Raw genomic sequence first — 121,896 nt, 5'->3', positions numbered from 1 at the left:
TTTTCTCGAGTTGTTTGAATTTGTGGGTATAAGTTTGGTACGACCATGAAGTAACCATTCATTGAATAAAGCTCTGGCATCTCGTGACTAACACCATCGGCATTGAGTAGGCAATCAGCGAGTCTGCCTCTTTACTGTTGCAGGGCTAGGATCCGTCTTAAGAGTTCACGCAACAGGATGCTGAATGGACAGGACGTGTACTACGTAATATACGTTCGCGGTCTCAGGAGTGAATGCGCACTGCGATCAGAGTAATTTGTCTGCTATCATTGGACTGGCATGGCAAAAATAATCTGACAAATGTGTCAAAAGCTTGGTCAACAACTGCGAGGTTCAACTTCAACGGGGAGGTAAAGAATACGACTGATGTAGGAAGTATAATTTGTGAATTATAGTAAAAAACGTTATTACGTTTGCGGATTCCCAACGAACTCGCGATATAAACAAATTTTGTGAAGAACTGAGTTCACTCAAGATTCATTTCGATCAAACAAACAAAAATACAACAAGATTAATACAACAAGACAAAATACAACAAGAAACTAAGCACAAATATCCAAGATGGCACATATAGAAAATCACAACCCGACGATGACGAATAAAACAAACAGCAATAATCGTATATATAACAAAATTTATTGAATGCATTACGCACAATATTACAAATTACGACACGCACAGAGTTGAGGACGAATATAATTCTTCAATCTAACAAACTGAATTGTACAGGATAATAAGTTCGTGTGTTGAATGTGAAACGTAATTCTAAACTTCACCCTTATACGAATACAAACTGAAAATTAATACGGCACTAATTATCCTATGACACAACTCACATAACTAGAAGTAAGTGACTTGCGACAGATTTTCACCAAAATTTGTCATCGTGTGAAGTAGTTTAGGTAAGTGATGTTTAGCATCACTAGCTTATGATTATGTTAAGTTTCAAACGTCGCGAGCAAGGTAAAAGGTTTCTATTGTCACATTTTTTGACTCGGGAATCATTTATCCTTCACAGAGTATAGGAGGTCTCAGATACTAACGATTTCAGCGTTTAGTAGGCCGTAGGCCTGTCGCTGATTCTTAACATCGCAGAACCTTCACAGCACTTTGCGGTCTCGAACTGCTACAATTCTGCAACAACGCGCTGCTACAATTCTGCTGTGCTTAACCGCCCGGCCTCCTCGCCGATTCTGACCAGAAACTGGCGCACAGAGCTGGGATCGAACCCGCGCCTCTCTGCTCCAGTCCTAGTACTCTGAACTGTAACCACTGGGCCACCCTGTCACCCTGCCCATGGCAAGCATTTCTATCTGATGAATGTCAAAAAATTAAAAAGAAAAAACGCAAGCACGCGAACGAGAGATCGCGTACATGGGACGTCGGGCGCCCGATGGACAAGGGAAATGCGAGGTATGCTGGCTAAATAACTGAGACCCGCAGTCAGAGACAGCTGAGGGGTCCAGAGACCCGCAGTCAGAGACAGATGACGGGTCCAGAGACTCGCAGTCAGAGACAGCTGAAGGGTTCAGAGACCCCAGAATGCTCTGTGGGAAGGCGCTCAGGAAGAATGCACCAGGAACACACTTCCCATGGAGCTTCAGAGTAACTGTACACGTCAGAAGGTTCAGCGGTCGCATAACAATGACATCAGTCATAAAAACCTCAGCTAAGACAAAAAAAAAAAAAATTGTTTCCATAAAACTCGCACCTAAATCAAAGATGCTTTGATGAAATTAAGAAAATCAAAAGTGAACTACTTTTGAGTATCCCGACAGACATGGCTCATTCATATCACAGACGCCACACTCCGAAAACAATTGTGGTCGTTATAACAATAAATCACGTTCGGACTTAAGCAGGATGAAAATCCAGTCATCATGCTAAAATACCCTAAAACATACGAAACACATCCAAATTTATATAACATTTCAATCGGTGCGCACAAGGATTGCAATAGTCTTGCAGGATTTGCAATAATAAGGTAATATTTGTAACGTAGTCCTTCAATAAATTCCTGTACATAGATAATTCGCAACAGGGAGCACACATGGTCACGCAACGCAAGGCATAACATCAGCACAAAACGCAGGCTGTTCTGCAGAAATAATGTACATTCATGGCCAGCCTGGGGGAGACATATTGTAGATATGCCACATTCTACACCAACGTTAATATTTGGCAGCCAATGCGACAATGGCCACCATGGCTTGTTCACATGAACTCCATCCAAAGATGGCAACCAAGCACAAATCCGAATATAATACAAATAAATCAGGTGAAAATCACATAATTATCTTATTATATTATAGTTATAAAAATCACATTCACTCTTAGCAGTTCAGTAATAATTACAGAATTCAGTCTCTGTCGTATTCAATTTTCATTTTACTTTTCCAAAAGTAAAACACTGGCAGCATATCACATTCAGTAAGGCATCCCCATTTTTTGGTTCCATTGCGGTTATTTGATCTAATCATAATCCCTATAATGGAAGTAATGCACATAAATAATACTCTGAAAATTTTTATATCCCTATTCAATATGGCGAATTTACATAGCAAAAGCGACGTTAAATAAGTTATTAATTTTTTTGTGAATCTTCAGTTCACCAATAAATGAGCAATTTTCTTACAAATAGATAACATTCGCCGCAACCTGAAACGAGAATACAATTGAAATCAATTCATAGAAGATACATAGCGAGCTCCAGAAAGAAATATCACAAGTGAAACCACAAAATACTTGAGATAGAAAATAGTAATAAATATTTCTTCAGAAACTATTCTATGCTCTCAAAAATGTCGTGAAATTTTGTGCTCAAATCTAATCGATATATTTCATTGTTATGTAACAAGGAAATCAGCCCCTAGCACCATCAAGAGCTAACAATTTATTTGTTCGATTCAATTTGAAAAATGTTTAATGCAACCCATACTTGTCATAAAGGTCAAGGTTTTGCAGGAGCTTCATGATTACCTACAGCAAAACAGAAAAATCACAACATAGATTGTTATAAATAAATTAAATATACTACCTATATTACTTAAAGATGACTGCATAAAAATTATGTCTGATATTAAAGAGAACAGACGTCAAATAACGTATTACATGTAAACGACTCAAGGTACCGTAGTAAAATTACTAAATGTAAAGTGGAAGAAAATAAAAACAAATTAGGAAATGCTGTAAATTCAACAGAAAACATTCGAAATTTTCGAATTAAAATTATCAACAAATGTAGCAAGAAATTATCACCAAGTCTGAAATAAAATATAATTCATAAATTAAAATCAAATAAACTGTAGATTCTAGAAGTCTGAGGCACGACGCGATGTCGAGGATGCTTCAGTATGAAGCAGAGAACATCGCTTGCACTTTCATGCATTGATCAGGCTTTACAGCAAACACGCCTCCCTCATACTCAGTGATGACGCCGCCTTTAATTTTCACACTCCTCGGAAGAACTTCCCGGATCTCGCTCTCCAGACGCAGCAGCTGCAGCAAATCGAAGCCCGTAACGACGGCCGCGACGTTGGGTGCTACCGCCAGCGTGAGGTGTGCTCTTCGGCCTTCCCCAGTCTCGTCTACAAATGGAATATCATGAATTTTTCCTTTCATAAATTGAAGTCATATTTTTATTCGGCTGTATGAATGCTGCTGGCCGTATTTTTGAGAGGAATTGTATTTATTTCAAACATTTAAATTATTTACCATTACGCAAATAATTTTTCCACTCAATAAATTTTCAGCAAAATACAGATTAAAGACCGATAATAGGAAATTTTCCAGTATAGTTAATACTAAACAATATTTAGAACAGCTTGGGGCGCATGGCTTTTTTCACTCGAATATTTTTCACATTTGGCTAAATGATGATACTAAAAGTGAAGGCATGATTATGCAATAACTGAAAATTAAGATATTGTTTGTTGATGATAGGAACCACAAACCTTGAGCAGGTTGAGGCACTTGGTCACAGCTGATATCGACGAGCGTTTTCAGGCTGCCTTCATCGTCACAAAGTCGGGGTTTGCTGCTCGCTCGTTGCAGTATCCTGGCCATAACCTCCGTCTCTGTTATGCCTGCTATGTCATTTGGGGGAGACGTTCCTTCACTGAGCGATTCAACTCCAGCAAGCGGTGAACGGTCTTTTGCAGTCGCTGTTTTATCATTCGCTACTGGTGATGATTCATTTACAGCCATTGTTGTGTTACTAAAAGCAGACAATTCAGCTATAGCAGAATTTGATGATAAATTTCCCGCTCGTGACGACTTGATAGAAACACCGGAGTATTTATCCTTTTTCGGCAATGATAAATCACCCGCTGTACTTGGTGATAAATTTCCAGTAAATGATCCTTGAGATAAATCACCTGCGGCAGACCCTAATTCACTTCCACTAAGCAACAATTCACGGCCATTGGGCAACAAGACGCGCTGGTCGGGCTGAGCGGCGCGGTAGAGGCTGGCGAGAGCGTCTGGCATGTCGAGACCGTCGTCCTGTTGCCCCCACAGCGGCAGCAACGGCGGCTGCAGCAACACGCGCGCCCCTAGCGTGCGCGGTGTGATCACAAACCCCGTCACCTGGAACCGTAAAATGTTTCGCTTCAATATACAAAGTTAATAAAGTTAATTTTTGATACACCACGGTCAACTATGTATGATTTTCTAGCGGCAATTACTTTAGAATACGAGACAAGTAATAAAGTTACATGAAGAGACTCACAATTAAGGAATAAACGCGTCCGATATTCTTTTTTACTGCAGGCCTCTTGAGATATTCCTGCGCCCCAGGAGCCTTGCCCTTGCCCATAAACATGGCTGTGCAGTGCAGGCTTTGGAAGGCTCCATCACGGCCAGTGAAGCGGTAGTACTCGTGCGCTTCAGCCTCGCTAACTGTAAAATATTACTTCCATTTATACTGAGGTGTTTAAAAAAATATTTCTGTGACTCAAGTTTATCCAAAAGCTTGGGATGCTAAAAATAACATGAACTTATCACACGTGTATCATTTACAGAACTTCAAAGAGTTTGAAACACGATCATGTACATAAGTTACAGATGGTCAAGTTCCAGAGAAGAAAAAAAGCTAAACCGGCATAGCAAGTGGAACGAGCTTGTAGTCTTCAGGAGACAACCAACCTTTGACAAAGTTGGGAACCGTTAGAGTACAGCATCGTACCAGGCTCTCTCTGAATGGCGACACATTGAGTAGCTCCTTCAGGTAGTCAAATACCTGGTTCACCAGTATACACGAGTCATGAGGGTTCAGGAACCAACCAAAGAAGATTGGTTCATTTGCTTGATATTGAGCCAGCTGGAAGAACAAGACACATACAAATACTCAAGATGGTGAAAATAGGGGACAATTAAGGAACAAGGAACAATTTACAGCCATGCACCTTCAACGGAAAAACTTGTATTTGTCATGTGAAAAATTTATACCTACTGCAGAGCACAGTGAGCATGAATTAAAAAATTAAAAATACCTAAAGCTAATAAGAAATCATTACTCCTGTATGAATAGAAATTATCAACCATCATTGAAAAGTTATTCATTTTACAATGTAACGATGAAATATGAATACTCAAATAATTTTGATAGGCACAACAAGGAATATTTTTTGGCCCCATACCTAATAATAGGGATGAAATAAGACAGGCTGGGTGCTATTTATTATTATATATGACTAGGCTTTTCTTAGGCTTAAAATAGCATTGAACAGTGATGCAATTTTGCTAACTTAAAATCATAAGTTGCAACATTGAGAAAAATACATACAAGCTATCAACAAATCGCACCCTGTTAGCAATGCTAGAAGCCTCATTGCCATGAATGTTCTTCTGGGCTAAGATTTCAGGATCCTGGGCCCATGGAGTCTGTGGCTCCATGATGATCACTGTGTAGCAGTAATCTTTGGCCAGATTTGTGTACTTCTTGTACTCCCATAATTTGATGTTGGTGTTGTTGATGATGACCAGAGGCCTGTGAACAACTGACATCTCGTGCTTAGCAGTCTCATAGCAGAAGTTGTGGGCTTCCTTCAGAAGAGTTGGGTCAAATGCATAGCTATAAAAAGGGAGAAAAAATTATTAATGACAAAGATGCTTGTCCATACCCCAAATCTTGATTAAAAAAAGTATACATTGTACATTCATTCAAGAACAGTTGTATTACCACCCAGAACTTGCTTAATGAGTTTTTCTTGTCTCAAAATGGATGACCCAATAAAAATAATGAGGCTGCCACTCCTCACTTTCAATTGCCTCAAAACCAGCCAGATTTGATACCCCACTTGCTCAGCCAAGGCCGCAAGGCGCAGCTCTTATCAGGCCACTGTAGCTCTCAAACTAGCATAGCCATGAGAAGGTGACAGCCCATTTATGCCTTTGTTCTCCCTTCATAAGTTCATTAGCCCATTTGGCATTTCTCTTTCTTTTAGGCCTTACTATACTCCAGTGGTCCAGCCTCCACAAAATGAGCCAGCTGAGGCTCTGAGCCTGCTGAGGCTGCATGAGGCATAGCTCTTTCTATGCAGCAGAATTCTCAGCACCAAAAACCACATTTGCCTATAAGGATAAAGATTAAAGAATATGAAATGTTGTGGACATGAAAACTCACCTTCCATCAGGTTGGTTGAAGAAAAAATCAGCTGAGCATTCAATAGCATAATCTCCATAGATCTCAAGAAGTTTCGAAGCCAGTGTAGATTTGCCAGATCCTGATAAGCCCCGCATAATAACAGCAATCTGTGAAATAAAAATTTTAGCAGAATATTTATCTATATTTTTACAATTGGAAAAGGGTGGAAATACCAACAAACAGAAACAGTTGTGTATTACATCATTACATGATATCAAAGATATATTCAAAGCAATAAATTTAAGTTAACAAATTACCTTTGATTTAAGCACATAATCTATGGTGTTTTGATCCTTGATTATAGGGAAATCTTGGAAATCCTCAGTCTTGATTTTCTTTACAGACACAGTTTGGTCAGGAAACTTCTCAATTTTCTTTGGACATGAAGATTCTAAATTATCAATAAGGTGATCTTTAGGAACAACTTCAATATCAACAAGAGTTGCTTCATTGCAGGCCAGGTGATTTGAATAAATATGATCTTCATGTGCAATAGCAGAACTGTTTGCAACTCCTCCTACAGCTCGGTTGCGTTCATCTGGATCATCTTGCTCTTCAACTAAGATAACCCTTTGATCTACATAACATTTGTTAGCATCTTCTGTAGAAACGTCCAATGAAGCAACTTGAGAAGATTCACTCTCTTCAGATAATTTCCTCTTCCTGCCCAGTTTTGGACAATGGTCACGCAAACAACTGAATACCTGTCCCATTTTTACGGAAAGCAATTGGATTAACACAAAATTGCACTGTAGTTTTTTCAATCAAGCGGGAAGCGGTCTCGAACCAGTTCGTGATCCAGGTGAAGATAACAGCTTTATAAGTACGAGGCTACCACGAGGCCGGCAGCCATATTAGACTTGTGTCATCCTGTTGTTACTTATCTGGACACAAACGTTCTTGGTAAGGCCCAAATTCTTAGTAAACAAACGCATGTTTTCGCATTATATCTATAGATGCATCTTAGTTTATGTAATCTGTTAGGATTAAAACTTCATTAGTTCAAACATACCCGTTCAAGGTCCCTCTAACGACCGAATTTATTAGTGGATCTAAATTAGATGACTAGAATATCATGACGAGTAAATTATTCCGATTAGATGATAATTAGGCATTAAATTTCATTATTTGATCTTTTAAATCATAAAAACTGCATACTTTGAAAAATTCATTATTTGTGTCGAAATTGTTTTGAATTGTGACAACCAGGTGGCTAATTATTTTAGCTCCAAACATGCAAGTTCATACAATATGTTCTGACCTTAATTGGCAGTGAGATATTCGCCTTCAATCGTGAGGGCTATTGCGCCACTGTTTGCAAACTTTTTCGCATAAATATAGTGTTCAACTGTTCATGATCATGAATTTACAAAATTAATCAACTTTGTTATTTGTGTCCTACCGTAGTAATATGCATGTAGTATTGCTATTGAAACATCAGCTTGAAATTGGCAATTATCTTCTCTTCAAAATTCAGATGAGGAGTCCGTCAAATTGATGGTTTAATTTCTAGGTAGCTAGTTACCTAAACTATCCAGTATCCACCACAAATCCACGATGGGAAATCGCATTTTATTTTTTGAAATTTTTGTATTATTGGGCGTTAAATTGAGTTCCTGCTCAGGTAAGTTATGATTTTTAGAAAATTAGTTCTAAATGAGTAAAATGACTATAATTTAATAAACGAAGTAGGTACGCTTGGGTCCTCACTGACCAGAGTCCACAGTCAACTCACATCTAAGATCTAACTTTGATGTGAGTGGAGTCAGTGGACAGTGGACTCAGATGGGAGAATGAGGCAGAAATCAGGCAGCTGAAAACACCTTGGTAAAGCTGAAGAAATTATATAATTGAATAATTTCTTTTATTTCAATTTCAAAAAACTAATTAGGTATACTATACTTTTGGTCATTTCACTCATTTGGTCTAGGTATTCCTTGGAAGCAGTTCTTCAAATGTATAAAATGTAGGATGTAGGTATGAATAAATGTAGTATGTAGGTAGCTACTTCAAAAGTTGGGTTATTTTTCAGCAGAAACCAATGACCATGAATAAAAATTTCTACAAAAAAATCCCAAGTATGATGTAGAAGTTAGATTAGGCTATACCATCAAAAGCATATAACTTATAAGTTGCCACTTGGCAGCTACCTACTAGGCTACTAGGCTACTGCATGATTGCATCTGCACTCAACTTAGCCTACCACTTGTGGTTAAAGAATTGTATGGTCCAGTATGGATATTATCAGTATATACCTATACACATTTTTTCGGCGAAATAATAACTTCTCAGATATTATTAATAAATAATAATTAATATATATGCATAATACATGTATTTATAGGGTAAACGCGGTATATTCCGACACTTTAAGGACGCATCGAGAAATGAAAAACTATAAAAAAAAACTGTATGCGTTACGTAAGTTCTGTTGCCTTCACATGACTCTCAAAACACTTCACTACGCGTCAGCAACGATGAAACGTCACAAAATGTTGCCATATTTATTAAAAAGCCTTTAGAATGGAAACCTACCAAATCCCTATATTCCGTCATTTTGTGTGGCAACATCCGACACGTGGTGAGTAATATTGCGTCAGCGCTTCAAATTTAACTGATTCGTATTGCCGACATCCACGTGTTCGAATTCCGTTTGCTGTGTGAGCTGTATTGGGATACAACACGGCTTTGAATTAGAACAAATTCCGTTTGCTGTGTGAGCTGTATTGGGATACAACACGGCTTTGAATTAGAACACTAACGAATATTGAACACTACTTAATTACGTTTTAATTAACAGATATTAGGCTTTTAATTAAGCAAATTTCAATTTTTGTACAAAGCTTTGAACGATCTGTGTGTGTCCAATTCAAGTTGTGTCGGAATTAGTTTTCATGTGTCGAAATCCAACATCTCAACTTAATCATCTATTAATTTATTTACGACTTGAAATCAGCGAATACAAGTATACTTAAAGGATTCCTAATATATTCACAGACGTATTTAAAAGTCTCAAACCATAATATTCTTCCTATAAAAACAGTTATTCACTATTTGGTAGAGCCATGTCAACTGTCAAATTTGACACATTTTTCGATGATCTCACCACGTGGCATGCATTGTCTCTCTTTGGATCTCAATATTTTCCCGCTAGATGGCCAAGACCTAGTGTTTTTGCAGTATTTCGACACGCAAATGTATGACGTCACCATTTCAACCATCAATGAACGCATGGAACTAAAACAAAGCTTAATATAAAGGAAAAGCTGGAGAGGTGACGGAATTACCTACGATGTCGGAATATACCGCGTTTACCCTACATGACAATACAACTACAACACACTAATGTATGATATTCAATTGGGCAGAAACAACATTGGCTGGGATGGAATGTTCTTCATCATCACACTGCTCTGGAAATGGAACTTCTAAACCATACCTGCAGTGTATTAATGGCTATTGCCTCTGCAACCCTAAGATGGCACACTCTGTGTATGAGTACTTGGATCTACACACACAATCTAAAGTATCATGTCAAGGTTGGTTATGGCTGTTTAATGGATTTCCAATTTGCTGCACTGATATGTAATTTTTTAGGTTACTTACTGCCATAGTGGTTAACCAGTGATTTTTTAGAATCAGTTCATTTTTAATTTTCTCATCTACCTACTCAAGATTTAAACCAATATCTTAAGTATGATGATGCTGGTATCCATGATACTTTACTGGTCTACTCATAGGATTTGAAATTGAACTTGAAGGAGAGTCTAAAAAACTCTCTGCTTAGCCACTATGCTTACTACTGTTTATTACTACATTCAACATCAATGTGTACTTGAAATCAATCTGTTGCTTTTCCCTGTCAACGTCTTACTATTTGGTTTCTTATGTATTCATTTAACATGAATAAATGAAAGCCATTAGAAATACATAACCAATAAAAAAGTTCTAATTTGCATAATTTTTGTCAATCAACTTAGTTTGTAAGAATATCTGGTTAACTGCCAATCATTTATTATATATCATTTTATACATGCATATTTAACAAAAACTCCCATACATTTCACAGATAAATCCTTGAGCCGCATCTGTATTGGCATCTATCATGCAGATGACAGCTGTGCATGTTCTCCTGGCAAAGTTGCTTTTAGAGTTGCTGGCCATGTTGGCCACTGTGTCTCAGGTGAACGGCTACACTAGGCTGTTTTCTTATTTTTTTAAGCCACTAGCTTCTTATTTTTTTAAGTCACTTGCTTAATCTACTACCAGTCTATTGTTCTCTGCTGGAAAAATTGAATTATAGAAGAAAATGTAAATGGATGCAAGTGAATGAGAATTAGTTATTAATTGTTGCCAATTTGACCAGAACTGATTTTAATGTGCTTGTCCATAACTACACTTTTTTCAGAAGACAACTCGACTAGCAGTGGTTTTGGTCAATACTGTTCAGCAGTAATGACTGCGTGTGATGCAAGTCAAGGCCTGATGTGTCGCAATAGCAAGTGCTTCTGCCCCCGCGACTCTCATTACTTCAATATTACTCAGCAAAAATGTATCAGGAAGCTCACTTATTCTCTCACATATGGCCAGCCCTGTGCTGAAGACAGTAATGGGTGTGAAGACAGATTCACCTGTCTTAATGGGTGAGAATAGGTTTGTTGCTCTTTGAATTGGGCAAGTTATTGCTTTAGCTTTTCTTAAGTACCGTAAAATGGGGTAACTTTGACCACTTTTTTTTCAAAACGATGCCATTTTTTTACTAGATAATCGCCCCCCATTTGCAAACTATGACACTTTCCTAAAATTTGTATTTTGCATATGTAACTAGAAGAGTTCTACTACAATGCATCAAAACCTGGAGTTATTTTACCAAAAAATAAAAAAATTGGAGGGGGTACTCCGACAGGCTTTAAATAATAGCTCTTTTTCGTGGGTCACATTAATAATTTTTTAACCTATTAGATATGCAAACTTTTAATATCTTTCTATTGTGTTACGTAGCCTCAGTATTAGGCCTTTGATGGCCATTGACAACATTTTTTTATGTCAAATCGTTTTTGAGTTTTGGGGTTTTTTGTTAAAACAACGAAAAGTGGTCAAAGTTACCCTGCCGGTCAAAGTAACCCCATTTTACGGTATTTTAATGCAAACATTGTCATTCTGATTCTCGAATTCAAATATTGTCATTCTAGTTCCTCGTCACTGTCAATAAAAAAATTGCTTTAAGTAATCGTTTCTAGATCAGGATCTAGTGTTATTGTCTCTACTGATTTTAATTAGTATAACAATCGTCAAATACTATTTTGGTTTATAAATGACTATATTTTCATTAAAAAAATGTCCACATTTAAGGAAGTCATTTCCCGAATAAATAGGATTGGTATTCTAAGTGACTATATTTTCATTAAAAAAATGTCCAAATTTAAGGAAGTCATTTCCCGAATAAATAGGATTGGTATACTAAGTAAATTTTGGTTGAAAATACAGTTACACCCTCGATATGCATGTACCTGTATGAAAGTACTAATTAGAATGGTTGCTTTATAAGGATATGCCAGTGCCGAGAGTCATGCTCTACGTACCTGGGGACGGAAGGTGATCAGAACAAAGGCTGGCGGCTGCTGGTGTTCAAAATTGCACCTGCACTGTGCGTGCTACTGGTGGTTGTCATCATTGCGTGCGCAATATTTCGTCTTTCACACAGGTTAGAATTCATCAGCATTCTCTTACATTGATGCTTGTACTGGGCCTGTAGATGTGTACCTTGATCCCTAAGCTTTTACACAGTTCAATATATTTTTTGCAGTATTTTCATTCATGAAATTTGTTATTCCATGTTCTCATTTATTAGGTTTTATGCACTTCACTGTCCTTATGATTAATTTATGGCCAATCTAAAGTTAACTAGAACTAATCTAAACTAAACTAATCAATTTCTGTCTATGCTATCGTTATTCTTCTAAATAAAAACTATCAGAAAGGATCAAAGTAACCGAGTTGATACCAATATTATCTACATAAACTACTTCCAAGTGTTGTATATGTCTATTCTTTAGCCTTAGTCAGACTGCATAATCTTATGTCAAAATCGTATGAAGGGTCGTGTTTTTAGTGCTTATGCAGAGCAGCAAGAGTCGAATGGGTTGATTTTTATCTATGTACGTACTTTGAATTGCATTTTTAGCTATAGGTACTGTTTGACTTATAAATTTAAAATTTTTGACTTCTGAATAGTTTGATAGTAACATGTCAAACATTTGTGATGGGAGTGTTGAGGATATTAAACATCTAGGTATATGGAATTGAAGCTCTGCTTTTGTTCTTGTTTATTCATTACTTAGGGACAAGTACTCAATTATATACATGTATTGACGCTAAATTGAAGCATAACTTACAGTTGTCACAAGCGGATTAGAGAACCAACTGGCGACGGCACCTCCGTCCCCCTCCACAGACCCAGTGACCTCAACATGACTCGCTCTCCGTATGGCAGCCCTCTGAACAGCACTGCTCAAACTTGTGAGTTGAACTGCACTGCTCAAACCTGTGAGTTGAACAGCACTGCTCAAACCTGTGAGTTGAACAGCTCTGCTCTAACCTGTGAGTTGAACAGCACTGCTCTAACCTGTGAGTTGAACAGCACTGCTCTAACCTGTGAGTTGAACAGCACTGCTCTAACCTGTTAGTTGCCATGTAGTCGTGTGCTGGGTAGTAGGTACCTAGTTTTTATCTATGGTTTCAATGATTGTATCATGCAAAGCTTATTACTAGTATATAATAAGTGAACAGCTGTAATCATTGAGTTAGTATTGCACGGTAGAGACTAGCGAAAATAAAGATTAATAGTACCTCAATAATAGTTTTTTCAATACTCGTGACTAATAATTGATACAAAAGTAGCTGTCTCTCCTGAAAGTTTGCTGATAATTATTCTTGTAAGATTTTATTATATTATTGAGCGAATTAGTTGAAGTATTAGTACAAAATTTGTGCATAATTGTTTTGTGTGGAGAGGACTGTCAGATAATCGATAGTAGTTTAACCTTCATGCTTTAAAATTGTCATGCATGATAACATAGATCAGAAGTATATCATGTAAGGCTGAGGATAAAAATGTAGCAAGCTGATAGTTAGTTACATGAATCGGCAAAGATTCTTTTCTTATCCAAGAATATAACTTCTTAACTAATATTACGTAACTATTAGGTACAATTGTACCGGGTCAGCTGGTAACTATTATCTATCCCACCTGCTTGTTAACATTGTAAAATTATGCAATGAAATTAACTGGCTATAGATTTATAATAATTTTATCATGCATCAAAACATATCAAAATTGTATTGAAAACATAGTTGTGTTTATCAATTAATGAGATGAATTTTTCAGATATGAGCGACAGCTTCCTGGCGCCATCAGCTCCTGAGTTTGAAATCCCGGATGACGGTTAGTGGCCTCTATGAGCATCAAACTTAAATGTTATCAATGATATTCTGATCTATTGAGTTACATAGGTTGTTGTTGTGGTTCCCCAGTCTCATTTTTACAAGAGACCCCCCTCGCGCAAGTACGACACCACCGACAGGGGGTCGCTCCAGAGCTGTAGGGTCGAGGTTATGTGGTGGTGTTGTCTGAGGTCCTGCCAGAGCGGACATTCCAGAAGAATGTGAGTGATTGTGTGGGGAGCTCTCTGGCAGGATGGGCAGGTGTCTGTGTCTGCTTGGCCTATTCTGTTTGCGTGTGTTTGTAGTGAGGGGTGGTGGCCGCAGCGCAGACTGGCTAGGTGTACTCTCTCCAGTCTAGAGAGCTGTGTTTCTGTGCTGCTCATGTCAGGTGGTGAGTGTCCAAGGACTTTGTTGTTGCCGGCCAGCTCCAGCGTTCTAAGTGTCATAATTGTGTGTAAGTGTTTTGTCCAAGGACTTTGTTGTTGCCGGCCAGCTCCAGCGTTCTAAGTGTCATAATTGCGTGTGTTTTTTTTTTGTGCTGGTGTTGCATTGGGGTGGGGGTACTGTATCTATTATGTTGGTGTAGTATCTGTGTGTGGTTTGCACTATTTGTCTGTGTGTAGGTGGGCGGTCGCGTAGGTAGTGGCATGGGTGTTCTTTGTTGTTTATGGCTGCGGCTATGAATTGCGTTCCTCTCATGTCGAGGTGTGCTTTTATGGGAAGTATTTTTGTTTCTGCATAAAGGTGTTCGATGGGGGTGCTTTGTGTGCACCCTGTGACTATCCTGAGTGCTTTGTTTTGTAGTGTTTGGAGTTTCTGTATGTTTGTGTTGGATAGTGCGGGCGCCCAGGCGGGGCTGGCATAAGCCAGCACTGTTCTGATGAGCTGTTTGTATGTTGGTGCTAGTGTTTCTTTGTTTTTGCCGAATTTAGTACCTCCTAGGGCCCGAAGTGAGTTGAGTCTGATGTTTGCGTTGTTCACTATGTTGTTGTGAGGGCCGAATGTCATGGAGGTGTTGTAAGTGACCCCTAATATTTTTGTTTCGTGTGTGTGCGGGATGGCGGTGTTGTTTAATGTGATGTTTGGTCTGTATTGGTGCTCCTTTGTTTGGCTGGTCATTAATGTATTTGTGGATTTACTAGGAGCCACCTTGAGTCTGTTCAGTGTAAGCCATTGTGATATATTGGTGAGTGAGTGTTGAGATATGTTTGCGCTTGTTGAGTGCATATGTCTGCGGATGGGTGAGTGGATGTTGTTGTGACGTCGTCTGCGTAGGAGGCAATGTGGATGTTTGGAGGTGGTTCGGGTATGTCGTGCATGTATAGATTAAAGAGTGAGGGTGATAGGACGGAGCCCTGTGGGACTCCGTTGGGTATGAGTGATGTGTGTGATGTCTTGCCTGAGTAGTGTAGGTATGCTTGTCTGCCTGATAACTAGTCTGCCGATAATCCGAGTTACTTAGGTAGCTTCTGAGGAAGCACGGCGATCTAGTTGGAAATATAACCTAATAGGTACAGAAGCGCGTTGGAACTGACGAAGAATAAAATAATCATACGCTGTATATAATTAACATTAGGTGCGAGCATTTCTTGTCTTTGACATTTTCATAACTTGACTTCATTACTTCAAGTATCACCTCACTTTTAACTTTAATATTATCCCTAGCATTATTACTTCAATTTCCCTTCTGTCATGGCTTGCTGAATGTGCAGAATTGTTTATCCTCGTAGCAATCAATCGCTGAAATAATTATTTACAGTTAAAGGCCTTTCAGGCTGCGTTTGATCATAAGTTCTAATTCATGAGTTTTATTTTTAACGTTTGTCGCGGATTAAATTGGCATTTTTTATTCCTGAGTTCGCAACTTACAGGTATATTAGAAGTCGTTAACATTCATAATTAATGCCACTCACCTATGTCAATAATAGATGTAAACTTGGCCTAAAGTATAAATTAGGTAGGTATCAGGATAGAAATTCAAAATCAAGCTTATAAGAGACTGTGTTCATTTCATGTAGTACGGTAAGTGACTGAATGCGCTGTTCCAGTCGTAACTTTAGGAGCAACGTTTGTAGAAGTAACCTTCTCTCATTAAATTGTTCATATCATGACTGAATATTATCATACTAGATTTTAATTGTAGAAAATATTGGTGCTTGACAGTCCAATGTTCTGTTCAAACATGGGCCATCATGTAAATATTCTTGATGTATTATTGAATAATAAATTATTCCAAAAATTGTGTATTGGGCGTCGTAAGCAAAGAAACATCTGAGCATGTATCGACGATATACGGTATTCCATGTCGGGATCACACCTGAATCTTAAATTTTATTTTGAATGCTCGAATAATGAGAGTTTTTGGTTACATTCATTTTGTTATGTTTCTTTAGTACGTACATTTATATTATTTTTGTGTAGGAGATAAAGAAATTCAGCTTTCACTCTATCTTCGTAAAATAAGGCTAATTAAAAAGTGAAGTTGGATTTCAATAGGTCTTGTTTTTATTGAAACCACTCAAGTGTGAAAATTAGCTACAATATTCGAAATAACGGGAAACATTATGCCTGGCATCTCAGAAAATTGGCTGTATGCAGTGTAAACAACGACATTAAGATGTTGTGTGCCATCAACTTGTGCACCTGTGTTCTGAACATAGTGCAAAGTGTCCTGAACATTGTGCACCAGTGTGCTGAACATTGTGCACCAGTGTCCTGAACATTGTGCACCAGTGTGCTGAACATTGTGCACCAGTGTGCTGAACACTGTGCACCAGTGTCCTGAACATTGTGCACTTGTAGTGTTCTGAACATTGTGCACCAGTGTGCTGAACACTGTGCACCAGTGTGCTGAACATTGTGCACTTGTAGTGTTCTGAACATTGTGCACCAGTGTGCTGAACATTGTGCACCAGTGTTCTGGACATTGTGCACAAGTAGTGTTGTGAACATTGTGCACCGGTGTTCTGAATTGATTGTCTGTGGAATTGGTGAATTGTTCTGAATCGATTGGTGCTCTGAATTGATTGTGTTTTAATGTGTGCAGCTCCTCCGCCTTACGAAGAAGCCATCAAGGACTCGGCAGTGCGGTGATGAGGCTCTACCTGTCATGGTGGTGGTGGTGGTGTCACTCTTGTTAGTGATTTTGGCCACTTTTTGTATATGCTTCAAAATTTACAATAGGGAATTTTCACTAGGTGGCACTAAATGCGCGTTCTTTGATTTAGTTTAGCTTTGGATTATGATACGAGGTTCTTGCTCACGCTTGCTAGCCTTATTTTTATTGTATTTTGTACGTCATTTAGAGGTATGTACCTGTTGAGGAAGGCCATTGTTCTCGTGTTCTCGCTTTATAACGTCTTTCTTCCACTCAGTATTGTTGTGATAAGATTCACTCGAGTTCAGGGATTTCTTAAATTTTTATTTAAAAATGTGTTGGCTAGCGGTCACTTTGAATTTTTTCACAAGCATATTTTTTTGGTTTCAAAGCCAAGTATGAAAATACATAACATTCATAATTGGAAGTTATACAAATGTGTTCGCTTTAATTCATTGTACATCATTATTTTCATTAGTGCTAATGTGCTTTATTTTTCTATTATCTATTTAAAACTTTTATCTACTCAGTTCAAACATAAATTCTCTCTACAATTTATGTTAACCATCTAGTATAACCTTTCATTACATCATGGACGTACGTTGTGGAGTTTAAAGTTGTTTCTATGATTGGTATTTATCTGTTAGTTCTAAGGCGCTAGCTGGTAAAGAGTAGGCATTCTATTGCGTCGGTAGACACTCAACTTCACTTCGAGCTTCCCTCAAGTTTCTGTGCCTCCCAAATAGTCATGATCTGCATTTATAATTTTAAATTTTTTACATGACTGTGATGACAAATAACTCCGTTAGCGTTATTGCTTTTCCTTCTCTTGAGTTTACAAGATGGCGAGTAACTCACCCATTTATTTCTGTGATCTACAGCATCGTCTGAATAAGTTTATTTACAATAATATATTACGGTCCCCTAATGTAAGTAACAATTTCATTCTTTTCTTCTAACTCTGCCACGAATTCCCGACCTTTCCTCATCTTCAATTGTCAAACTTCCTAATTTCTGGAAATATCAACATTTTCTTGACATTCCCGCGATGGTAGAAATCACTGCCATTCACCAATAATTTCATGGTAATGATTGATTTGCCCTTTGAAGATGTCGAACTTGTTTTTCTTTCTTCTTCTTTTTATTTGAGTTTTCCTAAATATGCCTGAGATACATTATTTACGCTGTCTATATTATTATTACTATCATTCCTTAGGATCGAAACAATGTAATCATGACTATAACTTTCATGATTATAGAATCGTAGATATATTAGCGCATCAAGACAAATATTTTAGATACCTTTTCGGCTGTTAGAGGACTTCTGACGTGGGTCTATGTTGTCAGAAGTCCTCTCGTCGTGTGTCTGTCTGACTGCGGGTCTCAGTTGTGTAGTTAAGTTATTATGTAGGTAGGATTCCTTGCAGTAAGTTATTATGTAGGTAGGATTCCTTACATTTCCCTTCTCTGTCTCTCTCGTGCGGGCGGCCGACGTCCCGTCAAACGTCAAAGCGACGTCTTGTTAGAGGGTCTTAGTTTCTGTTGCTTTTCACCTGTCCCTCCTTGTCACTTCGTCTCTGTGAGATGCTAACGCTGCTTCTTTCGAGCCAGCTTCTGCGGGCTGGACATCTGACACCTTCGGCCCCTTGGGTTGATGAATAATAGAGACCTTCCACCTCGCTGGCGATGTTATCTTGTGACCTCCGGTGCGAAATAGCTTGATAGCTGAAGCGCGGTCAAACCATTCTACTGCTACTAATTTTCGGCTGTTATCTGTATATTTTTGATGTTTTTTATGTGAAAAATTGAAATTTGACGCCATCTTGAGTTATAAATTTGGTGTCTACGATTGTCATTCTTTTTCTGCTTTAATTCTGCTTTAAATACCAATACGTTGCAACGCACAGTACAGAGCTTTAGCAATAATTTAGCCGCCTTCTTGTGTTCCCAATGATTTGTATGTTGTGTCCAAGATGATCAGGCACAGTCTCAGATCAAGTTTGAGGTACAGTCTCAGATCAAGTTTGAAGTAGGTCGCAATTCCAGCAATAAATATACGGAAAAGTTTACTTCTACGCCATGTGTGAGAAATGTTCACCTGTGTTGTGATAATCACTCCTAAATGCTAGCATTTCTTTGTAATTCTCGATTTCTGACTCAAATCATGTGTAAGCTGACGATATTAGTGCAGGTGTACGAGAACAATTAATTTTTAAACGTTTTATTTAGAAATGATACAAACGCTGAGCTGCATGTCACAAAGCCGTTTCTGTATATTAAATTATACCTCCATTAATTAGGCCATGGCTAATCTTGATAACCGCGTGATACCGGCTTGCTTTCTGATGTTCAACGTTAGTTATTTTTATGATTGCCTTCAGGCAATGAACCTTAGACAATACGAGAGGCATTACTGGTTAGAGAATTATTTTAGTGTACGTGTTTCAAGCTTTTAATGCCAAAACACTTAGTATCAATAGCTAAGCTAAGTCAAAACACTTAGTATCAATAAATTACGACGTTATTGCTTCTTCAGTAGGAAATGCTGGCAAAAACACTACACTCCACAGCCGCGCAAACAACAGGCATGTTTAGTCTCTTATTGAGCAGTGCTTTCCATGTATTTTATAGTGAACGGGCAAGATCATTTTGCTCGTATTGTTGCTGTGCATGACGCGCTGTCGGAAATGCTTCATTGTTAAATGGTTGAATAATGAACTTGATCAGAACTAATCCATGTACATTTGTTGTTTTATCAAGAAATGTTCTATGTTCGTTGCAAGCGCCGTAATGCATGCAAGCATTTACTGCGAGCCTGGGCCTATACTTTCAAAAAAAGTTAAGAGATCGTAAGTTCATCAGCCAATCATTGACGGCCTTTCAAGCAAAATCCACCAATCATAGACAAGAAAATATTGCGTAAGTACTGACGTTCACATAGCGAGTTTTGAAAGTATGGCACCAGCTGATGTTTATTTACAACCTTCTCTTCTCATCGATACAAATATGCTGAATATTTATGAATTAAGACTCGCAAAAAAATGTAAATGCTCAACAGGTTCGCGATTTTTGCGCGTTATTCGTCGTTATTATTTGTAGCCTGTATAATACGCATTCTATTACTTATCTGCATTATAAGTTAAAAGACAGCATTTAAGTAACAAAAATAAGGAAGAGAGGAAATATTTGTCACGCTGTTAAGTATGCGCTTCCTATTCAATATGGTACACGTGTGTTCCCTATAATTTGAATTAGTTTGAATGCTTGGCTGTGCTCTAATGTACAGCCAAGAATATCCAGGTTGCTACGTATAAGCTACATGAATATAATGGCACATGAATTTCTTGTACCAAGCCTCTGAAAAGTCTTTCCTTGAACTCTGCTTTAGCTTAAGTGCAGTTTATACGCCGTTTTATTTTATGTAAATAATTTCTGGCCTTGGTTGCCACTCATATTTTTTACCTTTCATAAGATGCAATTTTTTTTAGTATTGTGTGTATTGATGTTGCATAGGAAAGTGATGGCATTCTCTAGAATTATGCTCGGCATTCTTTATAATTTCGAAGTCATAGCGCGTATCTTAGCTCGTGAGACACACTAAGAAAAATAAATTTGACGGTCTAAATGTTGATGCACTTTTCGCCCTTGTGTGGTTCATCCTTACCCAATTTCGTTTGGAAAAATCGTGTCACTGTTTCGTGTAGATATTGTGTCAATATTTGGACAATTTGACCCATTAATCTTTCTGAGAGTTGCGCCGCGTTAGGAGCACTGTTCCTGAGCGCCCTTCACAGAGCTCGCGGTGTTGGGGGTGAAGGGGGAGAAGCAACGAAAAGGGGGCAATCATTCTATAACCTTCCTGAATATTTAGTAAATTAAGACGGTTTAAGAAAACGCTTGTCTTTCCATTGCTTTACTCTAGGCTGAATTTTTTAATTTTTTAGTTTAATTATAAAGGTAGGATGAGTTGTACGTCTCTTTCATGTCTCTCCCGTACGGCTGGCCACAGGATGAGCGTCTTAATGTTGCTCTCCACTCGTCTTCTCGGTAGTCATGTTTACGTGACACCAATATTGCTGTTTTTATCGCTTGCTTCGTTAAGCTGGTCATTTGTTCCCTTGTGCCTGATGAATATATTAATGCGATTTATTTGGTATGCACCACATCTTCTACCTTGTTTGTGATGGTTACTTCTTCATATTTGGTGCCAGGTGGCCGCATGAATAATATTTTGTGTTCTCAATTAATATATGTACTTTTAATTTATATCTTGTTCCAAAGAGCTACTACTCCTGATGTAATCAAAATAACATAACTATCTAATGGGTATTGCGGCTTTGTGTCGTCATAAGTTCTCAATTTCATATCGCCGCGGATTATTAAAAAAAGGCATGCAATACATTCTTTTGTCAACAAATATAAGACTTACTTCGCTACTTATTGTTTTCTCGCTATTTCTTATTTACTGATGTTATTTCTCGTCTTCCCTTGCACGCCAACTGACGTCAAAGCGCAATGGCTAGGCTGAGATTCCCCTACTGTACGTAACTCTCCTATGGTTTGCCTAGGAAAATAAATGCTTTAACTCTCATGCAAAGTGACGTTAGGGAAATTTAGTTGAATGAATCATTTTTAAGTTAACTCAAAAGTGGCGTTTCATCATTTAGGATGTGAAATTATTTTGCGATTGTCATCTCTCATTAAGTAATTGGGGCTCCCGTCGTGCTGTGGACCAGGGCCTATACTTTCAAAAAAAGTTAAGAGATCGTAAGTTCAGTGCAACGTGTACAAGTTTGTATGTGACGTGTACAAATTGGTTAATTTGATCTTGGCATTCATTGGTATAAAGCTTAAGTCTTCTTTTGTATTTATGGTACAGAATTTTGGATTTTGCTGTGAGTCATCGATGAATATCTTGACGAATGCAGGCATTCGGTTGCAAAATGTTATATTGTTTCGGTGCAAATTTATCATCGCTTTGTACAACTGGTAATGAGCTCGTCGTAAATTAGGCAGCCTGTTCATGCGCTACTATTGTTTCAATAAATAAAATAGCTTAAACAAAGGTAACTTCATGTATGTAACAAGGGTCTAATACAGTAGAAGTCATCCTGTGTATCAAGTATACTACACAAACTAAACTTTGTGAGAAAAATGATGGAAATCATCCTTTCTCCCGAATGCAACCTAAATCATCCGAGTAACCTAATACCACCCAAATCTGCATGGTAATCAATTACCTAAGAAATCATCATTGTAAACTGATCATTGTAAACTGATGCACATCTTCTGCAAACAGAAATAAAAAATATCATTGTGGCGTAAATACGCCGAAAATCTCTTTGTGCGCAGAACAACACAGAAATATCAATGAAACGCAACACAAATTTCATGTGGTCCGAATACAACATACATATTTGTTTGTACCGCATTAATAATATTATTGTTGTTAATATTGTTATTTATTATTCTTTCGCCCAACGTAGAGTAAATTGAGTAGCATATCATAATTTATGGTATCACACTTGCCCATACGCTCCCTCTGACTTATTATTATTAGTATTATAATTAAACTTGTTGATGTTCTGCCAAATTCCTACATCTTAATCTCTTATACTCAGTCATGATATTTTAAAAGTTAATGATTTTTTCCCGTGAGTTTAATTAATAATCATTTTAATGTTGCACTCTATCTTTGTAGCTGTAATTCTTTACTGAATCATGATATTTTAGATGTTAATGAATGTTTTTACCCGTGCATTCAATTCACGTTCATTCATGCGACCTGATGGTCTGCTCAGTTGTTCTTTATGTAGAAAATTGCTCTCCTCTGTGTCGTTCATAGTAAATAAATATGAATATATGCGTATTTTTGTGTTTTCACCAAAAATTCTGAAATTTAACTTGGAAAAATTTTCGATTCCTGCTCGAGTTAAATTTCATTAAAGAGGAACAATAGAATTTCTGTTCGCGTTCAACGCGAGATTTAAGTAAAACAGCTTTAGTTTCGAGCCCTTGTTACACGGTATTTGCGTGTAACACTGACATTATTAATCGCGTTCAATGCGATCAAAATGAATATATAAGTTTCTTAACAGTGTTCAATGTAACTGAAGGCTAACAATTTATGAAAAAACAAAACAGTATATGCTTGCGTTTGAAGCGGAGCTGGGTTAAATTCCTGCGTTCCATTTAAATAACTGTACTCAATGGAAATTGTGTTCGCTTTAAATCAGATTTAACTGTAAGAATTTAATTTGGTTCTGCCGTTAATGTAATCAAACGAAAACAAATTCAATCAAACTGGGGTTAATGAGGCTGAAGAAAAATGATGTACATGGCGCGTAGTTAAAACGGCTATTATCACGTCATAAGTTTCATGCACGATTTATACTGATTGAATTATGCAGTCTTGTATCATTCGTGAACGTGCATACATGGAGGAAAGACATGCTAGCAACGCGTGTGTGCTGTGTAGGTGCGTGACTGTGAGTGTGTGGGCTTCTGTGTGATTTTACTCAAGTTTGCTCGATCGTTTACCGGTTTTTGTGTGCTGGTGGGTAAACGAAAGATCCTTAAAATGAAGTCACATATATGAACATTTAATTCGTAATGTGTTTTTTTCATGTGTACGTATATTTTATTTGTGTGTGTGCGCGCATTAATGTTTGTTGCGGTACGTGTATCGTCATGTACGTGCATGTGTGCGCATGTAAGTGCGTTCGTGTGTACGTGCGGGGTTCTGGAGAACAGCGCTGTAGCCGCCCTAGTCCAGGACCGCGTTCAAGTGAGCAGATTTAGGCGCAGGAACTCGAGTAATTTGGACGTGTGCTTGAATAAAAGTTCACATCTTATACGGAGAAAAATCAGTAACCTGATAAATAACATAAATTAAGGGGTGAAATGCGATGAAAAACTTATTACTAAAGTCATGTGGTTGAAGAGTGTGAAATACGGAAAGGAAATGTGGCATCAGCTTCTCGCGCAGATGTGGGGCTCTGCGCTAATCTGTAATTATCTCACAGACTTCATTTCTCTCAGCAGTGGTCAAATATCTTCAAAATTTTTCGTTAGGTGAGATCCCAAATCAACACAGTCTTAGCTTACAATCGCTTACGCGGTAAAAAAAACATCTGCGAAAGGAAATTTGGCCTGAAGAGATTTTGAGTGGTTTAGAATATTTCTGGAATGCGAGCGTCAGGTTGCGACATTTTGCTCCTCTTTTGTTCCTGAAAAGTTTGACACAACTCCGCTGCTGGGCATGAATACTGCACTCAGGTGCCCATACGTTGCTCGTGAGTTCATCATGGCTTGTATGTGAGCTGTCCTTAGCACCGTGATCAGTAGGGGCTCTTGGCAACTGACAGATAAGAAGAAGCAGAGGCATTGACAAGAATGATCTCTGCAAAAAGTGTGACATTCAAGACCAGAGGCAGGGCACTCACAAATAACACCAACATCGTTAGCACCGAGTGAATTGTGAACTCAAATTTAAAAGTAAGACTTGCATGATTAAGTTGAAAGTAAGATATAATGATTAGAGGTAGGATTCTCTATGTTGCAATTATTTTGGGGAATAACACTTGATTTAATTTCGGTTTATGTTTCTATGGCTTATAGCATAAATTGATACGTATTCTTTAGAGCTCCTTCGCGTGACATCATGAATTATTATTTAATTAGGCCACACTTTAACATATCTGACGCTATCACAATTGTCTCTACTTTTAATTCTAGAACTAAAAATATTTTTTGAGCAGGTTCAGGGCACTTTTTAGGTGCATGTCAGACGACCGCAGGAGCCTACAGATCAGCAAAAGCAAGATGGCGACGGTGGTAAGCTGTGCATGAGTGTTGTGCTCATGAAGTGAAACAGTTGAGTGTGTTACAAGTGAATATCAATTGTAAAATATAGAACATGTTGTGGCTAAAGTGCTCCATCAAGGACACAGAAGATGACTTCAAAGGATAAAGTTTCGGTAAGTTCATTCAAGGCTTGTGACTGAGAAAATAGCAATCGCTGTGATGAGAGGCCGGGTCTTGCTCTGGCATCTCGCATTCCTCAAGGAGCCTGCCCGCTTCCTTAAAATTATCCCATCGTAATGAAACTTTGCCGCTTACTTCAAGATGTTTTAACCGTACCACAATTGTATTTATAGTTTACACCATTGTTACTTTACTTATGAGAGCTGTTTGCTGTGTGGGATTGGCCTACGGTACGTCTCTTCTAAAGTTCAACTCGTCACTTATCTTTAAATCTTTCGTTTATACCGACAAATCAAAATGCTATTAAGATCCAAATTTCTCACAGCGATTGTTATTTATATAACTGATATAAACTGAACTAATATAAATTACCTGAACAGCATTCAATATGATTGAAATCATTACTCGATATATATCGCTACTTTTACTCATTAAACTTTAATGTTGGCTTAACTTATTATTTGGCTGGGTAGAAATTACATTGTATCCAGCAGAAGATTTATCCAGCTTCTAAGCCCAAAGGTACAGCAATTAGTGTTATACAATCCTTATGCTTTGTTCAGTGTTCATAAATTGTATATTGAAGCGCTATTTAGAGGACAATTTTCTTATAATATTATTGACTGAATTAACTGGAAAATAAGTTTGAAAACTAGCAAAGAAATTCTGGAAAAGGAGCTTTGCCAATGTGCACTTATATTTTTCGGTATATGTACAGTCCACGAAAGGCTTTTACATCTTTGCATTGAAAGTGTTATCAATTTGTGGTTTCGCTCCATTAAGTATGTTGCGAATCTAAAATTGGATATATGGCATCCCAATACTTATGAGTATAAAGAATGTGTTTTCTAAATTATACCCAATACTATAATTATAGTATTTTTACCCAATTCGTGTACAGTGACTCTTTTGAAAATGTGTTCATATTAATCGAATCTTCAGAAGTCGCATCATGCATGCTTCAAACAGAATGCATATTTTTTGCGTAAACAAGCAACGTCCACATTCATTGTACAGATCCAATAAAAAATTCTGTTTTATTGTAACTTTTTCGCTCATGTAACTCGCGTGTCATTTTTGAAACGCGATGAAAGATTTCGGGTAGTTACGTGCTATCGTCTTGCCTTCACCGTACATTTATTAACCTTAATAATGAATGAACTTATGAACTCTTATTAATCGTAATTATGAATGATCTCTTGAACTCTTATTAATCATAATTATGAATAAGCTCTTGGACTCTTATAAATCGCAATCATCATCGTTCTAATTCGCCTAAGTAACGTGGCGAAAAATCAATCGATTTTTCAGTGTAATCTGGTCACATTCCCCGTTAGTGCATTTTGACCACATTCCGCGTTAGTGCTCACTGATCACATACCGCGTTAGTGTACTCTGATCACATTTAGTTGGCGGTCTGCGTTGGTTAAAAAAAAATATAACTCAGTACTCACTGCAGTGAGTGACAGAGAGCGCATTTTCTCATCGACGAAAACTTGAGGTCACGGACAGACGGACGGACAGACAGACGGACAGACATGGCGAGCACAATAGAGCATTTTTTCCTAAATGAGAAAATACGCTAATAAGTTAAATCCGAAACTTGTACTCTCTCGAGCGCGATTATTGAATAATTATTTCTGAAGAGTGAATATTTTTCATTAATAACTAATCGTTGATATAAGCACTTACTATCTATTTGTGATGTGCAATATCTAATAAGTCTCGCCTTCAGCCAAGTTAGCCGTAAAGGATAACTAGTCACTGCGCGTTGAGATCGCCGTGTAGATGCGCTCACAATGCATCAGTGGGCTACTGGGCTACTAACCACAAACAAATGATTGATGTGCAATTTAAATTAGAAGTAAATCAGTTCATTATATTTGAAACTCGCAAAATGTTTGTGCACATTTCGAATGAATAATCAAATAGATCGATGTCTGCTTCCGAGAATTGTGTTTGTCTTATTTCCGTATGAAATTTCGAATTTTCATTCTGTTCTCTCGTTATTCGTGGGCGTAAGATCTTTCAACTGACTCAAACTAACTGTCTAATTAAATCAAAACTAACTGCTGTAAAATTGTTGATTAAGTACATACGAAAAATTTATTAAGTTACGCGAATTATTTCGTTACTCTTACTTGAATTGATTCTATTCAATTTTTCTTTATTTCAGCGATTTGTCTGATTTTTATCAACAGCCGTATCACAATTTGAAACTTTGGCTAAGTGCAACTGTTTTAATATTAATTAACACTACCAGCGATTTATATTTGAATTTTTCTGAACAAAATTTTTCGTTTGCCTTGTTAACGGAAGTATCCCGCTTCATTTTATTTTAGTTTAGGACGCCAAAAGTTTATTCTAAATAGCATTAGAACGTCAGGCAGTTAGCAATTGCAGTGAGAGGGCAGAGGGCAGAGGCTGCTTATAGCTGCGACTCAGGCTGGAAGTAGAGTCACCTGTTCGCAGTCAGTGTCAAATTGAGCGTGGGTGGGGCAGGTCGTGCCCGCAGCTCGTGCCAATGCTGAACTGAGTTGTGGTGTCAACATTCCGCGCTATACAAGATCACTCTAGGCCGTTTCAATAAAATGATGGTGTGCTGTGCTCAACAGCTCATTGGTATGCTGGTCTACCGGTATCTTTTGTGTAAGACAGGCCATGGTGGTCAAAAGAAACTTGAGGTGGTCTGGAACTATGGCGTTGACAAGGCGAAGTCGCGCCTGATTGTATGACATTCCTGGGGCTAGCTTTTGTCACCAACCAAGATGGACGGCGACAGTCCCGTCCTCTGGGCTCACCTTATAACCAATTGCACGCGTGCTTTAGCGCCTCTGCTGCATTCTCGAACTCGTGCATTTGTCCGGTATTCTTGCTGTTTATCCCGCAATTATTTTTTGCCGAGGCTGGGATCGTAACAATTGAAAACGAATTTAAACGAAACGTAACAATTGGCAACAAATTGATCTCGTGTTTTTTTCCTACCGTGCATCTTAGTCTATTGACCGGAACGATTTCGTTACCGCAGAAATTTTAATGCGTATGCGACGATGGTAAGTGCAACTCTGCAAATGATTCGAATCAGGCCTCAGCATTTGCTCCTCATTAATAGGCCATTGATATAAAACTCACATCGTCTTCCTCCCGGTGTTGCATCTCTTAAGTTCTTGGTCGTCCTGGGTAACACATCTCAGGTATTGCATTACTCAGGCTTGCAATACCTGATCAAGGGACAGAATGAACTGCAGGCCCGCTCAACGGCCTTCCCTACGTTTCTCAACAGCTTTCTTTACAACATCTCCTATAGCCTCTTCTATAGCCTCTTCTTGCATTGAATACTTAAATTTCCTCGCTCTTGTTTGTATTGCTGTCTTACCTGTAAATCCAATATCGTGGATCTCATTGGCGGACGACCATGCCAGAGGCATGGTGTCATAGGACTCGAGAGGTTTAGGACTCGGCTTGAGTCCTCTAATGAGCAAATTATCTCTTGATGTTGTTTCAGCAGAGAAATCAAATTAACAATTTTTGAAGATTATATTACAGCAAAGCTGGGAAATTCAGTAAAATATATCCACTGTATATATTGTGTGCTTCTTGTTTATTTGCGTGTTCGTTTCGATTAAACTTTAAAATAATACATTTTTTTACAGTCTAAAAGCTAATGCTCTCTGACAGACATGAACCACTATAATATATTGTTTCATCAAGAAGCGGGATCCCAGCACACAATAATAATTATTGTGAATTCAGGAGGGGTAATATATGAACAAGTGCCCATGTCATATTGGAACTAAAAATCGCATACTATATTTCTTTTTATAATTAACTGATATTCTAGAAATGATTGAATTACTAGGCTGGATTAATTTTAAATATATGAACCATCAATCCTAAAATTCCACCTTGGCATACATGACTCGGCCTAAGTGATAACAATGAGTCTTTTTCATTAAGTGTAATTATTAAAACTGACCAGTGTCTGTGAAAATGACAGTGTACACATCAAACCAATGTTCCAGTGTACTAAAGTTCATATTTATCATATTTAACCTTCTATCGCCGTATGTCACTCTCTCGGAACATAACTTTCAACCTAGATTATACGTGAACTATTTAGTGTAGCAACCTGAGGACGTTTGTACGCAACAGAGAACATTTTAAAGTTGTACGTGGCGGCAACCATCAGTGCAAGTCATTTTGCGCTCACTAACGTATCCTTTTTGAGAAGTAAGCTTGTGACAATATTACTCCGGTTACTGATGTCAGGCGGTAGAGGGTTAAATCGATTAGTACCCGTGGTAATTTACAACGATTTATGCCTAGTTGAATCTGGAAGTCAGACTTGCGATTTTAGGAGACTAGACGCATTAGCCTCGATGTTAATGTTTATAAAATTATTTCTTTAGAAGCTCAACTGATCTTGTCTTTCAGTGAACAATAAAATGGTCGACTGCAAATGGTCTGACCTTAATATCAGTTAAAATAATGTTTTTTCAACTGTTTAACAGTTTTCTTCACCTGCGCATGCAACAGTTTTATCTTTAACAAGTTCAATTGCAAGACATCACTAGACAGAAACGAGTCGGTGAGTTCTGTCGATATTTTGATAGCCTCAGATAACCTACCGATATTGCTGAGCACGAATCAGTGAGGTGGCAGATTAGGGGCGTGGTATCGGCGGCCATGCCCTGCCTTCTGCATGGAGCTCGCTAGCGCTGCTCTTATAGTTTATTGGGCCTAATTTGATCTAATTGTTACTCCGCTAACTGACGTCTTCAATCGATTACATTTAACCTAATTGTTGCCCATAGCATCATTGATAGTTTTGCTTTCTCTCTCTATTCTTGGGTGCTCGTATAAGCTGTCCAGGCTGAGAGATTTATATTTATTGCTCTTTTGCCCGAGTTTCTTATTGGTCACTAACTTGACGCGTTCTTTTTTCTCTTGTAATGTAGTTTCCCAACAAACCTTCCCGACACAGCGACTGAGAGTGTGACGATTTCTAGAGAAATATTCAATGTATTTACGGCGTTTTAATGCGTTCAGTTATGAAGGAATCTCGCCCAGAAGATCGGCGGATGTGAGCTCCTCGTACAAATGAGGCTGCCATCGTCCATGAATTACGACCTCGTCCGAATTCCTGCGAATCAAGATCCCAGACCGTAACGTCGTAACTTAAGTTCACGTTTGATAATTCACATAAGAACAGTTTCGGTAGCTCGCTGCATGGACATCATATAGCTGAATACGGTTGAGTTGTGAGAGAAAGGTGGTCGTAAAATACTACCATTTCCGAGCGATGCAAGTAGGGCAGTCCTATAGCTGTAGTACGATGTTTCCAACGTTGTTCGGATTGAAAAAAATGTTATGACTATTTTCAAGAGATTAATTTGGCAAGGCAACGTATTTGTCAGTTAGCAACGTATTTGACGTTTACAAAGTTTTAGTGCCAACAGTCGTACAGACGCTACTTCTTTTGGACAAGAATGGTAAAATTATATTTTAACACAAACGCCTTTATGACGGGCTTATATCTGCGTTAAGTTGTCATCTTGGATAAACCTCCTTGTTAAATTGTGAACAATCTTTACCCTCTTACTCGTTGACACGAATCCATTTTCAATTAAGCGGTTCAGTTTGCCTTGAATCCTTATCAGAATTGTTGAGCAGTTACGTGGTTATTGTCATGCACTAAAAGATGCATGAAAATACGCCATCAGCTGTTTTTGTTCAGTGTTTTAGAAGTATTTCGCCCAAAATACCTTTATACTCCCTAACCAGTATTGTAAGGGACCTCGCGTTTTCGATGAATTTGTTGACTTTTCAGAGCACTTAAACGTACGTACAATGCTTAAACGTTTTTAGATGTTTTATCAACGGAAATCAGTCATATACGTACTTCCCTCACCTAGCATTATTCGATAAAAACTTTAGACATGAAGTCCTTCACATTAATCCTATTTACGTGTTCGAAAAGTCGCATTTTAGTTATCGTCTGAGGCGAACTTGGCCATAAATTCTGTCCCAAATTCGACTTACAACGGTTAACGCTTGGAGTTCTGAAGTTTGCAGAGATGATTTATATGGAAAATGATCAATCTACTAATTAATCAGTTGGCTGATAAATATATAAACTTTAGTCGAATTAACTTGATTGTCAACCTTTAGTTTTGTCAATAAATTAGCTATACCTCATTGCAACTCATCTTTATTGTCATGTAGAACTTACTTCGTTGTAGGCCTGGAGCCGCGTAGCAGGCATCCGCTCTCTCAAGATGGCCGACTACGAGGATACGACCGGCAATAAATTGCACTCGTAATAAAATCATTAGAGCAAAAATGTGCAATTACGAAGCGAACGTCTCGGAGCGAGCTTCTCCCAGTCTGTTGCAAATTTTACTAGGGCATCTTTGTGGCCAAGCGGAATCTAACATGAGCAAAAACGTCGCACTGCTTGGGCGTTTGTGATGCGCATGCTTTCTTCTTGATGCAGAAAAGATATTTTATTCCACTTCACGGCGTGGATTTCGTTCCAGACTTGAAGCGTTGAAAGCGAGAAAATAAAGGTTGGGCGATAAATTTTTCTTCCGTAATTTGCTGGAATAGCCACATTATGTTCTAAAAAATATTCTCATTATTCTCAGTTGCTTATTCCTCAAAGGCTTTTTTTTCTCATTGTAAATTCTGTGGATTGTATTTTTCAGCCATTCAAAACTCACCACAAACATAGATGTGATTCGGTACGTGCCGAATATTTTTTTTCCGTGCTAAATTCAATGGCAATGTTTTTTGTTTCCTACTTTTCATAGGAACCGTCATGATGAGAATTATTTTAGCATCGATATGTCTTCTGCTCTGACTCTTCATTGAAAATTGCCCGGTATGAAGGTTCAAGTATATGGGAGTGCGGACCCCTTGTTCTCGGGTCGCAGCTTCGCAGATCTAAGCGCTGATGAGAGCACCGCGCGCGAAATGGCAGAGTTGAATTTCGTGCCATTGATTCGTGCGCAGCAACAGGAGCAAAAGGCGCGGTTCTCCGTCAGATACAATCAATAGAAGAAATCTTTATCTTGAGACACTGTTATGTGGGTACTGAGTTTTATGAGACTTGTTAGAAAGCTGTGCGCTGCTCAATCAGGCCTTGAAGAGAGGCGAGCTGCAGGGCGCACGACACACGTATAACCAATAGCCTAGTCCTCAATGGGTCTCGAATATATAGTTAGTTGCCCACCGTGCCGGTGGCCGTTATAAAAGATGCCATGCACCGTAAAAACTTTCATACGAAGCCCACCATCTCCAGACGCCACGCTGTTCCATAGCATTCTTGCTGCCTTCGCTTCTTACTCTCGGAGTCTAATTTCATTGAGAGTACCTTCCATTGAAGCTAGTCGTGTGTCTTATTATTCAATAAAAAACGTAGAATTTGATTTAAATAATTTCAATTGTTGGTAGCAATAACATGTCTCTAAAATTTTATTAATTCATACTCATGTAATTTTTCAACCGAATACAAATCCCAGTTTTCAGTAAAATAAAAGCTCCCAGTTATTTTTATGACGAACATATTTCGCACAGGCTAAAAAGTTTTAGAAAGTGATGCTTGATCGATGAGTTTGTGAGGCTGAACTCTGAGCCCCGCGTTACGGAAGAGCAGTCGTCGGGGCAGGGGCTGGTGGATAGTCAACCATTCATGCGTGCACGGGGCAGTCGTGATGGCCAGACTGAGCCATTCTCAACAGTAATTGGTCTTGCTCTCTTATGCCGTAATTTCAATCCAGTTACGCATTATTACGTCACTAGGCTACCGCGGCAGTTAGCAGACAGCCTTATTACGACATTGTAATTGACGACGTCGTGAATGCTTTAGGCCCCTTTCACACAGGGCAGTAAATACTGCCAGCGTCCGACAGTATTTACTGCCGAACCTTAGCGGACATACGAAATGTGCACTGCTGTTCACACACGACTGCTTTTACTGCGGCGTAGAATTTGACGCCTGACGCCAGCGTCTGTCCTGCTAAAACTGCGGCAGTAGATTTGCCGCGCAGTTTAGCTTGCAATGGTTTTCAATGTAATCTTTCACACTGGGCGGTTTTTGACGCCAGATCCCAGCAGACAGTGGGGCCGTATTTTAGGTGCATAATAAACTGCACTGCTAGACTGATAGATTATAGACTGATATTGTAACATAAATATCGGTACATAAATATTGTTACATAAACATAAAGATATACATTGTTAAATATATATTTCCTTAAAGTGATAGAGGTATATTTTATAAAAGATATATTTTCCATAAAATATATAGGTATTTCCATAGAGATGTATTTACATCATTTACACATTTATATATTTTCATAAAGAAATATTGTTACATAAACATAGAGATGGACTGATGGTGCATAAAGCACTGCAAGACTGATAGATCCCAGCAGTAAAAAGCGCCTCGTGTGAAAGATTGCGCTGTAAATACTGCCGCGGCATTTTTGACGCGGCAGTATCTCCTGCCCTGTGTGAAAGGGGCTTTAGTTAAGGGCACACGGTGCTTTTGAGGAACTCGTTAAGTGCTGCTTCTAGTGCATTTGAATGCCTTTCTTTTGATGCGAAACAAAAGTTATTTAGTTATTTGTTGGATGCCTAAAGTACGAGTTGGGATAATTTAATTGCAGGAAGATTTATAACGGATTAACTTGTGAACGGGATAATTAACATGCATGAATTCCATCACAATGCAAACATGGTGGCTCACACAGGTCTAGATAATTTATATTGACTTAAGCTCACAAACTGACACCCATTTATATCCTCCTTATCTATTTTGACGCTTATCCATTCTTTGATTTGTCAATAAGAACTTAAAATAAAAGAAAACATAAAATAAGTTCACCGTATCTTCTCCGACAAAGACAAAATCATTGACTTATTTACTTTGCGTTTTCTTTTCATTTTATTTTTTTGGAGAACTAGCGATTTAAACAGAATAATTGAATAAATATTTATTTGTCAGATGTTAGGCCATTGATAGTCGCGTCAAGATATTCTGCCAAGAGTGGCAGGTCCCAAATTAATTATGAATAGCCAACAGAACATTGAATGATAATTTGGAAGAAGGACAGAATCACTATTCGTTAACTAATGACTTGATTCTCTAGGCATTGATAAAAGCAGTCAATCGTAAAAATTCTTCACTTTTTCGTTGAAGAAATTTCCATTTAGATTGCGTCTCCGGTTTTCGTGCGTTCTCTCTGAATACACCATAGCATACGTATATACCCTGCCGTCATGCTTGTGTCCCACCTCCTTTGGTATCTGTCCAACATTGCTATCACATCTCGTGACGCTCGCTCGTCTGGATCATCGATTGCTCAAATTTCTCAGATGAGCATGAAATAAAAATACTATAAAAAACTAATAAGATGAAATCATTGAGTGTCTCAAGTTAAGGAAGTGAACCTTTTAGGATAGTGTAGAATGTGATCGCAATCCAGAAAAGTCTTAACTACACGTCCTTTAATAAAGTAGCAGCTTTTACACTCCCCCACCCCAAAAAAATTATTTCGTTAAGCTAAAAGGGAATATCATGTTTTTTTACAACACTTCTCTTTAACTTCACTTCTTGTTTGTTTGTTTGTTTGTTTGTTTGTTTGTTTGTCTGTCTGTCTGTCTGTCTGTCTGCTACAAATCTTGTAATCGAAATTTAACACACTTCTACTTATCCTATCGATCTGAAATTTTGCACACTTGTGTAAAGTTGGAGACAATGCATGAATCAAATGTCAAAATAAATGATTTTGAAAATAATTTTTTTTTTCAATATTAAAAAAATTGAAAAAATAATTTTGTCAGCTACAAATCTTATAACTGATATTTGACACACTTTTCTCTGTCTAATTGATCTGAAATTTTGCACACTTGTGCGAAGTCGGAAGCAATGCATGAATCAATTAATAGAATAAATAATTTTGAAACAAATTTATATATTAAAAAAATTATATATTAAAAAGTTGAAAAAGTAATTTTTTTAATATTCGAAAATTAAATGAGAAATTCATTGTACATCTGTAAGATTGGAGACACTGGATTCTTTGGAAGTGTTGTCTTTAAAAAGTAATTTTTAAACGTATATTATTTGTGCTTTAGTCATTGAGATTTTTTCTAATAATGTAGTTCCGTACACGATGAAGAAAAAATTTCTTATCGTGTCATTACTTAAGACACTAAATGACGCACAAGCCCCAATTCAATTAGATTTCTGTAACGTGTAGCTATAGGTGAGGCAAAAATGCGCGTAGTACGGACACCCATTGGAAATTTCGATGTTCTGCAAGAGAACCATTAACATTTTTCAACTTGGTGACCCCAAATCACCCACGAGATGGTCTCAGCGTCAAGGGAGCTAAAATATTCCAATTTGTGGGCCATTGAAAGTCGCCTGCCTATTGTTAGAAATTTTTAGAAGCGAAGACGATGTACTCCGTAAGGCAGACATTACTGTCATGTCGATATAAAGTGTAGGTCGATAATGCTAACTGTACTAGAAATTCTCGGACAGTATAAGGTTCAGTTATAAAAAAAAAACAGATTCCCTAACTTCTTCATTTCTTATCATTTATAAATGTACGTATTTTACATTTACTTTTTCACATTCATGCATTCTTTTGCAGCGAGTAATCATCATGGAGTCGAGGCTTTTGGATAAATTTTCTCCTTTATTTTCGTTGTACTCTGCACAAATCAAACACTGGCATGATAATTCTGAATTTACGCGGTAACGTGTTAATATGACGCGATTCTTGATTTGCCAACGACTAACTAGTTGTCTAATTTACCTATCCTAGTTTTTATCCGTGATTTTTGTGGAGTCATTCCCACATGAGTCGTAAGTTTCTAAGATTCAAATTCACGTTGCGACTGTTGGCTTACATCTTTCAAATAAATATCCAGGTAGTGATACACTTACTACAAATTCTGCAGCGCTCGAGGAGCGGTGCTTCTTTTGCACCCTTAAAGATTGACGTCCAGAGTCGTCTGGTATTCGCATTGTATATTTAAGGGCTCCGCTAAGCGCAACGGCGATATGTTAATTAAACCTAATGAAAACCTCCCTCGGTCATCGCAGTAAGCCATTACTGCGGGATAAAATAACGAAGACAGGCGTGCATAACCTTAATGAGCAGTGATTTGTGGTGGTGATGATGGTTAAATAGTTTCTCTTGACTGGGCATCGTGTTATCGAGAACAGTTGTGTTAGTATATACCCGGGCAACTGGCAAAAAATTATAGCAGAGATGAAATGTGGAGATTGTGTTGCTGTCTTGCAGCTTGCCCACTTCGGTTCATGATAAACCCGGAACTTTTATTCTATTGTTAAAAGCATGGATGGAAACGGGCACTCCTACAATATCCCAATTCGTTTAATGAAAATTATTATTAACAAAGAATAGACAAAGGTATTGATAACCGCGATAAATTCAACGATTTGCCATCTCACTTCAACAGAATTCGAAAAATAATAGAACGATGAAGGTCTGAGTTTTAAAATAAATTACATGTGCGAAACGTACATTATACCGTGCGTGAATTCTGGTGTATACTCACAGCCTGGGCGCGCTTTGTCGGAAATTCTATAGTTTTCAGACTTGAGACTTTGCAAAACTAAAAAAATATCTTGTTTGTAATTATTTTTTTTTAAATTGATCTTCTTTCAGCAAAATTATGTACATGGAGGCAAGAAGATAGTACGTTTTCGGTCAAAAATTTTCAAATTAAAATTTTCGATTGATCCCTGCTATAAGATTGAGTGAAAAGGATAATTTATACATCCTTATTTAATTGGAAGATGAAGGTTATGCTAAAGTAGTTTTCATGCTCATACTGTCATGGAAAGACTGGAAATGCGTAAAAAGAAACTTCTGAGTGGCAGCGGCAAGAGCCTACAGAAGGTAAGAAAATTTCAACAGATTGATTAAGTTGAAGCCATGGTGCCTTCTCCGCTGAAGACATAGTCAGATTTTATTGGTGACGTTAGAAATTCTTAAATTTAAACACCATTTCTGTTAATTAATTTCCAGAGAGGAGTTTCACAAATTCAATTCACGTCATTTTAATGCTGTGTTCATGTAGTGCCACAACATTCATCAGTCATTCATTACGTCGCGATTTTTTCTAATCAAACTGTTTGCGTCTGTGAGCATTCTAACTCGAATATAAATTTCATTTGGTACTTATTAACGATTGATTAATTTTCGTTGCAGCTTGACTTGGATGGCAGTGAGACAGAACGCAATGTTGGTGCAAGCGGTGGTAACGGCGCGAGTGGTAGCGGATTAGTGCAGGGTGGTGGTGGTCAACTCGGCAACAACTTCATCAGCAACTCCGGTAATTGCAATAACAACAACAACAATGCCTCCTCGAGCGCCACTAGCAGTGGCGCTTGCTCCTCGAGTAACGCAGCCGGCAACTCCGGGGGGAACTGCAATAAAAATGTTAGTGGGGTCGCGGCGAGCTCCAAGGCCCTGTTCTTAGAGAAGGTACACGAGAGCACCGCGGCGTGCCAGGCTGGAGACTTCGACACCGCCGTGGCACTCTATACAGAGGCCATCGCACTGGACCCTCAGAACCACATTCTTTACAGCAACAGATCTGCAGCGCATATCAAACTCCAGCAGTTCCAGAAGGCTCTTCAAGACGCCACTAAAGCCAGGGATCTCAACCCAAAGTGGCCCAAGGTGAGTCCCTGAATGTTTTTAACACGTTAAATTTGATGCTAAAATATTATGTTTGTCGTTTACTTCTAAATATTTTTATTCTTGTGAGTTTGGCCGATACGTAGAGCCGATTTCTTGTCTGTAACTTAGCTTGAAAAGCCGTCGTTGATTGGGTAACGGAGGCATTTTTTTTAAAACCCCAGGCAAATTTGTAAGTCTTTTTCTTCTGTTTTCATCTAAGTATTTTACCGACTTGAATTAGTGATTTTGACATGTCAATAGAATTTAAACAGTCCAAAACCTGACTTCAAAATGTATTCATTTGGCATCAGATGGAATACAAAGGTTTGTTGCTAAGGCTTGAAATTGCGCGTTGCATGGGAATGATTTATTTTCGTCTATTATCTGTCATAAATTATTTTCTGATGAAAATCGATAGTCGTTGAATGCCTGTTGAAATTATATTTCAAATGGGAATAAAAATAAACAAATTGTTAATTTACAAAACGTGATGAACGATTGAACCAACGGTTTGATTTCTATGTCTAATCTTCCTCGACTTAACTTTGATGGCTTAGTTTTTTAATCGAGTTTTGAAAGCGTATCGTGCTTAGCAGACAAAATGGCGTATTTCGGACGAAAAAAGGTTCAGGTCGAGGGAAAACATATAAAGAAAAAAGGAAATGAGGATCTGATTGATTCCGAATCTCGAAACAGAATTGATTACGAACTGATTTTCGGCTCACGAAAAGGGATTTCATTCATTATTACGCGCCAGACTTGATTTATTGCAGACGTTATTAGGTGTTAGATCTCTTTGCCAACGAAATATTTCAAAACAAATACCGAAAAGCCATTTTAATTGTGAATTTTTATACTTAACTTAATTATTAATTGTCATGAATATCGAATATTTTACAGCTGTTCAGATAATAAGCTTTCATATGCAATGAATAAACTGAAAATCAAGTTTTGCTCCTTTTCATGGAAGAATTTGAAAGTTCTGGTATCTGGGAATTCTAAAATTTCTAAAGTTTAAAATTAAACGAATTAATTCACGAACGTATGGTTGATAAAATTGCAACTAAGACGCAGTACCAATAACTTGAGGGCAAACTTTTCCCTTTTCTGTTATGGCCAACATTTCTCGTTTGATGAGATAATTTTCGAGGGAGTTTTGACACAGTAAAAGCCTGCAGACGGGAGAGGCGCGATAAGCCCAGACATATCATGTGCTCCTAGTGGAAACTGTCAAGTTTATCAAGGCAGTTAATGCGAGTCTCTATCAAGAGCTCCAAGTACCAAAGTGAAGCAAACTGGCGCCCAAACCTGCTGTTGTGCGATGATCAACGCTTTGATAGTGCAGAGAAACCGAGCCTGACGCTGATTTGTGGTTCTGCTGCACACACTGTCGCGCCGCTCACATGCTAGTGCTGGTGCCGCGGCCATCATGATTATCATGGCGTGATAATAAAGATGTTGATGCTCTGATGTCTGAACTAATACTTTGATGTTGGAGATCATGCAAAGATTATGATTATGAAGCTCTGATGCTGCATTGCATTATAAGACTGATGTTGAAAGAGATGATATATCTGATGCTGCAGATGACGATGCGAATGTCCTGGTTAACCGATGGAGATGTTTTGATACTAATGTAATGTTTGGGATTCTGTTTTGTGCTTTGATAACAATTGTGTGGGAACGATGAGGCGTACCTAGAGTTGCAGCATAATTTATTTCTTTACTGCTCCTGTTGAGGCTTATAGTGCTGCATGCGTGTGCTGTTATTCCCTGCATTTGCTGTTGTTTCTGCCACAGCCCCAGGGCTGCACGCTGCCCCGTCAGGGTGTGGCGCTTGTGTCTCTCGGGTCTCACAAATTTCACTCCTGATTTTCACGCTAGAAAACCTGTCCTCCCGTTAGCCACTGTCATGAAAGCATAGTTACACCCCGCTGGTGCTTCTTATTCTTTTCAAACGCTCTTTTTCCTTGCTTTTTCGATGATATCAAGATGGCTGCGATCCCGTACCAAAATTATTAATAAACCGTCTGCTACTACCTGGGCAATCTCCATTGAATCAGTATTTACTATAAAACTCTTGTTTCTGAGTGACACTTTATTTATGAACATGTCTTCATTAGGCCAGTAAATAAATCGAGCTTGGCAAGTTTGTCAGATGTTCAAGAATTATTGGTCCTTCTTTCCTGTTTGTTGTCTATCATCAACTTTAAGACCTTGAAAGCGATTTTTTGTCCTGATGTGTTAGGCATGTTACCAAAGCAAATAAATGAGTGTTGTTTTCAAGCAACGATGAGTTACAACCATTGTTCAGGGCTAAGAAGTAGAATCTCACCGCAATGAAGCGAGTCGACCAAAGATTAATGCACTAAGACACTTCTGAACACTGCCTATCAGCCGTACAAGGTATCTATCCTGGCTACGGCCATCCATGAGTCTGTAATTGTTCAGCTGTGAAGACCGATACCTTTTGCCACATGGCCTGCCCCTACACCGAGCCTATAATGCCTCCCCAAGATATACCTGAGATAGAAAGCGACGCAGGCTTCAGTAAATTATCGACTTCCGTAAACGAATGAGGAGAAGCCATAGCTTGCCTCACTCGAGTACAGCGTTGCTGACGTCGTGAAGCTTCGCTTTCGGGATAATGTTTGCCTCATAAGATTTCGTTATTTAAACTTCCTTATTTGCTGTACAATACTATATCCATTGTATTAAAAATATATTACTTGATTTTTGCTGTGAAAATATTATTTCAGAAATATTTTTCATTTAAGTTTCTTTGGAAATATTTTTGCGGGGCATTACTTATTTTTATTCATGGTGAGATACAATTTGAAGTAATTCCGTTCAACAGTTTGATAAGATAATTTCGTCTGTGCGAGGCATATAAACTTGGCAAGTCACCAGGCTTATTTCCGAGTTCGATTTTGTTAGAGTAGAATTGTAAGATTCACTTTTAACGATACGCGATAGAAATACACGTGGTACGCAAACACATTCAATGAATGAAATATTTCAGTTGATTGTTTTTTAGTTCACAAAAATGTTACCGCATTGAAAGGTTTTTCAGTGTTCACGGTTGACACAGTAAAACTCGTACTTATATCAAACCCGAAGTCCACTTCATAAATCGTGTCGCTTATTTACACTGTCACATAACATGCATGACGCATCTATATTATAGCATTTGCATTGATTGAATGTTATTTTTCCTTTCATCGATATAATATATAATAATTTAAGAGTTATCCTGCGAATTATTAGTGGTGGTTCGTAGATGTGATTGGATGCGAGATCGACGCGGCAGTTGTCCTGCGTCCAATGATTGAGTTCATCGCGTCATCCAAAGCCTGCATGGAACAGGCCAGGTTTCCTGGGTCTGCAGTGGGTGATTAGAAAGCTCTTCATCCTATCAGGAAATTGCTTGGATCATCTCAGAATGAGCTTGCAAGCGCTCGAAAAAGATTACACAGAAGCAAAATATATCGTCCGTACCTACGAGCAGGGTGAAATCTTAAAGATGTGATGATTTTATACCGCAAATGAAAAAAAATTGCTTGTACTTTATTTATAATTGCTTCGAAATATTTTGTTAATTATTATTTCCTACTTCGGCGTGGCTTCTCTTTGTAGAGTTCTTCAATTTTCTCCTCGCACTGTGAATATTATATATTTGTGAATGATTCTATTATTAATATTTCATATTCTATTGATGTCCATGAACGCTAAATTTTTTCTTCAAAACGTGACTTTATCGATGCAAATCATTTGACAATGACTCACACTTGAACAATTTCGTTCTATATATATTCCTTCTAGTTCCACACTGGTTTCTGGATAAATGAATTTATCCTCGCAATACAAGTTTTACTAACTCCGTTAAATTTTTATTTCGTAGCCACGTGACGAGGCTCTCAGATGCATTGGTATGCAGATGCCTTTGTTCGGGACGCTCGCCGACTTTCATTTCTGAAGCGCGTGTTTTCTTCACCTCGTAACAATGCGCGGCCTCAGCGTCTGCACTGCCTCTGCACAGAAATGTATATTCTTTGTTCATGCATAAAATGCATAAGCGAGACTTAGTTCAGCAAGTGTTATGCGAGACTCTATACATTTCCAATTTTCTTCAACGCTTCTTCCAAGTTTTAGTAACATTTCACGGGCCCGGCTGGTGAAATTTATTGTCATTGTTTTTCATATAGTGTGGAAGAATGAATATTTCTCCAGTCTCTAGCTTCGTCGGTCTCAAATGGGTATTTTTCTGGTTATAAAATGAGTTTAGTCCAACCCAAGTAACAGCGTTTTTTTTCTCAAAACATTTTACTAGAAATCGATTATCTAACATTAGATGGAAGAATTAATGCTGTGAAATTCTTGTTTTCTATTTTGCGAATTACCCCTTAGATGCTGAGATGCTTTTCCCTGGTGTAGAACTTTTTTGAATTTCGCTAGAGGTCGCTTTTCGACTCAAAAGATCGCATGGCGAGGCTTGACTAATTAGTTCCGTCGGCTTTTTTGTACTGTAGATATAATAACTTTTAAACTTCACCTTTGACTAAAATTTACAAGTTAAATTCTCACTGAAATTAAATTTAGAATCTAAATAGAATTTAATAGGTAATTATATAGACGTCGAGCAAAGAAGTTATTATTCGCATATTTAATTAATTTTTGCTTATAAAATGTTCAAGCAGGAATGAGCATGACTTCTCAAAACAATTCTTGGATTTCGTGCCGTACGTATAGTGAATTTTTCAATACATCTTCTCTTCGTGGTGCGTTGACATGTGTGAAGATCATCCCGACATAACCAGGCTCTTGTACATTTCATGGGGATGTAGACATTTCTATAAATTTACTCCTTCACGATGATAAAACATTAAAAAAGAAGTTTCAAACACACGAAAAACGTCTAACAAATGAAACGTCAATAAACATTTATTTAAAATAAGAAAGTTAGTTGGTAAAATTTCAAATGCTTTGCAAGATGCTAATAAGTTCTGTTATTAAATTATCGTACTTTTAATAAATACCTACTTTGGAACTAAATGCTAAAGGATTTTTCTGCAGAAGCTTGCATGTAACCTCGAAATTCTTACATTGTTCAGAAATTCTTCACTTTCATTTTCAATTAGATTCATCAAGTATTTCAACTAGAATATTGAATTATCATTGGCTCATAGTAGGAATTTTTGGATGTAAATACATTGGTATAAAAATGACACCGTATAAAAAATGCTTGGTGGTGCCTGTAAACGACAAGCACTATTTAGAAAATATGCTTGACGTATAGTATAACTCGATCATTTTATAGTGTTTCATTGAGTGACGGCATCAGACAAGACTCAGATCAAATTTATCTAATCCCAAGACTCGGTGGACTTTCCATCCTCCTGGAGCGAGTGGACCGAAACTTGAACCTGCGACCATCTCTGTCACTGTAGAGCGCCACCATCTCTGTCACTGTAGAGCGCCACCATCTCTGTCACTGTAGAGCGCCACCATCTCTGTCACTGTAGAGTCGCGACCATCTCTGTCACTGTAGAGCGCCACCATCTCTGTCACTGTAGAGCGCGACCATCTCTGTCACTGTAGAGCGCGACCATCTCTGTCACTGTAGAGCGCGACCATCTCTGTCACTGCAGAGCGCGACCATCTCTGTCACTGTAGAGCGCCACCATCTCTGTCACTGTAGAGCGCGACCCTGTCATTGCCAGCAGCCTTGGGGGCTATGATTCATGATGCTCTCCATCCGTTCGTCGGGAAATTGGTGACAGTTACGAATAGCGCCGTGTGGGTGACTTAGAGCCTACCAAGTCGACGCTGGCCGTAACTTTTCTTGCCAAGTCAGCGGCCAATTAACAAGGAATGTTACCTAAATACTCTCTAATACTTGCACATAGATTCTTCATGATTTCTATAAGAAAAACATTTAATCTTGTTAACCCGAACACTTTGCGACAAATTTCACATTTACTGCACCGGACTAAAGTTATAAACGAGAATCAAAAGGCCCGACTTTGGTTGCAAGAATGTTTTCGGCATGCGAAGAAAATTTCTTGCACGATAAAAACCATGAGTGAAAATGTTTGTGAAATTTTACTTCCACTTCGTCGAGATTTCGCTCTCTTTCAAGTTATGAATACTTTGTGGCCTATATAGACTATATTAATGCACGATTCATTGATTCTATTATTCATCAGTTTTTTGAAGAATGCTAATGAATTGCTGTAAATTGAATTATAAAGGCCGCCAGAGATAGAAAACTACTTGATGTAATTACAATACACTTGCAGTTACACTGCAGTTATACCAAAATTAATAATTTATGCGAATTTGAGTTACAATAGAAGACAAAGGTAAAGTCCAGATATCTCTGATACTACCAAGGTTGCGCCTATCAATTTGCATAGAAGAATTAATAGTAAGCGCATTTAATATGAAGAAGTGCGATAACTGAGAAATGAATGGATGAGCTGGTTGCATGTATCACTAGAGAGGTTGCAGTGTCGTGAGCGTGTTATTGCAATGGTGGCTGTGAGCAGTGGGACCGGCCGTGGCAGTCTCTGTGTCGCAGGGCGTAATGACTGAGCTACGGAGCTACAATGTCATTAGATGTTAAGCCATAGAGAGGCAGCGTATGAGATAGGTTTGGGATCACTGCAATTACGACAATGACTTATTGCCCTCGTAAAGGATAGCACCTCAGTCATTAGCGATATCCCTGCATACCAGAAAAACTTTTGCTACACCTTCAGCTCGATGTGTCGACTTTCGATGATGACAAGATCTCTCTCTCTTCTCTTTATTTCTCTGCTTTCTTCTTTTTCTTTCTGTGCCTGTATCACATCTGACCATCACGCCCTCACATCGTGTAGGAACATGGTGTAGGTATACGTGCTTTACTTGTATTCGATGAAAAATAACTAACATGCGAATGTGTTCTTCTATACATTGTCGTGTGTCGGTTTTTTCTTTCTTTCCTTAGGACAAGGAGATTACGTCGAGTTGAATTGACGAATGTGAGTTTCCCGTTTGAAATGCTCGTTTCGTCCAGATTGGTATTAATGCAGGAACATCAGAACACATAAACAAAGTCCTGCCTGTTCCTCGTATAAATGAAACTTTGTCCGAACTCTCGCTCATTGCTGTTTTGAATGCTCTCACTCGTGCGTGCATCAATTGTTCTCATAAGATATAGTCTTTTTCTATTGCTGTGTGGAAAAGCCAGTTAAAAGTTACTAATTGGTAAGATAATAAACGGCTGATATGAAATACCATTTAAGGATGATGTCTAAATAATCGAGGTAGTTATGACTTGAGAAATATTATTAAGTAAGAGACCACACTTTTTGAACTTTTAGCCGCGTCATTGGCGGCCATCCGTTTTGTGACCACGCATTTCGATTGGTGCGACGGCTATTTATTTTAGAGTAGTCGTAAGCCGGTGCATCGATAGCAGTGCTGGAGGAAGGTTGGCTCTTCGACCTTGGTGGATTCAGCGCTCGATTTGGCTGGTGCGAGTGATGGTGTTGATGCTGCTCTTGGTTGTGGTGCTTGAACTTGTACTGGTGCTGGTGCTCGTGCTACTGCTGCAGGTGTTACAATGCTGGTGCTAGTGCTGCTGCTGATTGTCTTATAATGCTGGATAATATCACTTTTGAAACATTTTCTGCCGGTGTAATAACCCAGTTTTGAATTGGTAGCTTCAACCTGGTAGCGGATCATAATAATCCTGAACATAAATCGCATACGAGGGCTTCATCATATAGTTTTAGTATTGATGGAGATTTTAACGAAAGTATAGGATTTTTGAATTAATTGAATGAAATGAGAATAACTGTTTTCAGAGTACCCTAAACTTTCGTTGTCCATACATGTATTTTTTCACGATTTGAACAGACATATCAGTGTAATTTCGTCCTGCTTCTTTTTTGATACTTGAGGCAAGTAGAGGAAAAATGACGTTGCTTTTTTATTGGTGCTTCCCGTCATGGACATGTGTGCGGTGTAACCGGAATTGACGAATTGCCGTCTTCTCGTAAGTGGTTCTCGATATTTGTAAGTAGGTTGGCAGGGTTGCGTTCGTGATTGGCAAGGAGACAGGGAGAGTGGATGCCAGGCTCGGTTATCCGCGGAAGCCATTCACCTTGCTGGTCTTCGGGCCTCTCGATCGAATTCTTTTTGCAGCTGCAGCTTCGTTCTCGCACGTCGCCTGTGCAGTTCCTTGCTCCAAGGAACGATTACCCTGCGTGCCATTCTTAACAACGAGATTCAGAAGCAAAACACTCGTTGCACAGTAGTATCTCTTACTTTGTAATTGAACAGACTTCGAAAAATAACTCTTTGCTAAGTCTAATTTGCGTATGACTGATTGTGCCAGACCTTAATGGCCTGTCGGGCAATTTGACGTTCGAGATGTAGCATAGAAATTAGTGCCGATCTTAGGAATAGGAATGAACCTACGACAGCCTCCGCTGTGGAGTAGATTCGAGCGAAGCTTTAAGTGGTCCGGTTTTAGTGAGGGTTCAGGCATTTAGAATTCTATGCTCTCATTAAAGATAGTTGTTACAAAAAACTAAGGTGCTTAGGCCGCTGCAGGCTGGGTGCTATCTTATTGCTTTTAGACGCTTCACGCATTGGCTTCAAAGCTTCCCGTTGAAGCACTCATGTCATAAATTTAATCGTTTTACCCAATCGGATGCTTTTAGAGTTATTGCTCTCATTAACCTATCATTACTCCTTCCTTGAAAACCTGAACAATTGCGATGCTGCGGGGCTGATGCAAAGCAGTAGCAATTTTTATCGCAGCAATTGTCGCTGTCGTAAAAATAATTTCTCAGAATTTCCAACGTGAAAGTTCTCCTTTCTCACGATGTCGAGTTAACGCTCAATCGAAAGAGCGATCACCCGTGCAAAACCTTGATTGACTAATGACAATTAAGCAGTTCGCTGTATAACTAATTGTTTTTGTTGTAATTCTTGCAATATAGTTCCCTAGTCAATGTTTATGCATCTGGTGGCTTCAAACTGTGAATGATTCATCGTTTTAACGACAAAATCACCAAAAAATAACTTCAGAATTGGTAATCCATGAACTGTTTTGTCAAGTGGTCATTGTTAAAACAGTTAAACTCATATTTTTACAACGTAACTCTCGTGTGAAAAAAAAAAACAACCTCGGGACTTAATTCTGACCGACTATAGTTGTGAACAAGAAACTCGACATCGATATACAACGAAACGCTCTCGAAACCGTTGATGTGAGCAGTTCCGGTACTCTCGGGAGCTGGATTAAAAAAACTGTCTATTAAGTTAAATCTACCATCAATTGCCCGCAGTTACTTTGGGAAATCTTTCGCGGGCGTTATCACGGACATTGGAATCATATATTATTAGAGCTTTTCAAACATGAGAATTAGTTTAGGAGATATATCTATTCACGATGCCGAAAACTTGTTTACAATCTTTTTTCCAAATGCATGAAATTGAGTAAGGAAATCAGTAATAACTTAACAGGAAACTTTCAAGAAAAACTGACAACAACAAAACTTTTTAGTACGAACCATACTAGATATAGTAGCACACTAGAAGGTCCGTTGTTATCATAAGGGCTTTCCATCTAAACTTCGCAAGCACAAAATCTCTCGGTTTCGAAGATGCTATACGGCGATTCTTCAAGTGAATATTGTTTCCAATTTCGTAAATTATGTCAAATTTTATGAATAAATACAACTGAAAATGATTAAGGAATATTATTGCAATTGAATCGGCTGTACTTCAACTGAACACCAGACGATTTACGTGTAGCGGCATTTCATCCTCTTCACCGTAGCACAGAGCACGTAATACCTGCCGGTCTTCCACTTAGTTTCCAGCTTTCTTAATCTGTATGATTTAGCCAGCGCTTTGGTTTATTGCACGCATGACCTTATTAGTTTTGTATTGTGCCTCGTAGTTCATTTTATGTTTATTTCTTTGAAGTAACGAAACTATAAACACCGATCTTGCCATATTTTGTTAGTTGGCGAATCTTTGTAACTACCATCAATTAAACGTTCTCTCGCTAATTGAATATCGTGAGCTAATTCATTGTCCTCAGGCTGCGAATAAGAATTCGATGGATTTAAAGGAGTTTCGAGATCCAACATTGAACTTACCTTGTCCCATTCTCGAGTATAGAAGGCAGAGGAGATGTTTTCGCACCAAGCAAGCAATGGCTTTTCAGGGACTGCCCCACCTGAGCAATAAAGCGCAGCCGCAGGAGGATGCCTTCAATTCAATTAATGATATTAAGTGATGATGTGTGGACCCAGTTTAGCACATTATAAAGTTGTAGGCGCGCAGCAGGCGTCAGATGACAATGGCGATAGCGCCGCGCCCCAGGCCCTAGCCGGTCCTGCAAGAATGTCACCACAGCATCGGCACGTCCTCTCTTCTTGCGGACCTGTTAACTTCACAGGCCTGAAGCTTCATCACATCACATTCAAACTACAGAATTCGTCTATTTTACGTCTGAGGTGAAACGAAATTGTACTTCAAATGTTTTTCGTGGTTTTCATATGTGAATTATTTTGATTTATGTCGAATGACTTGACGCGTCACACTAATTATGCGCTACGCCTCTTGGATCTCATTCGACTTGCGGCGACATGATTTAAAGGAGCGAGCGATGCTTTATGCGACACGTGCGTTGAGGTCACTTAGGAAAAAAACGAAGAAAAATCTATGCTTTGACTAATTGTATCAGGAAGAATAGTCTGATTTATCCCGCGATGCTTGTGAGTCGCCATCAATGCATTATCTTATCCAAAAGTTAATCGCGATTATTAATCAAACAAAAAGCAATGGATTCTACGGTTAAAGTCTAGAATAATGTGAGTAAACAAGGTTGACAGGCGCAGCCATGTTTTCGGTTGGACGGATGACGCGATGTGGCTGTCGCTGCCGGACAAATTCCCTTGTGCCTTGCCTCGGGCAAACCCAAGGCCGGCCAACCGTCCGTCTCTTGTAGAAAACGATTTTTTGCTCGTCTTTTTAGTACCTCATTTATATGATATAGTTTACGTGGTTAATTTCTTATGCACTTGGTGCCCGCAGCCACGTTCCTGTTCTCAGATTTAATAAATTTTTTTATAAAGATTAATCATACGATAGCAAAAAGCCAAAAACTCATTGATCAATTTGAGCAGTGAAATAAGTATGTCTGAGAATACTGATATATTTGGCAGGAGTATTTTGCACATTTTGTCATTGTAAAAATTTTTTACGGAGCATACTTCTCACGTGCACATAAGATTTAGAACTTTTAGGTAAGACCAGAGTCAAGGAGCTCAGGTAAAACTCTGTCTCCAACCAAACTCGCCCTAGATTGTTCAGCAATTTGGTACGTTATTATTTACGTTCGTTATGATTATTTTATTATTTGTTTACCACGATTATGTTCCTTGATTGTTTATAATTTCGACTACCCTCAACGCAGTTCAAATTTTTCATTCTTTGTTTTCAGAAACAATTACCATCATCTACGAGTTTTCATTCCTTACAATCCCCCGAACAAAGAGCCACATTCTTTATTTTACTGTTGTTACGAAAACACCGATATGGGATAGTTTGATTCCGACCGCTTAATCGTCCCATGCTTAGAACTTCTACCAGTAACTTGGCGTGGTCACTGACCATGAAATAGTTCAGAAATTATGCCTCTTCTATCTTATGACCACTTAGAGCTACGCCACATTATCAAGAATTCACAAAACATTTCCCTTTAGATTTTTTTTATGGAAGGTCAACGAAACTTGTTGGTCATAAAAGAGTGCATTTAGTACAACATAGAAAACGGGAACAAACTGCTCCGAGGAAGGTCATCGGAATAACAGAATCACAATAAAAACGTCTAAAAAAATCTGCAGCCGTCAAAATTTTATGGTTGTGGTGATTGCACTCATTACCACAGCGTCGTCTGTAACCCAACGGGCATGCCCTTCGTTGCAGACTAGTGCAGGGCGACTATAGTCTGCATCGTCACACTAGTGCAGAGCTTCGTCTCTAGTGTGCATCGTCACACTAGTGCAGAGCGAATATAGTCTGCATCGTCACACAAGTGCAGAGCGTCGTCAGTGACTCTATTCTACATCTTAAGACTAGTGCAGAGCTTCGTCAGCGACTCTATTCTTNACTCATATATTTTCAGTGTATAATAACGAATTAATTAGGATAGTTGAACCAAATTTCAAAAATTGAGTAAGTCTTCAATGAATAACATTTAAAAAAGACAGTAAATAACATTTTTCAAGATTATTCATCGTTGGTAATTCTAGTGAACATTTAACTTTTGTAGACATCAGTTCAACTTTGGCAACGAGCTTAACTTTGGTAATCTGTTTTTGATGCAGGTCTGTTTAACTTTGGCCATCTGTCTAACTTTGCTGATCTGTTTTTGAAGGCTTCTGTTTAACTGGTTAATCTGTTTAATTAGTTAATCTGTTTTAACTGGTTAAACTGTTAAACTGGTTAATATGTTTAACTGGTTAATCTGTTTAACTGGTTAAACTGTTAAACTGGTTAATATGTTTAACTGGTTAATCTATTCAACTTGTTATTCTGTTTAACTGGTTAATCTGTTTAACTGGTTAATCTGTTTAACTGGTTAATCTGTTTTAACTGGTTAATCTGTTTAACTGGTTAATCTGTTTAACTGGTTAATCTGTTCAACTGGTTAATCTGTTTAACATGTTAATCTGTTTAACTTGTTAATCTGTTGAACTGGTTAATCTCTTTAACTGGTTAATTTCTTTAACTGGATTATCTCTTTAACTGGATTATCTGTTTAACTGGATTATCTGTTTTTTAGGACTTGTGTTTAACTTTAACAATCGGTGTAACTTGAGTGATCAGCTATTGTGTATTTCTGGTAATGTAACAATAAGCCCGTGCATCCCCTGCTGCCGATGCCATCCTAACGAAGCTATAGCAAGTGGACGGCGATTCGATGGCCCAGCGAGCGACAATTATTCGTGGCGTGGCCGGCATGGGTGGGCTGATAGGACAGACGTTACTTCAATTACTGATCGGCGACGTTGTTCAATTACTGAACGCAATTAAGTTAATTATTTGAGTGCCGGTCGCGGCTTCGTGATCCACGCTGTAATTTCTTTTGCTTGACATTGACCATGCGCTTTCTCGTCTTAATTTAGTGAGTAATTATTCAACTGGACGACATAGACGCAATGTATTGCACGCGGTTGACGGCGCTAGACCAACTGATCTGGAATGACAAACAAAAAATGGGTTCTTTTGAGAAATTTCCTGCAGTTTTTGAGGATTTCCTTTTGATGAAATTTCCCTTGCGTCGTGTTGTCGCCTGGGTTGCGCGGTACAGCCACCAGGATTGCGTGGTACAGCCACCAGGGTTGTGTGGTACAGCCACCAGGGTTGTATGGTACAGCCACCAGGGTTGAGTGGTACAGCCACCAGGGTTGTATGGTACAGCCACCAGGGTTGCATGGTACAGCCACCAGGGTTGTATGGTACAGCCACCAGGGTTGCGTGGTACAGCCACCAGGGTTGCGTGGTACAGCCACCAGGGTTGCGTGCTACAGCCACCAGGGTTGCGTGGTACAGCCACCAGGGTTGGCACAGCCACCAGGGTTGCATGGTACAGCCACCAGGGTCGGTACAGCCACCAGGGTTGGTACAGTCACCAGGGTTGTGTGGTACAGCCACCAGGGTTGGTACAGCCACCAGGGTTGCGTGGTACAGCCACCAGGGTTGGTACAGCCACCAAGGTTGGTACAGCCACCAGGGTTGGTACAGCCACCAGGGTTGGTACAGCCACCAAGGTTGCAGAGGCATGCCAGGAATGCGTCAGGTTTACTGGTCGCTGCGAGGCCTCAGGGAGCGACGGTAGCGGCGCCGCGGCTTCTGTGCGCCGCGTCTCGTCAGCCACGCGTGCCGCGGTCAGCGCTTCGCCTTCATCTTCATACTTTGCATGCTCACACTGTAACTCTTGGTCTTCATTTCTATTTTTCATTTACCGTACTAACAATTTAACACGTCAATTTATTATGTATACTATATTTTAATTATATGTTTCTTTTATATATTACGTTACCGAAATATATACCGTACTTACAATTAACGCGTTCATTTTATTCCTATCTAATCGTCAGGGGACGAACTATCGAATGTCGCTAAAGTACACATTGCTGCCGAAGTACGCGTAGCGGTATATTTCTCGTCTTTGATTAGTGGGTTCAGGTGATGGGCTGCATGTGGAGTTACGAATTAGTATAGTAACTATTTTCGATTGTTGTACCCTTGATATCTTGAGTTATCGTAGGTCAAACTGACGTGAGTGACATGAATATGCGGTAATTTATCGAACGAAAATGCGTGATGTAAGGCTAATTATTCAATAAGTGAACTGCTGAGATTTTGAGTTATCGTAGGATCGCGTTATGGCAGTATCGCGTTAATGTAGGATCGCTGCATTGCAGTAGTATTACGTTATCACAGTATCGCGTTATCGCAGTATCGCGTCATGGTTTATAACACAGAAGTTCTCCCCGTTTTCGTTAGTTTGAGAGAGCGACGGCAGCGCTAATTGTGGACGCTGCCAAGCGCTCCTCGAAGCTATTAACCTGAACACATTTTTTTAGGCTGGCTTGAAAAAGCCGAGTAACTCAGCGACGCAAAGGCGAAGGTGCGGCTCTTTCGGTAGCAAACCTTACACCCCTCACACCGCGTCATGTCCCCTCATATTACCGCCCCTCATATTACCGTCCCTCATATTACCGTCCCTCATATTACCGTCCCTCATATTACCGTCCCTCATATCACCGTCCCTCATATTACCGTCCCTCATATTACCGTCCCTCATATTACCCTCCCTCATATTAACGTCACGTCTGAACGAGACGTGCTCTCCCACTTTAAACATTTATTGTCTCTATTTTGTACAATCAACAAGTTGATTTTTATTTTTAATCATATTTTCCGTTTAAATTGTATGTAACGCAAGGTATTATATTTATAGTTTAAATTGTATATGAGCGCCGCATTTTCAGTAAAAGGAACCATGAAAGTACAAGTGTTTGTCAAATAACAGGGTCTTCAGATACATTATATCCTCACTAAATCTACGCTAAAATTTAAAGAACTACTGAATGCAATCACTTCTTATTTTATGAGAGGTTTTAATTTACTTGCGTTGTATGTAGTGCAGATTTGTGAGCGCATTTGTGTTTGTCTGACACTTCGGTAAATGCGGCCTTTCTTCCTATTTACCGCGTATAAATGAGGGTCTTTAAATTTTTCAGCTGGGGCTATTGCTGTACCTTTTTATTTAAAAGCGCTCACATAAATCACGCATGAAAAGTCATTTTGTAAATGTGTAACTTCCTGATATAATTTGTATGAAAAATTTTCTCTTTCGTCCTATACCTAGATATTATTCAGAGAGGGATAGTGCGGGACAAATAAATACGTACAAAATTGAATAGAAACATACGCTAACTTGTGAATAGTTTATACGTTACACGCGTCGCTGATTGGCCTGTAATTTATTTTTTATATAATTTACGCCTATGACTGCATCGTCATAGCCTCTTATATAAATTCTATCTAATTTTATATCTAAACGTCTAAATCATAGACTATGATCTAAATGTCTTTTAGCTAAAGAAAGCCCAACAATTTATTATCGTACGTATATGTGGGCTTAGTACTGGAATGAAATCACACGTGTTCAAGTCGACTCGCGCTGTCACTCTCTGCCGTACAATGACGTCGACAAAATTTTTGTCACTCTCATCTATGAAATTTGGTCAAGCGGGAGCAGTTGGTTAGACTGGTAGCTTTTTAAAACTTCATCTATCAAATTACCGAGGAAAAATATAATCTGGTGAAAAATTTCGCTAACGCTAACTAGTTTCAAGAATTCTAACGTTTCAATGAGAACCTTGCGTCTAGGTTTGTCCGTAGGTTAGGTTTGTCACTTCAAATGTTGTATTAGTAACCAAATATCATTCATCTTGGCGATGTTGATATCCCAGAATTTACACCACGTGTATTCTGGCGGTGAAAACCCACTGAATCAGAATTGAGAACGAATATCGCGTGTTGAATTATTGATCTTGTTATTTTCTTGTAATGTCTACTTTGGGGAGCCTGGTAGTTTTAAATGCTTACTTCATATGTACTGCAGTCAATCGAATTACTTATTAATCGTATTAGCAATGCAGAGAAAACAATTTTTATACGATAATAATTGTTCTCTCCTCCATCCTGACGTCGACTTGAGACTGCCCAAGATGGTATCTTCACTTTCGGAAACTAGATAAAGTAGCAAGAACGAACGTGATCCTCCTGTGACGCAGTGTTCAATTTAATTTCTGATTTGATAAATCATCTTTATATTTCACGGTGATATATTAGCGCGTCATCCTATTTCTTAGCCCTGTTCCTCTTCATTCTTCGTTAACGTTTCTGCCGCGCTTCATCTCCTGGTATCTCCGCTTCTCTTCTGTTGCCGCGCTTCATCTCCTGGTATCTTCTCCTCTTCTGTTGCCGCGCTTCATCTCCTGGTATCTTCACTTCTCTTCTGTTGCCGCGCTTCATCTCCTGGTATCTTCACTTCTCTTCTGTTTGTGTTGAGTAAATTTGAGCATCCGGCCGCGGCTCCTCCTTCACGCTGTCACGGCCGCTAATGGCGCCCTCGAGCCATTCTTTTGATTCATTTTTTATGCCAGCACATTTCTTTGCGGGCCTCAACCACTGAACCAGGCTACTTTCCTCTTCTTGGAAATGTTCAGTGTCATGTTTCCAGTTTGCGGTCTGAGGACTGATTAGTATAATTTAAATAATGAAATGAATTGACATTATTACGTATACTGCCAATGTTTGGTTATGGAAATTTTTTCTGTAAAAAATATACACATTTTGACAGTTATTTTGCTGCAAGTGACTTTAGTAGGTAATAAGTATAGATATAATTTAATCTTATCAAAACCCCAAATCGAAAAAAGCGTATGATGGAATGGCAGAGACATGATGGAATCGGCGCGTCGGTGCTTGGAGCTTAAATATATATTTATGTTTATATATTGAATATTTTAACAATATTAATAGGCAATAAAAATAACGATTTTACCTACACTTGGTCTAATTTTTTCTGAGTTTCTAATTGATTGCACTTTAATGACATCCTCCTAGTCGGACCTAGTGCCATGAATGTTTAGTGAAACCTAATGGTGTATGTCCTTAGAGTTTATGGAGAACTTCCATTCTCGTGTTTAAGATATAGTATGTGGCTGGATTGAGCTGTATTATGGCATATGTCTGTTCTGTTGAGTCAAATTATAAGCCTCAAGTAAGGAAAAAATTAATGCAAGATACTGTGTACGTTTTTAATTTCTCCTTCCTTAAATTGATGGATTCTGAGTAAAGTGAACATTATACAAGAATGTACTAGACTCTTAAGTGCTTCGGACCAGTTTTCCTAAAATGAATTGGAACAAAGAGATGCGATGAAAAATTCTGAAAACAATTTTATAACGTAAATTTCTGTGACCTCCATTATATGTGGTCTTTAAAACTGGTGCCGGCCAGTTGCGGTCGCCACTCAGAAGCTTTGTACGTGAGACTATTACGTCTCGTCTATAACACGACGCGTCTCATGTCGGGCAAAAAATTACGAAACGCAGATGTCAATAACTTAGCCCAATAAATAAACACGAGTAAGCAAAAATACCTGAATTGTGGGCTTTTATTACACTGTAACCTTAGGTTATGAGGGTAGTTGGGATATGCACTGTACAGAAATGTAATTAGAAGCGTTAATTCAAACGTCACGGAAGAATTGCACCGAAATTTGAATCTCTTGTGATATAATCTCGCTGTGGCATTGCAACACCGCTGTGAAAAAATGTAGATCTATTCTGAAGCACATTCAGAGCTATTGCGAAGTACTAATTATGAAGCTCAGAGCTATTATTCGAAGTGCTGAACCAGCATCGTAAAATCTCTGCACAATATCAGAGCACAGAAATTGTGCAGCACAATCAGTGTGCTATGTGCAGAGGTTGCTGCATGCAAATCATTGAAAGGAATATGTGTGTATAAGTGTTGACAAGCTGTGTGGCAGTGTTGACAAGCTGTGTGGCAGTGTTGGCAAGCTGTGTGGCAGTGTTGACAAGCTGTGTGGCAGTGTTGACAAGCTGTGTGGCAGTGTTGACAAGCTGTGTGGCAGTGTTGACAAGCTGTGTTTCAATGCAGAGGTGCTGTTTGCCAGTGTAGAGCGGCTGTGCGTCGCTCAAGCGCTAAATTCATGAAAGTGTATATGTGCCGGCAGAGTGTAACATCAGCCGTGTTTTTTTTTTTTCACACAAACGCTGCTATTCGTTGCAGAGAAGCTGTGTGGCAAATCCACTCAAAGTGTGATAGTGCATAGCCAGTTAGGTAGTTGTACGGCACTTATTTTGTGACAGTTCATTGCCAAGAGTGCGGCGGTACAGAGCTTAGTAGCAGTGCACAGCCATCAGAATGGCAGTGCAGATGAGTGTACAGTGTACAGGGCCAGCAGTTTGCAGTGTGCAGTCGGTCGAGTCAGACGTGGCCTCTCGCGCGCCGCAGCCGAGCAAGTGTGCGCCCACAAACTGTTCGCGAGGACGCAATTTCCTCCCTTTTCCTGCACACATAATTATGGTTCTAATGTTTATTCTTGGGTTATTTAGGCGTTGCTAAATGAAGGTACCTTCCGGCATGAAATTCCCTTAATATTGCGACTCGTATGCATCGTATACCGCTGCAACTCTACGATACTCGCGGTATTGAATAGAAGACAAGTGTGTCTGGACTGTCAAAAATGGATACGAGCTCGTAACTTCGTCTACCAATCACTAATAGCTTTTCAACCTAAACTCACGAATCGTATACTAGAAATTGCCCTCTACATATATTTAGGCGAGTTTTGATTTTACGGCCCCTAGACCAATTAACCTGAGCTGTGACCACGCGCAGACAGAACACAGCTCCGTAATTTCGTTCACCAAGCGTACATTTTTCATTAGAACGACAATTATAGCGTCTCTGTAATGGGGATCACCCATAACGGCGTATAATTGGCGTGACACGACTTCAACTCTCGGATCTTGCCGGCGCATAAAATATATTATTTTATTATGTTTGTGAGCCAGATTGTGGGCCATTGAGATTAAGGTTGGGTGCTGTATAAAATTTTAAGCATACGGTAACATGACAAGTTCTGATCTAGTGGAGCAGCGCCAGTTTGTCAGCGCCAACTCTATGAACAGCTTTTAATTACCAAATCAGTGGCTGGTGACGAATTTAACACTATCGTTTCTATAACATAATTACTTTTGATATTAATTTATTACGTGTATTAATTTGATATTATTTATCATGTGTTATCACCACACAACGCTTTGCTATAAAGCATATGATAGTCGACCAATGCGTCACTCTAAAGCTTATTTTCTTGTTTTTACCAGTGTTGTGTGATGGGCTATGACGCAAAGAACTGTCAATGGTTTAATCTAATTTAATCGTTTCATTTGTTGGGGTTAATTTCGATCATGTTTACTAAATCTGTTGGAACTGTTAGCAGGTTTACAAATAAGCGTTTATGATGCTGTTCTCCGTATAAAAGATCCTCATAACTATCTATAAAAATTATCTAACATTAATTTTCATATCACCGCCTGCAATTAATGATCCACGCTTCATTGAATTTGTGCCGCAAATTTGAGGGTAACACGAAATCCACTCAATAAATATCATGTAGACTCGTGCAAATATTTGTCTCTCAATTTTGTTCAAATATACTTAACACTTGCATCTATAATAAAAATGCATCTTATGTCTTATGTGTGAAAGAAAGGAGCAACGTTCAAGCATTTGTTCGGTTTCGGCTAGAAATGTGCTGGATATTCTCAACTTAATTTTGCAAGTCTCAATAAAGAACTTTGTTCTGTGTTCAAAAATTTTCACTCGCATTTTTTAATGTCGTTTTTATATTTTGATGCAGCTTAAACGTGTGATTCTGTACGATATAATGTTACTTAAAATTTCATATACTTGTACATATCGCCACCTCTTTCGAGTCTCACCCGTTAGCGCTTGCAATAGCAAGCCGTAAGCTTCGCCTGCCGCAAGTCTTAATTCGAAGAAGTTATTTTCGTTGAAGCTCGAGAATAAAGAAAATTATTCTCTCTTGTCTGGTGCCATATTGAGAATTTGAAGTGAATGGGCTAAGTTTATAAGTAGAATAAACACCCCTTATAATATGGTCTATAGTCATATATTCCTGCGGTCCTATAGCTTCAGTGACTGCAACGCATCGAAGATAGTGATCGTTCTTTCATACTCTCTGCTTGACTTGAGAACTCAACTTCGAATTTTGACAAGTTTTTGTCTAGAAAGCAGCTGCTTTTTTCGTACAGCACTCTAAAGCTTTTGACTAGATTTTACTTGAGTTTACGATGCATTGCACAACTTCTATCCTATCGTTCTATAACGCCTCTAGATGTGTGAGTAGCATTCGTGTTTACACCCGCGCCTCTGAGTGCCATTTTGTTTAGGAATCCTTGAGAGCTTTTGACCATTTAGATTAGGATGTAAGAGAGCGACTGATGCTGGAAATAAGGCGGTTGTATTTTTAGGTGTAGGGCGGGAGAGGCTTGTATCTATGCGCTATCACAAGTATTGCATCCATACATATGCTGACGCATTACCATGCTCTTACTATCCCACTTTAAGGCACTCCTGGATCTTTGTGCTGGTCTTCAAGAGGCTCCATTATGGTGTCCTTTGAAGGACTCTACGTCTTATCTTGTGAATTAGGCGAGCATGGGAACGATATTAGTCGCGATCGCATTCCCCAGCGCTTGCAAATTGACGATTGCGTTAAGCTACTTTTTCGAGATGTCGTCTTGTCCGAAAATGCCATAAATAAGCATCAGACATTTTCTGTATCTGATCATGTGACATTTTATCCTTTAGTAATTACTGAGTAAGAAATCCCTTTATGATTATCGATGCTTACAATTGTTGAAATTGCGATCACCGACATAGCCAGTTGGAGATGTTTGACGACCCTTGGAAGTAAATCGAGCAGCATAAACACCCTGTTTGGTGGTTGCCTTGACATATTCAGTATTGCATTCCTGCTAAAATTGTCCAGTGTTATGCTTAATTATATTACCTTCTAATTCTATTGCTAGCACCATAAGCAATGAATCGTTCTGAACTTTCTACTTGCCGTTGCTTACGTTAAATTCGACGACGGAACTTTTCGGGTCACAGGCAATTTGTGCGATAGTTGTGACAGTCCGCGATGTTTCATCTGATAGTTTTCAAGTGCGCTGAAGCCCCTGACACTCTTGCTTCATTCATTAGATACGCTCTAGAGCACCAAATTTTTTTCTTACCTTGGTCAGCAAAAACCTGCCAAATGCTGTGCTGCCCCAGCAAGTAATGTGATAATTTCTGAGTCGAATGCAATATAGGATGAATTTTTTGAAGCGTTGCTTATATGTCGTGTTGAGTTTTTGGGTGAATGCGTAGTTTACATCTGTGCTTAATATTAATAACTAATTTATCTATAGTGCAATTCATTATATGCATTGTTGTAAATCTTTTTTCAATTATCAATGCGTTCGTCTGAAATAGTAATTTCGCCTCGATTGCGTCAAAAGTTCCCTTATGTTTTTGTATACAGCGATGTTTATGAAATATCCATTGCAACATCAGGCTTTTCGACCGACGCCCAGATGGCTTAAGAGTTTTTTCACGCAGAATCGTTGGGAAATATCTATATATATATATATATATATATATATATATACTGCAGTCCGTCGACCAATCGAGTGAACTCACTCCTTGAAAGTCAACGAATGTGAAATAATCTTGAGCGTAGGTAAAAGGAGAAGGCCCGAGGCGGACGCGTTATCGCGCGACGTTCATTAGGACGGCTGTGTTGTGGTGCTTTACGTCGACGACCGACGTAAGTGCAGTGTCGTGTCGCCTCTCCACCGCTGCCAACACTGTCCTTTATTCAACTCGTCATTTAGCTAATATTATTCAGGACTGAGACTGCCTTGTTCCCACTAGTGGAAGCACTGTGATTTAGCGCGGAATTGCTTGGAAGTAGATTCTGGATCTCGATGGAGTGGTAGATCTCTGTTTGTTTCTAGAAGTAGAGATTCTCATAAACGGAGTATCATCTAAGAAAAGCGAAGTGCGTAACTTTTATGATTAACACTTAACGATCTGATACGTGTGTTTTCAAGTAGGTATATATATTAATGGCATCGTTAAACTTGCATATTTGTTTTAGAATTGAATATGAGAGAGACGATCAGTTTCGACATGTGTACATAAATAAGTCCTAGGAGTCTCTTATTTTACTGAGGCGTTTTTTTTTAGTTTGTCCTCGAGTGTTGGTGGCTAACCTCGTCATTGTCGCTTCTAGGGCATGCCAGGCTCACTTAGCCGCGTATTTAGCTAAAGAGGCGCAGATAAGCCCTTATCTGCTCCCTGAGGGCGCAACTCTGCCACAAACCCACATGGTGTTAGCCGCACAAACACTCGCATCGCTCTCAAAAACTCATGCAAAACACCCCTACTGATGCTCACTGTACAAGTGCCCATCTAACTCATAAAAAGACAGAACTCTTGATGCTCACTGCACAAATACCCATGTAACTCATAAAAAAACAGTACTGTTAATGCTCACAAGTACCCATGTAACTCGTAAAAAAACAGTACTGATGATGCTCACTGCACAAATACCCATGTAACTTATAAAAAAAAACAGTACTGTTGATGCTCACTGCACAAATACCCATGTAACTCAAAAGAGACAGTATTGTTAATGCTCATGCCCCAACTGCTCATGTAACTTATAAAAAACAGAACTGTGGATGCTCACGGCGCGAACACAAGTCGGTCGAAATACCCCATATATACTTATGCTCACGGCACAATTTAAACGCCCAGGAAACTCGCGCAAAACAAGCATCCATCTAAATAACTTGATAATTGTGCTAGTCACGACAGGAATATTTGTTAAGTTCGATTTTACGCGCGGCTGTCTGGATTTATTATCTTGATTCTGTTTCTCATTATTTGCTAATCATCACATTAATTTTTAATGAAAATAGTAGAATTATTCATATTCAATGCCCAAGGATACCTAATAAACTTTAAAAAATATGTATATTCAGACACTTTGCGAAGATAATATTTTTCAAAGTAATTTGGAGGAGGAATTTATATTCAAGTTTAACTACGCTAATGAAGAACGAGTAGTTGCCATCGCTGATGAAGGGTCGTTGCACAGCATGACTTCAGTCTACCACGCTCGTAATTAGGGAACTTAACCTGACTTCTAAATACAGGGTGTAAGGGTAAAACGACTTGAATTGTATGTTGGAAGAAAAAATTTTCTTGAGTTTAGCTTGAAATGTATGCAAACTCGTGAATTGTGCATAGAAACCTCTAGCTTATTTTAATACTGCTTATTTATAAATAATATCATATGACAGAAGAAGCATTTTGCAATAGTTATGTATTTTCGTCGTTTCGTATAATTTTAGAGACATTAATTTTTTTGCGTTGAATATGACCTCATCTCCACGCAGATCTGGCTGAAAAATATTCGTTCAGTTTTCATGAATTTTCTTGTGAGTTCATTTCTTCTCGCAGCCTCGAGAAATCTTTTGAATGAAGGATATCACGTACTTTGTTTAATGTTTGTTCTATTTATAAATTAGGTCAACTTAATTTTATTCATTATATTTAATTATTGCTCCTTGAGTTTGATTATTGAACTTTATTCATGACAATATCTTCTAAAGCTGAATATTGACTGTTTCAAACCAAACTTAAGCTTGCCCTGACGTTGCAATCTTTTTTGCGGGCTAAAGTTTGAGTCGCAGTTCGACAAAACATGTCGACGGTGAAAACAATTTCGAGGAAACTGTCTTCACAGTCCTGCTCGCGTGACAACACTCGCCACTTTTTATACATTTTCGTGGCTTCCAAGAATCCTCCGGAGATTTACGTGACTTGCGCAAAACTTGCGTAAAAATTATAATGATTCAAACGAGGCACTTGACCATGTTGCCCATTTGTTACGACACGGAGCCGCCCGACGAATAGAATTTTGGAAACAGGTATCACGTACTTTTTTCGAAGAATAAAATAATATATCATGTTTCGTAAAATACACACATGGCCAAAAATTCATCGTACCAGCATGAAAATCTTACAATATGGACTTATGCTCGTACAATCTTCTTCGACGCGACGAAGAACGTATAATGAATAATATAATATAATTTCAAAAGACCGTATTTATTGCTATTTATTAGTTTACCGACAAATGCCACAAACTGAAAACAGGGTGATGTGAAACATTTATCTCGTAATTATGTTCTTGTCGCTGTCCGCTTTTCAAATCCGAGCTGAATGCTCAACTCTTTTATCTATTCATCAATAAATTGTCTGTATTCTTCTCGTGTATGCTTCTTTAAACTGCCCATTTTTTGCGTCTTTCGCCTTTCGGTGAACTGCGACTATACTTGAACGTGACCGTCGCCAGCTGATGGACTCTTTAGACCATTCGGTTCCACACGATCGACGGCCCTTAATTTATGGCGTTCCATGAGCTTCCTGTTTGATTAGGCATCGCGTAGGTAATTTTTGTGAGATTTTTAAGTCGATGTATGTGCGTATATAAATAATGAATTCAAGAGATAATTGTTCATGCAATCATAACTGTGTATCATTGAGACGCGATTAGTATTTCTCAAGACATCGCACTGGCCGCGTCATTTAAATTGGTTGTTGGAGCAGCGCCGCCGCGAGACCTGCTTAATAACAAATCTTGCTTCGTGATACTGTGTCCATTTCTCTGGAGCTGGATTTATGTATTACCATCCTTTCATAGTTGCTGTGGCCTTGGCATGATCACAGATAATCGCATTCAACACGTGCCATTAGCAAGATCGAGATTGACGGGTCATTGACTGCTTTTTTAACCTTACGAGCGCATCCATCAGCTTGCCGATGTCGCCTAATGGAAGGTCCATATTCTAGAGCTGCAAAACATCCGCAGAGACAAGATGGCCGTAAAATCTGAGGGATCATCAAAGCCGTACGCAAACCAGTTCCACAATGCCGTCTACCGCAGACATGTCATAATGTGATGACTTCAAGTCTCGCTCTTGCTGCCTGTAAGACTTGTAGTTCAACAGCAAAAATGTTGCATTAATATTTGTGAAGAATGAATTATATGTTTTCACTATTTTTGTCGTGTGGTAAAGAAATAATAATGCTTGCATTTCAACTGAAAGCGAGAAGTGAATCAATTCAAAGATCAAGTAACGAAGAAAAAAAACAAATAGCTTCCTATGAATATGTTAATGTCAATGACGGACTCATCTGGCAGTGCTGTGAGCTGGAACACATGAAGTTCCAGGCGTTGATAAGATCTCTATAATTGTGCTGTCGGGGAGCAAACAAAGTGGTTTTGTGGGGCGAAGAACTGGACACCTGTTGAACGGCGTGTCGTTCTTATCAGCATTGTCACGCAATCTGGGCTCTTATTATTATCATTATTTTGTTGATAGTTTAATAGCTGTCGCTATTAATGATATTCTTTCCGGTCTTATTGGCATTAATGTTCATTTATCCAATTAGTTCGGATTATAAAATGTGAAGTCACTCATATGCTTTTGCTGTTAATTAGTGCGTTTGTTTAATTATTTGTTTCTTATCTCCGTAAATGAAACATCACTTAGCCGACAATCCTAACAATGTCTCGCTCATAAAAAATGTTCTACGCTAACTGAAATAACTCGTCACTAATTCGTGAGGCGTCGACCTCTATTTGTCGCTTGTCATGCTGAAGAATTTATTCGAGAATTTCATGTAATTGAACGCTTCCTGAAATTTTTCGTCTCCGGAATTGCTCGCATTTTCTCAAAGGGTCAAAATAAATGAACATGAATAGCTCTCATGTCTTTTTTCTGTTGATGACATCGTTCTTTCTGTGGTTATCTTCCAGACGCTCATTAAGATAACCTCGAGCTGCTTTGCACTTAGTGAGTGATTCTTCTACCTTTTTTTGCAATTTTTCTCAGCCCCAACACTTTCTGTTACATTAAGTACGATAAATATAATATTTTTGTGTACATTAAGCACGATAAATGTAAAATTCCTGAAGCAACTGAATTTTTACTAGAATAATAACTGGTCAGGTTGAACGAACTATTAAACTAGAAATTAGGAACAAAGTCCAAGATGAGACGTAACTATGGATTGGTGGTAACGTATTCTTTGCTGAAGTTGAGGAAGTTGTTTACTGTTTGCTCTTACGTTGTTATATGACCTGAATTCGTAAATCGTACTGATAGAAATTTAATGATTATTCCAAAGAGGAGTAAGCATCATATCAACCGTGTTGTGCATATTATAGTAAATGTTCAATTAGTTCAGGAGCACCAGATTTTCTTCTGTGTTAGAAATTAGGGACTTGACTAATTTTAGCGAATTCGAAATTTTCATGTTAACGTAACTAACCTTCCGAGCTCATCTTGGATCTCGGGTGCCACCAATATTAATATTATATCATGCCTTTGAATTAACTCAAGCAATATTTTATCTCTACTTAGGCCTTAGCAGAAGTGGAATGTCCGGGACTCGCATTTGTGAATTGGCATGCCGCCTCCCATGTCGCAGGAAAGACTTGTATTGACAGAGACGCATGCCTCATGCGGCGCCTACGCATTGTATGCATATCCATCTTCACCTTCTCAGATAAGAAAGAGATAGTTACTACTTTCTGATGCCATGGTTCCGCATCGACGGGCTTTAAATCTACCACAAAGCCGCTGCTTCGCCGTTCGGCCTTTCCTCAATGAGAAGTTATCAACCAAAATGGTCCCTACGTCGGTCTTGAATAAGATAATTCAGTATTCCTGCGAAATTCTACCACAATATAAGTTAGCAGCATAAATGATCGACAGCACGTCCCTTGTGAAATCGAAAATAAGAACGAAGACATGATTGCTGCTCCGGTGGAGAATGTTGCCCACTCTAAACAGACAATGATCTTTTCAATGGTTGTTATAGACAAGTTTAGTCTGTTGTTAAAAACTATTCGATTGTCGTTTATTAATCCAACAATCCGAGTCTAGTGCAATAATGTCGTGTAATGAACAATAAATTAGTTACATCCCTGAGAACAAAAAGGTAGCCATGACCAAACCTACTTGAGCTGATTTTCTCCTTCAAGTGTATAGGTTTACGGCATGCACACTCTGACGGAAATCATGTACGATTTATTAATGTACAATCAAAGCCTCGTAGATATTAAGTCCACAGTGACCAATCATCTTTGGATTATCAGTGACATCTAAATGTGCCACGTTCGGCAATCTAGGATTATGCCTTCATCCTGGCATTGATCATAGGCGGATTATCGTCGACGAATCCATTTGTGACGGCGGCCGCCTAGGTTTTTGAGCAGAGCAGCTCTACTCTGGACGGGGTGATCGCGTCGCGCACAACAACAGGATTTGTTCAATGGTGGTTATGATATGTCTTCTTCACCAGACTTCTTATGATGGCCTGTCAAGGTCGCAGCGGGTATCCGCTTTAATATTATTTACGCGTCGCGGGAGGATGATCAGCGTCGTGCGAGTTGAAGTTGTTTTCTCAATGCGGTGTAGCGAGTATCTCATAGAAAAACATTTTCAGCTTCACGCCAACATCATTCATTGTTGAGAATTAGGAATGGTCTTTGGTATTGACTGTACAATGTACAAGGTTCTGGTAAGTTCTAGAATACTCTACAGGCAACACCAGATGGGGATGGCGATCCTTCCACTTACTGCAGCGGTATTGTTGGCTATGAAGCAAGAGACGGCTAATTCCAATTCCAAAAAATCGCTGCGAAAATGAATGAATTCATGATTAGGATTTAGAACTTTAGGCGACTAGTTTAAGTACTAATTCATTCATAATTCATACTAATTCATAATTAATTTAAGTACTAATTCATACCTTCTCGTAGCAAGTGTGTAGGGTATAAGTTAGCTAATTATCCAATTCCTGTATTATACTGGTCGTACGGTATTACGTGCTTGTGGTCAGTTTGAAGAATCCGCATAATAGTGAGGTTGAGTGGTGTAATTTTCCAAAAAAGTATCAACCAGAATATTATTTTGTAAGCTAAAATTAGTAACCATGATAACAATTTTCATAATAATGACCTTTTACTGCGCGCTATCGGTATAACTAGTAGAGACGTGTAAACAAAACCAGCACAATTATGTTCATGCTGGTACCTATATGTAAGCATCGAAGTGTACACTATCGTAGCTATAATACGCGTTCTGAGATGCCATTGGTGCGAATGGATAAATAAAGCGCAGCGCCCGGGATCTTCTTGCGGATCCCCCACACGAACCGCATTCATGAAGGGCCCCATAAATTCGGAGAGCGAGGAGGCATCGGGTAACTAATGAAGGCGTCCTGCTGAGCTTATGATAGCTAATCAAATTACAACAATTCCGCTAATTTTCTGTGGTACCAAAACTAACCTTAGATCAGGACGGGATTAACTTTTCGTCGTGTCGATGCTGCTGGAGTTAGAGGATAGCGACCGAGAGGAGGAGAATGTAGTGTTTGTTGCTGGCCCTGTTGAGTGGGGTGACGATGTGTGGATTTTTCGTCCTCGAACAGAAAGGGATGCCTTCCACGTCGATGCTAATTGCTCGGCACCGACTCAAACTATGCCATTAAATGACGTGTAAATTAATCAAATGGTCATTTGTTGTTGCATAAAAGTAACGACTGATGTCAGCGTTAATGGATGCACGCATTCCAAGCGTGACACTCCCAAAATAATTCCCAGTGACGAGCGCCACTAAAAGTTGAGTTTACGACGACTTCGCTTTATAGTCACCGTTAAACTCATGCATGGAAAAATTGCTATTTCGCTCCCTTGCAAATGAGCAATGACGCCGGCGCAATGAAATGTTGATGCGCTGGAACGACGAACATTCATGTCATTGCTACTCTTTGCTCTGCGCTACGTATTTGATCGTTCGATTAATATATGTAAATCTGAGACGAAAACTGCCGCTTCATACATTTAACGGGCTATGGAGGTTTAACTGTCGCTTCATACATTTAACGGGCTATGGAGGTTTAACTGTCGCTTCATACATTTTAATGGGCTATGTAGGTTTGCCCCTATTGATAATTTAGTGAGAACATTTTTTGGTGATTTATTATAATTAAAATTTGTATATTAAGCACTAGCTAGTGCTTAATATAAAAACTCGTAGTTTGAACATCATCTGGATACTAAATACACTCTTACGCTTCAGCTTAACCCACCGCAACTTTATTTTTCACTATTTTATTGTAAATCTGCGCAGCTACGGCGCAGTGCATATCACTTTTCATTCTGTCGTACTATTACGCCATCATTATTATCCCACTCGGGAACGAAAGTGAAATCATTAGAATATTAGCAGCGAAAAGAAATGTATTTCAATATTATTCCTGCTTTGCATTACCGTTTTCCAACATCACCGTGAGAAATGCCTTTAGTCATTGACTTTTTCATATTGACTTTTAGTTTAGTTTTGTGGTGGACTTATTCCATATGTGCAGCAGCTCGCGACCGCCTAGCGAGAGCAGCTGTCGAGAGTCACATCAGACGTCTCTGGTGAGACGTATGATGGCACGTGCCTCTAGACCGTCTCGTAACTAATGTGCATCCAAATATCCATTCGAATACTTTTGCGGCCCCAAAACCTGCGTGTAAGAAACCTGCGTATAAGAGCTGTTAAGGCTTATGCAATTTTCGGTAGGTAAAGTTATTCGTTTAACATCTGCACATACATGAACAAAATATTCACTAGACTCAAATCGTTGAACTCATGAGCGCGTATACGCAGTTATAAGATTGTTTTATTGTAACTTACTATACTATTATTTATAATATTATTTAGAGTTATACAATTTTTTGATGAAATTATTCGTGTTATATGCGATTATAATTCAACAAAGTAGTTACCGGACACACACATCAAGCATAATAATTTATTTGCCTTCTGATCAATTAACATGTTCATGCGTCGGCGTGTGAAGAATTGCAATTGAAATTCGACGAGGGAAGTTGTTACTGAACTTGAAATGGTGCGTATCGAGGGAAAAGTTTTATCTCAAACGATTGAACGAAACAAAAGCGTTAATAAAATCTTACTATGTTATTTATTGTCGACGGTGACTGATGCCTAAACGATTATTTTCTAACTTTTTTCCTACCATGCCTACTACAATGAACGGAAAATAATTCTCATCTATCGTCGTCGCAAGATCTCCAATAGCGCGTTTCTTCGCAATTCCATTTTTCAGCCCCATCTTGCATTTCGTATTCTTTAAGAAATCGTCAAGACGTTGGAGAAACACCTGTTGTCTCCTGACGCCCCAAGACCCATTGTCTTGCTACGTGATCCAAGTCCCAAGCCTCTGCTGGAATTTATGCCTGGACTATTAGTAAGGATTAAATATCGTGGTGTGTTTCCATCACCGAACCCAACACCCTTCCTTCAGAATGTCTCTGCAGATGTTCATTTGGAAACACTGGTCAAATAACTGTGAATGTAGACAGTTTCCGATGAAACCTACGTTGTGATTGGTGAATAATGCATTCTTTTGCGCAGCTTTTATTTAAACTCGATCGAAACTTAATGGCTATATCTTCATTTTACTTTTACTTGCGTCGAACTTTCCGTGTTATTATTATTTTGCTTGTGTGACTGTATGAGAATCTTCAATTGAATACTGCCAACATTTGATTTGAACAGGATCCACCAACAATATATCTGACTGATACAAATTCTGTGAAGGTCTTCGTGTTCAAATTTTTCTTGCCTGGTCTACTCAAATATTTATATGAATTCCCCGATTTCACACGTTCATTATTTGTACTGCTCAGGAATTCCATCGGAAATGTATTCGTTGCAATAGGGCGTATTCTGGGCACGTTTGGACGACCATCGTGTTGATGTAGTTAATAGTCAGACTAGCACCTCACTACAGTAGATCTCAGCGACAGCCACCGCAACTAGATGCTGTGGTGTGGCTCGCTTTTGTCATTCTCATTGTTCTGCAAACGCGCAGACTTTGGATTTCTTATATCAGAACCCCAATCTCTGCGTAGCTGAGGCTTGCCAATAAGATGGCTTGTTTGTAACAAAATACTTGAATCATCACATACAAACTGATAAGTTTCACCTGAAGTTCAGTTACTTGTAAAATTTAACAGGTTCCATGTTTTTTTTTGGAATAAAACGACTCTCTCAATATATTCTGTTCTAAGTTTGAGTATAGTCAAGTTGATAATACAATGACATTCTTCCTGGAATCAATTTAAGAGTATAATGACATACTTCGTGTAGTCAAGTTAAGAGTATAATGGCATACTTCGTGTAGTCAAGTTAAGAGTATAATGGCATACTTCGTGTAGTCAAGTTAACAGTATAATGGCATACTACGTGTAGTCAAGTTAAGAGTATAATGACATACTTCGTGTAGTCAAGTTAAGAGTATAATGACATACTTTACATTAGTATGTTTCGTGGAATGTTTGTGCAAGAACAAGGCAACCGCCGTACGTATATAATGCCTTACGATGTACATTACTCAGTGTCAAGTCACTCCATAGCCGCTGCTCTGTCTTACTCCATTGGTAAAACGTTCAAGTTTCTTGCCTTGATCATTATACGGAAAATTTAGCTTCTCCTCTACATTCATTAGAGAGAGCGCGGGTATCCCATGAAGGCCTGTTATGCCTTTGAATGTTATTTTGTGAGGCTAGATTTTGACATTTTTAAACGGTGGGCTCAGAATTTCCCTGTTCATGTACTTGCTAATTATTATTATCTTGAATTATTATTTTTCTAATTATTATTAGGAAAATGTGGAGTGTGGTCCATATATAATGATTATGCATTCCACATAAAATATCACCATCAATTATATTGAAGTGGGATTTATTATATCGAAACAAGTCACAAGACTCTGTCCTCGATATTCTTTCTGTAACTGGTGAAGTATTATTCCGAATATTTGAATATTATATTTGAATATTTGAATAATTAAGTTTATTAGAATTCTGATCGGATCTTATTTTATTTTATATGCGTGTGAAAATTCATGTGCGGTGGGTACTTTTCAACGCCCCACCGCTGAGCTCGGGGTGTCGACATCAGTTTTGGGGTTATTATGTAGGTAGGATTCCTTACATTAAGTTATTATGTAGGTAGGATTCCTTACATCAAGTTATTATGTAGGTAGGATTCCTTACATTTCCCCTTCTCTTTCTCGTACAGGCGGCCGACGTCCCGTGTAAGCGACCTCTTTTACGAGTGTCTTCGTTTCTGTTGCATTTCACCTGTCCCTCCCTCTCTCACTTCGTCTCTCTGAGATGCTAACGCTGATTCCTTAGAGCCAGCTTCTGCGGGCTGGACAATTGAGACCTTCCGCCCCCTGAGGGTTCATCACCTGAGGGTGATGAACGATTTTTTTTAAGAAACTTTCAATAATTGAGACCTTTCTATCTCATAGTTGGTGATGTTCATCTTGACTTTCAGTGCGAGATGGCTTAATAGCTGCAGCGCTAGTAAACATGTGGCAACTAAACTAACTACTTTTCAATGTTATCAATGCCTTACCATCATCCTTGTACGGTACTAAGATAGTGCGTATAATGTAATACGCAACATGCTACCATCTGTGAACGGTACTAATATAGTTCGTATAACAAGCTCTCTTGCATTTTAATTCTGCCGCCGTATGGAGCTCCCCGTCCGCTGTCCACAGCGTAGACGTTACGAGGAACCGGTTTGATGAACGCAGACACTTCCAGCCAATTAGGAGCGAGTATCATTTCTGTATTCAGTCTTCGTATACTGTATTCTTAGTAAACTTGGTATAATGTAACTTATACAGGTTCTGTTCTGCATCATAGATGTAGAAAGCATTATTAATCAGGTTAAGCTTGCCAGTAAAAATAATTGGCGTAACCATCTCAGTAGAGTATCAGTTGCGTGTAGCAGTCTCATTTGAATCCCGTACGCTGAAAAACTATTGTATGCGTGTAACACTATAAGCAGTAGATGTATAAGCTCTGCAGTAGATGTATAGCTGAGCAGGCCAGATATTTCCCCTGCTATCAAACACCGTAGAATGAAGAGTGCCCAGGTATCGGCCACTAAGTCGCCTCCTGTCGACCGCCTCTATTTTCTCGGTGGCGGCGCCTCGAATCGGGAAGACGCCGCAAAGCTGCTTAGCGCAGACGCGTCGCCTTTTCACTGCTCGCCAGATTTATTTGCTTAGACTTGAATTATTCGATATTTTCCCTCATGGCTGCTCGCGATAAGCTGCTGCGCTAATGCTGGTCATGCTACGATTGCGATGCTCTTCTCGCGAATGTAAATTCCTTTGCTTGTAGGCTACATTGCTCAATACTTAAGCAGGTATTCAGTGAACAGGCAGTGAATGGGAAATGCCAATCTGATCCCTTATTATGCAATAGTATTATCGAGAAAATAATCATGATATGATCAAGAACTTATTTTTTTCGTATATGTATGCACTTACTATACTAGTATAGGATGGCAGAATTTGTTCTTACAAGCATGTTTGATTGAGGACCAGAGAATTAACTTTATTGATATTCGTATTAGTGTTTCTTCAATACTTCGAACAATATTTTTCGTTTGCGTTTGTAAATCGGGAATCAGGTTACTGAAAGACATTTTTAATTTGTTGACAACTTTTCGAATGTATCAACATTCTTTATCAAGTCACTAAACGCATTGAGTTATAAAATTTTGATCGCCTTAGTACAAAATCATTTAAGTACAAAATCATACATACATGTATCGAATATTCATATACACGTGTATACTTTAGCTACGTGGCCTTTTATTTCACTTTTAATTTGTTAAATTAATTGGACTCGTCGGTAAAAATAGGGTAGGTAGTTAATTTCCTGCTAAGAAAGTAAATAATATCGAACACGACTAATATGTTGCCTTGCCGCATTTGCGTTTTCAATTGCCCAAGAAAGTATATAAAAACTTAATTTTTAACCTCCAGTATGCTGGTTGCATTGAATAAAAAATATAACTCAGTACTCACTGCAGGGAGTGACAGAGAGCGCATTTTCTCGTCGACGAAAACGTGAAGTCACGGACGGACAGACGGACAGACAGACGCATGGACGGACGGACATGGCGAGCACAATAGTGCATTTTTTTATAAATGAGAAAATGCGTGAAAAAGCATCTGAAACAAGCATCTGGTGACATCCTAACCTGCTTGAGCTTGATATTCAGCCACCAATCTTATGCTGTGAAACAATTTGGACTGCCACAACGTGCGCGCGAACTCAAATAAATGAACAGGTCATACGGTCTAAATTGTGACACTTTGTCTGCAAATAGCGTAGATACGCTCTTATACTGGATCAAACTGGGTCAGTATAATCTACACAAAAGCAAACAGTTTATTTGTACTAGTCTCACTTATTTGTCTGAGTGTGAGGCAGATGCAAGACTCTCATGCAACGGCCTTTGCTCATCGATCCTGGGCTGGTGACTGCGTTGCCTGAACATCCCTCAGTCGCTGCTGCTGATTTGCATCTCAGTAGATTTATTGGTCTGGGTGGCTAATGTTGGATCTGACCAAGGGTGAGATCAGAGCCTATGTGCAAACACGCTTCTTTGCAACAGCCCCGTGATCGTTCTTAGCATATATACGATAGCTGTCTGTCCGACTCGGTCGCAGTAATGCTGGCAAGTCGATTCCTCTCATAGTTTTCTCACTGCACTTAATTCTTTGCAATTTTACGGACGTTTAAACTCGTTAACATATTTTCAGTTGTAATTTGTTTACAAAAGTTTGTACTGTATTTTAATCTTTTGAATAATTATTTTAAAAGCATTTATAACTATGTAATATATGCAAATTAGGAATCGTTCTTTCGTTGTTATTATACAATTAACTATGCGGGTGAGGATTCTTTAGATTATTTAAGGGTGAATAAGATTATTTAGATTATTTACGCCCGAAAGCCCTTGTGACGTTTCAAGACATCGCTAGGCATGCAGCGTCTGCCAATTGATCTCTGCTAAAACATTTGTTGAGACGCTCTTTGCTTCGGTTAGGTTAGGTCATGGGTGTGGCCTATACACACGCAGTCAGACTCGGACGCTGAGTTTAATTGAATAGCCCACAGATGGAGCACATTTAGAGTGTAGTATCTCTCAGGTGGTGCACTAATGTTTAGTACTCAGATGGTGCACTATAATGTTAAGTACTCAGATGCTGCACTAATGTTTAGTACTCAGATGGTGCACTATAATGTTTAGTACTCAGATGGTGCACTAATGTTTAGTACTCAGATGGTGCACTAATGTTTAGTACTCAGATGGTGCACTATAATGTTTAGTACTCAGATGCTGCACTAATGTTTAGTACTCAGATGGTGCAGTAATGTTTAGTACTCAGATGGTGCAGTAATGTTTAGTACTCAGATGGTGCACTAATGTTCAGTACTCAGATGGTGCACTATAATGTTTAGTACTCAGATGGCATGTCTGGCGCCCGACACTCGACCACTAAATTACGCCGTCTGTAACATCTCTGAGATCCTGCGTGACGTAAACCGCGGAATTTATTGCTGGCATCACTAAGAATTTAGTTTCGATCGGCTTTGCCATTGAAGAAGCGCGCATTATTTATAAAGATTAACTATTCGTTTGGCTTAATCTCTTGAATTGAATCTAATTTGTGCCGATTAAGGCTTTGCTGGACTCTAGGTCCTGAATAAAACATTCATCTGAGGCCCAGATCAAAGTTATGAATGTGATGTTCAGCGGATTTATTCCTGCTCGAGTAAAAATGACGCTTTGTAAGCTGATGTAGGCTTAATTCTTTATGAATGGACCTTTCTTATAATTCTACAATATAATAAAATATTTCTGTCCCATGGACTTTTGGTTTTAACCAGTCCCTGATCTACAATATGTTCCCGTGTTCAAATTCTAGGTAAATTATTATTTTTCGACCTAAAGAATAATCTCTGGATGAAAATTGTGCCTGCATCGTTGTCTAAATATTTATTGTTTCTGTGTGAAACTTGCAAGTCGTTCTAAGTATTTTATCTGTTGGAAGTTTTAATCAGTTTTGCCTTAGGGATCTGCTGTTTATTGCAATAGAGTAAAACTGTTTCACCATCTCCGCCGTTACATATACAGTATGATGTGTCATCGAACAGTGATCGTGTCATACTGGTCCAAAAATTTCAAATCACAGAGTAAACATTTTAAATTGACGGTATTCTGTTGGTTTTTCATCACAGAAGTCACTAATAATTTATATAATCTACCGGTTATTCTGAATGGGATTACGAAACTTTTGTTGGTATCCTATTTCAAGCGGCTCTCCCAGCCACTCCTCGTAACGGTGAACGATAATGTCTTCAGAAGCGACGACCTTCCCGCTATTGGTATGCTGATTTCTTACCCCCAGTGAAGGTACATATAATAGGCAAGCAACGTTCGTTATAAGGCCTTACGATTAGGCTGCAATGTTGTATTGTTAACGCGTAAACTCTTGGAATGTCATTGATAGCTTCATCGTTTGTTGCTGAGCCACGTTTGCTCTAGCAGCAAATGTGGTATCAACTTCTTACCTAACCCAGGCCGACAGAAATCCTCATGAACTTCAATGGAATATTTTCTAATTTTTATTAGTTGGCCGGCGAATAGTTCCCATTCAAAATAATAAATTCACTTTTTTTATTTAGTGAATTTTCCTTTTCAATGGAAATTTTTACTTTTTCTTACCGCATCGGCGAATAATTTCCATTCAAATGAGTAAATTCAGTATTTGTTATTTTTAGTCGGTAAGTTTCATGTTCAATTTATTTTTAACATTAATATTAATCACTAAATTTGGCCGCAAATCTAATCAAGTATAATTCTGTTACCAAATTGTGACTTTATTATGCATTCAATTGCTCCCAAGTTTTTGATTTGCTTGCAAACGCTAGTAGTATTCGTACCTACATTGAATTACATTAAGCTTATTGACGCAGTAAAGCGCTTTGAGTATGAGAAACTTGGTTCGTACGAGTTAACCTCTCAAAGAATTGCAATTAGCCAGTTGCACAAAAAAATATAACATTGATATAATACCTAATATATACGAGTTTAACTTAAGGTCTCTCAATTGAAGGGTTCAGAAACGAGTATCTTGTGACGTCACCTTCTAGAGGAATAAATGTGGGGGCTGCACTGGGAGAATGTATCCAAGATTTCTTTGTTTGATTTAAGATCTCGTGGCTTCAGAGGCTGGCAATCGATGAAGCCTCCTGCGGCGCGTACGTAAGCCTTCTTTGAAGCCCAATGCTACGCGAGTGACCGGTCCACCTTGAGAGCCAATATAGCATTTTAATAACGCGCGCAATTAAGCATCATTGTACGGAGGCTAGCATAAAATCCTGCAACTCTATAGGCGGAAAGTAAGCAAACATCGCGAGGCAACGGTGAATCGTGCATGGCTCAGGTACGCCTTCATACAGTGACCATATATACATAATGTATGCAACGTCTGCGTAGGATACGTTTCAATGAATATTAGCATTTTCTTTCCGTTCTCTTCAGAAACCTTGGTAGTGCCCTTCTGTGTGCCATTCATTGGCACACTGTCGCATAATTTCTCTTTTTCATTTGCGATTTTAATTTTATTTTCTAGCTGTAGGTCAGAAAAAAACGAATTGGCAGAAAATAATTGTGTCAGAATAAACTTAAAATTATTAAAGACGTTTAAAATATGAGTTTCGCTATGGATCACCCAATACGTGATGTCTTAAGAAAGGATAGCATGCATTCCAAAAGAAGAATGAAGAAAAATGTCGCATTCAAAAAATTTGAGAGAGTTGACGAAGTCATCGAAGAAGAAAATGTAAAAGAAAATGTGACCCTTCCACGGAACAATACTCTTGACCTTCTGGAAGACTTGCAAAAGAGCGCTGATTTTCGGCAAAAACGAATAACGATATGCAGATTGTTCCAAAATCGCTCTTCAAGTGCAAGCAACTCAAAGAAAAAGAAAAACCTTGGGATTTCGAATGGTTCGAGACCGAAGCGGCGTAACAAATCTTGGCTCCGAGGCGTTTGGACTCTAAGTAGACACCAACCAACCACAACGAAGCAGCCTTTCCTTCTCTGTGTAGGTTCCAAGACGTTTGCTTTCCTCACTGTATACCTCTTGCATAGTTTGGGTGTAATGCAATCGAAACTTTTTATATACATGAAGTTCATGATCTTCATGCTCATCAAATGTGTTTATAGTTTTTTTTTTGTAGGAGCTACTATAAAAAGTTATCGTGTGGTGCAGTGATGAGCAGGCCTATTACAGTCGTGATTTCTGGGGCACATAGAATATGTTTCAATCAAGTTTTACGAAAACGTTTTTTAGCTATAAAGAATTATTAATATCACTGTGTACAGGCACCCGACACACAAGGCTTGGCATTGCTGTTCACGATCAGAATTTTTTAATAAAAATGTAAAAACTTTCCATCGCATTCAACACTAATTGTACCATTTCTTACAGGCGTACTACAGACAAGGTGTGGCTCTGCAGCACATGGGCAGACATGCAGACTCGCTGGCCGCTTTCAGTAGTAGCCTCGCTCAGGACCCCAAAAGTTTGCAGCTTCTGGCAGGACTCGTTGAAGCCGCCATGAAAAGTCCTCTAAGGAGTGAGTACAATTTTCCCTATCTATGAACTATTTGAAAATTTCCCTATCATTATAAGCCTTGTAAGCATCAAGTAAGTATTTAAGTATCTTAATAAAACACTACACTTTATACACTACATTGCTGAGTTAATCTATGAACGAGCGTACAAATGTTAGTTGCAGCCTTGACGTCCCGGGCTTGCCGATTCTGCTCTGAATTGATGATATGTTATCTTTAACTGACGCGGAAACCAGATAAAGATATTCCATAAGTTGTAGTCACAAAAATGACTCGAACCTATCTCCATTACTCATCGCATAACATGTTATTATTTCCATTCTAGAGTCGGTAATCAGTCAACACATGATTTTCGTTAATGAGATATTGTTAATAATCATCTTCGTTGTGATTAATAATAGCGAGAATTTTTACGTGAGGAATTAGTTCAAAACAAGGAAGTGGGAGTCGAAAATCGGAAGAATAATGCAAGACTTACACATTGTTAGCTAAGTGTAAAAATTTATAGCGATTATATTATGGAAGATTATTCTTTCTCCTTATCGGAGCATTGCTGATGCTAGTGCCTCTTCATTAAGAATGAAGAGACACTCTTCATTAAATTAATATGCTTCTGCCTCTTTATTTAGGAAGGTGATCAGCTCGTTTGCTGAGACAAGCTGAATTAAAAATAAACGAACGACGAATTTGCTTAGACATGCAGTCAAATAACCAACGAGCTAAAAAAGAACATAGAGGACCTCAGGAAGAAGAATGCACGCAAACTCTCGGATAAGAAGGCAGTGTGGCGAGCATGTAGCTACAGCGCTCTTGTCGAGTGCAGCAGCGCGTGCTAATTTGGTGCGACAGTCTGTGCAGACAACGTTGGTCCTTAGTACGAGCCTGCCTCTGTCAATACAGGCCTAAGATGTCCAATCTCTCTGTGTCGCTATCAGGAACTTCGTTAATCGTCTTTTAACAGGAACGAAAGTTGCAGGGATGCTGTCGAATGTGATCGAAAAAAACCCTGGGTAGAACCGAGCTTTGTTATTGTCTCTGATAGGGAGTGGAAGCCACAATTAGACATAAACGTTGCTTAGACAAACAAAAATGTGATGACATCGTAAGATTTTGCTTTAGGACAAATAAACTCAAAATTCCACACTTCAAAACGTAAATTCTTCAACTTCCAACCGATTTCAACAAACTCCCTACGACCGTTTCAACTGGCATACGAAGTTTCAATAGAGTTGAAAGTGAAATTCGAAAATTTCTATTCCTTGTCTAATATTGTCGGAAATGTTAATGAAGTCTCTCTAATTAATGTCACTTGATTGCTACTTTCTTCTCATTCGGAGCGAAAAGTCCCATCGAGAACGGACCACGCGAATGGAACTGTTTTCGGACTGCGTTTATCAGCGTACAATGTGTCACTAAAGACTGGGTATAAATTACCGATAGACCGAGACCGCTCGGCGATCTCGTTCTCAACGACTGCACAATTGTGTCAACTTTCTTGAGATCTGAGCTTGATTTAGTGAGCTCTTGATACCATTATTTTAAGAGACTATATAAGAGAGGTTGGCCATGTAAATAAGTATGACTTTAATTTTTATGTTATCGCGCCATCACAGGCCTCCTTTTACGAGAAACTTAACTGTTGGCGATAGCTTTTGATTTGCAGATCTGTGGAGATTCACTAATCCCATAGAATTCTGGATAGAATTACATCTAATTTGTGGTTGCTGCAGATATTTATATATTTGTACTAACGCTCACTTTGATCCATAAGTTTCGCTTTGATCGGTTTCTTTGTACTCTCCGTTTATTCAAAAAATTAAGTACATTTAGGATCATGTTCATAGTTACGATGGATGCCGGTAATAATAGTTTTGATTCCTAATTGAGCATATCGTTGCATTGGAATTTTTTACGATACGCCAATAAGATTATGCCGTTTCTCTAATTTAACGCATCACACGGACACACCGGAAATCTTTATTAATCTCTATCGGCAATTTCAAATTAGTGTGCCTACTCCCGATGGCATTAGTTTTTGTGAGCCTGGCGTTCTAAATCTCGGCTATCTCAAGCGAACGAATGTGTATAAGCTTGAACCACCACGAGAATGATATCCAAACGTATTTTTCTTGTCCCCTCTACATGCACAAGAAACTGAACCTCAATTTTACTGTCAGCAAGCGTGAAAGGGGAATTTTACATTGATTGGCGAGCCTTGTGGAGCTTTCTAAATGTTCTAACAGATAATCTGTAAACAATGACGAATGGCGACGATTGCACTGGCGCTCGCCGTATCGGAGCCCATGTCGCACGGCTCTCCATCACGCGCCTCTGCCCCGGCTCGATCTTTTATGCTCGCAACACTAGACTCTATGGAAACTCCCACAAAAAATTACTTCTGACGTTATTCCTTCATTTTCTTTTGAAAGCTAGCATAAACATTGAAATTTTGTTCTGAATTTTGATTTATTAAACTTGTTACTACATCTTAAGCTTTGGATTATGAAAGATGGGCTTTTTGATTTCGAATTTTGATGTTCGTTATATTTTGAATACTCATATAAGCTTTATGTGCAATTAAGCGAAGTAAACTTAGTTGATCTAACGCCAATGGTAATATTAATGCTCCTATCAGAGTAACAAAATGAAATTTCCAGCGAATCTGATGTACGTTTGCGCGGTATTCATTACCTAACTTTCATTCATCCAGTGTTAATAACTGCTGCCATATCACACACACTGCGTCTTCACTTCACCATCGTACCGTTTATATGCGCCGTGGTGGGGATTTATTGCGCACTCAGAAGCACCGACCTGGTCTAACAGCAAATGCTATCTTCGAATAACTTCTTGTTACGACCCGCCCTTCTCTGCTGCAAAAACCTGGGCTTTAAATTGCATTTGATATCATGTGTCCCCGTTAAAAGATGGTTTCTAATTGCCTTGGGACAATAAGACCATCTGATACCACGCCAGTTATAGTGAGTGTCACATATTTGGTTGACTTGAATTTAGACCGGCTGATAAATCTTTCGGTGAAACTGTCGTGTATGTTCTATAAGTCCATTGTAAGCTTCAGAGACTCGAATTTTTTGTCCCGCTTCCTTTTAATATCCATAATATGCATTCTTACATACATGTATTCTAAATCGTGATAGGAAATTTACCGTTTTTGCTGTACTAGCTAATGTATGAAGCCTTCTTGTTTTACCACATTATCGAAGTTCATTCTTAGTGGTTTACATTTAACGAGTTCTAAAATAAATTTCCAGAATTAAAAATAGTCTGCAAATTGATCGCTGTCGCAACGACTACAGTCTATGGAGATTTTTGACATGGCAAGCATTTAAATATACTTCTATTCCTGCTAGTTTGAGCTAGTCTGCCTCGCTAAACTATCTTTATTTTGTTGCTGTTTTTACCGAGGCCCGCTCAACATTGTAGCAACTTTTCCTTCATGTTTCAACGCCTCCGCCTCTTGCGAGCGCTGATAGAAATCTTGTTAATTCATGATTTATGGTGCGTGAAAATCCAGTGATTTTGCAGGCAGCACTAATTGGTTCTAATTAAGGCAAGGCGCAGCAAAAACTATTTTACTCCGTGATACAAAGACAAAAAAGAGAGAGCCGGCCATGCCACGACATGCGATTCCTGCAAAACGGCGGCGAAAGGCCGACAGTTTTCTGTCTCTTAGGCTTCCTAGTTTTAACTTTTGCATTTGATCGATCTTCTTCTTGCCATGAAAGGATTCTGGTCCCAAAATCTCAAACTAGACTGCTTCAAATCATCTCACAAAAAAGGCAGAAATTCAATAATAAATGACATTAGGCAATTTGTGGTGCAACAATTCACTTTCTATGGGTTTTTTACTTCAAAATTACATTAGGTCTGATTAAGGTACTTCCTGATTGCAAAAGCCAAGAATTTTACTGAAATATCGGTAGCTGAAATCTCAAACCATGCGCACATAGCTCGTGTTGCATGGCACATGTTATATTTGCCATCATTGCATATGTGTTTTAATTGTCACTGGTTAAAATTTATACTAAATCGTCCCAAAAGTGTTGGAATTTCAAGTCATGGAGAAAAGTGACCCTAGTTAGAATTTCCCCATCATGGTCGTTTCATCGCAGCTAATGTCACAGTTTATATATTAATGATGCGTATAGTTTTAAAATAGAATTAAATGCATAGAATTCTTGCCAAATACAATAAACAATTATGTCAAAACGACCGCTATAATAATTTAGCCAACCATCTTAACTGAAAAAACCCTCACATCGCACAATTTGGCAAAAAAATCACTGATCCCATCCTTACCTCAAGTGAGAGTATGAGTTGTTAATTGTATTTTAATTATTACCGTACCCTGCCGGTATATTTCTTTCCAGTCTAGCTAATGATCATAGGAAGGCTGGTTTGCATGAGAGAGAGGCATGGTAAATGCTTGTATGAAGGCTGGGGCGACTCTCATTAGTGTGTGATAAAGAAATGATCAAAAGGCGGTCATTAAGCTTCTTGTGCGCCGTGCCAGATAAGCGGGCGCTCGTCTTGGGGCCAGGGGGCCAAAATCCTAGCATAAAACACTTCACTTAAAACACTTCTCTTGGATGAAAATACTTCACTTGAATGAAAATACTTCACTTGAATGAAGACATTTTTATTGAATGAAAACACTTCGCGTGAACGAAAATACTTCACTTGAATAGAGACACTTCGCTTGAATTTCGCGAGCGCGCTGACGGCAATCAATTCAGCTTCTTACAGTTGTTACTTATAAGTACAGAAACACATTCTCTATTTTCAGGTGCGGCCAATTTGCGCATGTTTGGTGAGAATACTTCACTAAGTTCCCGTTTTCGGCATGTACAGAGTTGGGTTGTTGTAGACTTGACGACGGTAGTGCGTCCGTGTTCACAAGCACGCAACAAAGCGAGCGCCGCGACATTATAAACGGCGTGCTCAGCATCCTTGTTTATGAAGCGGTCGTGAGGAAGAAAGTTTTGCTCCTTCGTCGGTGGCACCGTCAAAGAAAAAGAACACCTGCTTTAAATTAAATTAAGAGACTAGAGTGGGTCATGTGCCATAGTCGCTCCATGTTGATTTCAATATAAGAAGCAAGCGGAATGTTGCTTGCAATTGATAAGCAAGCTGATAATTTTATTTTTGATCTTCATGGGGAGTTTGAGTTTCACTGCAAATAATTACGACCGAAGAATAATGAAATTAACTTACGATTCAGTTACAATTTATGCTGTATTTTCACTAAAGTTTTTAGTTGGGACAGATCTTCACATGCTTCCGAAAATAAAATTTCAAGTTTATTTAATGGTCAGTTACCAACAACATTTATTGTCGTAATTATTTATTTTCGCAAATAAATTCTTCCTCCACTGATTGAAACTAGATTGATTTTAAAGGTGAAGTATCCGTTCTCTGAATTTGATAATATTTGTAATGTCGCTTAAATTTATCAATCTACAATTATGCAGATTTTGCTTGATTTACTTTTTTTTGTATCGCGAATGATTCCTTGTTTGTAATATTTGACATTGGTTTCTAGCCAGTAAATTTCAGGTGTTGGATTCCTAAAATTCATTGGCGATTCCGAGTCTTTTATATGTATATCTGCTGTGGGTGAAAATCGTAGTAGAGGAACAAACAATTTAATACATTACTACGTGGGTAGCGCTCACGCCGCAGTGAATCACATGTAGCCGATTTTCGAAAACAATCTGTTTATCACATTTTTTTCATGCACTGTAGGATTTTTTCGGTGAGAGTTTGAAATGTAATATGGTGTAGTTTTGTGATAAAATTGTGGTTTGAAGCTTTGGGATTTTTTATTTCTTTTCCAATGTCGAATGTCACTACTTCAGAGTAATAGTCTGGTCATTTTTACTATTATAGTTTCAATCGAATCTCTTGATCTTTCTATGCGTAATTCAAATCCACAGAGGAACAAAGTTCCAGCTTTTAATGCTCATGCGATCGAGGTCGAGAAATATCCCAACGCTTTATTAATTAGGAAAGCTCTGCTCATATCAAAAGCACATTTCACATACGCGCATATCATTAAAGTCAGGTGATCCTGGGCTACCAGCAAATGGGATCTGATAGCGCGATGTAATCCCGAGACCTGTTTTTGCAAGTCCCAGTAGGACGTCTCTTGCGCGTCGTCGTCTCTTGCGCAGCTTAGTCGCGTTGGTCAACCCTTGCTTGTGGTCCGTCCCTGTATTCGCAATGTACAGGGGCTGCTCCGAGCCGAGGTTTCTCTCCACATACCCCACCGCCAACTTACTCACGAATCATTCATAGAGAAATCAATAAAACTTCGACCCATGTAATTATGGTGTAGATATTCATGCATTTTAGGGATGAGACCTTTGTTTAGACGCGTTTCAATAAAAAATAGTTTTAATTGTTGAAGACATCAGTGTTTAATACCTATATATCACTTTTATTGTACTGTATAAAATTTATATGAGGTTAAAAATTTTTTGAATGAATTCTTTTATTAGTCGTGCATTGCAATAGAAACCTGCAAGACCGGGGTACATATTTTGTTAACAATTAAACTATTTCCATCCCATTAATAATTTACTGGCCTCTGATAACTAGTTTAGATTCACAGTAAAAAAACTTACAATCCTTGACCATAAAAACTACGTTAAACAACCAACGCCGTCTTGAGGTTTGGACGTAATACCTCTACACCTCCCGTCTCAAGCCTCGAACAAAGAGAAGAATTTATAGGGTCCTCCTCACGATCTCACTGAAAAAAATAGACATTTGTCCAACTACATGCATGAGTTATTACTACAATATAGTTCATGTATCCCAGCTCAACTATAAGTTGGTTAGATAAAATCCAACGCTTGTTGAGGAGTTGCAAAATTAAACTTTATAATAGGGGGTTTCCTGCCCGAGTAGTGGTGGGCAGCAGCGCGGGGTGGGAGATCGGTTATTTTTATTTCAAGTGTTAGGGTGGCAGGCGCAGGGACGCTGCACAATGACATGGTGGGAGGCTTGGCACTGACCGCAACGTCAGCCATTGTACTCGTGTTTTGATCAATGCCAACCACCGCCTTAATCCTCGCCAGAGCTCCCACTAATATGGCACAAGCATGGATACCTTCCCAGATTAGACGGCTTGATAGGCTTACGTACGATAAAGCCGTGTCTCATTATGAATACTACCTAACAACCTTGAAGAAATTCCATGTGTTTTATTCTACTAAAAAGGTTACGTGAAAACAGATGTACGAACATCTAAAGCATAAAATCTCAATTACGCCTCGATCATTTCATATATTGCTCTTAACATCTGCCGATCTAAAAACAATCATTTCTATTATCGTGCTACGCGCCCGCAATTTATCTTCGCTATGTTAATCAAGATGCCGATATCTTAGATTCCTGCTATTGTTCGTGTCACAAAGACGCAACGGTCGAATTAGCTTCAGCCGTCGAATTCCTCAGGCGCGTCGCACGATTCAAGACAAATGATAGCGCGTGTCTTGCGTGGTTATTCGAGCACATTTCCTGGAAACGGTTCTTCCGAAATTCTAGTTTCCAGGAAATCATTCTGCGCTCAAGATCTCAATCATCCGAACATTTATCAAATCTGTCTCGCCAATAGCGATAAAATGAAAAGCTGGGGATCACCGGTTGTTCTCACAAGAGGTGCCTCGTTAGAACTAATCCGTGCAGTGTTCCTTTCATTTGATACAAATAATCATGAGTCGCTAATTTTGGAATCATAGTATAAAGGGAACCTGACTATTTTCAGGACGAGTGATTTAATTATAACATTCTTATTTGTTGTCTAAATCGGAAATAAACGTAGAAAATTGTCGAAATTTGCAATCAAAATATTATTTTATCATTCTAATACCAGTAGAAGAAATTTCTCTGAGAAAATTTAAAAGTTTCATTCGCGATTATTAAGAGGCAAGTACTTCAAGCGCCCATTTAAATTTTTCCAATTCAGAATTATAACTCTCATTGATATAGCTCGCTGAGTTTGCAATCAAAAACACAATGTTCTGATTTTAAGGAAACACCAACTGTTCAATTTTGCAGCGTGCCTTGGACTGATTTTAACGAATCACCTCTGTTCATTTTTGCAGCCACTCTTGGACTGATTTTAATGAATCCCAAACTGTTCATCTTTGCAGCGACTCGTGAACTGATTTTACCGAATCCCAATTGTTCACTGTTGCAGCGACTCTTGAACTGATTTTAAAGAATCCCAATTGTTCATTTTTGCAGCGACTCTTGAACTGATTTTAAAGAATCCCAATTGTTCACTGTTGCAGCGACTCTAGAGCCAACGTACCGCCAACTGCAGACTATGCGGCTGGACAAAAGCCCCTTCGTGATCATCTCAGTGATCGGCCAGGAGCTGCTGGCTGCAGGTCACTACAGCGCGGCCGTGGTGGTGCTCGAGGCAGCCCTCAAAATCGGCACCTGTTCCCTCAAACTCAGAGGGTCCGTGTTCTCTGCCCTCTCCTCCGCTTACTGGGCACTCAACTCCCTCGATAAAGTAAGTCCTGATTTTGCGTAATTGGCATTGGAGACTAAAATTTTCTAGTTAAGCGGCTCACTCATTTAGTTTATTGCGCAGTAAGCTAATGATAATTCAAAAATGTTAAATTCCAATGATTTACTCGGCACTCTTACGTCATGCATGCAACATGATATGAAGATGCATGAACAACAATACTCGGGAATAAAAACTTACATCAAACGTTCGTTTTTCTTTCAGGCGGTATCATATATGCAACAAGATCTGTCAGTTGCGAAGTCTCTGGGCGACATAGCGGGCGAGTGTCGCGCTCATGGTAATCTGGGCAGCGCATACTTCAGTAAAGGCAACTTCAAGGAGGCGCTCACCTCGCACCGATACCAGCTCGTGCTCGCCATGAAGTGTAAAGACACACAAGCTGCTGCCTCCGCCCTCACCAGTCTCGGTAAGAATCACGACATTCCTACGACAACTTTTCTTTGTGTCCTGCGAAAAATTTTGTTCGTACTTTAGCAGACGTCATAACTTATTATTTTTCCAGAAGAGAATATTTATATCATTTTAAGAGTGCGTCATTTCAGGAAACGCTCTATTTTTTGTAAAATTATAGTTTTTTCCGCGATGAATCTTTTTTCCGTGACCCCCTGCAAGAACATTTACTCGTGAAGTAATTACTGATTAGTTATTGGACCCAAGTCTCTTTTGAAAACGAAAAAGTTTGTTGTTGAGAATTTTCTTATAATAAGAAATACAATTGATGCATCTAACACCTATTTATTCCTGCGCGTGTAGGTGAGCTTGTGTTTTTATATACATATTTCCGTTACTGTCATCATACGGCGGTCTTCATCATAAAAATCCCGTCTTTGTGATTAAATAGCGTACTTTTCCAAGAGAATTCCATCCTGTGATCCATTCGGTTTATCCGCGATATATTAATGAGCTTCTCGTTACTCCGGCCCTTGATCTTACGGGAATTGATGATGCGTTTTTACAACCGCGCCATTTTTCAAATGCTCACCGATTCAATGCCTCAAAGTTGCAGACCGTTGCGGTAAAGAAGGGGGATGATGAGTTAAGTAGTGATGGTGCCCGAGAACATAAAAAATCGAACTCGATACAGCCGAAACTCTTCAAGTTGAATGTTAATGAGGGGGCTCCTGATGAAGCAAGAAGCTATTGGGAAGGTAGCCAATATCATGAAATTGCGCTGCGTCATTGTCACCGACATCGCTAGGCTTGGTCTGAACTTCCGTATCTTGCCTCTGCCTCATTGGCCTCCAAACAAGCCAGCCACATTGATACATAGATTCAAGTGCATGCCTTCACGAGAAAAGAGTTTTTGACCATTTGTGTTCCTTTATTATCTTAACGCAAACATCTGAAGAAATAAGAATTTGTAAATAAATGAAAGTTTTAAGCAAATAATTCGAAATTGTGAGACTTCAGCCATTTTATAGCTCCTCTAGCTTTATAATATATGCTTACTTATGCGCTTAAAATGTTATCTAGTCTGAACGCCGTCAATCTGTTTGGATGCGTGTACACACAAGTACGGCTGGTTATGCAGCAATTCTCTAATTTGAGCTGAAAATATCATTCATGACGAGTTCTAAGGACGTATCAGTTCATTATAAAATTTCTCGAGCTCCCAAATTTTTTCTTCTATTGTGTAAAGATGCATTGGATCATTAATTCAATCATCAATTTAATAGCTCAAATAATAATAATTTTATCGTTATGGTCATTCATGGGCATAATTATCGCGTTGTTGTGCAGGTCACGTTTACACGGCCATTGGTGATTTTCCGAACGCGCTGGCGTCTCATAAGCAGTGCGTGCAGCTCGTGAAACAGATGGGCGACAAACTGCAAGAGGCCAGAGAAATCGGGAACGTGGGCGCCGTGTACCTCGCTATGGGAGACTTCGACAGCGCCGTGGACTGTCATATGGAACACTTACGGATAGCAAAGCAGCTCTCCAATAAGGTAGAGGAGGCGAGAGCATACAGCAATTTGGGATCGAGTCATCACTATAAACGTAACTTCGACCAAGCCATCGCATTCCACAACCACGTGCTGAGGATCGCTCAGGAACTTGGGGACCGAACAATCGAGGCCCGGGCCTATGCCGGTCTAGGCCATGCTGCCCGATGTCTGGGCGATTATACACAAGCACAGAAGTGGCACGAGAAGCAACTCGACATGGCGTTAACCACCAAAGACAAAGTAGCTGAAGGACGTGCATGTTCTAATTTAGGAATTGTATATCAACTCATGGGAAACCATGACGCCGCTCTAAAGTTACATCAAGCTCACCTAAGCATAGCGAGGCTGCAGCAAGACAGAGCAGGAATGGGGCGCGCATACGGCAATATTGGCAACGCATATTCCGCCATGGGTTACTACGAACAGGCCATCAAGTACCACAAGCAAGAGCTAACCATCAGCAAGGAAGTTAACGATCGCATGAGTGAAGCTTCTACTCACGGGAATCTTGCGGTCGCGTATCAGGCATTAGGTATGCACGAGATGGCGTTGTTGCACTATCATTCTCATCTCAACATCGCCAGGGAGCTCAAAGACACAGCTGGAGAGGCTTGTGCTCTCCTCAACCTTGGTAACTGTCACTCGTCGCGAGGAGAGTTTGCCCAGGCCGTACAATACTACGAACAATATCTCATGTTATCGCAAGAGTTGCACGATACGGAAGGAGAAGCTAAGGCCTGCCACTTTCTTGGTTATGCTCATTATTGCTTGGGCAATTTTAAGGTGAGGAGTTGCTAATTTCATACCTAAGTAAACCAAACTATTCTTGAATAGACTATTATTCGCGTGTGTTATCTTGTGAATTAGCTTGCAAAATTTCGGCTAATACATATGGTTAAAGAAGTATTAGGTTCTAAGATTTTTTGCTCTGTATTGTTTTCTGGTCAATTTCTGAAACGAAGAATTAAATCATGCAGGATAAGCTCAGCTTTATGAATGACTTTATATTTTTGTCAAATATAATAGTTATCATGATAGCTCGACTCCCGCATGTTTCCTCGCTTGGATTTGGAACGATGGTATTAATAACGAATATCGCGTATTTCAGGAGGCTATTCGTTACTACGACCAAGATTTGGCACTTGCAAAGGATTTACAGGACCGGAAATCCATGGGTCGCGCGTACTGCAACCTTGGCCTCGCTCATCTGGCGCTCGGCAACTCTGAAACAGCGCTCGAATGCCAGAAGTATTTCTTGGGTAAGCAGCACCGATTCAAATGCTATTATTAACGCCATTATTAGCTGGAGCATTGGCAGTATTAGTATATTAGTAGAATAAGTAATGGATTCCTTGTGTTCCTCTTGCTCCATCGAGAGCTCAAGAATTTTCTGAGAAACTTTCCGCACTGAGAAATTTTCTGAGAAACTTTCAGCGACACTGACCATCAAAATTCGCAACTACGAATACATTTCGCGTCGACAATGCAATTCACAATCTTTCCATTTTTTACAGCTTTAGCGCACATGATGAAGTACCTACAAGGTAAATTTCGCGCTCTCGGCAACATCGGCGATGTGCTGATGAAGATGCGCAGCTACGAAGAGGCAGTCAAAGTCTACCAGAAGCAGCTCGTGCTAGCCAAGCAGTCGAGAGACAAGGTCCTGGAGGCCTCAGCCTACGGCGCCCTGGGTCTCGCTCACCGCCTCCTCAAATGCTTCGACAAAGCACTCGGTTATCACACTCAGGTAATACCAATAAGGTGGAACAAGCTTTTTGGTCATGTGACACTGGAAGATGGTTTCACTTATTTATGTTTAGTTCTGAACTGAGTATATTCATAAGAGCAATGCCAATGTTATATGCTCTGCGCTCATGAATGCAATTGATTACGTTGAATCGCCCGAGAAAAGATTTTATACCGCTGCAGGGAATAGGAGTCTCAATACACAAATTTGTTCACAGGAGTTAACAATCCGTCAAGAGATGGGAGACATCAAAGGTGAATGTAAAGCTCACGGCCACCTGGGCGCTGTGCACATGTCCCTGGCCAACTACACCAACGCCATGAAGTGCTATGAGGAGCAGCTCGAGAGGGCCAAGGAACTCAAGGCGAGAGTTAGGATCGTCATCTTAGACATATATTAACTCTGACACTGAATTTATTTATCGTCAATCGAGTGTTCAAGAAGAATATTTTCTGGTCGAGTTTATACCTTTTTGTAGTTTATCAATCGATAAAATTGAAACTTCATTAGCACACGTTTGATCCCATGCAACTTTTATTAAACAGAAAGCGTTCCAATTGCTTCAATATTATATTTTGAAGCAATAGATTAAGTCGTCGTGTCAGTCGTATTAAGTCGTATCAGAAGTCGTGTTTTAGACTGAAATGAAATATAAGCGTTCCAATTGCTCCATAACAATATAGACCTAGACCACACTCTCCTTCAGCTTGTCCCTCAACCTACCGAATCGGCTGGGCTTGTACTTATTCCTCGTACTATAATGAAGAACAACCTGACTGTTTCTGACCTGCTCGCAGGACGCCGCGATGGAAGCCCAGGCGTTTGGGAACCTGGGCATCGCGCGTCTCAACATGGGGCACTACGAAGACGCCATCGGCTACCTGGAGCAGCAGCTGGCGACGCTCGAGCAGCTCTCCAGTGCCACGGCCATCATCGATAAAGGCAGAGCACTGGGCAACCTCGGCGACTGTTATGACGCTCTCGGCGACTATGATGAAGCCATCAAATGTCACGAGCAGGTGAGAAGACTTGGTGACTGTTATGATGCTCTCGGCGACTATGATGAAGCCATCAAATGTCACGAGCAGGTGAGAAGACTTGGCGACTGTTATGACGCTCTCGGCGACTGTTATGACGCTCTCGGCGACTGTTATGACGCTCTCGGCGACTGTTATGATGCTCTCGGCAGTTATGATGAAGCCATCAAATGTCACGAGCAGGTGAAGGACCCATCAAGTGTAACAGGTTGTGCGCAGGCTCATCAGTTGTCACAGATTGTGTCGAGACAAATAACTGACATAAGAAGGTCAGAAGTCTTGCTTCTCAAATGATTTAGGCCATAGTATTTTAAACTGAAATGAAACAAGAACAAGCTAGGCACAGCTTGGATTGTTCATAATAACTTCACGATGTTCATAGTATAACTTTGTTCAATGTGTAAATGATTCCTTTGGGGCTGGTCATTTCCTAATGAGCGTTGGAATTAATCTTTATTTGCCGAAAATTTACAGCAGCATAATTTAATGTTATTGGTTTAATGCCTTCTGATCAAGTTGTTTTTGAAATAAAACTCTAGTTTGACAGTAAAATACTGGGCAGTATAACTTTTTTCTGTGCCTAAGATTGTGATTATATTACTGAAATCTTACTTAAGTAATAATATAATGACCGAATATCAGGCATCATCTTATTTTATTTATCTTAATTGACACCAGAAACTGAGCGGTAAACATGTTGAGTATGGTTGTTTCAAACTGCTCGTCTTGTTCGCGTTGCAGAGTTTAACTATTGGCCTAAAGACGAAGAGTTCAAGAGACCAGGAGCGCGCTTACCGTGGCCTGGGCAACTCTCACCGCTGCGTGGGCAACCTGCAGCAGTCGTTAGTGTGCTACGAGAAGCGTCTTGTTGTATCACATGAACTTAACACCGCCACCGCTAAGGCCTCGGCTTACGGAGAACTCGGCAATATTCACTCACTTTTGGGCAACTACGAACAAGCCATCTCGTGCATGGACCACCAGCTTAAGATAGCTAGGTATGTCACTGAAGATTAGGACATGATCTTCGTGAATGTATCAGGAGAAATGTTCTGTTTATAATTTTTACAGCTATGCCCGAAGCTTTGCAGCGTAATTATGTTCAATACAGCTCATACAAATATAAAAAAATACAAATGTAGTTTTTTATGATAATTTCATCATATTTAAACTTGGGCTGACAACGACCAAGTTTTTGTCTCTGCTCATTTGATCAACAAGACTCGCTAAATCATACACATTTCTTCTTATCAATAATTTTTCAACTTTAATTAAAAAGGTAAAGTTTCGTATTTCTTCATGCTACCAGCGAAGTTTGTAGAATCAGACCTGTAAGTGTTAATTTAATGTGATCTCACTTGTTAGGGAGTTGTTAGACAAACAAGCAGAAGCGGAGGCAGCGTGCGGGCTCGGCTCGGTCTACCAGCAGATGGGCGAATATTCGTCAGCGCTTCAGTACCATCAGCTCGACCTCAGCATTGCCGAAGAAATAATGAATCCTGCAGTGCAAGGCCGAGCTCACGGAAACATCAGCCTGGCGTTTGAGTCTTTAGGAAATTTCGAAGAAGCAGTACGACATGGCGAGCAGCATCTCAGTATTGCTGCTCAAATGAACGATAAGGTAAACGGCACGGCGGTAGAAACTTTAATTTTTGTTGTTTAAATGCCTTAACGTAAATACTCTGCATAAAGAAGTCAATATTATTTTATTTTTTAATTTCGAGAAGAAAACATCAATTAATTAACATATAATCTATGAATATTTACCTATTAAAATGTAATATAATCAATTATTTGTTAACTTGTGCTAGGTTGGCAAAACTCTCGCCTACTCATCGTTGGGACGCGTGCACCACGCGCTGGGGAACACGACCCAAGCCGTGGCTTATTTACAGCAAGGCTTGCAGATCGCCGAGCAGCTGGGACGTCGTGAGGACGAAGCAAAGGTTCGGCACAGACTTGGCATGGCTCTTTGGAGTCACGGAGATCTGGAGGCAGCGCAAACACAACTGGAACGAGCGGCCTCTCTACTCGAAACCATTAGAAGAGAAGCGAGAGGTTCTCAGGAATATCGTCTGTCGCTATTCGACCTCCAGACGGCATCTTACCAAGCCCTGCAGAGAGTTTTGGTGGGCCTCGCCCGTCACTACGATGCACTTCTCGTTGCTGAGCGTGGCAGGACGCGTGCTTTTGTTGACTTGTTGCTTGAAAGACAGGGAACTACATCTTCTTCCAGAGCCAACCGAATAGAGGATTCTACTCCTTCTTCTGTAGACCAGATTGTCGACGTAGTTAACAAGCAGAAAGCAACAGTTTTGTACTATAGCATAGCTGCAGGGTACCTCTACAGCTGGCTCATTGTTCCTAATAAAGGTAATATATTTGTTCAATCAAGTATTTTATTTGTAAACTTAATCAAGTTATTTTATTTGTAACTTTATTGTCGCTTATGGAACTTGTTCAAACACGTTGTATTCCTAGGTTAGTTTCGATATTTTTTGATCTTTTAATTAAAATAGAGAGATTTTTCAAGGTTTCGATTGGTGTTTTAGTGAATTTTTTATTTATTGCGCTTACCTTAATGCACAGGCATCGTCAAGTTCCACGAGGTGAACGTCTCAGAGCTTGACGCCGAACGCGAGAGTGACTGCGGAGGAGCAGGAGGAGGCGAAGCAGCGGCCGCGTCAGGCTCGCTGCTCGAGCACTACATCCAGTCTGTGCGGGACGCCCTGGGCGTCGAGTACGGCACTGGCGCCGGTGGTCGCGCCGGCGTCGGAGGCGGCGGTGCCAGTGAAACAGAGAGTGAAGCTGGAGAAATGTGGAATGCTCATTTGGAAGAACTAGGGGATAAGTTGAACCATGAGGCTGACAGAACTGGCTTCCTGAGGATGGTTAACCGAAATCACCTGTTTAATTCATCGAATTATTCTCTTTCTTCTTTGTTTTCTCTGGGGAGTGTAAGCGGGTCCATCGCATCGGGAACGGCTTCGCGACCGGGATCGACGCGGTCCCGGCGTGTCATGTGGCAGGGGCCGTCGTGTCTGAGGTCGCTGTATGAGCTGCTTATCGCGCCTATGGAGGAATACTTACCTAATCCGAGCGTGTCGCGGGAGCTTTTGCTTGTTCTTGAAGGAGATTTGTACCTGGTGCCTTTCCCGGTTTTGAAAGGTGCTCAAAGCAATGATTATCTCTGTGAAAAGTATTCCCTGTTAGTCGTGCCGTCAATCAGCACTTTGAAGGTGTCTCAGCGAGCCAAGAACAACAAGCCTAACGGAGAGCAAACGAACGCTCTGGTGATCGGTAACCCTAAACTGCCAAGCGCAGTCACTGAACAGTGGGGCTGGGGTGATATCCCCTATGCAGAGCAAGAATCCTCAATTGTCGCAGAAATGCTGCAAACCAAAGCCCTCAATGGCGTTAATGCTAGCAAAGATAGCATACTGCGTCTCATATCACAAATGGAGTGCATTCATTTGGCCACGCACGTCTCGTGGAAACTTTCTGCCATTATTTTATCGCCGGGAGAATTCGTGGAATCGCGGGCATCTAAGCGATTATCGCACTCTTCTCAGCCTGAAGCCATACACGAACACATCGACGATGAGGGCTCCGAGATCGCCTCCACGATCGACTTACCGGCGCTGTCTGAATTCCTGCTGACGGCTGCAGATATCCTGAACTTGAAGCTGCGCGCAAAGCTAGTGGTGGTGTCGTCGTGTCACACGAGAGATCATCACGGCAGGGCCAACAGCGACGGAGTTGTGGGCCTGACGAGGGCGCTACTGGCGGCAGGGGCTCAGTGTGTCCTGGTGTCTCTTTGGCCCGTCCCTGACACGGCTGTCAAGATCCTATTTAGAACCTTTTATTCCTCCCTGCTGCAGGTTAGTTTCTTGTTTATACGCTATTCTTGTACTTTACTACTCTATTTGCTTAGTAATGCAATGAGTTTTGCAGGCTTGTCAAACAGTTCATTCTAAAGAATTTAGAAACCTCGAATTTGAATTAATAACACAGAAAGGCAACTTCCGTCTTTTTTGTCGTTGTGTGCACTAATCCACAAAGATCATCCTTAGGAAAATGGTATCTTACGAATGCACTAGAATTGCCATAGTACATTTGCGTTGACCGCATGTGCAGGGTGCCCGCGTGAGTCGTGCTCTGTCAGAGGCCCAGCAAACCGTGCAGACCACCAAACATTTCGCTCACCCCGCCAACTGGGCAGGCTTCCTGCTCGTAGGGGCAGATGTCAAGCTCTCCAATAAGGTACGACCAAGTAATAAACATTTAACTCGTCCTAATATCAATTCTATTATTTTAGTATTATTAAGCTCTTAATTTTGCGATCATTTGTGTGGAATTTATGAAATTTTGATTGAAATATTCAAGTATTACTTGTTCTTGAAGAATTCGCCTGTACATAAATTTCTTGTTCCTGGAATGTACATCAATTTCTTGGTTGGCCAGGTTGCCCTGATGGGTCAGGCTCTGAGCGAGCTTCTGCGCACGCCCGACAAGTGCAGGGACGCGCTGCGAGTAACTCTTCATCTCGTGAGTGTTCACCCTCACCCAGCTAATATTTTGGGGGCAGACGTATATACTTCGACCTCACGATCTCAAATTATTCAGGATTTGCTTTACGTAAATTTTAACTATTCATTTCTTGAGTGGGCACCCCCATCCCACCAAACCTTTAGGAGGCAGACGTATATACTTCAACCTCACGATCTCAAATTATTAAGGATTTAACTGAGATAAATTTTAACTTTTCATTTCGTGAGTGATCGCCCCACCAATTTGAGGGCAGACGAAGCTATTCAGTTTTGTACTTGGCGCATGATGGTTGGTAAGAGAAACGAACACACTCACTTTTTGATATTAAAACGTTGACTCCAATTGCTTCATCTTGTATTATTATTTCATTTTTAGTACTATTACGAAACAGGGTTGCCATACGGTCTTTTTTCCGGACAAATTCCGCGATTTCGTTTTTTTTTTCTCAATTGCGTTGGCCGATTAAAATTTATGATTGTGGTACTTCATAATTAAATAAAAAAAAAAGAAATGGAATTTTTACACCAGAGCATACTAATATACCAGTACCATAAATTTTTTTAGGCCATCTGGCACCCCTGAATTATGTACCACTACGTCCTGGAAAAATACATTTCTTGGTGCATATATACATGTATGTACTCCTTCGCAGTCAACGTGTTAAGGCAAAATAAAGAAATAATTTTGTTTCACATATGGTGCATCAATTTCGAATTGCATTCAGGAGCGCAGGAATATTTTTTTCAATGATACTTTAGCGGAAGTTTTTAATGTTCAAATGTTACATTGCTTTTCCATTACATTGGTGGGATGATAACACTTGAGAAACCAGTCTTAATCAGTCTTGTAGTTTTGTAATCAATCTTGGCTTGATTAATTTTCACTCATTGACTGCTAAATTTCTGATCCAATTTTGGGAATTCAGTCGAAAGCAAATAAGATCGTTAAGTCCAAGTATATACGCTAAATTCCATCAATCTTCGTTTACGGCTGTTAACAATAATTTTTACTTCTAATGCTTTCCTGAATTTTTAATTCACCTTCACGAATCGTGAGCATAAATATCCAGCACAGAGCCGTGAATGTTCCTCTTTATTGCAGGTTGAGAAATCGTTGCAGCGGATACATCGCGGCCATCGCAACGCCATGTACACGACGCAGCGTTCCATCGAGAACAAAGTGGGTGCAGTGAGTGGCTGGAAAGATCTGCTCATGAGTGTCGGCTTCCGATTTGAACCTGCAGCGAACGGCATCCCCAGCAGCGTGTTTTTCCCTCAAAGCGACCCTGGCGAGCGACTGACGCAGTGCTCTGCAAGTCTCCAAGCTCTTCTTGGTGAGACTAGCAATTATGACCACTTAAATAACTTGGTAAAAGTTATGACAAATATTTTACGTGTGATACAATTTACTTTCTAAGAGGGGTTGATGAAGTTTTTAGAACAAAATCGAATCTGGACCAACAATCTTGGAAGTCTGCTGCTACTTCTTGCCCTAATCGGGTTGATGGTTCATAATCCGTGTGTATTTTTCTTTCTAGATAGATTAAATCTTGCTCAACATCTCCTTCATAGAATCTGCATGAAACAACATTTTCAAAGTTGCTTTATGAATAGGAAACGATCAAAATAATGACATCTCGTGCTATAAAAGAAACAAAATTGCGGAAGGTGTTCAGACCTACGAACAAAATGCTTATCCTACTAGTAGAATTGAATGAGCATCACACAGCAGACCCTCATCTTTTACAAAATTCTTGTGATGGAGAAGTTATCCCTGCTTTTGCGTGATGAAGGCTTGTTTACGATGTTCTTGTGAACGGTAAGAGAATTACTTTTCGTTTTCATTGACTCGACTTTCTTCTCGCCCCTGATCGAATACTGTTTAATCGTGCAGGCTTATCTTCGACGTCGCTGCTAGCGGTGTCTAAGCTGATGGTGTCGCCGGACTGCGCCGAGGAGGTGGTGTCGGTGATGCGGTCCATCATGGAGCAGTTCACTGCCAAGGAGCTGGAGGCGGAACCCATCGAGGTGTCCGTGCCTGTCAAACTGTGGCGTGTCAACGGCTGTCATGAACTCCTCGCCTCCCTTGGTCAGTTTGGCTGAAGTTTTCCATCGCGAATAAAGTGACTCGCTTTTTTAAGTCAAGTGACTCAAATTTTGTCAATAAATTTTTATCCCAAATTTAGCCAAGAATTTGATTCGATTGTAATGTAGAACTTATTGTTTCGGGTTTCCCATTCTTATTTTTGGATTGATACCTATGATTTAATTTAACGGAAGAAAAACTTGAGTTGTCTTGCCTATGATCAAGTTAGAGTATTGAATTTCGTTTCTCAGGTCTTGATCTGGTTGACGTTGGCCGCGAAGAAGTTACGCTCAGGACGAGCAAGCTCTCCAACAAGCGGAACATACAGTTTGCTCACCAGGTTATGTTGGCTTTATTCGGTGAGTGCAAATAGCTATCAATTCTAAATGGTCTATTTCTGTATATTTTTTACCTTAAATTTATTACTATACACACTATTTTTTCATTACAAATTAAGCAAATAGACGCATTAAATCCTAGCTTACTATAAGCTTTATAATTTTGTTCCAGATACTCAAGATACTCCAAAGAGCTTATCCATGGAAGTCAACAACAGTTTCGAGTCGATCACGTCCTCTGAGGATGAGGATGAAGACGCATCTTCGACTGCACCTCCACCGCCAACAGCTCCCATGTATCCTCCGAGGTCCGCTCCTCTTCTTCTCGGTCGCGGCGCATTTTCTTCGTATGTTCGCAATAGAGGAGAGCCCGACGGTGCTCGAGCATCGACCACCGAGCAGAAGGGCCGTGAAAGCGATGCCGCTTTCACGCCGTCACCAGTTGACCCAGCGACCAGGTACGCGAGGACGTTCAAGTCATCACAAGGAGGTCCACCAAGCGATCAAAGCTCTCCTCAGCCCTCACCTAGAATATCACTTACCCTGGCGCATCAAAATAAGATTAGATCTTTGTATACTTCGACCTCCCCTGCAAGCGATGGTGGAGCAAAAAGGCCAGACAGCTCGAGCAGCACCAGCAGCATGACTGACTGGGAGAGTGGTCAGTCCACTGTGCGACGTCAACCGATGCCGAAACCCGTTCCTGCAGCCAAGCCACCTACCATTAGCACGAGCCATCGGGTCAGTGACGTTAGTGCTGGCTTCAGTCGGCCGTCGAGAATTGCTATTAACAAAAGCAACTCACAAGCTTCATCCGGATTCGAGTCTCAAAGTTCTGATTCAGATTTTGGTCCGAAACGAGCCGGAACTGTTAGGAGCGTTTATACCACAGTCGGAAACGCAGCTACACTGAAATTATCCAAGGGATCAAATATGAATACATTGGATCGCTTGAGTGTCCGCACTGAATTAGGTAAGAAACCATCTCAAAGCTGCAGGAGAAGAGACATCAGTGGAGATAGAGAATTAAGTTTGAATGAAAAAGATTGCCCTCCTTCAACATCGACATCAAATCCTGTGCCGCCTACAATTCCAACTGAACCTAGACAACCTCCTCCGAGGAAAACGCCAGAAATTCAATTAGACTCAAACATTGGGAAGCTTTTGCGGCCAAGAACAAACCGTGCTGCGACCATTCATGAAAATGATCCCATGTACAACTACCGATCTAATGAGGACATGTCCATTAAAATCGGTCACATGGGTCACAAGAGTATCCAAGACCACATTATAGCCACTCAAATGTCCAGACTTAATAGAGAAATGCCAATTAGTGACGTATATCACGAGAGAAATTTAGGTCTCGGCCTAGCCCCTCCTCTGTCAAAACTCCTTATGTCGGTCACGCAGCCAATTGCGCCGTCTGATAACGGCGATACTGAGAGCAAATCTGCTTCTGAAGACAGTTTTGGCAATTTTGATAAACTATCTTTAGCTGAAGACAATCAGTTAGCTCTCCCTCCGAAACCAGATTTCAAGCCAAAACCACCTCCTATCCCACCGAAGAGGTTTGGTCCTAAACCCTGGGTATCCGCCCACCCCCATGTTAATAACATGGCCATCAGCCTCGAGGGCAACCCTAATCATGCGCACACCCTAAGCGACCTGTCACGTCGCGATGACGGCGATGGACGTTCCATGACAGATTCGCACTACTCAGGATATTCTCCGTCAAGGAACGGCATTGTAAAAGTTCCAGAACCTCCTGGCCAGGGAAGACTATTTTTTGAGCTTACTAATGGGAAGGCTGAAAGAGAAGGAGTTATAGGGGTGCGAGCGGACGACAAAATGGGCCCCACAGTGGCTGGTTTACACACATACGCTGCTTTCAACCCGGCATATGAACACGACGAAACCATCACGGTAGGCTCTATTGGAACGAGAGTTGGAAACACACAAATAGCAGAATACATGGAACAAGTTCTTGGTGAAGATTCAGACACCGACCACACGGACAGCAATGATGCGAAAACCAAGACTTGCAAGCGAGCACCCAAGCACAACTCACACTGGCAAAAGCCCATCCAGCACAAACAGAACAACCAACCTTCGTCCTCATGTTGAAATTATCTGCTCCGTATTTACGCTCCCAAATGGCGGGTAGAGCGAACTCATGCATTTAATATTAATTTAGTGATATTCTAATTTGAAGTCAATTTTATACCTGTTATCTCAACTTGATATGATCTTACGCTTCCATTTGAGCTCACTCGCTTATATGTAAACATTTTTAGTTGTTTAAGTAATGTATTATTGAAAATGGTGAGCAATATTGAGATTAGTTATTCGCTAATGAATGGTGAACAGCAAACTCGAGAACTTTGTGTTAGACATCGTTTCATGTGATTGAGTGAGACGAATTTCAACATAAATGTACATAATACTCGTCAATTGTTATTAGGTAACGTGTATCATTGAAGCTTGTATATTATGTCTCATTGCATTCATCATCTAGACAAATAAAGCGTGGGAAATTCACTGGTTCCTTTATAACCCAGAACAAACAAGCCTATATGAGTTAAATGTAAGTTAAAATGCCACAAGATTATAAAATTACACTCATGAGCATCATTTTGATAATGAGGTCTTCATAATGTCTATAAATAACATAAAATGTCCGCGCTATCAAGCCGGGTTGGTACTAATCAATAATTGCTTCTTGAATTCCGATAATTTGGAATAAATAAAATGCAGGCGGAATTATTTCGTCGCCAAGGAATACGTCGTTCTAAGTTTTCATTCGTCGTCATCCCACAATTCAATTCAAGATATCTGTAATAATATACGTTTAAAAATTAATTTTTAAAGACAACACTTCCAAAGAATCCAGTGTCTCCAATCTTAAATATGTACCAGGAATTTCTCATTTAATTTTCGACTATTGAAAAAAATAATTTTAGAATTTTTTTAATATATAAATTTTTTTCAATAGATAAATTTTGTTTCAAAATTATTTATTCTATTAATTGATTCATGCATTGCCTCTGACTTTGAATAAAACTTTGGTTTGTAGGTTTGTTATAAAGTCTAAGACTTCCTAATTCTCGCTAATCTTTAACTCTGTTCGAGATCTTTAATCACTTCTAACGTTGCCACGAGGTTAAATCAGAATTTCAACTTCCGTATTAAAATTGTTACGTTAATTTATCGATTTTCTATCATCTGATACAAATTAGGAATTGGTCAGGTACTTTGGTCAGAGTGGCTATACTGGCACGATGATTCCAAATTCTCAGCAGTGCTTACGTAGCGTTCCTCGATGACTACCCGAATTTCGTGAGGGCTATAGTGGGCCGTGAAGACGTTGATTTCAGGAGTTCGTAGACGTTGATTTCAAGAATACTATCTTCGTCAATAAACGTGGTGCTCAAATAGTTGTAGATTCACATACGAGGACTTCGATCTTCCCAGTCGTTGAATGCTTCGTTGCCCGCAATTGTCGATACAAACGTTGACTATTTCAAAACATTTGGATCGTCGCAGCTAGTCCTCTTACACTGTATTGAACAACAGCTTGGTGACACTACTACAGGAGACGGCTCTCCACTCACAACACGATGTTACTCGGCACGCTGGCCGTTTCACTCTGCGCTGCTTCTCCTACTACCTCCCTCCTTTTATAGCCCCATTCGCTACCCGCGCGGGGCGTCGTATACCCGCTTGTTTTCAAAACGTCGGCTTATGAAATCTTCAACGGTTCTACATATATTCCCAATTTTATGAATTTCTATCCTTATCAACTTCACACAAGTGTGCAAAATTTCAGATCAATTAGACAGGTAAAAGTGTGTCAAATATCAGTTATAAGATTTGTAGCTGACAAAATTATTTTTTCAATTTTTTTAATATTGAAAAAAAAAAATTTATTACTTTTTAAAATCATTTATTTTGACATTTGATTCATGCATTGTCTCCAACTTTAAACAAGTATGCAAAATTTCAGATTGATGGGATTAGTAGAAGTGTGTTAAATTTCGATTACAAAATTTGTAGCAGACAGACAGACAGACAAACAAGAAGTGAAGTTAAAGAGAAGTGTTGTAAAAAGTTAAAATCGTATTGCAATACTGCAGGCACATTCTAATGGTAAATGTTCATAAAGAATGCGTAGTCCTTGTAAATCGATTTGACCACAAATTGTTACTTGTATTCGCGATTTCAAATCCCATGAAATAAGTAACTCGTTGCAAACAACCCGAAAGTTTGGAACAACTACATAATATATATCCCTCTGACCAACAAATTGAATTAATGATATAATCTGCTCGAAGAATCGATTGCAGTAGTCAATCGACTTCAATATTCATGAATTTTCCAACAATGTTATTACTTGAGAAATTCAGGTGATGACCTGGAACTCATGACATGTTTTGAACTCATGACATGTATTGGCATATGACTGTACCAACCAACTAGGCTTTAACAGAGCTGACACAATACAACCAAATGCTGGGTGCAGTTTCTAACCGTATAACGAAGATAAAGCAATTCACACTGCTGACTGTTACAAAGAGTTCTGTGAAAAGTTCGAAGCTCATCAATCATCAAGAACCTGACGTTCTCATCAAGAATCTGACGTTCTTTGATAGCAAAGAGTGCCTTGTGCAAACAATTGCATCGCAAGTTGATCAAGGTTGACGGCAAGGCAACTCTATCTTGATCTTCAGTATCCTTGATTACCGACAGCAAAACGAGTAAACAAGCAACATTTGCATTTTATCAATGACAGAATTTTTCACATTATTTCAATAAAAAATTAATTTAAAGTATGAAACGATTACATAACGATATCAACATAAACATTATTCAAGGCAGCATTATGAGAAAAACCTGCAAACTTCTAACAACAATTCAAGCCTTGGTCGCTGACCGCGATGATTGTGTTCGACTTCGATGAAACTTACCGTGAGTTATGAATTGATCTTACGAAATAGTTCTAAGTCTGTGAAGAGCATGAAGATTGTGTGCAAACCATTTTGTGAAATCACTCTTCAAAATTTGAAGAAACAAACAAAAGCATTCGTTTCAAAATTGCTTACGACGATGCCAAGTCTTGCAAGAGGAATTAATTACACACACGAAAACTCGAGAACCGGAAGCACTTGAATGCATTGAAGCAACAAAGAATGACTTGCTAGAAAAGTTATCGGGTTTAATTATCGCGTTGCCATGGCTTCTTCATGCTGTTTTGACGCATGCAGATAAAATACAGATATGTAAAAGCCAACCGATCGATGCTGCTACCAGCGCTGCGGGCAGAGAGATGAGGATTCAATTGGACTCGAGTGGCGGGTCGAGACGCTTGGCCCTCCGCAGTCTAGTTTATTCGAGCCGTCCAACAAAGCATAGTCTCATTCCAGGAGAGTTAATTTCGAATTACTTACTACAGTATAACTTATTAAAACTTACTATAACTTATTATTACTTACTATAACTTACTAGTATTTAAACTTGTTTCAATGTCAATAATACAAGTTAATGTCGATTGCGAATAAGGAACCTGAATTTGAAAATTCCAGAAAAAATCATCTCAATAACTCAGTTTTGCGAATAAAAATTATCCACACTATAAATAATTTCAATATAAATTCTTTAATTACCTTGATTTGATAGCTTGAAATTAAAGAGTCATGACTACAGGATGTTTAAGATTGGAAAACTTGTATCATGCTCTCAAACTGTTCTTTTACGCTCCGTTCTGGTTGTCGTTGTCGAAAGTTGTAGTAGTCGAATGGACTAAAAAATCACACACAGTAGCCTCTGCCCTCTTTTTCAACAAGAGTGCAGAAACCACTAAAATCATATCTTATCAAATTACATACGTTCACAACAACTTTAACTATTTGACTATTTCGTTATCGTGTTCCAATTTTGGGGAGCTGTGGATTTACAAGCTGATTAACTCTTTATAAAGCTATCAAACCTATCATTAAAATCGTGTAACATTGTTCGATTGAGTTCAAATTTTTTGTACACAATTTTGCATTCAATATTATTGGGCGAAAAACAATTTCGGCCCAATGAAACAAGTTCGGCCCAAACAAGTATCGTGAAGAAATGGAATTTTTTTAATGTACGTCACTCGGTAGAGAATTATACAAAGTTAGCTCTATCTTGGTACATATAAAGATGAAATTACTATTAACACGTTTCTTAGATCAGGACCAAACTTCACCAAACGAGAGCGTAGAGGCAGCAGAAGGCGTCATGCTTAACCTACCCCGCTTTGCTTGGGTGGTTTTCGCCAGCTACAGCTTCACAGTGCTAGCGGGTCTGTAAACCTGGCATTTGATAGATGAAATGGCTTTAGAAAAAATACATTTAAAGAATGTTGGCTTTAAATGTAAATGTTGGCGAAACTTTTCAACATGAGCATAAATTTGTGTTCTTACTTCAACTAAGAATTAATGATCGGTTGGTGAGTCTACGAATTTTAACTTGAGAATCAAACCATAAACGATGCTGGAGGGTAGACTCTAATTCCAATATTTGTCTGACAAATATTCTGTGATAAACACGTTCTAATAACCAAAGCAGAATTTGAATGGCAATGAAGAAGAAAACTATCATGAATTCATGATTACATGAATGTCGTCGAATTAAGAAAATCCATATTGTAATTTTTTATATATGGGGAGCATCAGCGCTAACCCTTAACTTTATTTCGAAAATTGCTTGGAAATATCAAACTTTATCCTGATCTGCCAACACTTTTTTCGCTTTGTCAGTTCCTGTCATCTGCCAAGTGGCAACAGGTCCTGATGTCGGTCAAGTGCCGGCAGTTCCTGACATCGGGCAAGTGGAAGAAGTTCCTGACAGCGGGCAAGTGGCGGCCATTCTTGACATCGGGCAAGTGGCAGAAGTTCCTGACGTCGGGCAAGTGCCGGCAGTTCCTGACGTCGGGCAAGTGGCAGAAGTTCCTGACATCGGTCAAGTAGCGGCAGTTCCTGACGTCGGGCAAGTGGCAGAAGTTCCTGACATCGGTCAAGTAGCGGCAGTTCCTGACGTCGGGCAAGTGCCGGCAGTTCCTGACATCGGGCAAGTGGAAGAAGTTCCTGACAGCGGGCAAGTGGCGGCCATTCTTGACGTCGGGCAAGTGGCAGAAGTCCCTGATATTGGGCAAATGGCTGTAGTTTCAGATGTCGGTCAAGGAGCAGAAGGTCCTAGCAACGCTCAAGTGGCGGCGGCAGTTTCTGACACCGACCGCATCGCATCATTATGTGAAGATTTTGACGGCATTGAGCTGACATCAGTGAATAGCGCAGCTAGTTCGAAGCTCATATCCACGGCAGAAAACCTCAAAATCGAAAACGACACGTATGCAGGAATATGTTTTTTCCTGCTTCTTGCAGACAAGTGTGAAAACAAGAATAATGTGTCGGTGCTGCAAATTTCTCTGCCTAACGTGACCATGCACATTGGTAAGTTTGGAAATTCACAATTTTTCATTAATTATCCAATGGACGTATGAAGTAAAATGTGTGTTTCGTTCGTGAGTATTAAAATAACATATATAAAGGAGATTTTGTACAAAATATGTTAGCTTCCACAGTTATTCCTTGAACATTGTTCCGAATTATTTATTTGCAGGCTTGAACAGGCTTCGGGTGGAGGTAACAACGCCAAAAATTCAAGTGAAGTTTTTGGAGATTGTGGATGAGAATTCCTGGACATTGATCTGTGTATCCATCAACAACGGCTCCTTCATCGAGGTTGGGGCATTTGTTTGATCCCGCTTTTATGGTCAATTCTATCGAATGTTTCTAGGCACAAGATTATTTTATGTATTACCATCTTAATCTGCATTAGAAAGTGATTAGGAATGTGATGAATTTAATATGTGTGCTATGGCTAACGTCATGGTTGCTCGACTTCGCTTTGAAAAAGATGAAATTAACTTTACGAGTAGAAAAATCACCCTTCTCGACTAGTATATTGCTTCACTTAGGGAAAAGTAATTTTAAATAAATTAAATTTCAGGTGTCGTTTGACGGGACTTTAATCTCGTCGTCTGAAGTACTAAGTCATCATCCAAACATAACGTCTCCCGAAGAGTTTTCCTTATATTTGGGGGCATCCAAGTATGCCAAGTCACCATCAGTGTGTGGAAAAATAGTCATCAGTGAAATTTCTCTTTCTCGTTCTCCTTTAGCTCTAGATAAGTGTGAGTATACCTTCGGCGATACAATTGAAACGAGTCACGTTTTCGCTCCAACAACAGCCGTGAATTATTATGCTAAGAAATGGAGCTTAATTAAGGATGCGCATCAGTTCACGGTCCAATTGAAGAGTATATGCTCAAAAAATGAACTCTACGTCCTTATCCAGTTTGCTGGCAACTATCTTGAACATCTAACTTACTGCTCATCTATGGACGGTGCCATGGCCTTCAATGTATCACAAGAAATGATGCAGCTTACAGGAGGAAATAACAACGATTCGCATGAGGGAGAAGTTCTATGGTTGGCCACGCGATTGGAAGAACCCTTGGCATTGACATCCAAGTGTAAATTGCTGTCGGATAACTATGTAACAGAAATATATTGTTTACGATCTGTGAATTACAGTATCTGTCGCATGCCAGTAGGGAAAAAAGTGTACCGCTACGGAGCTGATGAACAGTTTGACCGAGAATTTACTTTGATAACAGAAAATGGAATACTCGTCCTGGATAGCGAAACATCGTATGTGACGTTTGAAGGGGGCGTTTGGGTTCTGAGCTCGAAGATTCACGAGAGGAAGATGATTCTGAAGAACACACATACTCCGCTTGGCCGCAATGATTGGGAACTCGATGATGGGCTCCAAGCCGGTGATGGGCTCTCGATTTCGTTGACAAAACGTGAAGACAAAATTACAAGAGTAAGCTTCAAAACGCAAACATTTTCTCCGTGTCTGAAAGGAGAATTTTGCTGCAACGACGGGAAGTGTGTCGATAAATTAACGGCTCGTTGTGATGGCTTTGTCCACTGTGCAGACATGAGTGACGAAGTCGCTTGTAAGCTCATAGAAAAGTACGAAGGTTATGTGATCACGCAAAGTCCTTCCATCGAGAAGATGGTGGATGGCGTCTGGACCAGAGTACTAGACTTGCATTATGCTCTCAGCATTAACTTTATTTCAAATATTTACAGCGTCAATGGTGAAGTCACGATAGATTTTACTGCTGAAGTCACATGGAAGGATGAACGTCTGCGCTTCTGGAATTTGCATGACGGTAAAGAAATCTCCGAGCAAGATCTCTGGGTTGTAGATCTGATATTCACGGCACAACACGCTAGAGGTCTCACGGTGTCTGTAAACGAACCTAGCAAAAATATAAAGGCAACGGTTGCTTCAAATTCTGAGCCCCCGGAACAGCCATATGGCAACTCATCAATGGGTAAGCTTCATTTCGTTCAATTTTTTATGTGATGAGTACATTTATGGTTATTATATCGATAAATTGTTAAATTGCTTCGTAGTGAGCGACCTACAAACGCTGAAAAACGTATCTCATTTTTAACGCGGTAATGTGAACCTTTGATGGGAAATTGAACACAATCACTAATCTTTGATGTACGGAAATAAGAATTTAGTAATACAATATTATAAATATTATATTGTATATATTATACCATATATTAAATATATCATATTATTTTTTGCAGGTTATTTATCCGAAGGAAAGAATGTTGAGATCACAATGACTTACAACGGAAAACTCACCTGGAACTGTGGATTTAACTTACAATATTTTCCATTCGGGAAGCAGGTGTGTAATTTCTGCATGGGACAAGACATGACTGAAAAGTATGTGCTTGTTCAATTTTCTCCAAGAGAAGTAAACGTTACTGGCACAAAAGCAAGCATAGACCTCATTGGAAAAACTCTGGGGGAATACTTATTCATTAACGCATTCGACAAACCGACAGAAAACAATCAATCTGTTATGTTCACTCTTCGCTTCCAATCCGACTACGGCTACTACATGCTCAACGGGTACGTTCCAAGTCTTCTAATATTCCTGCTCGCATACTCCACGTTTTTCTTCCCACTGGACAACTTTAACGAACGAGTCATGGTTTCGCTCACATCTCTTCTTGTTCTAACTACATTCTTTGACCAGATAAACGCTTCCGTTGTGCACACATCCTATGTTAAGCTGATAGATGTATGGTTTGCGGCTCTCATCATCGCAAACTTCATTGTCATCATCACTAACGTCATCATCAACGGCGTGGTGAGGAGGAATACAAGACCGAAAATAACGACAGTCACTCCACAAGGACACTTCGTGAAAAGTTCTTTAGATTTCGCCGATGAATCTTCGAACTTGGCCGAGCGTATTAACTTTTGGATGATCGTCTTGATGCTAATTGTCTTAATTGTATTCCTCACGACGTACATCGCCATTGCATCTCGTGAGACCTTTTGAAGGAGACACTTTCAACCTCGATGTTGCTATATGCACTGCATCTATGGCGGTCTAAATTTATATTCAGATGGTTCGAATGCCGATGCATCCTGATGGTTAGAATAAACAGGTTAATACTGATGGTTCGGATAAGCGTGGTAATCAACTGAATTAACGCCATGCAGGGATAACTAACAGCTTAATTTATAAGGTAATATTCGGTACTAACTTTGATATTGCCTCTAGACGAACGATGTGCGGTAGAGAAATTTACGGAGTAACTCGTTACTTCCTATCGCGCAACCTTGAAAATTATAGCATTACTATTAATAATTGTACTCCAATGTAATTCTATATAGTCGTCTACATGTAATCACATCGCACGCTAAGACCTTTTCTTGAAACAAAAATATTAACTTCAGCATATTATTATAAATATAAAAGAGGAGGATGCAAAAGTGCGGACAAAATCCTCGCCACTGCACAGTGAGCATTAAAAATTTGTATATCAAACTTCATAATTATTGTTTAAGAATAGAATGAATGGAGAGTGCTCAAGTGGCTTAATTTAAAGATTCGGTTCAGTGCGGACGTAGCGCCGGGATGACCCACGCAGTAGCCCACTCAAACATTCACGCACTTTTGTCAGTTTGGGTTATGGTTTTTCTTCAGATTATTATAAGAGACAATTTTTTCCACATCAAATGGATATTCAGTTTGGTTGAACTGTGTTCCATGGTCGTTTCTAAATCAAACGGAACATCTCAATTATGTTTATATTTAAAATATAGACTATTTCTAAAATATGTCATGCAAGCACAAAAAAATATAGCAGCAAGCACAAATTTCAGTGAAATTTCTGAATGAACGAATGTATTCTGGGGCAAGGAAAAGTTTCTAAATTGAACATTTCAGGGAAAAAATTTTGAATGGTACAAGTCCATCATAAGTTCGTTATTTTTTATTTATTAAATCCTTGTAGGTACTCATAAAAGTGCGAGATGCGCGTGAGTGATCGAACTGAGCAGCGAGGGCAGGGGCCGAGAGTCAGCCATGTGAGGGAGAGCAGCGAGGGCAGGGGTCGAGAGTCAGCCATGTGAGGGAGAGCAGCGAGGGCAGGGGTCGAGACGGCGTCTGCGCGGCTGCACGGCGCTGGCTGCACGCTCGGCCAGTCATTCCCGTGCCGTTCTCGCATAGGAGCGAGGGAGCAAATTCCCTCTAAAGACCTCACCCAATTTTAATTATATTTATCCTTAAGACAAAGTGATGACATGATGACCATGATAAAGTTTACTTATACATTATACCAAGAATTAGTAATGTGAAGAGAGCAACTGAATGGGTGTAGGCCGCGGCATCTTCGTAGTACGATCAATCGGCTACACCGGGCTCCCGTACACGGTCATCGACCCACGGTGCATGGCTACTTTCCATGAAATTAACGTCTCGTGAAACTATTCAGTGAAGTGATGAAAAAATACACTTTCGGTGTTGATCAGTTAATAGCATTTATATGCTTACGGTGAAGTTACTCAAATAATCCGAAAAAATATGAATTGAATTTAAAAGCAAATCGAAATTTTTCGCTACTTCTGCATTGATTCCACGCATTTGCACTCCTAAACTTTTATTTTATTTTGTCGCAATCTTCGTACCTTTGGTTAGATGTTGTAGTCTATGCTTGTCAGGCATTTCAAGTATTAATGGCTGCAAAAATCCATGTTCAGATTAACAGGGTCTAATTCAATCGGTAGATGATGAATTAGTTCACGATGAATTTATGGCATTCAAGACACTCAGATCAAAATTGTGTCAATTAAAACCTTCGAATCCGAGGAAAAATTAGCCCGAAGTATAAAACAAGATCGTGTGAGAAGTAAAATAAATGTTTCAAGGGAAAAGAGTGTATAAATTTAACACTTGCCCGCTATTCAATCAAATTAATTTCACTATTCCTAATTGTTGTGAATTACGAGGAAATTAAAAATTTTCAGCCTCTAAATTTTCTGTTAGGTTTTGGAGACGCAAGGAAGATGATTTTCAAGCAAGTTATCAATACAAACACATTAAAGAGCTATATACAAACTAATAAGTTTCCTCGCTATGAAAGATTTATAGCTATTCAAGTCATATTTGCTATGAAAAATTTTCCAAGTCTAGTTTTCACTAGTCAGATTAAAGACTGCATCAAGCCTTGTTTTCAATCACCACGCCACTATTTACCTCACCATGCACAACACTTTTACCTTAGCTTCCACGCGTAACAATTATTTCTATCATTAACCATGAACCATGAGGATATTTCCTCCTTGATGTTTGTTATTCATGTCCATAATAATTCATATAATAACTCGACTCACACAGTCATTGAGGGAGATGTTGTTCCGTGCTCAAGACGATTACAAGAGATTTGCGTTTAATTTAAAAGTTCGGATTTCAGCCTGAGAAGTTTTATACTTCGAGTCACCATGGACACGCTGCTTCAGAAGTTGAGACAAAACATGGTGAGTAAACTACAATTTTTCATCAATTTGACTCCTGAAAATATGTATGCATTGGTTTTATTTTTTCATTGAATTGCACTCAGGTGGATTGAACGCTTTGAAGCTCTTGTGTTCTTCTATCATTAATTTCATCTGATAGTGAATGAGGTTATTTTGAGAATATATATGAAATGCGTATTTATTTTGATTACTTCTCCCTAAGAATTTATATTGAAAACAAAATGACAAGTGAATTCATCGTATTTCCATTGGAACGCTTGGAAGACCAGCTTCATCATCAGTTCAAAACTTCAAGAATAAAGAAAAGAACACACAGAAATTAAAACCTCAATAAACAGATAAACATACTCATAACCACAATATTTTCAATAACTAGAGAGGACCGCTTTTTTGCAGGCTAACACATTCATACCTGAAGAATGAACTTGTTATAAAATTATTGACCAACAAAATTAGTGTGCTAATATTCAGAAAATTTTCAAAGCAAAGAAGTAAAAGTATCATAGGTGTAAGTTGCATTGAAAGCAGCAAAAATTGGACCGAAATGAAATTTCATAGTGAAATCAGGCTTCCATTTTTTGGGTATAAGACATAACAGGTTTTGATGTGCCGCAATAATATCAAATCTATATATACTGTTGTCAATACTTAAACGTTCGTTGAACTCTTGGAAAATTTCACCAATGTTTATCAACTAACTATGGATTCGTTCACACGTTGAAAATCTAGCAAATATTACTTATACTGAAATTATAAATTTTCATCTCGACACGTTTTTTAATAAAGATGTGAATGACCGCGAAATAGGTCTGAATCGCCGCTTCTCCAAAGCTCTCTTGGAATCCTCAATTTATAATATAACTCTTTTTTAGTTACTGCAGGGAAATTTTACAAATAATAAGTTGATCTTGCAGTTGACCCTTAGTCGCACTTCTGCTAATATTTTCATTCGTTTTACAAGGTTTTTTGGCTGGCTAACTAGCCCCCTTGCTTTTAAGCTCAATAATTTATAACAAATATGGTGCCACCTATCTGATCTTTAAATGGGATCTTGCGCATTTGGTTTTGATGAAATTTAAATACCACAGCTATAAAATTCGCGTCTTTTCTAATCTATGCATCCTGATTTTGAATTTATTCAAAAGCCATTTCAGCTGAATGGGTGCTGTCGAACCTTATGTTTACTCATATTAGAGTGCATGTCACAGCGATCTTCTGAGAAGAAATCACTGCATGAGGTTTACAGTACGAAAATTGGTTGCGATTTTCCCTACTTCGTCTCGTTGTCAAAAAATTTTAGAAGAAGTAGAAGATTCAATCAATGAATTATTTTTTGCATGCTAGGTACCTCGGTTAAAAATTTATAATACCATTTATTCTTAGTCAATAATTGAAAACTTTGCTTCTTTTCCAATTATTCTTTTCGTGTGCTTCGAATCAGAAATAACATCCAGGATGTTATTTCTGCCCGACTGCGGACCTCTCTGGTTTACGAGTACAGTTGTGCGCGGTGCACAGCAGCGTACATCGGGAAGACGTCGCGTCGTTGTGCGAGAGTTCCCAACAACAAATTGGTGGCTATCCTCGTTATTTCTGACAAGATAGTGGAAAGACGAATAGATTTCCAGACAACTGGGTACGAAGTTATTTGTTGAAAATAAAAACATTGTTCAATGACATATTAACTGACCACTTAGGAAGCCCACCAGTTGACCGCACGAATCTTCTATAGCTATGGAAACAACTATATCAATTGAAAAACCAGTACACTAGGAGGTGTTAGAGACTGCACGGCCGTTCTCCGAAACTGGCAAATATCCTCGGTTCAACAGTTCTATTCCTCCACTCTCTATTGTGTCTATTCCTCCGCTCTCAAGTGTCTATTCCTCCACTCTCAACAGTTGGTGCAGACTCTTCCGAGGCGCATCGGAATCCATTGTTTAGAAGTTCACAAATTCTCTCAAAGATAATTTGCAAATTGGTAACGTACCATGTAAAGAATCTCCAGGAGGCATGTCTTTCCATCGTCGGAAAGATAGTTTTACCGTTGAAGCACGCTGAAATGAATTTTTATTTTGAATATTTTTAGCTTATGCTACCAGTGGCTCTGCTCCAGCGAAAATTTGAAAAGAAATAAGAAATTGAAGAGGCTCTGAAGGCATCCACCTAGAAAAGCCAGTTAATACCAGGAATGAGTCCGGCGGCTTGAGCGATCATAGATTAACAAAATTTGAAAATCTGTTGATAAATCCAGAATTCATTTCAAGATATTTAAACACAAATTTTACAATACAGACCGTTGAGAACCATCGAGACTGAAAGCCATAATACATTATAGATGAATCAATGAAGTGAATTGATCAAAGTTTCCAGACTAGGCACAAATCATCCTGACATAATGGCTACAGTTAATCATAAACCCGCCATAAACCAACGGTGACAACATTGCATTTATGCTATAAAGTATCTCCCATATAAACGGGATTCACTCTTCAGATCCAAAAATATTCTAGGGAGGCCCACCATCTACCAATGACTAAAACCTCCGTGGCATTAGATTAAGGGACCATGGAATAGACACTTCAAACTTTTATAAGGAAACGTGGACAAACGACTCACAGTTCTATTGTCCGCCTGGAATTGTTATGTGATAGGCCAGCTATAGGTTACTCCGCCCGTTTATTGAGCTAGTTAGGTTTTAATCTCTTCCGTGCAAAATTGGTCGCACTATAGAGCATGCGTGTATTATGGTCTTATAGAATCTTTTTTTACTGATTACAGAGCTGGTGTGCGAAACTTTTTCAGAATAAAAATGATATGTTACCTTGTCGATATCTTTGCTTTAAATTCATTGATATACATTATTGAAGCAATGTAATTATGTAAATGCTAGTTTGCATCATTCCGTCTTAGTCGTAACGAATTGTTTTCTTTGACAACAAATATCTAAGGCAAAATTATTCATGTTTTGACACTCGTCTTGAGTTAAAAAAAAACCTCTAAAACTTTAAATAAAAAATAAATTTTGTATTAAGGGTTCATGAGCTGAATAGTAAAAGGTACTTAATAATAACACAATAATATTTTTGAGCAATGTTCTTGAAATTGCGTTAAATATTCAAGTGTTATAATCATTTTTTATTCGACTAGAGGGCTGGACACGGGTTTTCATGTAGTGAGTCATTACTGGGCTGAGCTTGCTTAGCATTGGCTCTGTATTATCATCGAATCATAATTCATGCACAGCCCACATGCATAGCTTACAAATTACCTCATTTCATTTACGGCTATATATATCCTCCAACTTTTTGGTAACTTTACATCTCATGTTTTGTAATTTAAGCCTATTCTAGATTCGACGATATCATGAGAGTTAAGTTTCCAGTAAGCTATCGTCGTTAAATAATAAGCTAATCTAATGAAACAACAGTGATATTATCACATTAAGCTGACGATATTTACGCCAATACTACATAGAAAGGTTCAAGGGACAACAAAAGGGTTAAAGGTTTAACTAATAAAAACTGTGGCCGAAACATTGAAGCGTAATCGAACCCGAATTTGAGTCGATTCGATGGAGTTTCTGCTCATGTCGATGAAATGAACAAAAAGCTGCAGCGTGCATGCATTTTCGCTTCCCGTTAGGAAACCATAAGCTACTGAAGTTCGGGCATTCACGCAGACAAGAGAGCGAGAGCGCTTATATGACTGCGCACAATATTTTTAAGCGACTTCTCATATGCTTCCGCCATTTCACCCGCTTTGTGCTAGCTTAAACCACATATATCAGAATTATAATAATTAAAAAGAAAGTACGTTAATTAAATATAAATGAGATATTTATTGTCCTATTTTGTTATACATTAATCGCAAATCAATTTCTTGCTTGAACGCAACTAGCGAAAAAAAAACATGTTGTGCGAAAAAGTGCGTAGGGCTGTCCGGTCAGGAGTTGTGTGGTGGTACAGCGAAGGCTCGCTGTATAGCTACCGCAGCCCAGGGCTACACAATTAACATAGCTAAAGACGCACACCAACCACTCACCTCGTTCAGCTCTCGCCCTGCTACTGGAAACTTTCGAGGCTTGGGAACCGTGTTTCAGAAGCTACCATCTCAATTCCTACTTCATTCAGCATTGAAACTAAGATTGTTCAGGTTACAGGAAAGCGATCTGCGTGGAATCTTAGGTAGTCATTAAAATTGTCGTTTTTAATAGACTCAATGACTGAGAGAGTTATTTGACTTCAATGAGGTTTTCAATTTCAGTTTTTTTTCATTTATGGTTTTCAATTGAATCCACAAATCGAATAAGTATAATTTCTGCCACGACAACTGTTGAATCGATCCATGATTCGTCGAAGTATAAAGAACTCTACGGCCCATAATGAAATGAGCCAATACGATGATTAGAGGTGACTTTTACATGTATGAGATATCCGTAAACGAATTAAAATATTTTTATTCAGTCGTGAGGTCGACTCGTTTAGATGTTGATGTCCTAAAGTGGAATTTTAAGTATCTAATAATGCAAAACACCAAAGAAAATCGTTACTGCGCGCAACAAATTCGTCTCCACTTTGAAACCAAATCAGCAAGTGCAGAAAGTTTAAACGATTTTCAACTATTGGAAACAATAACCAATATCATGAGAGGTTCTAAATTTTCCATTGCAAAATTTGCACTGCTTTGTATATTTCAGTATTTTTGCGTCGATTTTTCAACTATCGAATTCTTGGATCACTGTTCAGCACCTTCATTAGACAAAACTAGTATTGCCGACCAGCAGCAGCCTGAGCCTGCCTGCATTACCATAACGCTAGCGGCAAATATTTTCATTCAAAAATATTGTAACAGCACAAAATAGGAGAGGGCTTGGAAATTCGCAGCCCATGAACGTTCCTATGCCAGTTTCTAGAATTTGGTCTTGAACTGCATTCCGGTACGTTATGAACAAATGTTACTCAAATATTTTTCATTAATCGAGCATTGCATTATGAAAATATATACCATAAACTATGAATGAAGAGAACATAGAGTCGGCACACGGGAAGCTGCTTCGTAGATTTTAAAACCCAGGTTCTTCCCGGCAGAATCAACATATGAATCATTTACTTACCTCAAAGTTAAACAAATCGCAGGCTGGTCCTACAGATAGGAACAAATGAGCGAAGGGCGATAATGTGGACTACAGGATCTCTTGCCTCTTGAAGAAAGAATGCCTGAACTGGGCAAGTTAGTACTGTTCGTAACTTCGCCTGACTAAAACTAAACGTCATCCTTTATTGGATAATTCCGAGAGTCACCGTGGGAAGAACACAGTGTTCCCGACATGTCCTGCACGTATATGTTCGCAAGCAATAACGTTGGTAGACGAGTAAAAAAATCTTATTAACGGATTTGTGATGTGTTGTCTATAAGATTGAAGAAATTATCGATTACCGGGCTAACAAACTGCTGGTATTCAATTAAAGATGAATTATTATATTAATATATAAGAGGTTATTATATATATGATCATAGCTACAAATCCCATCCAGACATTATGCATCACTAAGTTTCTGGTCAACTTTAATATATGCACCTATACTAAAAAATAATGCTTAACCACACAGCTCTCATGTATAGATCCCAAGTGTGCAGAAGAAGCCTAGTAAACGCAGACCTTGCTTCGTCTATTAGCTGATACTGATTAATGATCACTAATTTTAAGATTCACAGCAAATGAACAATATATCAGCAAAAATATACAAGGATAATAACATTTTGAATATGACGTTAAATTGTGAATAAACTCAAATCAAAACCAAACACAGTAGTTTTCTTATACTCCTTCGAAACACACTACTTCGGAACATTTTTCTCTCCTCGTTACGCTTTCGCAGGAATTGTTAGTTACAATTGAATCCATCAATTCCTGGGTCAGGAAATTCAACAGAGAAATTACTTTAATGTCATTTGGCTCAAATGTTTTCGCCCACCTGTATTCTACCAACATGAACATGCATCAGAAGTTAGTTGCAAAAATTAAATAGTAGTGTCTAAGCTGATTTTCTTATTAATGAAGAAAATTACGATTTTATATACGTAGTTGTATTTCAGATAATTTCTGCAAATAATTTCGCAAAACTTCGTTTATGGTATTATCGTTCAACAATTTTGCAAAATTTGACATTGCAGCATGGCAAAAACTGCCAATTTTTTTTGCATCTTTGTACATTTCTGCTTGTCCAATCTAACTTTGTACTCCCGACATAGAATAATCCGCAGCTGAGCAACAAAACCGGAGGCAAACAAGTTTCTATTTTTCCCCTATGCGGACGTTGGAATGCTACCTCAGTGACGTCTAAAAGTTCAATGAATTAGTTTCATTAAAGGTGCAGTCTAATAAACCACTCAAGCAGTCCAACGTGCAGTAATTGTGCCCGAATTCGCAGGTTTAAGCGTCGTAATCAGGCATTGACTGACACCTCAGTAATTTATGAGGCACGTAACACTCATGTAAAAGGGAATGAAAGCGACAGATAAAATGTTCATTTGCAGAGCCTCGTGCAGTCATGTAAGCTCAGGGTTTTATTTGCAATTGTGATAGTATTTGGGACCTTAAAAAATATAGAAAATATGTACCATTGCAGGGCTATAGCAAGGGTTTAAACGTAAAGGCTGTTAGCAGCCTTAAAGAATCCGATTTCAATATTAATGAAAATTAAAGATATTATATTAACGTTTGATATTTTACCCACGAATAACTCAGTGTCTTATAGACAAAAAAAGCGCTACAAAATAGCGATGATGACTTCATTGCAGCATTTAAATTTTGTCGGCAGAGGTTGGAAGTGAAAAAGTTTATTACGAAATATCGCATCGCAATAATTCACTGAAATTTTTAGTCTGTTGGGGCGATAAAACTCCCACTTGTCCAAAAAAGTGCATGTACGATTTCTCCGTTTAAGCGAGGGATCGCATTAAAATCTCTGATTAATGTCAGTGATTTTAAGATTACTGATCGAGAAAATTACAGAAGATAGAGTGTCCGTGTTTAGCAGCGAGCTAATTTGCTCCAACCTCTTGAGCTTAAAAATGTTTTGCTAATTTAAGCTCACCATGCACGCGAAGAATAATAAATATTTCTAACTTTGATTAATTTCTAATTCGATAGTTTACATCATTGAAATTTAAGAAAGATTATAATAACATAAACATAACATAGTGATCTCGGCGCTAAAGTGTAGGCCTGATGTGGCCTGTCGCCGATTCTTTTACTTTTCGGACTTGTTCACAGAAGATCTAAAATCGTGTCATTTGACCAGATAAAAAAGTCGTTATTTTTTCTAAATTGCATTAGTAATGAATTAGGAATTTTTAGGTAGATCGTTCCGTATTTATTGTATAATTCGATGCGTATTGTTGACAATAAAGTCTAACATATCTTAGATTACAACTTCTAATTGTATTTCTATAATGAATTGACGAACGTTCCCACAGAGAAACTCATATGCGTGGAAAAGAAGACTCTTCAGAGCAGTGGCGCTCTATAACTTAACAATCATTTTATCTAATCCAAAATTTTTATAATTTATCTGCATAACCAAGAATTTGAAAGTAAGTAAATGCCTAGTAAATTCATTTTTTTCAATCGGGGAGTTTCAGAGACCAGCTTCATCATTAGTTCGAAAAGACAAAAAAATATAGTCAGAAACACATATATCAGACTTATATATCAGAAACACATATAAGTCTGAATAACCACGGACCAAGTGACGTAAATTTTTATTAAAGTATTAACTTTAAACTAATTAAACAACAAACTATTATTGGCTTACATGCTCCATAGTAAATTTTACCAATTGAGATTTTATGTTAACACGAAACGTCCCACATGAGAGGGTTACCTGATTATTATGGATCTGACTCCAAAATATTTATTCTATAAAATCAAGGAGACAATAATTGTTCTCGTAGAGTAGAACGCTAAATAATTTTAATGGTAGCGTCTCCGGAGCGAAACTGCAGTGCAGCGCCAGGGTTGAGATCAGGAACTGTTGCGCTGGGCAGCGCGCTCGGAGAAAGCGACGTGTGTTCGGCTAGCACTACACCGGGCAACAGTCAGCAACCCATTGATCATGCTTACGTCCCTTTTCTTATTTTTGCAAGTTGTAACTTGCATTTTTCATGGAAAAACACTATCTGAGTTGTTTCCATTACATTCTTTCAGTCCACAGGCTTCAATTTATAAACTGACTGCTATCATAGATATATAACCATCATCAAGCGATCGTTTCAATATAAGCTAAAACGTTCTCTTATAGTTAACGTCATCAGTAGTAAACTAAGTGTTAACGGGGAACATAATGAAAGTTGGAAATCCTGTAAATGTATTAAAATAAAAAATGTAAATCATCATGCTTTTAACTCCGTTACCAGCCAACCTATGCGTATTATGCATGAAATTTAAAATCTGAAATAATTGTGAAATTTTGGTAAATTTTAAATTTTATTTTGAAATGAAAATAAGCGCCCTTTTACTATTTGTCTGTTTATGCAGGTCTAAATAAGGAGCTCGATGAAGATACCTTTCACATGGTTATGCAATTGCAGGACCGTGTGTGTGCCGCGGTCTCAAATACACGTACGATGAAGGCTTGAAGCTCGAAATTAGCGTCCGAGTTGTTCGAACGTTTAATCAAACTTGTAAAAATTAAATTAGTTTTAGAAATCTGCTTACCCCTCTACCGCCTGACTTGAGTAACCGAAGCAATATTGTAAAAAGCTAACTTCCCAAAGAGAATACGTTTTAGTGAGCGCAAAATGACTTGCACTGATGGTTGACGCCACGTACGACAACTTGAAAATGTTTTCTTTTGCGTACAAACGTCCTCATGCAGGTTGCTACACTCAATAGTTTATGAATAATTTAAGTTGAAAGTTATGTTCCCGCAGAGTGGCATACGGCGGTAGAGGGTTAAGAAACCTTGCAGATGCACAACAACGCTTAATAATAGTTTAGGAGACTTACCCACCTGCTGCTGTATGGCTGTCCACGAGATAACCCCGCATGCTCGAACTGCAGATAAGACGTGGCGTCAGAGATGCTCTGCATGCACGGCAATGCAATGCAGGTTTGCTGTTAAAAGGTCAACAGCCAGCAACCAAGAGCTCCCGCACTCGGTCCACTGCAACACACACAATTATCGTCAAGCTGGAACGCTGCTGCTGTAGAGCTTCCTCGTACGCGGAAAGATTCTCTCAAGAATGCATTTTTTACATCAACCTTTACAAATCTTCGATGGATAACAGCAGGCCAACCTTTAATCATCAGAGAGCCTTCCCGTTGCTTGTCGCATAGTTTCAGCAGGGCATTAGGTGACGTTCATTGTTAGGGGAGAACCATGGATGGCCGACCATTTCTGAGCAGTGGCCGCCGATTGTCTACGCTTATTTCTCCATGGTAGTATACGGAGCACAGGTGAGTGCGGTAAATTGCAGTGGATCGAGCATTGCTTTCTAGCTAGGGTTTGCGTGGCCGGAGGCCGTTTTAAGTGACAGAGGAGATCCGCCTCTTAAGTCTTCGCCGACGTAATGAAGCCTTCTCGGCGGCACTAATTCGTCTCTGCCTGGCTGTTGGTTGCATTGAACCGCAGTCGAGTACATATCAACGTCCGCTGTCATCACCGACACAATAGACTTTTTATAATAGACTTGGCGTTACATAGATGTCAGTAGAGAAAGTGATGGCTTGCAGCTTTCTGGATACCTGAGTTTCCTCCATGAATTAAACTTTTAAGAGAAGTTGAGGAAGACAGCATGTCTCTTTCATTCGCGAATAGCGCGTGCGTGGTTTATTTCTGTTAGATTTCTTTTTTTCTGGTATTTCAGTGAAAGAGTGTTTAAAATAATAATGAAAATTAGGAATCAAAACAAAAAAATTTAACGTTGATTGAAAGTTTAAAAGTACGTGATTACCAAAATCTGAAAACATGATTGCAAGCAAACTCGGAATCCTCTTGGAGAGGAGAGTGCCGGTAATCTTCACTTTCTGACTCAATGCACTTATTTTAGCTCTCTGAACTGTGAAGTTGTAAGATCTAGTGTCAGGTGTATGAAATGTATTTTACATGGAAGATTTAAGCCTAAACTTTATAACTTGGTTGGAGCAGCCAACGCACCTGGCATGCAGCGTAGAGCGTCACAACCCCGTATTATTTTGCCCACTTCATCTCGCCACCTGATTTCAATAAGAATTTGGGATGTCCGTCGAACCGATCCTACCTGCCCAGTGGTACTCAACTGTCCGACCCGATACCTACAACCTATTATGAGATCATTTAAAGGGTATTATGGTTAGCCATCCGACTAAGATCGGTAATCCAGCCCTTATTTCTAATAGGGGTCTCTAACCCGAAGGATCGGCCGCTCGCTAGACGCTGGCGAGTGAGCTTCACCCCAGCACCTGTAGCCTGTCAGTGAGGCGGTGGTCGTTGCCGTGAAAGTGTGGCTCCTTGCGGCCTACGAACAGGTTGACGTGGACCTTTCTTTCAGCATCAACGCTCGACTGAAACGCTCCCGAAATTCTGTTGGTAGAAACTGAATAATATCCCGGTGTCTAAAGTGTTATGTATCAGTGCCATTCAGTACCTACCTCATTTCGTTGTGAGTTAAAACGAAAACCTCGAACGTTTTAAAAGTATTTTAAATATAATTTTTAGTTATTGAAAATATTTACTTAGGTGAGTAGTGTGATTGATATGGTTAATGGCGATTGAAATTGTCCGATTAAACGCATACCGAGACAAGATTATTAGCTGAAACTTTAATGAAGGGATCACAACTTGTGGCGAACGCTGGACTTGGCGGTTGACAGTTGGTGAGGGCGCCAACCGTTCTGACGTGGTTATTGGTCAACATTCCGGCGTAAGTTATTTATGCATTATTTGTGAGTTTTTTAGTGAATAAAAATAATCCATAGTACCATATATCTTATTTTAATCCGGGGACCTAAATATAAATAAATGGGAGCATACTCATGCACTGTATAGCTACGCACATTTCTACCGAATCCTCAAGCAAGGCAGATTAAGAGGTTAATTGTAAGGCTGCAACTGGGCATTACCAGTTTACCACAAAATGCATTTTTTAACTCTCTTGCCTCTTGTGAACCTTGAAGATGGCGAACGTAATAATTTACGAAGTCATGTACGAACTGCTACACATTTTTCCGTTAAAGTTTATTTCATCCGTTTATGTATTCTCCGCAATAAATCTTCGATTGCTTAAAAAATTCTTATGGCTAGAGGAATTTTCTTCAAAAATTATTCTCGATTTTGTTCACAGCTCATTACCAAATGAGCAACATATGGCAAATTTATTACTCATGCACCCCTAAGAACCTCATAAAACCTTTCGTACAACTCCAAGCAAAGATGAAGACAGATTAAGAGTAAACAAATTGGGAAGAATTCTGTTCAACACCCAAAACGGAGCCAATCAAATGAGCTCTACGCAGGTACAATAAAAATAGTCCTAGAAATATCCTATAAAGCTGGATTTATCAATGTATGGATCAATCTTGTCGTCGTCTGAAGTGCCAGAACTTGCTCGAGTGCCCGGTGCCAGGCAGTATCACAATAATGCGTCCAGCTCCTTATCACGACCGCAATCATCTCATTAAGGCCTCAATATCAACTTAAGCGCTCAACTCTGAGTGATTATTCAAGATAATACAGCAGGAGCCTATAGGACTAGGTAGCCGTTTGGCACCTTGTATTGCTGAACAATTAAGAAAGGACAAAGAAGCAGAAAAAAATGCAGAAAAAAATTGAATCTACCTGGCCATTCCGTCAAATTATCGAGGAAATATGTCTCTCTGCTTTAGTCA

General features: G+C 39.2%; 4 protein-coding genes across 8 annotated transcripts in view; 3 read left to right on the top strand and 1 right to left on the bottom strand.

The window, feature by feature from the left end:
• Nucleotides 1–1,269: 1,269 nt before the first annotated feature.
• On the bottom strand, nucleotides 1,270–7,573 carry LOC108681948. The gene is made up of 7 exons (XM_018171035.2): nucleotides 6,904–7,573; nucleotides 6,626–6,753; nucleotides 5,806–6,073; nucleotides 5,146–5,320; nucleotides 4,730–4,899; nucleotides 3,954–4,587; nucleotides 1,270–3,587 (listed from the first exon to the last, which is right to left on the bottom strand). Exons 1-7 carry the CDS (start codon nucleotides 7,357–7,359, stop codon nucleotides 3,349–3,351), a joined length of 2,070 nt encoding a protein of 689 aa, XP_018026524.1. The 5' UTR covers nucleotides 7,360–7,573; the 3' UTR covers nucleotides 1,270–3,348.
• A 377-nt stretch (nucleotides 7,574–7,950) lies between these two features.
• LOC108681943 lies at nucleotides 7,951–18,596 on the top strand. Of its 2 annotated transcripts, none has more exons than XM_018171026.2 (8): nucleotides 7,951–8,270; nucleotides 10,015–10,185; nucleotides 10,716–10,829; nucleotides 11,055–11,289; nucleotides 12,195–12,350; nucleotides 13,044–13,165; nucleotides 14,034–14,090; nucleotides 17,136–18,596. In XM_018171026.2, exons 1-8 carry the CDS (start codon nucleotides 8,204–8,206, stop codon nucleotides 17,180–17,182), a joined length of 969 nt encoding a protein of 322 aa, XP_018026515.1. In that variant the 5' UTR covers nucleotides 7,951–8,203; the 3' UTR covers nucleotides 17,183–18,596. The 2 variants fall into 2 exon arrangements, with proteins under 2 accessions (XP_018026515.1, XP_047737986.1); XM_047882030.1 differs by having other exon boundaries at nucleotides 13,044–13,192.
• Nucleotides 18,597–24,480: 5,884 nt separating this feature from the next.
• Nucleotides 24,481–99,602, top strand: LOC108681946 (tetratricopeptide repeat protein 28). Of its 3 annotated transcripts, XM_018171031.2 has the most exons (21): nucleotides 24,481–24,683; nucleotides 24,947–25,165; nucleotides 37,430–37,903; nucleotides 76,643–76,790; nucleotides 85,110–85,336; nucleotides 85,559–85,763; nucleotides 87,098–88,089; nucleotides 88,415–88,565; nucleotides 88,821–89,053; nucleotides 89,271–89,417; nucleotides 89,851–90,072; nucleotides 90,832–91,088; nucleotides 91,456–91,711; nucleotides 91,902–92,463; nucleotides 92,680–93,971; nucleotides 94,228–94,353; nucleotides 94,555–94,638; nucleotides 95,743–95,974; nucleotides 96,535–96,729; nucleotides 96,978–97,085; nucleotides 97,237–99,602. In XM_018171031.2, the coding sequence occupies exons 2-21, from the start codon at nucleotides 25,142–25,144 to the stop codon at nucleotides 99,186–99,188; spliced, it is 7,887 nt and encodes a 2,628-aa protein (XP_018026520.1). In that variant the 5' UTR covers nucleotides 24,481–24,683; nucleotides 24,947–25,141; the 3' UTR covers nucleotides 99,189–99,602. The 3 variants fall into 3 exon arrangements, with proteins under 3 accessions (XP_018026520.1, XP_018026519.1, XP_018026521.1); XM_018171030.2 differs by lacking the exons at nucleotides 24,481–24,683; nucleotides 24,947–25,165 and adding an exon at nucleotides 36,896–37,117; XM_018171032.2 differs by lacking the exons at nucleotides 24,481–24,683; nucleotides 24,947–25,165; nucleotides 37,430–37,903 and adding an exon at nucleotides 75,748–76,255.
• Nucleotides 99,603–109,876: 10,274 nt separating this feature from the next.
• The window catches only part of LOC108681944, a 26,887-nt gene continuing 14,867 nt past the window's right edge, over nucleotides 109,877–121,896 (top strand). The window contains exon 1 of one of the 2 annotated variants that reach the window (XM_018171027.1): nucleotides 109,877–110,024. In XM_018171027.1, coding sequence (XP_018026516.1) covers nucleotides 109,989–110,024 — 36 coding nt within the window. In that variant the 5' untranslated portion in view covers nucleotides 109,877–109,988. Of the gene's footprint in view, nucleotides 110,025–120,499; nucleotides 120,933–121,896 lie in introns of those variants that run through there. The other variant, XM_018171029.2, reaches the window with a different exon arrangement.

The sequence above is a fragment of the Hyalella azteca genome, unplaced genomic scaffold (assembly GCF_000764305.2).
Source record: "Hyalella azteca isolate HAZT.00-mixed unplaced genomic scaffold, Hazt_2.0.2 contig9456, whole genome shotgun sequence".
Lineage (NCBI taxonomy): Eukaryota > Metazoa > Arthropoda > Malacostraca > Amphipoda > Hyalellidae > Hyalella > Hyalella azteca.
Note: the sequence above shows the minus strand (reverse complement) of the source record. Positions and strands in the feature narration are given on the sequence as shown.

Excerpts from the sequence above, each read along its gene's own strand:
- LOC108681948 (XM_018171035.2), bottom strand. The coding sequence starts at position 7,359 with ATGGGACAGGTATTCAGTTGTTTGCGTGACCATTGTCCAAAACTGGGC. Across the intron at positions 6,074-6,625 it reads TTCAACCAACCTGATGGAAG|CTATGCATTTGACCCAACTC; the intron begins GTGAGTTTTCAT and ends CCCTTTTTATAG. Across the intron at positions 5,321-5,805 it reads CTTCTAGCATTGCTAACAGG|CTGGCTCAATATCAAGCAAA; the intron begins GTGCGATTTGTT and ends TTGTTCTTCCAG.
- LOC108681943 (XM_047882030.1), top strand. The coding sequence starts at position 8,204 with ATGGGAAATCGCATTTTATTTTTTGAAATTTTTGTATTATTGGGCGTT. Across the intron at positions 10,186-10,715 it reads ATCTAAAGTATCATGTCAAG|ATAAATCCTTGAGCCGCATC; the intron begins GTTGGTTATGGC and ends TACATTTCACAG. Across the intron at positions 11,290-12,194 it reads AGATTCACCTGTCTTAATGG|GATATGCCAGTGCCGAGAGT; the intron begins GTGAGAATAGGT and ends TTGCTTTATAAG.
- LOC108681946 (XM_018171030.2), top strand. The coding sequence starts at position 37,055 with ATGGAAAGACTGGAAATGCGTAAAAAGAAACTTCTGAGTGGCAGCGGC. Across the intron at positions 89,418-89,850 it reads AGAGGGCCAAGGAACTCAAG|GACGCCGCGATGGAAGCCCA; the intron begins GCGAGAGTTAGG and ends ACCTGCTCGCAG. Across the intron at positions 92,464-92,679 it reads GCTCATTGTTCCTAATAAAG|GCATCGTCAAGTTCCACGAG; the intron begins GTAATATATTTG and ends CTTAATGCACAG.